The sequence below is a fragment of the Battus philenor genome, unplaced genomic scaffold (genome assembly GCF_028537555.1).
Source record: "Battus philenor isolate CCGP_79_NKW_IND1 unplaced genomic scaffold, ilBatPhil1.0.hap1 SCAF_19, whole genome shotgun sequence".
Taxonomy (NCBI): Eukaryota; Metazoa; Arthropoda; class Insecta; order Lepidoptera; family Papilionidae; genus Battus; species Battus philenor.
In genome coordinates, this window is record NW_027181681.1 from 1,462,931 (window position 1) to 1,605,088 (window position 142,158).

The 142,158-nt window shown below is 35.1% G+C and overlaps 8 protein-coding genes and 4 non-coding genes across 14 annotated transcripts; 8 read left to right on the plus strand and 4 right to left on the minus strand.

Moving 5' to 3' along the window:
- Window positions 1–38,937: 38,937 nt before the first annotated feature.
- On the minus strand, window positions 38,938–44,649 carry LOC137921538 (uncharacterized). The gene is made up of 5 exons (XM_068764331.1): window positions 44,319–44,649; window positions 43,613–43,763; window positions 43,034–43,092; window positions 42,032–42,123; window positions 38,938–40,196 (listed from the first exon to the last, which is right to left on the minus strand). The coding sequence occupies exons 1-5, from the start codon at window positions 44,539–44,541 to the stop codon at window positions 39,336–39,338; spliced, it is 1,386 nt and encodes a 461-aa protein (XP_068620432.1). The 5' UTR covers window positions 44,542–44,649; the 3' UTR covers window positions 38,938–39,335.
- A 3,229-nt stretch (window positions 44,650–47,878) lies between these two features.
- LOC137921449 (hormonally up-regulated neu tumor-associated kinase-like) lies at window positions 47,879–61,417 on the plus strand. The gene is made up of 11 exons (XM_068764215.1): window positions 47,879–48,060; window positions 49,167–49,295; window positions 49,435–49,607; window positions 52,585–52,643; window positions 54,534–54,663; window positions 55,354–55,502; window positions 58,029–58,180; window positions 58,856–59,598; window positions 60,325–60,411; window positions 60,801–60,861; window positions 61,154–61,417. The coding sequence occupies exons 1-11, from the start codon at window positions 47,929–47,931 to the stop codon at window positions 61,235–61,237; spliced, it is 1,899 nt and encodes a 632-aa protein (XP_068620316.1). The 5' UTR covers window positions 47,879–47,928; the 3' UTR covers window positions 61,238–61,417.
- Window positions 56,052–68,664, minus strand: Nup44A (nuclear pore complex protein Nup44A). Its single transcript, XM_068764216.1, has 9 exons — window positions 68,455–68,664; window positions 68,151–68,307; window positions 67,123–67,276; window positions 66,412–66,519; window positions 66,054–66,167; window positions 64,555–64,713; window positions 63,783–63,952; window positions 63,175–63,348; window positions 56,052–56,210 (listed from the first exon to the last, which is right to left on the minus strand). Exons 1-8 carry the CDS (start codon window positions 68,599–68,601, stop codon window positions 63,206–63,208), a joined length of 1,152 nt encoding a protein of 383 aa, XP_068620317.1. The 5' UTR covers window positions 68,602–68,664; the 3' UTR covers window positions 56,052–56,210; window positions 63,175–63,205.
- A 1,293-nt stretch (window positions 68,665–69,957) lies between these two features.
- On the minus strand, window positions 69,958–72,206 carry Grip71. The gene is made up of 2 exons (XM_068764010.1): window positions 71,971–72,206; window positions 69,958–71,768 (listed from the first exon to the last, which is right to left on the minus strand). The coding sequence occupies exons 1-2, from the start codon at window positions 72,103–72,105 to the stop codon at window positions 70,299–70,301; spliced, it is 1,605 nt and encodes a 534-aa protein (XP_068620111.1). The 5' UTR covers window positions 72,106–72,206; the 3' UTR covers window positions 69,958–70,298.
- Window positions 72,207–72,438: 232 nt separating this feature from the next.
- Window positions 72,439–74,687, plus strand: LOC137921692 (dolichyl-diphosphooligosaccharide--protein glycosyltransferase subunit 4). The gene is made up of 3 exons (XM_068764504.1): window positions 72,439–72,525; window positions 72,716–72,841; window positions 74,606–74,687. The coding sequence occupies exon 2, from the start codon at window positions 72,733–72,735 to the stop codon at window positions 72,835–72,837; it is 105 nt and encodes a 34-aa protein (XP_068620605.1). The 5' UTR covers window positions 72,439–72,525; window positions 72,716–72,732; the 3' UTR covers window positions 72,838–72,841; window positions 74,606–74,687.
- Window positions 74,688–76,263: 1,576 nt separating this feature from the next.
- LOC137921547 (lipase 3-like) lies at window positions 76,264–77,775 on the minus strand. The gene has a single exon (XM_068764344.1). It carries the CDS (start codon window positions 77,750–77,752, stop codon window positions 76,346–76,348), a length of 1,407 nt encoding a protein of 468 aa, XP_068620445.1. The 5' UTR covers window positions 77,753–77,775; the 3' UTR covers window positions 76,264–76,345.
- Window positions 77,776–90,411: 12,636 nt separating this feature from the next.
- On the plus strand, window positions 90,412–92,037 carry LOC137921620 (lipase 3-like). The gene has a single exon (XM_068764419.1). The coding sequence runs from the start codon at window positions 90,412–90,414 to the stop codon at window positions 92,035–92,037; it is 1,626 nt and encodes a 541-aa protein (XP_068620520.1).
- Window positions 92,038–92,755: 718 nt separating this feature from the next.
- LOC137921501 (uncharacterized) lies at window positions 92,756–121,647 on the plus strand. 3 transcript variants are annotated; one of them, XM_068764278.1, is made up of 7 exons: window positions 92,756–93,077; window positions 114,643–114,926; window positions 115,272–115,439; window positions 117,439–117,641; window positions 119,659–119,809; window positions 120,486–120,630; window positions 121,365–121,647. In XM_068764278.1, exons 1-6 carry the CDS (start codon window positions 92,933–92,935, stop codon window positions 120,606–120,608), a joined length of 1,074 nt encoding a protein of 357 aa, XP_068620379.1. In that variant the 5' UTR covers window positions 92,756–92,932; the 3' UTR covers window positions 120,609–120,630; window positions 121,365–121,647. The 3 variants fall into 3 exon arrangements, with proteins under 3 accessions (XP_068620379.1, XP_068620380.1, XP_068620381.1); XM_068764279.1 differs by having other exon boundaries at window positions 119,662–119,809; XM_068764280.1 differs by having other exon boundaries at window positions 114,658–114,926.
- A 5,195-nt stretch (window positions 121,648–126,842) lies between these two features.
- On the plus strand, window positions 126,843–127,047 carry LOC137921816 (small nucleolar RNA U3). The gene has a single exon (XR_011107490.1). It is a non-coding gene; the product is annotated as a small nucleolar RNA U3 (small nucleolar RNA).
- Window positions 127,048–129,545: 2,498 nt separating this feature from the next.
- LOC137921819 (small nucleolar RNA U3) lies at window positions 129,546–129,750 on the plus strand. Its single transcript, XR_011107493.1, has one exon. It is a non-coding gene; the product is annotated as a small nucleolar RNA U3 (small nucleolar RNA).
- Window positions 129,751–130,629: 879 nt separating this feature from the next.
- Window positions 130,630–130,834, plus strand: LOC137921817 (small nucleolar RNA U3). Its single transcript, XR_011107491.1, has one exon. It is a non-coding gene; the product is annotated as a small nucleolar RNA U3 (small nucleolar RNA).
- A 4,179-nt stretch (window positions 130,835–135,013) lies between these two features.
- Window positions 135,014–135,218, plus strand: LOC137921820 (small nucleolar RNA U3). The gene has a single exon (XR_011107494.1). It is a non-coding gene; the product is annotated as a small nucleolar RNA U3 (small nucleolar RNA).
- The last annotated feature ends 6,940 nt before the right edge of the window (window positions 135,219–142,158 follow it).

A 142,158-nucleotide genomic window follows, 5' to 3' on the forward strand; every position in this document is an offset into this window, starting at 1 on the left:
TTCAACTTTTTTTTTTAATTTTCTTTATACCTTATAGAAAGATTTTATAGAAAAAAAAAGTTATAAATTTGCGAGAACCTACAGATAATATAATTACTTGTAACGTTCACGCTTCGTCTTGCTGGCCAGTGCAGCCACAATAATCTTATGTTAAATCATTTTAACACATTCGAAATTCGAATACCAATTTGAATTCGGACGCTGTCAATGATATGGTCGCTGCCGTCGTGTAAATGTCGTAAACACAGAGGTCCGATGTGCGATGATTATTGTATCCCTGAGATAAATACAAATCAACATTTGTCCAACTTGCTTATGTTATTGGCAAACGATAGCTCAATTTAAAATACAACAGCGCCATCTAGCGCGTTTTGTGTTGATATTCTAAAAAAATAAATATCTTATTTCTTCATTTATCTGATTTTTAATTTTTAATCTTCGATGAAAGATTTACACCGATACCTCGCTTTACGTCGTTTCGTTTTGCGTTTCTTACGAAGTTGCGTCGCTGCTTAGTTAGTACTGATTTCACTGTGCGTCGTCAGATTTTCGAAATTGCGTTGTTTTGGGTTCGAGTCTTTAATTTTTTTTTTGAATTTTTTTTTCTAAAAGATGGCAGCACTTTTGTTTCTAATTACGACAAGTCATCAAAACTCGGGGATTCCCTTTTTAACTAAAAATCAACGCAATTTTTATACATTTTTATATTAACTTTATTTATTTTTTTGTTACAATTACGTAGTGTGTTGTAGTAAGAGAATAATAAATTTATATAAATTTTTACGTGTTGTTTCTAGTTACAAAAAAGTTAAATATTATTCCTATTTATTTATGGGCAGAGTTATATTATTTTAGTTTTTTAAATGTTCACATTGTTCAATTTTCTTAATAAAAATTAGTATTTACATGACCCTGAAACCTATCTTTGATCTTTACATTGTTTGCTATAGAAAATCTTAACTCACTTTGCGGCGTTTCAATTCGCGTCGTGTTTTTTTGGAAGGAAACCACGACGCAAAGTGAGGTATTGGTGTATACAAGATTATAAATATTCGAATGACGACAATAAACCGGTAGAAGTGGATTTCAGGTCGCAGGAAATCATAGACTAGTATGCACCTTATGATCACCCGTCGTGACATTGCTCAAGTTGACAAATAAATATTACAAAGCAAAATTGTACTAAAGTCGCCCGCTACCGCTTATGCCTTGGGTCGCGGAGATGCGCTGCGAGCGACGGATATGAGAGGAGGCGGAAGTTGGCGCTGCGATATGCCCGCGCTTGACTGTCGCCGCTGAACCCTCCAAACCTCGCATTGTCCATGTGTTTGTTCGGATGCATAGTTTTCGCTTAGAATATTAAAATTTATTTTTAAAACTTGTACTTAACCAAACTTTATATATGCACTGTATATTAGATTCTTTGTTGGTATTTCATTTATTTATTTTTATAGACATATAGTAGTCGTACTTTATGTCTGCAAAAACACGGCTAAAAAAAACAAAATATATCAAGTTAAACTCTTTGCAAAGGTACTACATATTCTTTGTAATAAAAATCATTGTGTAATACTAGTTGGGCTATGAATATGTTAACATTTGAAAAATTCTTATTATAACACCATATATCTCAAAATTTGTTTATTTACAAAATTAGTAATTAAATGAAATTATTTTTTTTTTAAATATTATATTATATTATCAAAAAGACTTACTAAATAAGTAGAACTAGATAGGTCACACGCTCCAAAGTGACCCTGATCACATATCGAGGCAAGCCCTAGAATGGAATCCTCAAGTAAAGCGAGGACGTGGCCGCCCAAAGCAAACCTGGCGGCGGACGATCACTGCAGAAGTGAAGGCAGTTGGAATGACGTGGAGCGAAGTAAAGCGCAAGGCTCAAGACCGGGTGGCGACGTACTGTGGACGCCCTCTGCCCCATCTAGGAGACATAGGAATAAATGATGATTATGATCAAAAAGTCCTGAAATAAGTCATTTATAGTCAAGTCGTAGAAATATCATGAATAAATTGTCATCGTCATTTTAGTCGTGGAACATTTAATGTTTTTAATTGATTCCAGAAGAAACGATTGGTATTACACGTTTGGTACAAGCTTAAAACCTGTTCGCTAGCATGTGAGCTATATATCTATACATCTCCGTTAAAGTTTTTATATCTATACCCAAACATCCTGTATATAGATTAGATACAAACAAAACCATTGCCTGTTTATAGTTGTAGGAAACGCCTTCGTTTACGATCGCCTACTTAAAGAATTCTGTGAGATAGGGAACGGTGTTGCTATCGGCTGATCGGTGGCCAATTGCCGGGATGTCTGGGCCAAACAAATTTTACGACAGCCCTACACTGTTTACGGCCCGCGAACGCTGATCATAAATTATAATCTACAAAAATGGCGCCAAACAAACTGCGTCACTTCCTGCGTCCTCTTAGTGGCAATTTTTTTTTTATTACCATGATAAAACTCAAATTAATATCTAATGTAAATTCATAAATATCTTTCGAATATATTGACATAACTACTAGGGCTTAAAATTCCGGGATTCTGGATCCCGGACGAATTTTGTCCGGTATTTTTGTAAAAAATACCGGTATTTTGGTATAACAATATACATACAAAACGCATGTCATTATTATTATTTCATAAATACTTTTAATTTAATTATATTCTTTGCTTTTTTAATTATATAATACCACACGATTTATTATATGTAAAATGTAACACAGAATTTAATATGTACTTCTTTTACTTGCAAGTGTTTTTGTATCTATCTACTCCTACTCTCTATGTAATAAAATAAATAATATCTACTGCTTTCAGAACAATATTTATAGGATTTTATTTATTATTTGTTAACAAGTTAATATAACAATTGATGTAAGTAAATATATAACTAGAATTTTATTAATAATACCTGTTTTAATACCGATACCCCAATATTTCAAATTTCAAATATCAAATACTATTATTCAGATTATAGTACGGTATTGTAAGCGCTAATAATTACCATCTATTGACTAAAAATAATTATTTTTTTGACATATTGATACTAATACATGTATTATTGTCACAGTTATTCGTAATAAAATCGTGAATAATAAAGGGGGATGGTGAGTTCATTGAATCTTAATACTTAACATATGATAAGTATTTACTTAACAATGTGTTTATAGCATTAAGTATATACTTAACAATGTATTTATATAGCATCAAGTTAGCTTGTTGAAAAGTGTTGGTAACTTAAAACTTAGATTTTTGACTCTACATGATTGATATTATGTGTACATTTAAAGTGAAAAATCGTTAAATTTCATTTATTATAGCAACTGTTGATTTTCAGCATTCCGACCCAGAGGTAGCTTATAATGTTAGAAAAGTCGACAATTCAAAAGCGCATGTAAATCCCAACTTGAATGAAGATATTTTGAATTTAGAATTTAGAATTTTTATAAGCTGTCTAAAAACAATTGTAAAATTTATTTTTTTCTATATTTTTAATACCAATCTTATATAACATCTTTATTTTCTTATGTATATTCATATAATTCAACACATTAACGGTAATGTCCCAAAAACATCGCTTATTATATTAAAGTACATTGAAAATAAATAATAGGTTGTCAAATATCTCCCTTCCGCTTTTTTGCTCTTTATTCAATGCTTTATAAAAAGTGTTACAGTGATCGGATTTAGTTCAAATATGCGCCGTTTTGTTCGATAATCTGTTTCCATCTAGACGGCAACTTCATAATACCTCCCTCGTAGAAGCCCCCCTCCTTATTTGCGAAGAACTCGGACAGCCACTTTTCACAAACCTCTTTTGAGTTCAACTTTACACCACTAAGGGCGTTCGCCATGGACAGGAACAGGTGGTAATCACTTGGCGCTATGTCCGGGCTATATGGTGGATGTGATAAAACCTCCCATCCGAGCTCCCGTAGCTTCTGACGAGTCATCAACGAAGTGTGTGGTCTGGCGTTGTCCTGGTGGAACACTACACCCTTCCTGTTGGCCAATTCTGGACGCTTCTGGTCGATCGCCTGCTTCAAGCGGTCCAGTTGTTCGCAGTAGATGGTAGAATTAAGCGTCTGGCCATATGGGAGCAGCTTATAGTGGATGATTCCCTTCCAATCCCATCAAACACACAGCAAAACCTTCCTGGCCGTCAATCCCGGCTTGGCCACTGTTTGGCACGATTCACCGGCCTTCGACCACGACCGTTTTCGCTTGATATTGTCGTATGTGATCCATTTTTCGTCGCCAGTCACCATCCGCTTCAAGAATGGGTCGAGTTCGTTCCGTTTCAGCAGCATATCGCAGGCGTTGATTCGGTCCAGAAGGTTTTTTTGCGTCAAATCATGCGGCACCCAAACATCAAGCTTTTTTTTGTATCCAGCCTTCTACAGATGGTTTAAAATGGTTTGGTGACTAACTCCCATCTCCTGGGCGATGTCACGAGATGCCACATGCCGGTCTAACTCGATGTTGTCCATGATTTGATCGGTATTTGTCGTCACAGGTCTTCCGCCGGCTGGCTGGCTCGGAATCGTCGAAACCATTCCTCCGCGGTTCGAAATGATAGAGTACCCCAAAACACCATTAATCTCACGGAACGTTTCTCTAGCGGATTTGCCTTTAACGAAGGAAAACTTTAAAATAGCGCGAATTTCGGCGTTAGTGAACTCCATGTTTACACGTCTATAACTGTTGAACGCAATATCCAAACTAATCATGCATAGCGTCGTTTTGTAGGTTATGTCAAGAGAGGACCTTTCAAATTACGTATAGTATTACCAGAGAGAGCTCTGTAGCGCTTTGTACATAGCCGCGAAATTCAAAAGACAAAAAGGCGGAAGAGAGATATTTGACAACCTTTTATATAAAAATAAACATAAATATTAGCCTAAATTTTGTAATGCCTAAAGAAAACTATATCATATAATAAGACTAAACGCAAAGCCTTAAGACTACGGATCTGAGATGTGGTCGCTTACGACAGGCCTTATATGAAGGCTCCAGGTCACCAGGAGAGTAATAGAGAGATCTACGCTTGGAGTTTCGCAGTGAAATCGAATCTAAAACGAGGAATTTCGCAAAGGATCCAAGGTTACCGACGTAGGTCAGAAAATGGCTCGACTGAAATGGCAATCAACATGGCACATGGCACGTGCAGTAAGGCTGGTAGAGCCGAAAGGTTTCTCGAATGGCCACCATGAGCCGGCTGCCGCAGCATGGTTAGACTCCTGGTAAGAGTGTCGCCTTAGTTAAGATCTTCTTTAATTTTAGCACTAACTATCTAATAGAATCAGGCGTTACCTCGAGGAATTCACGTGATCGGTCACGTGAATTTGAGCCGTAGTGGGGTAGAGCGGTGATGGACGGAGCTCACTGACAACCGCTCACCGCACGAAAAAACGCGTGCGATGCTCAAAAATCATCATCACCACACTTCCTACCGTCAGTTACATAAACGGTGTCGGCCTCCCAACGTCGCGAACAGCGTTGGCGATCAGAGGTAGGATCACTATCCTTCCTTAGATTGCCGAGTGGTCCACGCTGCCCTCCACACTTAACTCCTTATTCAGTACACTATCATTAACATTGACTAGACAGACGTACTTGCTAAGACGCGACTGAAGACTGGGTCGCGCTGGGTTTGTGTCCTCGAGGGCTGGCTGGGTGAGCCCCGCTGCTCCTATCTCGCGGACACTAACTGTGTGACTTCCTCGTCCTCACGTCGAGTACTGATGTGGGTTCGGAAACTCGAATCGTGTAATTGTGAACTCGTTTCCGATGAAGCTGTAAAAGCCGCAAGGCTAACAGCACAGACTTCACATGAGACAATAGACAATAGGACGGAGCTCACTCGGTGTTTGGCACTGGTCAGTCTAACATCTCCTGAGGATGCCCCGTGGAGGCGTGAAACACGTGTAGAGTAGATTAAAGGTGGTAGTTGTGCTTCGCATTGTTCACCGCACGCGCATTTATTAGCGGGCTGTGCACTTCATTGCACGACTACTGCTGCATAGCGGAAGTAGCTATATATTAGTCCCTTTCTTAGTTAGTATTCTGAGAATCGACGCAGCTACCTCCGATCGAAACTACCGCAGGACTACCACTTTTCAGATAAATTATAAAATAGGGTTGTTAGTATTGAAGGTACGAAAGGTAGGTAGCCTTTTTTATTTAGCACTAACCATAAATAATAGCGTAGGAAAAGTTATTAATTTAACAATGCCTTGAGAAAGGTTTTACAAATTTATATTTATTTCTAGTACTCTATGTTTCTCATATTTATTTATATTATTACATACATATATAGAAAATGGCTCTAAATTATTATATACCGCATAAAGTGTTTAATGTAAAGCCGTAAATAATATCTTTATTTATAACACTACTTAAAAAATGCACTACTAAAGATAAATTTCAGGCTGTATACCATTAATGTTAAAGGCACACCGAAAATATAAACACAAACAAGGGATATTTAAAATTTTGCAGCGAAGATATAAAATGCCGGTACGTTCTTGCAGAAGAATTGCGGATATCAAAGAGCCAAGGGTTGGTTTAAAAAAGGAAAGGTTTCGACAACCGTCGGTCGCCATGTTTAACCGGTTTTTATTTGGTTGATTTGCGTCGAGCCGCGAGCGACTCGCTAATGAGGGTGGAGCTATAGACGCTCTAAGCAATTACTTTCATTCTGTTGAAAATACATAAAATATATTATATTTCGTTTTTATATACATAACTAAGATATCGACCTACCTTACCACCTGTTAAGTTTCACGTCTGTCTGTATCAATAAAATAAATGTTTATAGTAGTAATAAATAATGCATACAAAACACCAAACACGTGTGCACGCGGCCACGATCGGTGAGCAAATGTCTTTTTATAGAAGAATCGAAATATATTTTATGAGTTATTTGGCCACGTATCCAAAAAAAAGCAGTAACAACTAAAGAAAACGTTATCACCGGGAAGATGGATGATGAACACTCAGCCCCAAGCGCGGACCAGTCATCATCAGGTTCCAACCATATGCGATATATTTGTTGTGAAACTATTAAATGTAACATAATATGTACAATAAAGAATATTAAATTAAATTACCACTGTATACAAAAACGGCGTTAATTGTCACTGATATATATATATATATATACTAGCTGATCCCGCAAACGTTGTTTTGCAAAAAAAATTTAAGTTTTTAATTAACAAATGTAAGATAAGGGTTGATCGTAGAGGAGTGAAAATTTAGGTTTGTATGTATTTTTGTATGCTGTATCATAATAAAAGCTTATAAAAACCAAAAAAATTGTCTAAAAAATTAAAAATAAAATTTAGGGGTGGACCACCCTTATCACTTAGGGGTATGGAAAATAGATAGTAGCCGATTCTCAGACATACTGAATACGCATGTAAAATTTGGTAAAAATCGGTCAAGCCGTTTCGGAGGAGTTCAAGTTCGAACACCGTGACACAAGAATTTTATATATTAGAATATATGTGTGTGTGTGTGTGTGTGTGTGTTTACTATAACGTCAGTACATTTTCTCGATAAAATAGTGCAGCTTAAAAACAGCTGGAAGAATTCCAGCGGACGGGAACACAGCACCGTCTTCGTAGACGTCTTGGAAGGATCGGGATGCTCGCAGACACCGCTCTCCCCGTGGGAAATTAGAAACAACGCCTGAGACGCCTGTATCCTCACTGCACTCGTGAACACTGAAAATATTTTGGACTATCGATTTCACTTAAGTAATAAAAATGTGTCAAGGAAGTGACCAAAAATCTGATTAACTCCTTCTAGTTTACTACCTTACGAGTAGAGAAGGTTTACATATCTTAAATTTCACCAACATAGATGAACACAGTTGTAATCTACAGGTTTTACCGCAATCCTCAAAGACGAAGATTTTTAACCTTTGTCAGTTGTCGGTAAACCAGCAGATCCCAGAGGTCATTGATAACAATGGACCTTATAAGAAGCAAAAATTTTAATATATATATATATATATATATATTCGACATATGTATCGTATATATATTTATTTGTATAGATAATATGCGTTAATAATAGTTAACTTTAACAAAGTACAAAAATAACTATGTTTGCCTATTTCAGGTGTATACAGCCTTGGCGATAAATCATACTAAATTTTATCTAAACTTTAATAACCAATAAACCAAAAAACAGTATTAAAATAAATTTGTTTTACAATAGAAATACATCCAACCTTACGGCTTATGGCTTTGAATAAAATTCTATAAAATTCTCGTGTCACGGTGTTCGAACTTGAACTCCTCCGAAACGGCTTGACCGATTTTTACCAAATTTTACATGCGTATTCAGTATGTCTGAGAATCGGCTACTATCTATTTTCCATACCCCTAAGTGATAAGGGTGGTCCACCCCTAAATTTTATATTTAATTTTTTAGACAATTTTATTGGTTTTTATTTTATTATGATACAGCATATAAAAATACACACAAACCTAAATTTTCACCCCTCTACGATCAACCCTTATCTTACATTTGTTAATTAAAAACTAGTAATTTTTTTTTTGCAAAACAACGTTTGCGGGATCAGCTAGTTTATTTATAATATTTTGTACATTTACATTAATTATAATAAATTTGAAAAAATAGGTAAACTCCACAGTGTGTTTACAAGGCACCGTGAAAAACTACCTGTAGTAAAGTTTCGACTGCAAAAAGTCACTTATTCCTAATTAAAAGAATAAGATTTTTTAATAAAATTTCTCAAAACACTAATAGACTACCATAAACAAAATTAAAAACGCGTATTAATAGTAAATTTATGAAAAAGATTATTATTTCATAAGCGAATATTTAAGTGACAGTAATCCTGTGCAGTGATGTCGCCTGATTATTTTGATTTCATTTAGACTTTGATAAAGTGTATATGTCTAAATCTGTGTTAAACTTTATTAATAGATGTGTTGTTGTAGAGTTTCTCCCTGCTTCTTCTCCACAACCATAACATATTGCAAAGCAAAGTAGAGTAAAAAATAAATAGATAATAAGTTGACGATCAATAAAAGATCTGTCAAAGGTTTTAATGTTGAATAAATGAATTATCTTTATTTTTTTAATGTTTTCATCGCGCGGTGTTCACCGCTGACTCCCTTCATAGATTTCCAATTGAACGGGTTAAAAGTTGTCTACCTCCAATGTCTACCGGCTACCTTGAAAGCCTTTCTCTCCTTCAAGGTTCTTTCGTCCTTGTGGTTGTGAATGGCTGTCCTTCGCCTTGCTTACCGATTCTAACATCCTAGTAACGCTTTTGAATTAATATAAATATATATATATATATATATATATATATATATATATATATATATATATATATATATGTATGTATATATATATGTATATGTATGTATATAGTTAATAAAGATTGGGAATATATTGCCTTAACACAGTGTTACCCAACGCGGTATCGGCATCCCACAATTCGAAAGTGGACGCAACATGAGTTTGATCCTTTCGTTTTAATATAAAAATTATAATTACAAAGGATGCAACAATGGCAGCAAACACAAAAATAGCATTTGTGCTACTTTTTGCTTTGAAAATTATATTTTACCTTCTATATTAAGAGTGTTGGTCAAGTGATACGCGTAATATTATCTGTTATAATAATATTACATTCTATAATTTAATCAAGTAAACATATACGTAAATTTAAAAATAATATTACACGAATAAAGTTCTTAATAAAGACGAATGGATATTTCTGGTCCCCGCGCGAAACCGTGGAGCGTTGTTGGCGGGAAATAAATCGAAAAAAAAATTTAAACTAGACAACGATATTCCATTTTTAAAATTTATTATGTTTTACACAAAATCGATTTGCACGTGGTAAATTGATGGAAATAATTTGAAAATGTTATTTATATTCTAGAATGCAATTCGACGAAAACTAATGTATTAGAAAAAATGCAGTAAAAAGGGATTATATGAACGTAAGTAATGAAAACGTAAATAGACTTCTTCACTCTTCTGTTTGGCCATCTGTTCTACGCGCTATGTGATCTGCCAAATGTTACTTCATCTTACCAATCCTCTGGGCTATGTTGATCACTTACATTCGTCTACTGATCTCCTCGTTTCTCATTAGATCTAGTAGATAAATCACGAGCATAGCCCTTTCCTCAGAAGAGGTAAACAACGTCGAAGGTTAGAAAGAGATGGAAGTGGATCGTGGAGAAGAACAAGAGTCATTGTAGCGCCACAGGAAGAAAAAGTAGAAGCCGTTTCCACAACTCGATGTGGACTGTTAGTTTGCCTACGAGATCCAGAGGTCACGTTTCAATGCAATGTCATAACTGATTACAAATTTTGAACTTCCCGAACACCATCTCGACCTACCGCATGCTTCGCCAGTTAAAGTTCGACACGATTCTGATCCAAATGTTCACGGGACACGGGAGGTTCGCTGAGTACCTGCATAGGTGCAGACTCAAGACGAATCCCTCGTGGTCGACCCTGAGGAGAGTTGCATGACAGTCTAGAGTAGTGCAGAAGGGTCATAGGAGTGAATATTAAAAGGAACAAAGGGCAAATAAAGTGTATAAGACTAGTCAAAATAAATGCTTAAATTTGTAATAAATGTTGTGTGAAAATAGGAAAATGAAAATAAACAAAAAATGAAAATATAGTAAAACATACCTAAATGCAATCCTGTATACTGGTCGAAAGGCAACGAAAGTGAAATGAATGAAAGGATTAGGAAAATGTGTAAGGAATAAAGTAATTTATGAAGAATAAATAAATAATGAATTAATGACTATATATATACATAAATTAATATATCTAATATATAAAATTCTCGTGTCACGGTGTTCGAACTTGAACTCCTCCGAAACGGCTTGACCGATTTTTACCAAATTTTACATGCGTATTCAGTATGTCTGAGAATCGGCTACTGTCTATTTTCCATACCCCTAAGTGACAAGGGTGGTCCACCCCTAAATTTTATTTTTAATTTTTTAGACAATTTTTTTGGTTTTTATTTTATTATGATACAGCATACAAAAATACATACAAACCTAAATTTTCACCCCTCTACGATCAACCCTTATCTTACATTTGTTAATTAAAAACTTTAATTTTTTTTTGCAAAACAACGTTTGCGGGATCAGCTGGTATATATATATAGTCCCTGTGCACCCAAGACAGAAGTACAAAAAAAATAAACATTGTTTGTAGAATTTGTCTTTACTTTCTGAAGGACATTGGAGAAGATAGACGTTTCGTAATTTCTCGAACGATGCCTGAACGTATTGGTTTCGACTTCACTACTTACATCAACTATACTTAAGAATTAATAACTTCAAGTATAAGCAGGTTGCAATTGCCGACATAATCATCGGCGTGGAAATTTTCCACCGAGCTTACGAATCTAATCCACGAGCTAACAAATATTGGATTAAACAAAGCTTTAGCTTGATATACGAGAGCGCCGCGTCCGGCGAAGGCCCGGGAGTCGAATTTATGCAACACTAAATCATTAGCTTGTACCCTGCCGCCGACCCGGGCTCGCGACGCAATTGTGAAATTAAAAAAAATAATTCCATACGTTGCCACAGTTCAGACACAAAAGCCTTACTAACTATACAATGGCAAATTCATTCCTACTTATACCTTAATTGTCATTGTAAATATACATCGAAGATTTATAAAACGACTAGCTGACCCGGCCACGCGTTGCTGTGAAAATTTAAAAAGTGGAAATAATTGAATTATACGGTATTTCGTTCACTACAAAATAAATTTAATTAATTTTATAGCGTCAACAACACATGGTAATTATGCTGTTAAAATGTAGCTTATATGACACGTTCGTAGATTTACCATAGCAGCGCCATCTATTGATTACTTACTCAACCCAGTCGAAAGGTATCGACATCTGTTAGAATCATTTGGAGTTAACAGATAATTGTGACTGTCAAATAATAACAGACAATAATTAGCAATAAATTAAAATTGCGACTATAATTTGAGATTTAAACTATCCTATCTCTCAAGTTAGATCGAACTGCACATGGTGTGCGAATTTTATTATAATCGGTTAAGTGGTTTAGAAGTCCATTGAGTATAAACATTGTGACACGAGATTTATACATATTAAGATATATCAGTAATTTACATGTATATAACATACAATCAGGTACTTATGTAGCAGCACTATATTAACCCTTAAATGCATGACTTTTATTTATATTTACAAATTAAACATATATCTTATCTTAAAATAAAACCAGATATATCTTGCAGATTATCACATATTACACTACAATGCAGGGAAAAATAGAAAAATAATATAATACATTTATTACTTAATTATTAAAAAACTATATGTTGCAGATATACAACACTATTTATTTACTGTACACTATTGTATGCAAAGTGGTATGTTAAAGTTTTTCATCATTATGCATTTAAGGGTTAAACACACAAATACTAAGCGGGCACGGGTACTGCAAACAGTACCTGCACCGTTTTAAAATAATCGATAATGAGACTTGCCCATGTGACGACTCAACAATACAGACTTTTCATCACTTACTCAGACACTGTTCGCGATTCGAATCCAAAATACGTAACCGCATGACCTTATGTGAAAACCTTAATATACCTTCGTTCAACTTACCGGACCTTCTCAAGAAAAATCTACGGCGGAATCTTTTGATGAGTTGGCCCGGCACGTTTTCCTAAACCTGAAGGCATTTAACGGTCTGTAGCAAAAAATTATATTGTAAAGAAAGTACCAAAATAGTAATAATATTAAGAGAATTAATTATTTCGTAAAATACAAAAGGGGTAATAAATAAAATGATGCGACATTGTAATAAATAATAAATAAAATAAAATTGTAAACTAGAATTAGCATGTAGTGGCTGAGGATGGATGTAAGGATAACAGAATGGAAGTGAAAGACTGGGAAAATTGTAGAAAAAATGAAGAAGATAGAGAGGTAATAAGAAATATGAAAGAAGAGAATGAAAATAAATAGAAGTGTTTGAATATATTAATAAAAAATTAAAAGTCCCTGTCCCTCACAAGATAGGGGATCGAGAGGTCCCCAATAACGGGGGCCATAAAAAAAAATGGTCTGTAGCGCTTGGGTAGCGACTTGAAATAAAATAATGTACCAATTAATGTATAATTTAGTAAAACTTCCAAATTGTATTGTATATGTGTACACATTTTAGGTGTATGTATATGTTGAAAAATTGTAAATAATAATAAAACGCTGTCGTGTCTCGCAGCTGAGCGAAGAAAGATAAGCGATAAGCAAATAGCGGCAACCCTCTCCCAACTGTCTGCGTTCAGTATAAGCGAAAAAAATATTATAAAAATGACACTGGCTATACAAATTAGAATTAATTAAAAAAAAAATCGGCGTGCAAATTGAAATTCGAACATGTAAAAATTATTTCACTTTAAAGTATTGTAGTCGTGATGGCCAGTAATACGGGATATGATCGCTATATTTGACATAATTTTTTTTTCTAAATTTGGCTTATGTTTGGTTGTTTAAAAGAAGTCACCGAAGTTACTCATTTGAAGTGGCAGGGGGGGAGCACATTGCTTATGCCACCCACGGATGTTGGACAAAAGGTTTTTGAGTGAAGATCACGAGCAGGTAGACGCGGTGTAGGTAGACCCTCCACAAGGTAGACAGGTGACAGTTAAAGTGGCAACAGCGCGAGACGATCATTGATGAAGATCTCTGTCTTGAATTTCGTCTCCAAAGCGCCAGAAGACCAATTCCCTGTCAACCTGCCTTAGATGCCTCTTGTTATTGGTCGCCATCTTGACGACTTTCAAAAAGTATTGCCATACATATTACCAAAATACCTACAATAGTATTTTAAAGAATTAAAAATCATTTAAAAAATCGTACTAAAAACCTTTCAAAACGTTCAAGATGATATCTGTACAAACAAGATTGCCTTTATAAATAAAATATATGAAACGAATAACTGCTGACGCCATTTCGATCACGCCGAAGATGTATTTAGAATGTTCCAATCGTAAATATAGAAGGCCGATAGTGTTTAGGGTTGTACAACGTTAAATTTTAAATTCTATTTTAATATTGAATTAAAAATTTATATCATGTAATTCAATTGCAATTAATACGCGAGGTAGTACAAAGTTAACATTTTTAAATACAGTTTAAAACTATTGTAACTTTTTTTGACGATATCGTCATAGCTGATAGATGTCCATTGGAAGGCAAAGGTCACACAGAGATCGCCACGCTCTTGTCTTGCCCACATTCTCGCGACCTTGACTATGATTTCATTCCACCTAGTGGGAAGTCGACCCACGTATTATTTAATGGAATCAGGCGTTACTTCGCGGAAGTCCATCCTAAGTAAGAAAAAGACCAATATTTAACCACTTAACATAACTCCTGAAAATGCCCTGTGGAGGGATGAAACACGTGTTGAGTGATTTGGTAATGGCAGTTGTGTGATTCGCATTGTTGCAAATGTAACGTTGGTGAATAATTTTTAATGGCCGCAGCTATTGGGGTCCTTGTGTTCCCCTATCTTATTCATGGTACAGGGACGTTTTTTACTTTTAATGATTCACTTTTTTTTCTTTATTTATTTCTATGCTCTTCTATCATACTTTACATGATCTATCTTTTTTCTACTTACATTCTACAATATCTATTTTTCTTTTCAAATGTTTTATGTTGAATGTATGCTGAATGATAGAATATATGAAGAATGAAATAGAACGTAAAGAGAGAAATCGTAAAGGATGAGAAAGAGAAGGTAAAAGTAGGAGGGCGTATATCCATGTCCTAAAACAAGATGAGGGAACGAGGAGAGAAAAATCTTTTAACTCCTACTGCCGTCGGTTATATAACCTATGTGCCCAATACACTTTAAGCAAACAATCTTCGAACTTCATTATTTGGGAGTTTTGTAAGTCAAATTTTTAATGTAAATAAAAATGTCATCGTCAACCCTATACGAATTGCGATCGTGCGACAAAACTGATTTCCCGACAACACTCCGTGTGGTATTGGTACATTTAAAAAACAGTTTTATAGAATCTGAAACCGCTGTATTTGTAAAATGATTTTTTTTTTATTATCCGATGTTATTTACAAAACAATTATCTAAGTTTCACATCTAATTGTCGCGAGATTTGAAACTTTAATCAACTATTAATTACTCTAGACCCTCTTTTATTCATTTAATCATATTTTTATTCACCATCACCAAAATCATCATCATATCAGCATTGAAAAGTCCACTGCCGGGATCTTCCGTGTAGATTTACAGTAGGACAGGTAAGAAAAATCGTAAATCCAGCCTTTACAAATATATTAATTTTTTTAATTATCAATACAAGCCCTTTACAAATTTGTTCTTGTTCTAAAAACTTTAAAGGGGAACTGTAACACTTATTTACTGTCAATTAATGTATGGTACACCGTAAAAGAAATTTAAAAATAATAAATAACGTTATAATAATATAGTAAGAAAATGCAAAAAAAATAGTAAAAAATATATAGTAAAAAAATAACATGATAAGAATTGCAATATATTACAATAATTGCTATTTACTATATAACCTCGGACTGTATTTGTAAAAGTAATCGGCCGGTCGTATTTCTATGGAGTGAATAGAGAAATAGAAAAGTCTCTAAAGAAGTGATCACTTTATACGGAATGATTGGAAATAGGTGTAAAATCTTTAAAACTGTCAATAAGTTGATATTCACCCCTCTAAAACTTTTACGATTATATATATATATATATATATATATATATATATATATATATATATATATATGTACTAGATTGTTGAATGTACTGTACTAGATTTTTAATAAGAGATAAATTTAACATAAATCCCTTTTATACTTGTACTAGCTGATCCCGCAAACGTTTTGCAAAAAAAATTGATATTTTAATTTACAAATAAAAAATAAGGGTTGATCGTAGAGGGGTGAAAATTTATGGTTGTATGTATTCTTGTATGCTGTATCATAAAATAATAAAAACAAAAAATTTCGTTAAAAAATATTTTTTTTTTTTTAAGTATGAACAACCTTTATCACTTAGGGGTATAGAAAATAGATAGTAGTCGATTCTTAGACCTACTGAATACACATATTAAATTTGCTAAAAATCAGTTAAGCCGTTTCAGAGGAGTTCAAGTTCGAACACCGTGACACGAGAATTTTATATATTAGATTACTACAATGCTTTGTTAAGAATTAGAGACATTACTTACCGAAAGTAAAAACTTACTGTAAGCTCTATGCCGCTTCAAAATAAATTCAAATTAAATATGTTTTACTAGTTCCACTAATTATTACAATGTCTCTATCAAAACAAAATGATTTTAATATTCGTTCATAGATAGATGGTTTGTTATTACCCATAGGAAAGTGTATCCAACAAACCGTTACGTAAATATTGCAAAACAAAAATATCAACTCGGCTGTTACTTACGGGTCACGTGACCCTTATAACTTAATTTTCCACGCGGAGTCTCGCGAGCTCTGCGGATGACAGCCGGGCGCATTTTAACAAAGAGCTTGTTACTTCGTCAGCTGCACAGCCGAGCTATTGCCTATTATTTTAATATAATAAATATATTTCACGATAACGTGCTCTTGGCGCCCAATGTGGGTCCGCGACAAATGAATTTAATATTTTATTACCTCATTCGTCAAAGTAAAAGCAAATCTGGTTTATCAAAGGGTAACAGCCAAGACAGTATCATCTTTGTCGTTTTTTTTTAAATGACTTAACATGACCTAACAAGCTTGAGAAAGGGATTTAATGGAATCAAGCGTTACTTCGCGGAAGTCCATCCTAAGTAAGAAAGGACCAATATTTAGAGAGGGACTCTGTGTTTGGCACTAATCGGTGTAACATAGCTCCTGAAGATGCCCCGTGGAGGGGTGAAACACGTGTTGAGTTATTTGGCGGTGGCGGTTGTGTGATTCGGACTGGCGAGCTGTGCATTTCATTGCACAACTACCACTGCATGTGCGGAAGTGGCTAAATATTGGTCCTTTCTTACTTGAGAAAAGGACTTTTATTTTATTTATTTTTTCACTTAATTTTTTTTTCGTTCTCCTCCTCCATACATCTTAAGATATTTCATTCCTTTCCCTACTTTCAACATTTCATCTTACCCTTCCATTCCATTTTCTCTCTTTTCTGATGCCTTTCCATCACCTAATTCCTCAGGTTTTACAATATTTATCTTCATTATATTTTACAAAATTTAATTTATATACATTTTACTATTATTTACAATTATTTTTATATTGTTTACAGTTTTCTTACATTAGTTTCTCATTTCTATATTTTACTTCTTATTTCTTTCTATTATCTGTGTCGCAATTTTCCTGCATAGCCTAAGGAACTCAGGTCGCGTCTCATCGTTCTCAATTAGCGAGGATATTGAGTCCTCGTTGATCTTAGTGGCCATATTTGTCGTTACCTCTAATATGATTTTGTTGAATATAACATACTTCTAATAGAACAGAGTAGAGTCCATTCTTACACGGAGAGGTAGTAGGCAAAATGAAAGGGCTAGTATAAATTTTCCAAATTCCAATTATTTTATTATTGTTAGTCGAACAATAAGTATTCCATGTGTGTAAGGAAGAAAAGAAGGGAACAAAAGGAAAAGTGATAAATTAAAGAAGATTTAGTAACAGAAATTGTGAAGACAAAAGAAGAGATCGCTAATAAAAAATCATAGAAAAAGATAATTGTAAAATAAAGTCCCTGTACATGATAGAGGGAACGAGAGGTACTAAAACGGGGTCAAAAAATATAACACAGTTTCAAAGAATCTTTTTATATTCGAGAAGCTAGTAAAATTAGAAGTATTTTATAAATTGTCTATTTACTGTCTTTGCGCCCACAGGTATATTGTCGCACTGTTATCGATGGGTCACAATTGATTTGTAACAAGACATAAGAAATCGAGGTTTTGGCGCCCAATGTGGGACCAAAGTAATTTACTACAATAGTAAAACCGGTCCGCGCTCATATATCAATGAAATATAGGCTCACATAACAAACGGAAAAGATTATTAGGAGGTTAGAGAGATTTAGGGAGAGCTCTTTATCCTAAATAAAATAAAACGCTAATGAGTAGTAAACTGAAATTTACCAGGTTCTAAAACGGGCATCAATCCTCACCGGGACCCTTTGCATAAACACGCAAACTCGATGATTTATTATTATTGTAAAAAAAATATTGAGAATTAAATTAAAATTGTGTAAAATTATTGCGTACGAAACCGAAGACTTTTGATCGTATTCGCAATTCAAATATTGCCGTAAATCATTCTCCGACTTTAGATTGTATCAATAAACGGTAAAAATTATATAAATTTGCTATAAAAAGGCAACACCACGATACCTTGTAACGACTGGTATACAATTTAAAAGAGGCTAATTCTTAGACTCGAATTAAATTTGATAGCGTCAAGCGATAGTGTTGCTACGCCCGACTTGCACGGCATGTTAATTGTGATTGCAAGTAGCAAAATAAAAACACAAAGTCCGCGCCGAAACTTGAAAACAAAAAATTGCTAAAGAAACGTAACATTTTATTTGCTTAAATTCGCCAGAAGCAGTCGCGTGTCTGGCGGCGACGAAACAAAAATGTAATGAACGAGTCTGCAGCTTTATTTTAATTAAAAGATAGGGCTGGCCCGCTGAGTAATTATAACAGTCGACGGTTTGCGCGGTGACAGCCCTGCGCCGTTTGCGCGCCAACTCGCAGTGACAAGCATAGACTATATAACAAATTTACTTACCGCATTTACGGAGATCGCTTTAATCTACCGCTAAACATTTAATCTTTTTTAAATACTAGATATACATTTATTCATTTTAATTATCCATTTATGATTTTAATAAATCATAAATAACGTTATAACTTTAAATAGTGATCGCTTATTGACGTCGCAAGAAAAATACCAGATAACTTCAATTTGAAACAAATTTTATTCGGATCGAGCTTCCGAAATAACATCGTTCAATCTACAATGTAAATTTACCTTTAATTAAACATAATTTATATTTGATATGTACGTTTCCATTCTTTTTAACTATTTTAATATTTATTTAATAATAACAACTATAAAATAAATACTTCTGTTGTTATAAATACAAAAAAATATATAGGTATCCTAATTGACAGCTTTTTCAGGTTTCGAATGGCATAACGTTGAAGATGCGTGGTTTACATCACCACTTTTCATCCTTTTTGATGCCAGGCCCTATTTGACCTTTCTACATTTATTACGCCCACCTATTTACACACATAATTTTGATATTAAAGAGAAAGAGTTAAACTCGTGTGGAGCTCACTTTTAATTTGTCCCCCTTAACAATCAAATTGGTGCCTTTAGGGGCGTGGGCCCCACGGTGGGAAACACTTTCTTACATCTTACAATACATAACATCAAGAACATATATGGACTAAATTAAAAAATTGTGAACTAAATTGCAATACTAAAGGAAGGCGGCGAAAGAAAAGAGGCGATTTGTGTAAGTATTGTAAATAAAAGAGAAGAGTAAACAACAGAGTAAAGAATGAAAGAAGATATAATAAAACAACTTGAGAAGAATGACAGAAGAGAGAACTAAAAAAAATAATTAAAAGATATTTAAAACTTTCCTGTCATAGATTCAAGATAGATGAACGAGAGACTTCCAAAAGTGAGGACATGTATAAAAAATATCGAGATCCCCCCACGGAAGCTGTATTATAAGCGTATATATATTATAAACACAATCAGTTTTAACTACACACAAACCTCTTTTTTATCCTTGGAAAGAGAATGCTTAAAAATCGCATATTTCATGAACTAACTGTAATAGATACCTTTCGCAGTATAAATAAAAAGTATTTTTACCTGTGAATCGAGTCGAATAAAAAAATATACACATCTCATGTAGAAAACAAATCAAAACCATACGAAATAATTAATAATTGCTAAAATGTATAACAATTAACATTAATATAAGAATTTTCGAACATTCTTTTTGCAACTAATTCAAAATCGGTGACGTCACGTGAAAATGTTTTTTTTTCAGTTACCATAGATTACTTTTTGATACAACTATATATATGCCACTGTATGTCACTAGACGCTTGCATATATTTCGGCAGCTAGATATATAGGATTTTAGACACTGTTTTATACATAACTTCTATAATTATGTATAAATATAATAGAAATTTTCATGTACGTGAAACATGAAAACAGATTTTAGTGTACATACGAAGCTGTAGGAACACTGCAATATCAAAATCAAAACATTCTTTATTCAAATCGTCAATCAACGTAAAATGTCAGAATTGTTGTCCCTAAAGGAAGCTACCATCAGAAGGCAGTTCTGTTGAGAGCTGGCGAGAAACTCAACAGTTGCTCTTTGCAAATACAGTTTTATAAAGAGTGCGCGACAATAATTAGCTTTCCTGGATGAGCAGTGATATTTAATTCCACGCATCAACATCAATATAGTATTCTTAACTATAATAATTCTTCTTTCAATAATATTCTATTAATATAGGTTTTAAATCTCTCCAGTAACAGATCTGAAATTAACTGTAGAAATGTGAATATGAAATCTAGGAGTATGCAGATCATTCTTCTTAATAATAATTTTGGATATTTTTATGGACAAACAAAATATTTTTATAGATATATTGGAATATTCTACAAAATTCCACGCCGCCAGAACTTTCATATCAAATGCCTGATACTACCATTAAATTATTAAATAATGTTTTAGACACTTGTCAGGGTTTCGAATAAAGAATTATTGTTACCATTTCAGTAGCAGAACGTCCACTGTTGGGCATAGACCTCCCCTATAGATTTCCATTAAGACTGTTTTAAAGTTGCTACCAAACGTGTGGCAGCTCAGCTGTAGAGCAGTAAGACATATGATCACAAGTCTCGGGTTCGATTCCGGGGATACAATTTAATATAATTCACAATTTGTACATTTATTCATAAAGAATTGCCACAGCTCATAGACAGTAAGTACAAGTATCCAGAGGATGGGCAGCAGCGTCGTCTGCGTAACATAATACTACACTGCTATCGCTAATCTTCCTGCCAAGAATGGCGATTATGGTATATCCCCCCATAGATATCTTTGGGGGAGATAAAAGCCTTGCAGTGGGTATCTTTGGGCTGCAATGACAATGTCCAAATCAATGCTGGAGTAGCGTGAGATCAAGACGGAGAAAAGCCGTTAAGACAAAACAAATGAAACCTTTGACAAATTCCATTATTTGAAATAGCCATGGCAGAACACGTCATTCACATTTTTAAATCTAGCATGGAGGTAGTTGGACCAATTTTAGGGATCTTGTTGTAAAAGGTTTATATATAGTCCATAAGATAAAAAAAATTCCTTTATTCAACATTAGAACTTTTAACAGAACTCTTGTGTATTTATTTTGATCGAAAACTGATGATCTTTTTATTTTTTTAATTTCTATTTCATTTTCAACTCTACTCTAATTCGCAAGGTTTTATACTCAGAAGCAGGAAGAAACTCCGCAACAATACATCTTTTAATAAAGCCTAACACAGATTTATACATATACACATAATTTTATATTACATTGAAAAAATTATTTCCGTGAAGTCGAGTTCTAGTTACACAATTATTTTTTATTTATATATAAAACTCTTCAAATATATTTCAATTATATATTATATTATACTTCTAATAGCCACCTTTTTCTTGTTTATTTTAGTGTCCCGTCAGATATAGCGGTGCATTTTGTTGTGAATGTTAAACGATTCTGGTACGAAAACGTACTGCGTACACAAATTAATTTGATGTGAAATGGATCTTAACAACAAAGGCACATGATCTAATTTTTAATAACATCACAATTATGTCTGATATCCATATAACACGATACGTTTAAGAATGAACCATATCATAACTATTGTAGATTCATTTTTGTTTGTTTTTATTATCTAAGACAATAAAGTCCGCTTTTAAAAAGGTACTAATTAGTGTAATTGTATTGTAAAGCTCGCGGCGGCTCGGGGGAAACTTTTAATAAATGTTATTAAGTTTTAATTTTAATTTTTTTTGGGAAACAATCAAAACTTAATATTAGCGAGTAAATACGTCAGATATATAACCTCTATTCATATAAAAACTGCTCCTGCTACAGAGATTTCCTTTAGTTTTCTAACAGTATCGGCGCCCTCTGCAAGGGATAGGTTTCCCCCAAAGATATCTACAGGGGAATATAAGACAATAGCCACACTTGTAAGGAGTGTTGGTGATCACAGTTTTGTATTATGGTACGCAGAAGCTGCTGCCCATCTTCTGGAAACTTGTCTGTGAGCAGTAGTAATCTCATATAATTATTACTAAGCAAAAGTATACTTTGTGTTAAAGTAGGCTGACCATTTGATTTGTGAATTAAGGACTCCTTGTGAACCAGTGGTGTTGCATTTCGAGTCAGAACCCACCGTATGTAACAATATTAAATAATATTTTTTTACTAAAAGGCATTTACATCTACAACAAATCACCCGGTGTAGAGTAGTTAAAACCGTAGTGTTTATAAAAGATACTAGCTGACCCGGCCACGCGTTGCTGTGAAAATTTAAAAAGTGGAAATAATTGAATTATACGGTATTTCGTTCACTACAAAATAAATTTAATTAATTTTATAGCGTCAACAACACGTGGTAATTATGCTGTTAAAATGTAGCTTATATGACACGTTCGTAGATTTACCATAGCAGCGCCATCTATTGATTACTTACTCAACCCAGTCGAAAGGTATCGACATCTGTTAGAATCATTTGGAGTTAACAGATAATTGTGACTGTCAAATAATAACAGACAATAATTAGCAATAAATTAAAATTGCGACTATAATTTGAGATTTAAACTATCCTATCTCTCAAGTTAGATCGAACTGCACATGGTGTGTGAATTTTATTATAATCGGTTAAGTGGTTTAGAAGTCCATTGAGTATAAACATTGTGACACGAGATTTATATATATTAAGATATATTACGTGCCTTATCAAATGCCGAGTACTATGCTAAACCGTATGTCCCGACTAAAATCTGACAACCCTAGTGGAGACGCGATCGTGTAGAGAAAATTGGTTTTCCCCCAAGCATCTCGCGTAGAATTTTCTCGAAGATTTTCAAAATGTATTTTTTTTTTGTGAATGGAAGCCTCATAAATACACCTTTTAAACAGTTTCCCCGACGAGGCGCGTTTCTCCGTTCTATTTTTAGATCACAGGCTGTCGTAATATATCACAGGTAAAGAATTTCGCTTATAAAAACTATATTTCGCGTGAGAAATTGGCTGCGTATGAAATTTTGGCTTCAATTTTATTTTCTAAAGTACACAAATATTTTACTTACATTCATCAACACTTCACTTACACTGAACTCTGCAATCTCTTGTCTTGTTATGTCATCTAGCGACTACAACCTTGGCTATGTCGTTCTTAAACATTTAATGGAATTGCGGTAGTCCATCCTAAGTGAGAAAAGGACCAATATTTAGCCACATGTAGTGGTAGTCGTGCAACAAAGTGCACCGCCCGCCAGTCCACTGATAAATGCGTATGCGGCAAACAATGCGAATTACACAACTACCGCCGTGAAATCACTTAACACGTGTTTCACCTCTCCACGGGGCATCTTCAGGAGTTATGTTACACCGATTAGTGCCAAACACAGAGTCAGAGACTGTCCTTTTCTTACTTATGTCGTCCTACCTAGTGGGAGACGTACCAACACCGCGTCTACCGGCACGTGGTAACTTCTCGAAATACTTCCGGTCTAAACATCCGTCGCCCACTGCCAATTCTTTCTACATCATCGTTTAAGCTTAAAGACGCCCACTACAAGACTTAGGCCTCCGTCAAAGATATCTATGGGTAGGCTTATTATACGTCCCGGTTTGACCGGGACAGTCCCGGTTTGAGATCCCTGTTCCGGCGTCCCGGCCATTCTGTATTAGCGTCCCGGTCAAACTTGAACAGCTCCGACACCCCAACCAATCGTTCCCCCGTGCCACCCGCGCCAAAATTCTAATGAAGCTAATTACTCCGAGAAATGAGTCCAGCTATTCACCCATATTGAGGTGCCAAATTTAAAAAAAATTGTGGAGTTTGCTATGTGTCTACCCGGTACTTCAGCGCCAGTAGAAAGAATTTTTTCACAGATAAAAAATGTGGTCTGACGATCGGGGGAGGATGGAAGAATGCATTGTGGAAGCCTTGCTTACGTGCAAACTCAACTTGAACATGACATGCAGTGAATTTTATGACAAAATTAAGCACGACAAAACGATTCTGAAGAAAGTGCATTCTAGTGAAAAATATAAAGCAAGCGTGGGTGAATAATAAAACCGAGCAAGTTTTTAGTGTTGTTTTTGTTAATTCATAATAATTTTGATTGCATTTCAAATATGAAAAACACAAATTAAGCGAAAAGCAAAATGAAAATGAGCCTCTTTCTCTTCTGCGTCCCGGTTTGGCTCTTCGTAATTATGGTAAGCCTTTCTATGGGGCATATATCGTAATCGCCACGCTTAACAGGCGGGCGATAGATGTGTGGTATTATAGTACGCAGAAGACGCCGCTGCCAATCTTTTGAAAACTTGTATAGAAGTTGTGACAATCCTAAATAATTAATGCATAAAGTTTCAAATATACAGCATTGTATGTGGGACAGCGGATGATCAAGTGCACAGCGGTGTGGTCCACCGCTGGGACGAGCTAATCTAATCTAATATATAAAATTCTCGTGTCACGGTATTCGAACTTGAACTCCTCCGAAACGGCTTGACCGATTTTTACCAAATTTTACATGCGTATTTAGTGTGTTATCTTACATTTGTTAATTAAAAACTTTATTTTTTTTTTTGCAAAACAACGTTTGTAGGATCAGCTAGTATATATATATTTTATATTGACTACACTAACACAATATTTTCTTCAATAAACTTTTGTTTAAATTGACTTATATACCATACACAGTTGCCCATATAAGAGTTACCAATATAATAAAAATATATAAAACCTTCAATTAATGCTTTAGTATATATGTAATGTAGATACAGGCGTCCGTACAAGGAACAAGGAGCCAATTTGTCACGGGCGTGTTAACAAGCGGTCTTATACCTCCACTATACATTTAACTTAACATACACATTGTAAACCCTTGTTTTGTTAAAAATTATAAGCAAAATACGTTCGTTATAAAGAATACGGTTTATTTGTGTTAAAATTACATCATAATAAATTCAAAGTATAAAAGTTTAAACAAATGATTTTATAGGTTATTTGTCAATAAACTATTATATATTTTACATCTATTTCCAATGATCCTGTATAAGGTTTATCAATTTTAAATGCGTTACGTTACATATTTTGTTCTAATGCGACAAACTTAGAACTAAAGTTTTTATAAAACAACTAGCTGATCCCGCAAACGTTGTTTTGCAAAAAAAAACTAAAGTTTTTAATTAACAAATAAAAAATAAGGGTTAATCGTAGAGGGGTGAAAATTTAGGGCTGTATCATAATAAAATAAAAACCAAAAAATTTGTTAAAAAATAAAAAAAAATAGGGGTGGACCACCCTTATCACTTAGGAGTATGGAAAATAGATAGTAGCCGATTCTCATACCTACTGAATACGCATATAAAATTTGGTAAAAATCGGTCGAGCCGTTTCAGAGGAGTTCAAGTTCGAACACCGTGACACGAGAATTTTATATATTAGATGGGTTTGTTGAAAGGGTATGCCATACGGCAGAAGACTGAGCGTGGATCGCGGATTCGATTCCCGGAATACAATCTCATATACTTCTCACTTAGTGGGAAATGATAAAGGATTGCAGCAGCTCAGAAAGAAGTTTTCAGAGGATAGATAGTAGCGCCCTCTACTTACCATGATATCACGGTGCGATCGCTAATCTGATTGCCAAACGTGGCAACTATAGTATATCCCCATAGATATCTTTGGTAATTGCCTACAAGGCTACTAAAAGCTTTGAAGTAAACATATATAGACTAAAATGAAGAAGTCGTTTCTTAATATAAATTCATCCTTTTAAGTCATATACTACCTAATCAACAATGATTAATTCTAATATTTAGTAATTATAATTTTGAAAACGACATTTCTCATAATAAATAATTATTATGTTATTTTTATTACCATATATTAAGTAACAACAAATGTGCTATAAATTTATCTTTTTAAGTCTTTTACATATATGAAAAATCTTTATGTTAGATAAATTTTATGTTTACCCAACTAATAATTTTAAATATTCATATTAACTTACACGTTGAGTTCTCATTTGTAAATGCAATGCTGTAATATTTATTCCCGTCGTGTAGGGAGGTCGGCGGCCATGTTAGCAAGGCCAAGACAAATTGGCGCCATGTCGCACCAACTGTCAATGAACGTTACAGATTATATTCGCCTCATTGGGTTACTGCGTACAGGATTACGTTACGTGCTATAGTTAAGAGCTATTGCAAAACTAACAGGGACTAAAATTAAATAGCTTTATTCTATATATGTAAGTTTCTTAGTGTATTTAATAACAAATGATAGTTAAAATGGTGGTAATATAAATTTTAATAATGTTATGAAAATATTAATGAAGAATCATATTCTCTTCTTTTTCTTTTAAGGTAAGAAGCTTCTCCAAAGAACGCCACCATGACTGGTCCTATGCTGCCGCATCCAGTTACCTCCCGCAAGGTTTTCGGTCTACCTAATAGCTCGCCTATCAGCTCGAGGCCGTCTCTCGAAAACCTTTCGTCTCCAAAGGCCATCAATTGCACTAACTATTGGCCCTACCACTGCAATTTCAAACGAGAATTCAGACAGGTAATTCTTCTAGATATCTTGATTACCTTGATCTTTATGTATATCTCTATCTAAAAATAAATGATATGGGAAATATTTTTAAAATCTAGATTACTATATAATGAAATTAAATTTATTATCTGTCTTGAAAACTTTACGTTGCCAGATATTATTGACCTGTCGATGTCGATTCCGTTAAAAAAATATTATGTAATGTAACATTTTTAAGTTGACAACATAGGACGGTTGGAAATAGGTGTAACAGCTTTATAGCTTTTTGCTAAAAAAAATGAGCTATATATAGCTATAACTATAGATGTAAAAACATCAACAATGTAATGTCAAAGATGAAAATAACTCAATCAATTATTAATGCTATATATTAATATTATGTTTTTTAACGTTATCACCAATATGCTAAATTCTAACAGGTCGGTTAAAACACAATGGTATTTAAAAAAAAACGACTTCTTAAAGATAGACGGCGCATAGTCAAAGGAGCGAGGAACCAATCGCAATTTAGATAGCAACAATACAGCTAACTTGCATCTAGTGTAAATCGTTCTAACGGTACAGTCAGCTGCGTAAAACTGAAACCTTGTTTTATTATTTAGTTTATTTACTCACCAATATTAAGTCGTATACATATTATATATATGTCAAACTAAAAATAAAACATTTATTTTTGTCCTGAATAAATGTTTGATGGTGTTTACAGCTTGATATTTTATTATTGAAAAAAAATCTTTCCATGAATACTATACCAATGTTAATGCGTAAAATTAAATGTTGTTGATCCTCACTCAGGTAATTATTGTCAAGAGCTCTTGATAAAACTATAGCAGGATCTTTTTATAGGGTCAACAATGCTGACCTTTTAGGTTGATTGACAATCGAAAGTGCTTTTTCGAATAAAGAATATTTTGATTTTTTATTTTACAGGATAGAAGGCAAAAGATGTTTCATTCATGATTACACCATATATGATATTATTCATAACCTTTAAAATATGTCATTGCAAAATAATAAAAATATAATCTGTCCATGTAAAAAAAACATATCATCTCTTCCTGAGCAATAATGCTTAAAAGTAATATAAAAAATGCGAATACTGGTAGATCAGAAGTAGAGAACAAGAAAGAAGTTATATTATGGAAGAAGATTTGCAAATGAAAGATAGAACATGTGAAGAACTAAAGGAAGACGTAAAAGATATTGTGAAGGTAGAAATATGTAAATAAAAATTAAATACCTGAAAAATTCTTGGCGAAATGTAACGTCTCAGACCGACACATAGCAGAGGGTACGAAAGGCCCCCAATTATAGGGAACATTATGAAAAAATCTTTGGATTGATTTGAGTAATAATGAAAAATAGAGCAGGCGATTACCCATAGTAATAGTTAATAGATGCATATAAAAATTAGATGGATCGTAACGTTATGTGGTTTCTGTCGACATATTTTACAGAAAAACCGATTGATTTGTTACCACACCGGCATTGAAAATTTGTATACTAGACGGCAAAAGGTTGTTGACAACGAAGGTGTATATATTGTTGATTAGAAATAAAGACTTGTTAAAAATTTAGTCTTGTGAATTTAACTTTATAAAGCGACGTTACTTTCCAGTTCCTCTAAAATAATACTCACAATACAAGGAGATTATAATACACATATCATAAAACAACAAAATATAGTAATTCACAATGACACCGTGACTCGTTACAAAAAAAAAGTCAATGAATTTTACTTTTCGGAATTTAGTTTACTCCAAATTTATTACGGATATATTACAATACTTAATTATTAAGATATTCATTGAAATGTATATTTAGTTGGTTTTAGTACGTAGTCCACCGTTGGACATAACCTCCGTAATATTAATCGCATTCATTATAAGGTTATGATAATATAGTAAACATTTTCTAAATTCAGATTAGTACATATTGAAATTAAATATACACCAATACCTCGCTTCGCGTCGTTTCGTTTTGCGTTTTTTTCGAAGTTGCGTCGCTGCTTAATTAGTACTAATTTTCACTGTGCGTCGTTAGATTTTCGAGGTTGCGTTGTTTTGGGTTCGAGTATTTAATTTTTTTTTAATTCTCTTTTTTTCTAAAAGATGGCAACACTTTTGTTTCTGATTGCGCCATTCCATCAAAACTCTGGGATACCTTTTCTAACTAAAAATCAATGCAATTTGAATACAGTTTTATTTTCACTTGTTTTACTAATTTTAGAGTTCAGTTTCAATTACGTAGTGTGATATAAAGTAGTGTGTTGTATTTTTTTAAGAGAATTATAAATTATAATCAATTTTTACGTGTTGTTCGTGTCTGGTTACAGAAAAGGTAAATATTTTTCCAATTTATTTATATGTAGAGTTGTATTATTTTTGTTTTTTAAATGTTTACTTTGTTCAATTTTCTTTTTTAAAAAGTTGTATTTTCGTGACCCTGGAACTTATCTTCGATCTTTACATGGTTTGCTATAGAAAATCTTAATTCGCTTTGCGGCGTTTCAATGACCTCTCGCAATTCAAAAGAAAATATATATTGATGTTACATATTTGAGAGATTACTTGATACAGAAATGATTGAAAATAGATGTTTTTATACATTTAAAACTTAAAGCTTATTGCTACTATAGAGCTATATTCAGCTATTACGCCTGTAACCAATCACCCTGTATAGACTACACATGATTAACGATACCTTTGTCTATAACGTTCCTTTGACCATTATTCGAGAGTCGCGAATTTATTCAGTCGACTGTACATTCTGCAGTCGGTGCGAGCGTAGCATTCGACGCGAGTTACGACTCAAGTGTGCTTTCCCATTAGCGGGCGGTACAAGCGATAAGCGGAAGCGATTTCAGATATCACCTCTTGTGCTGTAGCAAATATCTGTACAAGAGATTCACATATAGAGAACTTCTTTTGTTTTTGACAGATCTCTCAAAAAATTCCCTATTGCCTCTCTCGTCAGTCTTATCGGAGTAGTCGTGGTAATGTCCTGGTCGGTTCTGGTGCCTCTGCTGCCCTTGTTATGCATCGTCATGTAGCTCGGAGTTTGGCGGAGTGAGAGCATTCATTTATTGAGTTTTTTGTTGCAGTTTTGATGAAGTCTATCCATTATCTTGTTGAACGTCCAGAAAACCGCTTACCCTACTTTGCCTTGCACCACCAAAGTTCTATTTAGTCCTCACTACAGATGACATATCCAAAGAACTTTAGGATTTGTATTTACACAGTCGATGTTAACCTCTCTTTTATGTCTCCAGCTCCACATGTCAAGGGCGTGAATTTTCCGACGATCCAGAATCCTCAGCATCCAGATCTCACACCAGGAAAACACCAGGCTTCTCGTGAGTCGAAACTTTGTTTCCGGTTTTTCTGCGTTCTCTCCAAATCTTAGCAAGTTTTTCACAGACGTGAACAGAGAATCGAAAATATTACACACAAATAATTACAACTTATTTTGAAAAAAAAAAAACATATTTTACTGAATAAAGCAACATGTATTTTAAACCTAAAGAGACACGGTATGTATTACGAAAAAAAATGTTCGTAAATCTATGCAAATAAATAAAATTTGAGTGTCTGTTTGTAATACTAAAATCCCCGCTTTATACTACATGCATATGAATAATACATATACTGTATATTACTAAAATTATTTTTTTTATTTTTAAGTCTTTTTGTTTCAACTAATCTCTGAAATGGCTGGGCTGATTTTGACGATACTTATAATTGTAGTTAACTGATGAAATAGGGAGTAACTTGGGCTAATATTATTTCATAAAATTTTATACACGAATTTTTTTTTTAATTTTACTCGGACGAAGACGCAAGAACAGCTTGTATACTGTAAAATATTAAAGTATAAAATAACTGAAAACAAACGAAAATTACGCAATAAGACTCGACAAACACTACTCTGCATATTTACAACCTGATACTTTGTATAAAGCGATTTTTAAACTTTGATAAAAAAAAATTACTTAAAACATCGCACGCTGGTCAGACTAAGTTTATTTTACTGTTTGAGTATATGTACATCACAAGAAAAATCCCAATTTAGTATAACAAAAACTAGAGTCGAATTTAGTTCACCAATAATCGTATCATTCAAATTAATGTGACAAGTATTTCGAACGCATCCTTACCTAAGATAAGCCGTTAGGTATAGAGAACTTTAGAAATAGAGAGAGAGGTTTTATATTCTAAATGAAATGACTGTTGTATGAAGTAAACCATATGAGTTCCGTACGGAATATATATAGTGCTTATATCTACAAAATTATAAAACTATTTATACAACTCTTGGAATAATATCTCGAAGGTTTCCTACACTCGCGCAGCGCATTATTGGCTTGTTGTGGCGACGTTTGGCAACCCGTATCTTTTTTTTATGGCCCCCGCTATTGAAGGCCTGTCGTACCCCTAATTTGTTGGGATCAGGGTCTTTGTTTACAAATAAGTTTTTCAAATTTTTATCTTTATTCTTCACCCATTTTTATTCTTCTCAATTTCTTTTGTTCTTACCTTTTTTCCTTCACGATATCTTTCATTTTGTTTTTTCATTCCTTCTTGCTTTCATCATCTTATTACTCTTAGGTGGCTAGGTACAATTCTTTTATTCTTTTTTTTATTACTTATCCTTGTTACACCCGTACCTTGTTGCCCGTATCTTGTTGCAATTCTGTCGATACTCGAAGTCAATCGTCTGTTAATAATATGAGTATTTTCTCTTTTTTAACAAAGAAAAGTGTCGATCGGGAGTTGCGGGCTAGCAATTTGAAGATGACGTACGAGTATGTACCTTCTTGAGCAGTGGTAGCCTGTTGGTAAGTCATTGTGACTTGCAACCGTAGGTCGTGGCTTCGATTCAGGAAATGAAATCTTAAATAATTCAATTTTGTGCATTTAACTATCAGGGATTGACATTGCTCACAAATGAATTTCCAGAGGATGGGTAGCAGCGTTCTCTGGGTAACATAATATCAAGTTCTGCGGTATCCAACCCGTCCTCCAAACGTGATGATTATGTTATATCCCCTCATAGATATCTTTGGGGGGGCGTATGCCTTGCAGTGCACGTTTACGGGCTCAAACGACACATGTAACTTCATTTGCATATTTATATGTATATATATGTATATATATATATAAATATATATATATATATAAAATTCTCGTGTCACGGTGTTCGAACTTGAGCTCCTCTGAAACGGCTTGACTGATTTTTACCAAATTTAATATGCGTATTCAGTAGGTCTGAGAATCGGCTACTATCTATTTTCTATACCCCTAAGTGATAAAGGTTGTTCACACTTAAAATTTTTTTTTTATTTTTTAACGAAATTTTTTGTTTTTATTTTTTTATGATAGAGCATACAAGAATACATACACACATAAATTTTCACCCCTCTACGATAAACCCTTATTTTTTATTTGTAAATTAAAATATCAATTTTTTTTTTGCAAAACAACGTTTGCGGGATCAGCTAGTATATATATATATATATATATATATATATATATATATATATTATACTGAAAGGTAAAATATACAATATGCGGTCTTACCAAACAAGGCAATTTCTTTCAGACAACCATAGTATGGAAACAGTAGAGGGATAAATTAAGGGTATTCAACGTGTACTAATAGACTAAACATATATATATATCTAATATATAAAATTCTCGTGTCACGGTGTTCGAACTTGAACTCCTCCTAAACGGCTTGACCGACTTTTACCAAATTTTATATGCGTATTCAGTAGCTCTGAGAACCCCTAAATTATTATTTTTTATTTTTTAGACAATTTTTTTGGTTTTTATTTTATTATGATACAGCATACAAAAATACATACAACCTTAAATTTTCACCCCTCTCCGATCAACCCTTTTTTTTTGGTAAATTAAAACCCTATTTTTTTTGCAATACAACGTTTGCGGGAACAGCTAATATATATCTATATATATATATATACATATAAATATCCAAAATCGCTGTTCGCTTCTGACTCGGGCCAGCGTTTACAACCGTCTACTAACTTGGGAATACATATTAATAGGACAATTGCTACATTTGGAGATTATTGCTTCCGATTATTGCCGCGTACACTGTTCGGGGACTTCTTGTTAATTTATATCCGCGTGTTGACGTCCGCGTACAATCGAAACAAAACTAGACTCCGTGAGGGTATCGTATCCCTCTTAAAATAATATCCTCAGGAAATCAATGAAATAATGTTTGCTTTTTACTGCGTGCCTAAAAATAACTATAAGTCAACATGAAAAATAAACATATCTCTACAAGACAACGTATATTTTGAACCTAAGGAGATAGAAGATGTTTTACGTAAAAAATAGATAGTCGCTTAATCTGTGCAAAGAAATAAAATAGAAATATCTATTTGTAATATTAAAATAAACGCCTTTTACTTCATAACAAAAAATAATTAAAAGTTTATATGGATAAAAACATATCTATACAAGACAGTGTATATCTTAAACCTAAGGAGATAGAAAATGCTTTATGTAAAAGATAGATAGTCGCTTAATCAATGCAAAGAAATAAAATAGAAATATCTATTTGTAATATTAAAATAAACGCCTTTTACTTCATAACAAAAAATAATTAGAAGTTTACATGAATAAAAACATATCTATACAAGACAACGTATATTTTAAACCCAAGGAGATAGAAAATGCTTTACGTAAAAGATAGATAGTCGCTTAATCTGTGCAAAAGAATAAAATTGAAATATCTGTTTGTAATATTAAAATAAACGACTTTTACTTCATTAAAAAAATAATTATAAGTTTACATGAATAAAAACATATCTGTACAAGACAACGTGTATTTTAAACCTAAGGAGATAGATGTTTTACGTAAAAAATAGATAGTCGCTTAATCAATGCAAAGAAATAAAATAGAAATATCTATTTGTGATATTAAAATAAACGCCTTTTACTTCATAACAATAAATAATTATAAGTTTACATGAATAAAAACATATCTATACAAGACAACGTATATTTTAAACCTAAGGAGATAGAAGATGTTTTACGTAAAAAATAGATAGTCGCTTAATCTGTGCAAAGAAATAAAATAGAAATATCTATTTGTAATATTAAAATAAACGCCTTTTACTTCATAAAAAAAAATAATTAAAAGTTTATATGGATAAAAACATATCTATACAAGACAGTGTATATCTTAAACCTAAGGAGATAGAAAATGCTTTATGTAAAAGATAGATAGTCGCTTAATCAATGCAAAGAAATAAAATAGAAATATCTATTTGTAATATTAAAATAAACGCCTTTTACTTCATAACAAAAAATAATTAGAAGTTTACATGAATAAAAACATATCTATACAAGACAACGTATATTTTAAACCCAAGGAGATAGAAAATGCTTTACGTAAAAGATAGATAGTCGCTTAATCTGTGCAAAAGAATAAAATTGAAATATCTGTTTGTAATATTAAAATAAACGACTTTTACTTCATTAAAAAAATAATTATAAGTTTACATGAATAAAAACATATCTGTACAAGACAACGTGTATTTTAAACCTAAGGAGATAGATGTTTTACGTAAAAAATAGATAGTCGCTTAATCAATGCAAAGAAATAAAATAGAAATATCTATTTGTGATATTAAAATAAACGCCTTTTACTTCATAACAATAAATAATTATAAGTTTACATGAATAAAAACATATCTATACAAGACAACGTATATTTTAAACCTAAGGAGATAGAAGATGTTTTACGTAAAAAATAGATACTCGCTTAATCTAAGCAAAGAAATAAAATAGAAATATCTATTTGTAATATTAAAATAAACGCCTTTTACTTCATAACAAAAAATAATTATAAGTTTACATGAATAAAAACATATATATACAAGACAGTGTATATCTTAAACCTAAGGAGATAGAGAATGCTTTACGTAAAAAATAGATAGTCGCTTAATCTATGCAAAGAAATAAAATAGAAATATCTATTTGTAATTTTAAAATAAACGCCTTTTACTTCATAACAAAAAAATAATTACAAGTTTACATGAATAAAAACATATCTGTACAAGACAACGTATATCTTAAACCCAAGGAGATAGAAAATGCTTTACGTAAAAGATAGATAGTCGCTTAATATGTGCAAAAGAATAAAATTAAAATAACTGTTTGTAATATTAAAATAAACGCCTTTTACTTCATAACAAAACATAATTATAAGTTTACATGAATAAAAACATATCTATACACACTTTACGTAAAAAAAAAACATTCGCTTCATCTGTACAAAGAAATAAAATTGAAGTGTCTGTTTCTAATATTAAAACGACTGCTTTTTACTACATATATACGGTAAGTATACCAAAGTTTTTATCTTTCTGTTTGTTCCTGCTAATCTCGGAAAAGTCTGACGGGATTTATACTTGCAGATAGTTGATGTAATGAGGAGTAACTTAAGCGACGTTTATTATTGAAAAATACCTAAACATAACAAAAATAAATAAACTAATTTTTTTGTTAAATTCCAAGCGGAAAAAGTCGCGGGTACCGTTAGTTGTTTCACATAATCATCTTTGTAATAGACGAAATGTATCCTCTAAATCAGAGTTCCCCAAACTTTTTTGTGTCGTAGACCCCTTGCCATGTTTTTCCGTGTTGGGTAGACCCCCTACTTACCTCTTAGTGATTTCCTGTAAATATCTAACCGTATTGAAGTTTAGTGCTAAAAACTTAAAGTAAAAACACATGTTAATTTACACATTTATTAATTGATTTTAAATTAAAACTACTCAAAATAATTTTTTTTATCTGTTATGTAAAATATACGTAACATTAAATAAACACGAGACTGTGACCCTCAGATTTTTACAAGCTCAAAATGTATTGCGACCACATAGCGAATACCAACATCCTGTAACTTACACAATTTTATAAACATATATAATAATTAAGAAAAGGACCAATATTTAGCCACTTCCGCACATGCAGTGGTAGTCATGCAGGAAAGTGCACCGCCTGCCAGCTCGCTGATAAATGCGTATGCGACAAACAATGCGAACTACACAACTGCCACCGTTAAACTACTCAACACGTGTTTCACCCCTCCACGGGGCATCTTCGGGAGTTATGTTACACCGATTGGTGCCAAACACAGAGTCTCTGTGACTTGTTGCACGACTACCACTGCATGTGCGGAAGTGGTTAAATATTGGTCTTTTTCTTACTTAAATATTATCATCACATTATTTAATATTTCTGAAACCATTTATGACAAATGTTCATTTACACTGATTCCGTATATTGAGTAGTTACTTATTTAAATATTATCGGTTCATCTTGAAACACTTCTTTTGTTCTCTTTTTGCTTTTTAATATCAGGTTGTCGCAATCAAAATTTGTTTTGATATAATGGCTTTTCGCCACACGTTTTTTTAATCAAGTTATTAATATTTTAAACGATTTTGATTAAACATTTTTTATTTTATGGCGTCGTTATAACACTTCAGGCTCTGATCGTAAAACACCACAGCCACTCTACAGCGGAAAATCTCGAGTTACGAGGTACAATATATGAAAATTTTATTTAGAAATGTACTTGTTATGATGCTATTAATTCAGAGGTACCTATAAAGACGGGTAGATATTGTATGGGGGCAGTGGAAGACCTGTCATTGTGGCGAGGACCTATACCGTGTATTGGACGTTCATAAAATTCACAATATCTTTAAGATTGAAGATTACTAGATAGTATGCATTTACACGCACTATTGAACACATTATTTTAACATTATACTTAGTACGCAACCACAGGCTCGGAACGTTGATCTGTTGAAAAAAGCCGGCCAAAAACTCAACATGTATATATTACTAGCTGATCCCGCAAACGTTGTTTTGCAAAAAATAATTAAAGATATTAATTAACAAATAAAAAATAAGGGTTAATCGTAGAGGGGTGAAAAATTAGGGGTTGTATGCATTTTTGTATGCTGTATCATAATAAAAGAAAAAAAAAACTAAAAAAAATTGTCTAAAAAATATAAAAAAATTTTGGGGTGGACCACCCTTACCACTTAGGGGTATGGAAAATAGATAGTAGCCGATTCTCAGACTTACTGAATACGCATATAAAATTTGGTAAAAATCGGTGAAGCCGTTTCGGAGGAGTTCAAGTTCGAACACCGTGACACGAGAATTTTATATATTAGATAATACGCCAATACCTTGCTTTGCGTCGTTTCGTTTTGCGTTTTTTTCGATGTTGCGTCGCTGCTTAATTAGTACTAATTTTCACTGTGCGTCGTTAGATTTTCGAGGTTGCGTTGTTTTGGGTTCGAGTATTTAATTTTTTTTAAATTCTCTTTTTTTCTTGTAAAAGATGGCACCACTTTTGTTTCTGATTGCGCCATGCCATCAAAACTCTGGGATTCCCTTTCTAACTAAAAATCAACGCAATTTGAATACAGTTTTATTTTCACTTTGTTTTGCTAATTTTAGAGTTGAGTTTCAATTACGTAGTTCATTGTAATGTAATGTTTTGTGCTTTTTTAAAAAGGGAATAATAAATTTATATAAATTTTTACGTGTTGTTTCTGGTTACAAAGAAGGTAAATATTATTCTTATTTATTTATTGGCGGAGTTATATTATTCTACTTTGTTTAATTTTCTTTTTAAAAAGTAGTATTTTCGTGACCCTGAAACATATCTTCGATCTTTACATTGTTTGCTATAGAAAATCTTAATTCACTTTGCGGCGTTTCAATTTGCGTCGTGTTTTTTTTAGAACGTAATCACGACGCAAAGTGAAATATTGGTGTATCAACAAACCAAGTTTCACACATTGCGAACAAATAAAGACTCTTGAATGCCTTAATAAGATTTAATTTTAGATTTAAAGTTAATAAATGGAAAATCTAAGATATCTCGTAGTACTTTATTATAGATACGTATACCCATAGTCATAAAAATTTGTTAACGTTTTAAACACGAAATTTAAGCGTTATTTTTTTAATTTTATTTCTTGTATTTATGTTGTGTCTCGCACTATGTTTAATTAAAGGTTTTCAATTTGTATAAATTAAAAGGTTAATAATATGTTATTAAATATGTATTAAAAATCAACAGTTAAAATACAAATTTCTTTAAGAACATCTCTCAAGGTATTAAAACCGGCGGGCCTATCCCTCTCATAAAATATACGAATATTTATTAGCTCAGAGGTAAAAATCACAATGCTTTAGCTGCAAAAACATTACACACCTTTCAACAATTAGTTTAATGGTGAAATGAAACAAACACATTTAAAATAGTTATATTTATTTATATAGAATATATATAACATATAACAACGAATATAAAAGTACAAAATATATTTCTTAACAATATATCAATGAAACGTAACGTCTCATTTATTTCTAAAATATACCTGTAAAGTACAGTCATAGAGATAGCAGAAAGTACCAGTCGGAACTTGTCCCAAACATTATTGCAATTAATATAGATTTTGTATACCGCAGTAAAAGGTGTTTTGATCTCAATCTAATTTTTTATAGTAATTCACAGATATTTAGAAACGTTATAAACGTTTCCAAATATCTATGAATAATCATGTAATTTTAAGAAATTACAGAGAAAAAAATGAAAACTTTACTATTATTTGTTCATACACATCATAATGTTAAATTAAAACACCTAACAAACATTTGATGACAATCAAAAAGGTATTCGGGTGTAAGCGAAAATAAAAATTGTAGTGAACACAGAAATAAACACTTTTTTCCTGTGGAGTAATTGAAACACTTATCAAATATTTGATGGCAATCAAAAAACTTATCCGGATATAATCAAATAAAAAATATAAAAAGGGCAGTTATCAAAGTGAAAACAACACTTTTCTTTACCCATGAAGTAATTTAAAACACCTATCAAACATTTGATGACAATCAAAAAACATATTCGGATATAAACAAATAAAAAATATAAAAATGGCAGTAAAGATAAAGAAATCGACACTTTTCTTTACCCAGAGTAATTTTAAATATCTATCAAACATTTGATGACAATCAAAAAACGTATTGAGATATAATCAAACATAAAAAATCGTGCACTTAGCATTTTAATGTTTAATATTGGTGTAATTACCAGTTTAGTTATTTTAAAATAAGTTACATTTATTTTTATTTATATCTTTTATTTTTCATTTACTGTGACTGTAAAATCTCTTTATAATCACTAAATCTGTCTGGGCAGTTAGTTTTGTATTATTTATAACCTAATATAAGAAATCAATGAGATTATCAAAAGGTAAAAAGTAAACCAGATCTAATTTGCATATATGGTACCAAAGTTAGTCCGAATAACTCTCAGTTTGGATGCCGAATACAGTGTGACGACCTCGCAGGCACCGGTATCGGTGAAGGGTTTTAAAGGAATCTCATCTGACTCTATAGCACGATAGAAATCAACTTCCTCGCTTCCTACCAGATAAATAACACCTGTGCCCTTCAAAAGGCTATTGAAAACCTTATTTCTCTCAAAATTTCTATGGTAGAGCACCGGATTTTCTTCTACCTCGATTCCCACGCAAATTTTACCACTATCAACTTCAACAAAGCTATCGTCAACGATATTTATATTAAAGTCAACGTTTTCCACTCTTTTTAAAGCTTTATTCAAAATCTCAAGTCTTCTTTCTACATCTAATTTTGTCCAAGTATCTAGAATAGTCGTGACTTTATTGACATCAGACATAGAGACATATACTCTGGAATAATAATTGTCTATAACAGCATAGTAAGCCTGGGATGACTTGTTTGGCCCGTGGAATGTACCGTATTCGTTTATCCATACAAAGTTAGCATCGATCCCATAAGCTATTTCATTGGACTCCGAGACATCAGAACACCAGAGTGAGACGGAAAACGGTTTATACCTCGCCAATAGAGATAGAAGCTCTTTATTCGTTCTGTACGCTTCTATGATGACAAAATCTTCACGGTATTCTTCGCCGCAATATTCGTAAAGGAACAACTTTCCGTTTACAAAAAAAGCATTGGAACTTTTGGATTTAATTTCTTCTAAATCCATATCTGAGGGCTTCAATTTAGTTTTCCATTCAATGGTATTTATGAAACGATAGACCACACTCTCTTGTACCAGGATTCTGCGAACTTTCCACGGCTCCTGCGAGACATATACATATTTTTTTTAATTTTACTATACATAAAGTATACATACAATGAATAGATAATTGACGAGTACACTGAACGAAATAGACAATGATATTATAAATATGTAATATTCATTCTTTCATTCATTCTTCTTATCCGAAAAGCAGACACTACATGGCATAGATCCATTCTAATGACCGGTCTCGCACTGCGCGCATCCAGCAACTTCTCAGGACTCGACGGCCAACAAGAAATGAGTGATTTATATCTTTTCGATCTTGGGATATATTAGGACCTTGAATAAGTTCTCGCTGTTTTTTGAAAGATGGCGTTGCGGCACTCTGTGCCTGGAATTTCGTACGGTAACAAATCACCAAAGTAGTGCTATATATAACCTCAAATTATAGTAGAAGAGAGTTTACCACAATGTCAACTACATATATATTTGCCTTTTGTGAAAATGTGTACTTTTGTGCCAAATAAAGTGTTTTTGCGGGGAATTTTATTGCACTGCTTTATTCAGAAAAAATCTGCAGCAGAAGCACACAGAATTCTCGTTGAGTTATATGGTGACAATGCTTTGTCGAATACAACGTGCAGAGACTGGTTTAGGCGCTTCAAAAGTAATGATTTTGACCTTGAAGACAAAGAGCGTTCTGGAGCACCGACAAAATTTGAAGACAAAGAATTGGAGGCATTGCTTGAAGAAGATCCATGTCAGACGTTAGTAGAGCTAGGGAAAACGTTATAAGTAGATGCGTCAACAGTTTCAAAACGATTAAAAGCGTTAGGAATGATCCAAAAGCGAGGACATTGGGTGCCGTATGAGTTGAAGCCGAGAGACGTAGAGCGACGTTTTCTCATGTGTGAATTGTTGCTTCGACTTCAGTTGATGCGTTTGAGTCGCGCTCTGAAAGAAAAGCGGCCACTATACGAGCAGAGACACGACAAAGTGATTTTATTACATGATAATGCTCGGCCACATGTGGCAAAACCAGTCAAAACTTACATGGAAACACTTCAATGGGAAGTTCTACCCCACCCGCCGTATTCATCGGACATAGCCTCCTCCGATTACCACTTGTTTCGGTCGATGGCGCACCGTTTAAGCGAGCAGCGCTTCCATTTTTTTGAAGAAGCCGAAAAATGGCTTGATTCATGGATTGCCTCGAAAGATGAGTCATTTTTCCGACGGGTGATTCAATTGCTACCAGAGAGATGGAAGAAAGTGGTCTCTAATGATGGACAATACTTTGAGTAATGTCATTGTAAGCATTGTATTTTAAATAATTTTTTTTTGAAAAAAAAAAACTTATTCAAGGTCCTAATATATCACTTATATCTTTAACTCACTTAGCTCAGTACGGACGGCTCAGAGAGAGAACAAAGCAGCTAAGACTAAAAATATATCCTTTACATCTTCGTTTCTTTTAACTCAGAACTCAGTAAGGCGGAATAGAACATGTGAAATATTCCTATTAAGCATTTTATGTCTTTACTATGATTTAATCAAGGGTGGGTACGAATGTAATTTTCAAAAATACAACATAATAAGCGGAAGCGGGAGCGTGAGCAGAAGCGGGAGCGTGTGCGTGAGCGTGTGCGTGAGCGTGAGCGTGCAAAATGTAAACGCATTTATCATAGACACTTTTTCGTAATATTGACCTTTCTGTTATTGCACTTGTAAACCAACACTGTTGTATACTTGATTATTTTTAACTTGACTCAACAATCGACTCTCGATGTTTTTGGCCCGACCATCTATTTACGAAACTGGCTCGTCATATTCATTTTTGACTCGTTGAGGCACCGCAAGAGGTCAACAATATAAGCCGAATGTACACTCACGTTAGTAGCAGAAGTCAGGAATGCGTCGACAGCGGATTCCACGTCTCCGCGCTCTGCCACCACGCCTACGCAGCTGGACTTGAAGAGTTGTTCTAGATTTAAAAGAAACATACAATCATCGCCAGCCCTTAGAGGTGCAAGGTATAGGCATCCCCCATAGGTACCAGGATGGTCGATCTTGCACTGTCCGCCCAGTGGAAGCCCACGTCGTCACCACCTGCTGTAGTCGCTACATCAGCACTTACCACTAGTACTACTAGACTCGTATCACTAGACACTCGTCTACTGCCACTTTAGGCGAACTTCTACGAGCTAGGTGGATGACCTAGGTTCTACGATATCATTTCTGATCCTCCGAGAATAGTTCTCTCTATTACGCTAATATTACTTATTAGAAATAAATAAAAAATTATTTTAACAGATTTAATTTAATTATGTTCCCTATGCTTCAATTGTTTAGTAGCACATAACTGTGTTGGAGGTTGATATGTTACAATTCCTCCGGGGCACTCTAAACCTTTGACCGATGCTCAATGAAGGCAGCTTCCACCCGGTCCTACTGGAAACCTATGGAGGAGGCCCAGGTCCAGGCCTTTTATGAGCTCCGCTTAGAACGTGTGATACATTTTAAGTTACAAAATGCGATTAAAGCCTAATTTTATATATACTTTGTCATATAAGAACATTTTTTATTGGAAAGATCCACCAACAAGAAGGTTTAATTCTGGCGTGGATGCTGACATAATGATGATGGCATTCTTGTCGAGATATACACAGGTGATCACTATAATTGGTTCATCACCAGGTGGACCGACAATCAAAGTTACCAGAAGCGAGCAACGCAAGATCCATCATCGTGGCGATTTTCGGGAAAGGTTTAATCCTTACAATTGAAGTAGTTGCTGACATAATGATAATGGCATTCTCGTCAAGATATTCACAGGTGATCATTATAAATCGTCCAAAAGAAGAAATAATATGGATAAATAAATACATACATACCGACATCAATTGATTTTGACGGAAGCTCTTCCAGGAAGGCTACTTTTATATTAGGAAGTCTGTAATAAATAATCGCAGAAAATATGAATAATCTGTCATCTTAAAAATTTCAGCCGTGGTACATCGACCTTTTATAGTTCATCGTGGTAAATACTCATATATGTATACCTACATGCAATACATTGCAGGCAACGTGAAGCAATTCCATCACCCTATCACATTTCCAAAAAGTTCCGTCGCATTTTGTATAAAAATACTAGACATTTTTTTGTTTATTTACATTTAACTATAATAAGTGGCAATTTGTTCAATAATTTTTTGCCTGTAAGTAATGACACAAGAGGGGTACTTGGAATTTTTTAATCTATGTCCCACTGATATCAGTGTCTGTACCTTTGTTTTAAAAATAAAAAAAGCTTTTTTTACCTTTTTTTTAGTTTCAGAGTGTTTACTTGTATTAGTGCTAAGCTACCTGAATCCCTTCTAAAACTTTTTTTAAATTAAATTTTTAACTATTTTGAACTAAATTATAACTAAACCTATATCTTTTGTTTTTTTTTAGAGGAATGACATATTTACCCGACATCATGGCAGAGTGTTACAAAGAGGTGACAGGTAACCGCAACCTCTTTGGTACAGGCGATGGTCACACACTGATGGGAGAGTAACATCTGGGCAACGAAACCCAAAACCGACAAAGGAGACTGTCCATGCATCGCCAGAATATTCTCTGTAACAAACATCAGTATTGAAATATTGACTTAAAGCATGCAAGTGCTGAATTTAAAGATATCTAAAAGATATCTAGAAGGTTGAGTAGGCGTTTGTTGAAATGAACAAAGCTAAGACCACTAAATTGGTCCAAAGAGACTACATACCATTAACAAATCAATAATGACATGTGTATAATACCTTGTTTATTTTTAATTATGTATATAGGGATCACCCAATCAACCAATAGTACTTCAAACATTAATCCCTAGTGCTGTCTCATTCGCACAGTACTTACCGCACGCATACCTGTGTGTGTTCACTCACCCACTAATTGTACTATGCAAAATGTATGGATATAGCTGCGAAATAAAGAGGCTGAATGAAGCAAGAAAAGCAAAGAATAAAGAAGCATAGGAATAAGCCAAAAGAGAATTAAGAACCAAATCAACTTGCAATATTGAATAGTGTTTCTTATATATTTAACGAACTTTTACTCAATGACCTATCTCCTATAAGTATCTAAACCAAAAAAGGATACATACACAAATAAAACAAATAATGTAAAACTTACCTTTAAAAAACTTTCTAGAGTGTAAGGAACTGCAATATTTCAAATTTTGTATGATTAGACACAAATCTATATTCAATGTTTCATCCACAGGTGTATTTCTTAACAAAAATTCAATTTGTGCAAACATTAATTTATTTTCATCTAAAACTTTTGCTAGATTTTTTAACTTTTCAGATATAGATTCAATATAAATATCTGTAATATTTGTTTCAGCATATTTCATGCTGTCATAATCATTTGGAATCTTAGTAAGTAAAATGAGATTACTCTGAACATCATACACATATGTTCCACTTGACTCATATCCAATAGGATAATATCTTTTCTTGAATTTCTTCATGTAATTCTGCGAAGATAGGAAATATACATTTAAATAAAAATTCAAAATATCTATATTCAAGTATTAGGGTGACCGGAAAGTAATGTCGCTTTCTTAAGTTAAATTCACTAGACTACATTTTTAACAAGTTTTTATTTCTGATCAATTATATATTCACCTTCGTTACCAACAATTTTATGCCATTTAGTATACAAATTTTCAATGCTGGAGCAGTAATAAACAATTGGTTTTTCTGTAAAATATGTCCACAGAAATGACATTACTTTCCGGTCCTCCTAATAGATACTTATACACACACTTAAAGAACCGCCAAGAAACTCAACAGTTATCTTTTTTAAATTAAATTTAAGTGTTTAGTGTATACATTATAATATTAACTCTACAAATGAGTCAAAAAACCAAGTCTCAGAGTCCATTTCAATCAACTATAAACCTCTGAATGCTACAAGATTTATTTAATATGATACTTTTAGTTTTAAACTTAAAAATGTGTAAAAGAAGTTTGAAGACATATTTGAAACTATTAAAAATGCATATACTCAGACCCATAAAGGATATGTAATTCCAAAATTATTTTAAATAGATTAATTCTCTGGCAACACAAAACTGGTTATTAAAGCAATTTTTTGGGAAGCCAACACCTTGCAGTGCATCTATTGGCTGAAATCATGATGAAAGTAATTTATTTAAGGTAAGGATACACAGGTCTAAACCCAGCACAGAAGACAGGAGATGAATAATTTTTATATGAAACATGTTTATTTAAATCTTATATATCAATAGAAATAAATTTATCAGCCTTAAGATCACATTCCAAGGCTTCAAAAATAACTTATACAACTAAAAGCCCAAATTGCAAATGTTAATTTTAGTTGTACAACAAAGCAAGCAAAGTTGGGCATAATTACAATAGTTTACAGCCAAACAAAAAACAATGTTGCCAACCTAACATTACAAATGCAGTTGTGCCACCTTAGCATAATAAAAGTTCTATTCTCAAATATCAATGAAAATATTACTTACCAAACCTTCTGTAAGGTCAACCATTTTGTCAAATTTTAAATCACCAGACATTATAAATACACCTGAAAGTAAATTATAAATAATAATTTAGAACATTAGCAAACTATTATGTACAATATTTTGTCATGGAAATTAAAATAAATGCAGTTCGCTCCTTGACATTCATAGGTTCAATGAATATGTGGTTAAAGATTGCTGGATATCCATTTTTTTTAATATAAGGCTATAATGTAGGCTTTTTGGACAAGGTTTAAGATTCTATAACAAACTTCCTGAATAAATTTTAAAAACTTCCACAAAAAATTCAAAGCAAGATTAATCTAAACTAATTATTGTATTAAAAATTCTATAGGTGATTAACATGTCTAGGATTAGTATCATCCATTTCATGTCCAAGGGTGCTACCGAACTCATATGTCACTCAGGCAGATGCCCGTTGGAGCAACTACCTTAAAGGGTCCTCAACCTAGGCTGTCACCAAGTGCTGATATATTTTTTCTGCAAATTTGCTTTTTATTTTAGTCTATAGATATTAATTGATTGTACGATATTTTTTATTGATACATGCTTTACACGCCATAGTTCAGAGCCTCATCAAACCTTACCTTAGGATTTCATTCGTTGATAATAACAGTTTAGCATTCCGATTATAGAAAACCTCAAAGGTCGGCTGAACTTTGACTTAGTCGGTTGCTATTACTAGCTTATTTTCCACTTGGGAAGTGCGCTGGGAGAAACACCAGCAACGCTTTTATCTAGAATTTAGCGACCCATGTGAAACACGGGCCGACAATAATTCTGTCGGTCGATTCTTAAACGACTGGGTATAACACTATTGAAATGCAAAGTCGTTAAGTAAGTTTAACAATCATTAATTAATCTATTTTATTAAAATGCAACTACCTGTTGAGAATACAATAAATAATAAAATTAAGAACACTTACGAAATTATAACGTGCGTATTCAGTATGTCAGATCGTCTCTTAAATTACTACTTGTGTGATAAAACGTTAAATAATAGTGATGATAGGCCAATTATCAAAAACTTATCTTGATAATGTTTTAAATACATCAAAATAATCACAAAAAAGTACAATAATAAACTATGCTGCAGTGTAATAAAGTTCGAATTGGTTTAAATTAACCTAACCGACAATCATAGATGTTGTTTCGAAATGTCAATGTCACTGTCATTTTGTGTTTTTTTTTTGCAGTAGAGACAAGCGTAAAAAGCTTTCTGCCTGCTCAAATCATTTTTATCTACAACATTTCGTTTTTCAATTAAATGTCGGCAAAGTATATCAGATTCTTAATAATATGTTAAGAGATTTGAAAACTTAAACTAATTAAAAACAAGTATGCAAGATAGTTTGAATTTTAAAATATTTCAAAAGCACAACAGCACAACAGCACATAATGTTCTTCTAGTAATAAGTGATATCATCTGTTAATAACAGTATTTCTCTACGAAATTATGTAATACACTACTGCGTCTACACAAACATACAAAATGACTGGAGAAGTTATCGATAGTAAAAAATATTACGGCAACCTGAAACCGACATACATTAATGTTCTCAAGCTCCTGGTTTTCATTATGCACATAATTAATTTTATTATGCATTAAATATTGGAAACGCACCTTACAAATTTTATCTTAATATCAATTTTTTATAGCTTATGCGTTATTTAAATAGCGAAACAAATACGATCTAATCGGTTATAGAACCACGATGAAAGTCTTGATTCAAGAAACAAAAATTGACATACATTAAATTGATTATTACCTTTAATAGATTTACAAAGAATAACAGATTACCACTAGTACACTTGAATTTTATGGATACGTTATATGAAATATCTGGCATAAACTTTATAATGTGGAAATTTCTTTTATTTTAATACCTACAAAAATCTAACGGCTTTGAAACAATTTAATAGTTTAGAATCTTAAAATACATTCGAAAAAAATTGGCAATGATTTAAGAACTGTGGTTGTTACATCTGAATCTCTTTACTGGCGATTAGAAGCCGTTAAAAATAGTTTCTCAAAATGTCACAGGCGGCACCTCGCCGTTCCAATTTCAATCAACAAACAAACGATAGTGACATACTGTTATGACTTTTACATCGCGTAACGCATCTATGCATTATTTGTTTATGAAAAGGTAAATTTGATATCCTGGATGCACTTGCGTTTACGTACTAACGAACGCACTGTGCTTCCAAATCACTTGTGAATGAAACATGAAGATGGCAAGCATACCACGAAAGGGTCAAGTTTACAGTGTTGGCAATTATCTTATGACTGGCAAGGTATTGGGAAAAGGTCATTTCGCGAGAGTCGAAGAGGCAACACACAGGATTATAGGGAAAAAGGTGAATCACTTTTAATTACATATTTATTTTAAACGTAATAATTGTCACAGATATATGCAAATTTTTATTTTTTATATATTTATATAACTGGACCTTTAGCACAATGTGGAATAAATTAGAAATAGATCCTTTTAATACTTGTATCACTACGGTACGCTGGAATTAAACACAGTGAAGTTAACTGCATTTCTGTTCCATATGGAATGCTTGTGTTAACAGTCCAGTATCATGGGTGACCCAATGCTATCTAGGATGACAAACTCATCTTTCCTGCGCATGTCGGTAGTGAAGGCCGCCTATAGCCATCGTTAAACAGCGGCAGTAAAATGTCACTGTCAAAATGACACTAATGCAGCTGTAATCAGAATCGTCCTCATATACAAAGGTCTGTGTTTCGCGCAATCTCGTGTCATTTAGACGTCGTTGCTCGTACGGAACAGGTTGCGCAGGGCCATGGCCGTGATGCATACGCGATAAAGACCGATGTCTGGATGTCGAGTTTGAATTTCAACGGGTTAAGTGTATAGTACCGCCACCTACAATACAATAACACCCTGTATGTTCAAGACAGAGCAAAAATGGTGCGCTTAGCTCGAGAGCTTCGGATCGAGCTGGTACATACTACCATATTACTGTTCTATGGAGTGACCTAGTTAAAAATAATCCGAGATTGTCTGTGGCTTCATCTCTGTACCTTGAACGCATCGGTAACTTTTAACAAACAATACAATAATATTTTACTCTCAATATTAACATTTAATTAATTTTTGATAGCGTTGACATTACGTAAAATTCGCTAAAGTTTGCATCGAATTATAAACTATTGTTTTTGAAGTATTAAAACAAGTCGTTTTACATAAGTTATCCTCCGATTATAAAATTTTATCTGCCATCAAAGATGTGAGATTTCTTTATATTTCCTATAATTTTGTTGCCGCTCTGAAAAATAAAAAACGGTTAATGCATGGCGTTTTATTTTTTTAATATTTCGTGGCAATAGTGCCAGTTGTGTGATTATTAAGTTTATTTACCATTATTATTAGCCTAATTACTCTTACACAATGAATTTTTATTTCAAACATTATAATATAAACGTAATTTCTTAGGTGGCTATCAAAATAATAGATCTGACTTGCATAAAAGAAGAATACGCGCGGCGCAATTTGCACAGGGAACCGCGGGTGATGGCGAAACTGCGACATCCCTGCATCGCAGCCTTGTACGAAACGATGATGGTAAACACCCCTATCATATAGCTAACCGGTTTTTTTTTTAAAAAACATGTCACTGCTGGAATACGTACACAAACTTCAGTTATATTTATAATTTTTGCCATAAGTTTGATGTTTTTTGATTTTCTGCACCTTGTGCAAGCACGGACCTCGACTGTACGTGGTGATGGAGGCAGCCGGTGGTGGGGACCTGTGTACACATGTTCTGACGACACGCGGCGTATCTCGCGGCCTTCCAGAAGCCCGGGCCAGGGCTCTGGCCGCCCAGCTGGTGTCCGCTGTGAGGCACATGCATGCTCGTGGTGTCGTGCACCGGTTAGTGCCTTACCGTACCAAAAATTAGTAACATAGCGAAAAACAGATGGCCGCTGGGGCCTGAGGTAGTCCACTAGAAATTGCAGGACGTCTACCCATACGGTAGACCTTTTAAGGTATTCGGAAAACACTGATTGCAGACAGCTTGCAACCAGTCTTTGAATTCTATGGAGGAAGCCTATATCCAATGGTCTACGTAATATTACGAAAATGATGATGATATAATATAAAAACCTATATGTATAAGAATTTTTGTACTACATAGGAGCGCTTTTCATGCAAAAATGTGTGGTCTAATAACTTTAAAAGTTTTGAATGTTAAAAGTAAAATATCTCGTGTTGCTACATATAATACTTTAGGTGACTCTTGGAGTTGAAAGTAAAACTCGTGTGAAATTTTCATATTTATACAAAACCTTAAAACTATGTTAACAAATCCTACAATTAACTTTACACAACCAATCACAATCTCTTCTTTACAACCAATCCCACGCGTCGTCTGTGTGAGGGCGACGGAAGATGTGTGCGATAGAGAAAAGTATGTACAAATATGAACGCTACTAGTTTTGTAGCGCGTTGTAACTAACGAGCTGTTTCGTGTCGCTATCTACTATTACTAGCGAAGGCAGCTTTGTTGTATGAAGTGACTTTAGTTGAAGGCATCTGGGAGAAGACCTTGGTTTAGGCTATCATTGCGACTCGAGGACTCCCGCGAGATTCAAACTTTTATTTGGTCGGTGAAAATTACTAGGGAAGTAGTACAGATAACACGACTCTACAAAAAAATTTTCGTTCTTTGTCCTAAAGTTTATACTATTATTTTCCAGTTAGTTATGCACTAAAACGAAAAGAAAATACCATTTTTCGGTATAAAGTTTGCTTTTGTAATAGTTATAATAATAATACTCATTTTTCAATTTTTTCATAAATTTTAATTGATTTCAATATTTTAAAAAAAACCGCGCGGTGAAAGTGGGGTATTAACGTTTACACTGTGCCGCTAGATGGCACCCGAGTGATAAACAACCATCAGGTGTTATTTACAAGCCCAGAATAACTTAAAATGTCGTCACGAAAGTGCAAATACGATGCTGATGCATTTTGTTTTATATGTGGTCAATTTATTAAAGTTCGAGACGTGAAATATGAACTAAAGACATCTCACGTTCTCTGTGAAGCCTATGAAGCATATTTTGACTGTCCTGTACGGAATCAAGATAAGCCATGGGCTCCACATGTTGCTTGTAGTTATTGTAAAAGGTGTTTGGAAAGTAAGCAATTTTTATTTAATTAAGCGATGAATCCAAAACAACAGACATATTAATTTTAATTTTTATATTTTTATTCTGGTATCGGTCTATGAAATTTGCAATACCAAGGATTTGGCGAGAACCAAAAGACCATATTACTGACTGCTACTTTTGTATGGTGAATCCGAGTAAAAGACGTAGAGGTAAAAATGCAAAACCTATTGAATATCCTGACCTCGAATCTTCTTCTGCTCCAATTGCTCACGACCTGACACGACCAGTACCTGAGCCACCAAAAAAAATATCGCAGAAAAGTAGCTCATCTTTTAGTTCTTATAAAAGTAATTCCGATAAGGAGTTTTTGCCTACACCTGAACAACCAAAACACTATCTCATTACTTCAGAAGATTTTAACGATCTAATTAGAGATTTAAATTTGCCAAAAAATAAAGCAGAGCTTCTAGGCTCTCGGTTAAAACAGTGGAATTTGCTTGATAATGTTAAGATCAAGGCCAATACAATGAAAACATGATGGGCGACTATATTTGGGGTTTATTGAGAGAAAGTAGCTATGAACTTAAAAGAAAAAATAAAAGTGTGCACTTTTAAGTTATTTTCCACTTTTCTGTAAGCTAATTTGATAGTAAAACTTAATAAAAATAATAAACATTTTTATTTCAATAGTTTTATTTTCAATCAAAAATTAAAATCCGAGATTTTTGAAAATTTCGTTCAATCAGCCTTCTAAGCACAAAAGCAAAGTTTTTCATGCCATATATTTTTTTTCCGTCTTATTACGACCTAAACTACCGAAATTTAATGCTTTGCAATCAAAGTCAAATTTCATGTTGACCCGTGTAATTAATTAGTCATTAATAAAAGTATCGTATTTAAACTAAATGGGTATCGAAAGAGCCTAACCGAACTCCGAAATCCACGAAGCTCTGGAGATCAAAACAGTAAAGAAGGAGATCCAGCAGTCATCGACTAATTATAAAAATCGGCTAAACAAACACCCAAATAACTTGGCTTCCGAATTGACTTGCATCCAGTACAGGAAACGTCTTAAACGCCATGACATCCAGAGACTAGACGCTCGATGGTGAACAAGGAGTGTCTCCCGCCGGGGAGACCCCTTTCAAAGCTATAACCACTCAACAAATCCGCTTATAGTCCTGGAACTGATCGCAGATGAAATAAGGAACACAAAAAAAAAAACTAAATGGGTATCGAAAGAGCCTATGGCGAGATCTTTCCTTTGGCCGTTCGTTCACGGCGACTTTTTGTAGCTATACAGTAGTGTCGCGCGTTTGCGTCAATGTAGTCGCGAGTAGGTCGCTATCTGTGTGCCCACGCCCACGATTCAGTCGCAAAGCAAACGTGATCCAGTAACCTACGTTCCTTTTCCCGTCGCTATGCAGAAGTAGCAGTTGCAAATGCGTTAGTGATCGCCTTTGCAAGGTTACTTACGTATGATTACTCTATGCCTACAAATTCGGTACTAAGCAACCAGAGCTAATGCCCCTTAAGGCACCGTTAAGTTTGGCTACCTATGGCGGCAACTTTACCCTGCCCTCACGAACTCGTGGTAACTGCATATGCAATTTTGTCAGAAGTGTTAAACATAAAACAAATGTAAACAACCAGTCGTTTTTACATTACATCGCCGTATTCCCCAAAGCGGTATTATGGTATGTAAGAGATAACTGCTGTATTTTTATTTCCAGAGATCTCAAAATGGAAAACATCATGCTGGACAGCACAAAGCAGTTCATCAAAATTGTCGGTAATTAGATGGTTACCCAAATACACGCACGCAACTTTAATGTAACTACTGTGACTATAAAGTAAGGTGAAATTGTCATTTAACCCTTTCGTTACCTGCGCCGCATTTAGCCGGCATCCATTTGCCGTCATGTTATTGAACGCGCCTTTACACAAAGGCAATTCTTCGAAAGTATAGCATGTATTTGGAAACTAAAACTTAAAATACAAAGTATCACCGCAATAATAATCTGCTAAGGTTTTTTTTTTAAATAGCCCCCGCTATTGGGGGCCTCTCTTACCCCCATCTTTGGTGGGACAGGAACTTTACGGGCAATTTATTTTTTTCTCATAGTTATTTATTATTTCCATTCTCTCCTTTCGTTCTTCACATATTCTTTCAATCTATTCTTTCATGCCACATTTCTGCTATCTTTCCCTTTTACTCTGTGACCTTTCATTCCTCCCTCATTACATGTTACATTTTATCTTTATTTCTTTTCGTTTAAATTTTTAGCACATGATGCACCGCTGACGATTATGTAATGTTGCTGCCATAATGCCGATTTAAATAAAGAATTATGTTTCTGTAGAATTCACCTTTTCGATGCACCGCTGACGATTACGTAATGTAGCTGCCATAATGCCGATTTAAATAAAGAATTATGTTTCTGTAGAATTCACCTTTTCGATGCACCGTTGACGATTACGTAATGTTGCTGCCATAATACCGATTTAAATAAAGAATTATGTTTCTGTAGAATTCACCTTTTCGATGCACCGTTGACGATTACGTAATGTAGCTGCCATAATGCCGATTTAAATAAAGAATTATGTTTCTGTAGAATTCACCTTTTCGATGCACCGTTGACGATTACGTAATGTAGCTGCCATAATGCCGATTTAAATAAAGAATTATGTTTCTGTAGAATTCACCTTTTCGATGCACCGTTGACGATTACGTAATGTAGCTGCCATAATGCCGATTTAAATAAAGAATTATGTTTCTGTAGAATTCACCTTTTCGATGCACCGTTGACGATTACGTAATGTTGCTGCCATAATACCGATTTAAATAAAGAATTATGTTTCTGTAGAATTCACCTTTTCGATGCACCGTTGACGATTACGTAATGTAGCTGCCATAATGCCGATTTAAATAAAGAATTATGTTTCTGTAGAATTCACCTTTTCGATGCACCGTTGACGATTACGTAATGTTGCTGCCATAATACCGATTTAAATAAAGAATTATGTTTCTGTAGAATTCACCTTTTCGATGCACCGTTGACGATTACGTAATGTTGCTGCCATAATGCCGATTTAAATAAAGAATTATGTTTCTGTAGAATTCACCTTTTCGATGCACCGTTGACGATTACGTAATGTAGCTGCCATAATGCCGATTTAAATAAAGAATTATGTTTCTGTAGAATTCACCTTTTCGATGCACCGTTGACGATTACGTAATGTTGCTGCCATAATGCCGATTTAAATAAAGAATTATGTTTCTGTAGAATTCACCTTTTCGATGCACCGTTGACGATTACGTAATGTAGCTGCCATAATGCCGATTTAAATAAAGAATTATGTTTCTGTAGAATTCACCTTTTCGATGCACCGTTGACGATTACGTAATGTTGCTGCCATAATGCCGATTTAAATAAAGAATTATGTTTCTGTAGAATTCACCTTTTCGATGCACCGTTGACGATTACGTAATGTTGCTGCCATAATACCGATTTAAATAAAGAATTATGTTTCAATAGAATTCACCTTTTCGATGCACCGCTGACGATGACGTAATGTTACTCCTACAACGGTATTTGTCCAGCACTGGACAGTGTATAATGAACATTGACAATGACCATTTTGGTGACCACGTTTTTTACGTATGGGCAACGTATTTCAGACTTTGGTCTCTCCAACGTGTGGAACATCACCGGAGCCCTATGCACTCCGTGTGGCTCGCTGGAGTACGCCGCACCGGAGCTCTTCGTAGACGGTCGCCGTTACGGACCCGAAGTTGACCTCTGGAGCATGTTGGTACCCTCTATAATAACGAAACTTTTCCGCACTTTAAATGACTTTAATTAAGATAGCTTACCTTGGCAATGTTCCTCTCTGGGTTACGTCAATGCTTATTATATATGTAATTTCATATTTTTTTAAGAAATATTTGCAATTTCTTTCACCTGATCTTCTCAAGTATTTATAATCAGAATTTAGAGTGAACTCGACTATAAAAGATGTCCATCGTATGTTGAATAAGGAATTTTTGGATTTCCATTTGCTATGGACAAATTGACAACTTGGCTGCTGATCTCGCGCCGGCGCGAGTCGCGGGGTATGTGGTGGGGAGCCGGTCACACGCCTAACGGCCATCTTACCAACGTAACATGCCAACAAGCTGGCAGCAAAGCTAGCTGCAAGCCAATAGTTGATTTAATTGATACATTGTATAATCTAAACTGGTATTATGTCATTTGGTACATTTGGACAGCCTGGGTTGTAGCAGGGAGCGAAGCACATCGCCCGCGCAACGGATGGCTGTTGGAAACGAAAGATTCTCCTGGGCCTCCTCGCCAGGTGGACCGGCGGCGACATAGTTTGGGAAGTCCCTGGATGCGGGTAGAGCAAGACCGGTCATCAAGATGATCTTCTAGGCCTATACCTTACATTGGGTGTCAGATCACATGATGATGTTACATTGTATGACTTCCATTTGACAGCGGTGTGATCGTGTACGGAATGGTCACCGGCAGCTTGCCGTTCACGGACGCGGAGAGCAAGGAGGGACAGTCGCGGCCGCAGCTCCGGGCTGCCATCTCGCGCGGTTTCACGCGCAAACAACGCGCTGCGCTTGCCTGCGCCTCCAGCGGTAAGTGGCGACCACACACGGGGGATCAATCATACTGGCAGTAGGTAACCGATACTTTAACCGATTACTGGCAGAGGATAGACAACACTTACTGGCAGATGATAAATAACACTTACTGGCAGAGGGTAGACAACACTTACTGGCGATGGGTAGAAAACACTTACTGGTGTTGATTAGACAACACTTACTGGCAAAGGTTAGACAACATTTACTGGCAGATGGTAGACAAGACTTACTGGCAGATGTTTAATAACACTTACTGACAGAGTGTTGACAACACTTAGTGGTGGTGGGTAGATAACACTTACTGGCAGATAGTAAGCAACACTTACTGGCAGATGGTAGATAACATTTACTGGCAGAGGTTAGACAACACTTACTGGCAGAGGGTTGACAACACTTGCTGGCGGTAGAGATAGCCAACACTTACTAAACTATGTGCAATTAACAATCGTTGTAAATTTACTACACTAGGTAAACAGGTGCAGTTTATAATAATTAAATTAAAATTAATTAAACCAAACATAATGAAAACATTTAATCGAATTAGGAATAGAGAACAATTTACAAGATTTATTATTAATAGATTAATCTATATTTTAATTATAACACCACTCACATTTCACACGACTGTCACAAAAAAATACATTTGACAGCTGCAATGTTCGGTCGACGCGCCGACCATACGCCCGGATTATTTTGTGTTGACTGCAACAGAAATGTATCTTTTAATGTTATACTGTAATTTATTCTTATACAGGGTGATTGGTTTGAATGTAAAAGCTTTGAAGTGCTAAATGTATAATGTATTGGTTTATACGTTAAAATGTGGAACTATTGTTTAAGAGACAGATGTGGGTGTCGCTGGAGGCGTAGAGCAAAAGGCCATGTACTAGAATGATCTTAATTGAGTCTTATTTGACTTAACACTAGCAACGCCTTAAGTGTTTGTGTCGTTTGTAAATTTAAAGATAAGATTGATTTATTCGACATTGGCAATTTTAACATAACTCTTATTGATTGTCAACTTTTTATTTTTTTAATTTATTTTATTTCGGACTCTACTATGCTTCGCATGGTATTAATGAATTTTGACAATAACGATATATATATATATATATATATATATATATATATATATATATATATGCGGGCAGCGCATATAATCGCGCAGGGTAATCCTGGCGATCGTTGTCGGAATAGGTTCCACTTCTCTGGGCGGGTAGACATATACACTTTATCATACATAGCCTAAATGAAATCAAAATAATCAAGCTACATCATAGTACCATTTTAAAACTATTCACAATATACAAGAAACAGTTTATTTTTGTATTCGTTAAAACTAACCGTGCTTAATACAAAAAAACTTTTACATCTATTTACATCACTCTATATAAAGTGACGTTTCAAATGTGTGTTTATTTTTACTATTTAATGTGACAAGCCAATAGCTTCAAGCGGTATACGTCTACAGAGACATGTAGTGAACAATACTACTACTCCGCTGGCTCAGTGACCCAAAGTGGGTCTTGGCCTCCGAAGCGAGAGACTTCCACTTTCCTCTATCTTGCGCCATCGTCTGCCATTGGCTGACATTCAATTCGCGCAAGTCTGCCTCAACGCGATCGATCCAGCGATTTACCACTACCCACTGGTCTTCGACCCCTCGGTTTTTCCAGGTACGCTACCTTCACGCTCCGATCCGATCCCATTCGCTCCAAGTGACCAAACCAGCGGATTCGTTGAGCTTTATATTCGCCAATGATATTTGGCTGTGCTACTAAAGTCTCAATTTCGGTAGTGAACAATAATTGATTTTAATACGTATTTAACTGAATTTTAATAAAAGGTCCTTTTACGGTATTAACTTATTTTATTTCTGAAGCCATTGAATTTTGGAAAAAGCGTATCATATAAGTGAAACACTACTTTTTACACTTAATAATAAATCATCCTGTATAAAAAATTTTTCATATTGTGAACATTTGCTGAATTAGCTTTTTACATAAATTTATTTTTGCATAAGTTATAATATTTTATGCCATGGAAGGACATCAAAGAACATGAAAGTAGCATACACTAATATTTTAAATTACCTCACTTAGTGTTTTATATATAAAATACTAGCTGTTCCCGCAAACGTTGTTTTGAAAAAAAATAGGGTTTTAATTCACAAGAAAAATAAGGGTTGATCGTAGAGGGGTGAAAATTTAAGATTGTATGTATTTTAGTATGCTGTATCATAATAAAATAAAAACCAAAAAAATTGTCTAAAAAAATAAAAAAAATAATTTAGGGGTGGACCACCCTTATCACTTAGGGGTATGAAAAATAGATAGTAGCCGATTCTCAGATCTACTGAATACGCATATAAAATTTGGTAAAAGTCGGTCAAGCCGTTTAGGAGGAGTTCAAGTTCGAACACCGTGACACGAGAATTTTATATATTAGATATACTTGCCATATGAATAAATTGAAGAAAATTCTAAATTTATTTTTTTACGTGTCATGGAATGTTTTCAGAATGCAAGACGTTCGTACAGCATCTGCTAGAACCTAATGTTGAATTAAGAATGAAAATAGAAGAAGCTGCCAGACATCGCTGGATACGTAAACCTGGAATGCGAATGAAGACCCACCCTCTTGCTGCCCCTGAAGCCAAAATCAATAGAGAAGTAAGTCAAATCAACGGACGAACATGCCAAGGATTTTTCATTAACAAAACATTTAGCAGTCACCTTGAAATCTCACTGTCTAAATAGCGTAATAATTTTATAATACATTATTCTCTAGAATAGAATAATTCTAACTTCGAATGTAGTTTGATTTCCATGTGATTTTGTGGAAACATTGCGAAATGGTGAGAAAATTCTTTCGATAATACTAAAAAAAATTTTACGTGAGCGTGTTTTAAAAAATCGTGTAAACGCATCCTTACACTTTCAATTACGGTCACTACAATCATACTTCCTTTTCACTTGCTTACCAAATATTCATTACCCGGCTTCCTCTGTACAGTACTGGCAATAAATATTGCACATCGACCTTTGGAAAAAGACAATCGGCTAATTTTGGCTACAGCGTTATCTCTGTCGCACGAAATACCACGACTGACAAAACGTCACATAGTGTGAGACAGAGATAGTGCTCTGCGAAGTCGAAATTAGCCGATTGTCTCTTTCCAAAAGTCGATGTGCAATATTTAACGTCGGGTACTATATACATTATTAGCATCTTTGCCACCTTCAACTATTGTGAGTCGTCGAAATTTTTTCCCTTGGATGGGTTCCTAGTTTCGTGATATTTTAGTATTTGTAAGATGATATGTTTTACTTTATGGTTGCTTTTAGATTTTCAACCAAGTGGCGGAGGTCTGCGGGCAGACTAAGTTGGACGTGATCACACAAATAAAAGCGGACCCGTTTGGTCCTGTGGCTGGCATATACAACATCAAGACACACCTGCACCAGATGCACACCGCCGCGGGCGTGGAGATGCTCTGGTCCACCAACACTGTGGAGCCAAGGCCGCTGTCTCCACCAGAGTACAGAATGAGGACCGAGCTGGATGCCTCATCCAGCAACAGAAGGTTTATACCGCTGTCGCCGCCTCGCAGCTCCAAGAGTCCGATCAGAAGAACAGCAACGCTACCTCCAAGACCGCCCGACCCTAAATTGGTAGTCGTACAAAAACCCAACGGCCTCATCGCTAAACCAACCGAAACCATAAAAGAAATACCAAAGCAAAGGACAATCGAAAAGAAGATTGTGGAAAGATCAAAACCGTGTGATCCAAACAAAACCCTCGGAGTCCAATTCCCGGGCCATCTAACGTCCACTCATTGCATCACAAATAAGATAGTTTTATACGATAGCGGCGACTGCACGATAAGTTCCAGGCTGCCTAGTATCGAGGAGCATTCGAACAGTGACCTGTGCGACGCCCGCCGGGACCAGAGGGGCTTCGCCCGGGGCGTCGGTCTCCGTAATATAAACGGTCACGTCGACCGCAACCTGCGACTCGCCGGCTGCCCCAGCGACGCCAAGTACAAGAGATCAGAGATACATAGCAGAGCTGGTGACGGCTTACCCAGGCAAGTTATATTATCATCATCAGAGCCGTAAGACGTTTACTGCTGGGCATACGCCTCCCCCAGAAACTTAAGGACTCATAACATGGTTTTTGTGAATTCGTACATGAATAGTAATCCACAGTATTATCCTGATCAACTTAATCTAAACGTCTTGACTACGCCCAAGGACTTCTCGTAGCTCTGTTTCATCATTTAGACGAACACTCCTCACGAGGATCCTCGTGCTCTCTGAGCGTTCCCATCCTAGGAAACTCGGTCGGAACTCGGCTCGATGGACTATTGTATGGCTGTATCATCAGATTGGCATAGCTGGTGAAGGTTCAGTTCACTCTTCTTCTTTACACGTGGTTTGTCATAAGAGTATGGACATATGAGATGAAGATAGGAGCGGAACATAACCTTATCGGTACACTAAGGGGGGGGGACTGCCCACGCCATGTCTACTGGCTTGTGTTCACCACTGCAAAACTCCAACGACCATAAATTGCTCGAGCGATGCACCCACTGTCATTTGCCACAAGCAAATCTTCGAACTGCGTCGGTAACCTTAGTTCTGCAACACGTGGTCGCCACTCACACACACTCCTCAAGGGCTGTCAGCACAAGCGAGCCTGCGCTGTGAGCTGTGCCAGTGATCTTGTTTCTTCTGCAGTTAAATTTCCGATTCAATCTCGAAGCGAAGCTTCGAGTATAGTCCAGTATAATTTGTAATAACTGTATTCGCAGCTGGAGGGCAAGTTGCACCATACCCACTCCGCCTGCGCGCCTTTTAATACAAAGCACTGCCACGGGAATCAAAAGAGCATCTCTTGGGTAAGTCAATTTCTCTCATTTCAAGGTGGATAATTTTGTTACCCTTGTTTTGTCAGTGAAAACCACTGAATGTTGAATAAAAATAAGAAAAATTATAATCAAAACTAGATGATGCCTTCCTTTCTGGACATGGACTACTTCCACAGATTTGCAGTATATTCAGTTGGTAACTGCCTGAATTGAGCGTCCTTCGAAGATCTTAACCAGGTCTTCAGTCAATCTACCTTGTGGTGAACGTCCTTCGCTAGTCTATCTGGTCTATGATCTCCACCACCACTATCCACTCCAAAATCTTAAGGCCCCAGCAGCTTATCTCCAAGTTCCATAAAGTTTAACTTTTTTGGCGACAACTGTGTACGATTTCATTAAAAAATATTTTTTTATTCTAGCAACATCATAAGCCCACATTCATCGACGAATAGTCATTGCAAAAGTGAAAGAGCAGTGCCGGTAAGTATCATCTTCATTTATACTAGCTTGTTAAGTCGTTGCAAAAGTAAAAGAGCAGGCTGACAAACATTCTTTTACACCCGCCTGTCGTTGAGTCATTGCTAAATTTTGTATTGTTATATACCCGCCAGTAGTTGAGTCATTGCAAAAGTGAAAGAGCAGTGCCGGTAAATATTTTAATTTAATATCAAAAACCTCTTTTAGAGCAGATCTGCAATATTTGCCTTCTTTACGGTTATTTATAAAGCAGTACCAGTAAAATGTCTTTATTCATACTTTCTTTGTTTACTAGGTGAGTTGGTTCCCGAGCAAGTCGCCTGTGAGCAAAGAGACCGCCCATGCACAACGGATCAGAAGGACCGCGCCCATGAAATGACCGCCGCGACACCCGACGCGCTAGTGGATTTTTGAACGGCCATATTTTTTAAGCATTTTTTTTTTGTAAAAAAAATTCCTTTATATAGACCACCTCATGTAATTATAAGCGAATTATTTTTTTTTTAACTTACTGTGCCGGCTAAATACAGGTGGTTGTTGTATACACGCTTTTTCGAATCATTGCCTTATTATTGCTGCAATAAAATGATAGAGTAACTTTGGAAAAGTTGTCGCATCTTTTTTAATGTTTTGTATAGAGATGGACTACTAGCGCGATCTATTACGACGCATCAAATAAAAATATTGATAAATTTTTTAAACGGCACCAGTTTCTCAGTCTGTAGGGACACAAGAATAAAGGTTGGTCAAACCCTTAGACTTCACGTCAGCTTATAGAAGCCCAAGGCAAGCTTTCCCCAAAAATTGTATGGTGACTCTGATCTTGCGATGCCTGCATCTAGCAACTTCTGCGACCTTTCCTATATCGCCTACTGAGGAACCGCCTACCCGGGAACCAGGAACCTATATACGGATGCTCCAAACAAAGTAATTTAAAAAGAAATTTGTTTAATACTTCAAATACAAAAAGGTAAAATCTAAATTATCACAAGCTCTAATCAACTGCTTCCTGCTTATCTTTTCCTACTTGTCACGTTGAACAATGATTTTGAAAAAATAAAGATTTTGGAAGTTTATTTCTATCTGGTGTTGTCTCTTACTAGTTCGACCGATCACATAGTCAAGGTCAAGTCGATGGACATGATTTACAGGATAAGTGTATAGCTTATGATGATGAATCAAGATCACGACAGAGCGATCACGAGCCGGTAGACGCGGCATGCGTAGGCCTTTCACTAGGTAGACCTATCACAATCAAGGTCAAGTCGCTGGATACCAGCAATGGCAAGCCGGTTGTAGCCATTTTTGACGCCTTGAAATGGGCGTTTATTAACTAATACGATGATAATACATAAACAAGTGGATGCTCCTAATTAAACGGAACTCCGAGGTGGCGTCTGATGTGCTGGTTCTACCTAAACTGATCAGATCAGCCGTGGACGTGCAGACGCAGTGTAACTGGTAGTAACCTGAACAAGGTGGTCATGGACGTCTGATGCGGTGTAGCTGGTCGTAAGGAGTACTAGGTGGCCATGGACATACAGAAATAATGGGGATAGTCCTCCCTAAGCTGAATGAGGCTTCCATGGTCTGCAGAGGCATAGCTGTTACTACCTATCTGAACAATATGTCCATATAAATGCAGATTCGGTGTGGATGGTCATATCTAAGCTAAACGAAGTAGTCGTGGTCTTGCAGATGAGGTATGACTGTTCCTACCTTACCTATATGACATGTCCATGGAAGTTCAGATTCTGTGCAGATGGTTCTATATATGACTGATCCTCCTTATAGAAGTAGCCATGGTCTTGCAGACGAGATGTAGCTACTTCTAAGTTAAACGAGGTGACCATAGAGGTGCAGACGTGGTGTGACTGGTGATACATAAGTTAGAAAAGGACCAATATTTAGCCACTTCCGCACATGCAGTGGTAGTCGTGCAATGAAATGCACCGCCCGCCAGCCCGCTGATAAATGCGCATGCGGCAAACAATGCGAATTACACAACCGCCACCACACTACTCTGTGTTTGGCACTAATCTGTGTAACATAGCTCCTGAAGATGCCCCGTGGAGGGGTGAAACACGTGTTATGTGATTTGCATGTGCGGAAGTGGCTAAATATTGGTCCTTTTCTTACTTAGGATGTACTTCCGCGAAGTAACGCCTGATTCCATTAAATACATAAGTTATACAAGATGGTAATAGAAGTCAGACGCTATATAGCTCGTCCTAAGCTGTACGATGACCATGGCTCCATGAGCTTGTAGACGCGGTACACCAGTCGGAAGTTGCACGAGGGTAGATCAGAACTCACAGCGTGCTGCAGCGGCGCGCGGAGTCCCGTGTCAGTGGTAGGGCATGTGCGCTGGATTGGCCATTGCCGCCAGCCGCGTGTATGTTGTATGAGCTCGTGCCAACGGCGGGGAGTCCCCTTGCTGAGGCTCGTTCTTGAACACCGCTACACCCTTCCATTGGTTCAGGTATTGCACTGGAACAGGAAGAAAACTCAAAAGTTACAATATTTTAATTACATTTTACAATTCTTGATGTATACATTATAAAATGAACCATTGTTTCTATACTTAAACAATTGTTTAAAGAACTTTGTAATTATAGCTCGGCAGTTTAGGAACTTGTTTAGTTTTAATTTGGCAGTTGTAATATTCTATTTTGCTTTTTTTATTAGTCCAGTTGCATTTACAAAGGACATTGAGTTGGATAGCTATTGAAATGCTTTTATTATTATATATGTACTTATTAGATGCGCAAACAAAGAAATTTTAGCCGCGTATATAGGTTGCATTTTTATTTATCTGTGAATAGTGAAAACATACATTATTATTAATACATTAATTGAACATGTCTGGACTACATCACCCCGTCAAAGCTTTTCAATCATCCTGTAGAAAGTCAAGGTCTTACTTTTCCACAATCTCACACAACAGTCATCACCGGACGACGCCAACAGAGTGCCGGTGACATTCCACGAGACGCGCCACACGCAGGAGTAGTGATCCTCAAAGGCCGCCATCACTTCAGTCTTGAAACGCACACCACAGCTTCCGTTTGCAGTGGTCGCGCCCGAAGACTCCCTTAAACAGTATTAAATAGAATAAATATCAAATGTAATTTTATTTATTCTTACAAATCAATTCCATCTCCTTCAAAGTAATTCGCGTCCGATATAGCGCACATTTATCAAAGCTTTCTCCAGTCTTCGAAACAATAGGGATATTTAATGGAATCAGGCGTTATTTTACGGAGCTTTTTCGAAACAATAGGAATATTTAATGGGCGTTATTTTGTAGAAGTCCATCCTAAGTAAGAAAAGGACCAATATATAGCTACTTCCGCACATGCAGTCGTAGTTGTGCAATAAATTGCACCGCCCTCCAGCCCGTTGATCGATCATTCATCATCGATCAATCAATCATCATCATCAAGATCATAATAATAATAATAGTAAACAGTAGTTTTTTTCAGTCTTCGAAAAAATTGGATTAGTTATCTTCCATTTGTATTTAAATATACCGCTAATATAATATTACTACCTTTGTGTAATCATATCAGGTCATTGACGCCATGAGGGGGGCAAACCCATGCCACATCTACAAGCTCATGGTTGCCACTGGAACCGTTCAGCTCCAAAAGAAAAGGTTCAAATCAAAGTTATTCCATGTAGATAGATACTAACGGCAGAGGCTCGATTTTAATAATCCTGACGTCCTTCGTAGCAACAGCCAGGAGATGGAAGGAACGGCCAAGGTTAGGTGCGAAAGCCAGGTCGTTGACCGGCTCCATCACCGATGACATGCAGTCAGTTCGCGTCCATCTCCGAGAAGCTTCTGCATACCTGCACACCAAAAGAAATATGTAATTTAGTAAAATATTCTAAACATTCTTTATTTATATGGTATACTTCAATGTTAAAATTTTAACACAAATATTGCACCATTTTGATCATCATTATTTCAGCTGTAGGATGTTCACTACTTTTTTATGCTTTACAAGTGAAGCATTTAGCCTCTGTCTTGCCTGATGTAAAGTGATTGTGAGTTGTCTAAAATGGTACATGCCTGCCTATAAGAAATCTATTTACTCTTGCCTTGAAGACTCCTAAATTATGATTAGCTGGAAACAATGGGACAGATAGGTTGTTCCAATCCTTGGCTGTTGAAACCGTGAGTCTTATTGTTAAAAGAAGAAAGGAGATGGTGGAATTATTTGGTATAATTCTGCTGTATACTCTCCAAAATACATCTCATCAAGAGATTGCAAATAGATACAGTTAAAAGTGTCTGCATCAACCATCTTTCAAAAGCCTTAATAAGGTCCGTCTACCTTGTGGGCATCAGTTCTATCATGCCATTGAACCATATTGACCAAGTGGTCATCTGTTCTTCACACCCATTATCACTTCAACTCGCTAATCTGCTATGTTAAAATATCGATGACAATTTTTTTTTTGACTTAAATACTTTTTAATTTGTGGTCTATTATAACTGTAGAAAATCGAATATGTATTTAGTATATGAGGGTATTTCAAAAAATTCATAAACATGGCAACAACTGAAAATCTATATTTAATGCAATTCTTAGTTTAAATATTAACTACAATGCGAGGCGATAAATATTGCACATCGACCTTTGGAATGAGTTAATCCGCTAATTCCGGCTTCATAGAGCGTTATCTCTGTCGCACGAAATACAAACAGTACAGTATCTATTAGGAGCTGTTAAAACAAGTACAAATATATGTGTAGTGTATATTATAAATAAACACTGTATTCAATATTGCTAGTCGTTTGTTGCTGATCAATTTAATTCTTAATTCTCTTCTGGCTTGTTGCTACGCTTCTTTGTTCTTTGCTTTTTTAGCTGTTTTCGGCTTATTCATTTTGCCGTTATATCTGTACATTTTGCATAGTACAACTAGTGGTTGAGTGAATGCGTACAGGTCTGTGCGTGGTAGGCACTGTGCGAGCAAAACAGCTCTAGGGATTAATGTTTGATGTACTATTAGTTTATTTGGCGATCTCCATATAAGCAACATTCTATGTGTGATGCCACTACAGCTGTTAGAAAAACAATGACTTGACCAGTACTCTGGTTTAAGTGAATGACAGCTCTTGTTGCTATCATTATAAATTTGCTGAAATACTGTCATATTTAAATTACATAAAAATAACTTACTCATAAATAAAAACTTTTCCATTACATCCAGCCTTGTCTGCTTGGTTTGTGTTTGCGTTGGTGACATTAGGCTCATCACTTCCAACTGCCAGCATTGGTGGATTTACTCGATTGCTGTTAACAATAACTATTATTTAAAGAAAATCAATCCTATTGCCACTTATACTGTTTGTAATAACTTTCACGCAAACACATCTCTGAATGTTTTCAGTAAAACTATTTTTAGTCACTTCTTTTAATATTTTGGAATTATTTGATAATTAAAGTAAACTGTATTGTGTATTTAATAAAGTGTATGTATTTTATTAATCAAACCTGATTAGATTCTAATGTGCAACAATATAAACTTTACCCTTACCTTGACAGCGTAGGGTTCCATGATAAACAACTTATTGATACTTTAGTAGGAATCTCATGCTGTAGTGTCCATTGAGCCAAATTCATAACATCAGGAGCCTCATAAATTCTGAAATAAAACTTTTTTATTACTTACATCTTAGATTAATAACTGAACAGACAACTTGCATTGTAAAATGATAATATATGACATAAATTAATTTTTGTTATAGATAAATACTGTGTTTCAACTGTTATCAAGCAAGTAAATTTAGAGCAATCTATATCAATAAAGTTCAAAGATAATCATAGGTAATTTCCAACCATAAATGAACCATATACAAAATCGTCGAAGTTTTTTATTTGGAATTTTCTAATTTTTATGTTTGTCTATAAGAACTCACCATAATGTATTAAAAAAACATGAATGAATTTAGTGGTCGTTCTCAAGTTAAGATGCTATAGTATTATATTTACATGTAACTTTTAAAGATAATTTTTAAAAATAATTTAAACGAAAAAAAAATTTTTTTTTTCATTCTATAGGCATTGAAAATTCTTTATAAAAGATATGTCAATAATTAGAACAAATTATTCAATTAATGCTACGAGAGTCTGTTTCCTATATTAAACAGCTTCAGGTTTATGAAGAAAAAAATTATTCTACAAACTGTAGGATTCTCTATGTAATGGAAGGTAGATTAATAAATTTTCACTAATATGAATATCTCACCGAATAATGCCATCTGCTGAACATGTAACTAGCAACAGTCCCAAATGTTTTGGGCCAAACTTGACATCAGTTACAGAAGTACGAGAGTCCACTAAGTTTGACCGCTTCACCCATGTGCGAAGACCTTTCTCGGAACCTGAAGCAGTTGTGTCACCTGAAATAATTAGAAATTGTTTAACTAAAAATAAAGTAAAACTAAACTGAACTTTATCATTATTATTTATTGTTTTAACCTGCATTTCCAAAGATGGGGCTCACACACCACAGGAGAGCAATTTGAAAAAGTGCACTTGACACAAGTTAAACCTTTCGCTTTAGTATAAAATTAATATATATTTCATAGCGGAGTGTAAGAATTCTAGAAAAGCTAAGGCGGAGCGTGGCATGTAAAAATGGAAAAACGTTAGTTTAAATAAAGAAGTGTCTTGCTATACTGATGGTGCAACTTTTCGGGATACTGCTAACTTACAATACTACCAAGAGTTCCAATATCAAAATTATTTTTAAACTAGCCAGTCCCAAAAACTTACACTGTCATCATTACACTCAAATTGCATTCATTTTTTAAGTTATTTATTATTTTGGTGGTAAATAAATAATAACACAAAAAAACTATTAAAAAAGTTCACAAATGTATTTTCTGTTTAAAATTTTTAAAAAGTTTAGCAAGATTCTAAGTAGTTACCAAGTGTCTTCTCTTGATTTCATTTTAAAAAGCAATCCCTATTTAAATGTAAGATTTTGAGTTATTTACTATGTGAGACTTGTATTGCGAAAATTATTTTTTAAAGTAACTCATGTCATTTTTTTGCATTTTGATTTATGCAGTATATATATATATATACTGCTATAACATTAAAACCAGTTTGAGTTCACAAACCAATTGTCTAGTAATCCATAAAGTAAATAATTTTTCTTAGTTACTTTTTTTTAAATACTAATTTTATTTTCAAATGTCTATTAAGGTAAGGCTGTATTGATCATGATCATTCACTTAAACTCATGTAATAATTAATCATAGTACACACCAACTTCTTCCCAAATGGCAGCAGTCCTGTCAAATGAGCATGTTGCTAGGACTTGCCCAAATTCAGGATGGGCCCAGGTCACCTTCCAAACGGATCCGTGGTGAGCTTTCCAGCTACCTGTAAGCCGCCATCCACCGCTTTCATCAGAGTCCCATACCTGAAAAGTTATACCGCTCGTAAATATGGCTTTAAGTTAACTGTAACCGCACAATACATATCTAATCACGATGTAAATATGATTCTAAATATTCTCTAAAATAATCGATAGGTTCATTCACATCAGTTAAAAAAAACATTAACTTACTTTGACATACTGGTCACTGGAACAAGTAGCCATTCTTTCTCCGTAAAAATCGTAAGCCACATCGTGTATAAGATCCTTGTGGTCGGCCGCAATAGTTTGCGACTCAAATAGGTTTGTCACCGCAAGTTCAGCCATGTTATTATTCATCTAAATTAATAAATTGCAACAAACTGCCCTAACAAGTAACCCTAATTCAAACAGAATCTTGACTTTGACATATTGTCATGTCAAACAATGTTATGGCACTTGAAACGTACAGCATGCCATAATGTATGTATTTACTTTAGGGATAAGCAAACATGTTCTTATTTAATAAACATTTAAATGGTCCTTGAGAAAGAAAAATCTTATTAAGAAAATATTTTTCAGTCATGATTCGTTGGAATAAAATATCGACAAAATAGCGTATATTTCAAAAAACTTCAAAATCATAGTAGAATTTCCATTATATAGGCTAATAATTAAAAATTATACAGCATTGCCCTAACAAAATTAATACCAGAACACTCACATTTTTCCCATTAGTCATAATGAATGACGGATGTGGCCAAATGTGATCTTTTACTCTTAAGTAATTTCTATATACTTACTCTATATTTCGATCTTTTTTATTTGGTTTTGTTTCGATTTGAAACAGACCATTTGGTTCAAGTACGGGTACAATTATAAATGCAAAAAAATAAAAATAACCAACTACGTATTAAGTTTAACATTAAAAATTCGATGTTGTTTAAAATGAAGTCTCTAGTTAAAAATGACGACAATAACATGGTCTCATCTGAATCCATTTAAAATGTATTTACAATTTAAAAAAAAAATTAGTCGTTACAACTATCTTTATTTCTTCTTAATGGATACCGGTTGATTACGGGTATCTGTAGCCGTAATTTAATACTTTGTGTACGAATTAAAAATAAAATAAAATTAAATATTGATTTTATTATATTGATTTTTAAATAAAATTAAAAATTGATTGTTAATAGAAGTATAGGTTTTTAGCGAATGAATGTGTAGAGCATTTGTCAGTAAAAAGCATGAAGCTTTTATATATATTTACAATCACTCTAAAGTAATAACTCTAAAATGTTACATTAATTTATTTATTCATATTTTAACAGCTAGCTGTCTGGCAGTACTGTCTTCAGAGACAGATAGTAAAAATATGAAGTAATTCGAATTTCAAAAACGTTATTCCTTAATTTATTATTTCTTAATACAATTATTGACATCAAATGAGCTGTATATTCATCACTTTAAAACTTTTTCTCCTATAACCAGACAAGTATACATAATAATATCCAAGACTGTCAAGTTTAAATAAGTTTTAGAAGTCACAAAAAGTATTATTTGCAACAGACTATAAATGGTTGCAATTTACATTTGTCAAAAAATGAAACGAAATATTAAACTTTAGTCTGTTGTACATTGAGTTCAGGTGAAAAATGCTGTTTCTAGATACATTAAAATAAAACACCAAATTTAAAAAAGTGACATGTATTTGGCAGGAGAATATGCACAGAAGTTAGTAAACTGTTTCAGAGTTACATACAGTTTGCCTTATATATATCTATTGTTAACATGGCACTAAACCTCTTTCAGAGATTTTTAACAACAAAATTTGACATCTCAACAAGAAACTTCATTACTCAACATAGATTTAAAACTATACAAATGCACAGATTAAACATTACATCATTTAATTACATTAAAACAGATTACTAACAATATTCAGATTGTTTAAAAGCTTATATAATAAATATCACGTTTTTGGGACATAATTTTGCAATATAATTTATTTAATAATGTCATGAGTATGTAAGCGTAAATTTATAATGTATAAGTTGTTAAAATGTATTTTGGCGTGCTTTCAATTGATCTATTTGCAATGCCAGTTTTCTGTTGGTTTCTACTAATGTGTTTTGATTCTGTATCAAATTATTTATCTGCTCGGACATGACCATAAGTTGCTTCTCCAAAAACAATTTCTGTTTAGTCAATGCCATCATTATGTGTAGGAAGTAGTTCCTGTTATCATCCGCCACATCAGCTGAAATTAACTTGATAAAATCTTTTAGTTCCTCAACTGTTTTCATATCTGTAATTCCGCCATTTAGGTTCAAATTTGATTGCATTATTTGTGGTACATTTAGACTCAAGTTTCGATCATTAGTTGTGCCATTCTGTAAGACAATTGGTGATGGAAAAGTGAAGTTATCAACTGTTCGACTGGTTAGAGGGGTTGATATTTTGCTTATATTTTTTTCGGCATCCAGTTGGCGGTACCTTAATTCATGTTTATCACTTTTTTTGTCTGACTCAACAGATTTATTAGCATCATCAAAATCTGTATTTGATTTATCGAGACCCATCATAACAAGAAATGAATCAACTGTGTTATCAGTAACTTGGTTTGATATTTCAACATTAATCTTTGGTGGTGAATCATTATAAAGATATACATCGGATGTCCTTGTTTTCACAGGAGATTGAGTCTTTAAATATGAATTGACCTCCACTTCCTCTTTCAAGCTAATATCGGTGGAGATGGCTTTCTTTCTTATCGGTTGAAAAGCAACCTTGCTAACCTCTTCTTCATGACCTCTTAGAATTTTGAATGGATTTGTCAAATCACGGAAATCATAAATAGCTATATACCCATTTTTAGTACCTAATGCAACTTGATTTTCTAAATTTATTGTTAGAGATGTGAGTGTGTAAGAAGTTCTGACAGTGGATATCACATGTTGCATTCTCATGTCATAAACATGCATGATCTTATCATAACCACATGACACCAGGACATCTTTATTCACAAGCGAGTATGCAATATCACTGACAGGAGAAGCATGAATGTTTTCAAAGTAATTTTTGTCCTTGTTGGTGGTTATATCTCTCAGTACAACATGACCTTCATCTGTGGCAAGACCCAACAGTGACCTTGAATCGTGATGGAACTTCATTGCGGAAATGCTTTTAGAGGAAGCAAGTTTTACAGTCAAAACAGAAATATTTGACACAAGACTATAAATTGCAGTATCTCCGTTCAACATTGATGCTGCCAGACTTGTATTCTTGGAATTGAAACTGATGAAGTTTACACAGGATGCTTGTGATGGAGTCGGGAAAGTTTTAGTAACAGTTTTATTTTTCGTGTCCCAAATCAATACGTTACCATTTTTCGTGCCTATAGCAACATTGCGGTGACCGTCACGGTGGAAACTTGCTGACCAAGTATCTTTTAAAGGCACATGTTGTACGCTGCGAATATCGTGGTCTGCAGGGCTCAGAATATCAACCAGACCTTTAGAGTTAACCTGTAATTTATAATCATATGTTTAATTGCGGCATATCACATTTGAGGGCAATAAATATGTATACACTTCAAAATATTTTTCTAACTGAAATGCTTATGAACTTTTATGAACGAAACTTTAGACACTTTATTGATTGAATACAAAAATAGTAATAACTTTGAATAGATTGTTGATCATTCAGTTAGATTCTTAAACTTCATACCTGTAAAATGTATTTGCTGTCGTCGCTCCAAGATACATCTCGTAAAACACCTTCGTAACAGCCATACGATTTTTTCAAATCCCAACTGTTGGTGTCGTACAGAAGCAATCGGGAGCTTATCGACGACAAATACATTTTATATTTACTCCCCTTTATTGCATTTAAATTGGTTACTTGAGCACTTTTGTGCTTAATTAGCGGAATTTAAATCCGCTAAACTCGATGAGAATACGAAAAAAACATTAATTTTGACAACAGAAAACAATGTATGACAGGGGCTACCAGACGGAAAAAATATTATATCAATTTGGTACCATTTGTTCCTCCATCATCTTTTGACGCTTAAATTTATGATTTAATTAATTCGAGTTCATGTTGTAATAAATCATCGAAATGTTAAAAAAATATTTTAAATAGTACTCCCAATACCATAAAAATCTCTATTGCAAACTGACAACATCGCAATAAATTTTCTGTTTGTTGTCGTTACATGACGTGTATATAATTTTGTCAGATTACAAGCAAATTGTAATTTTATTTACATTAGAATTTAAGGTGAGTTTATTTAGATATACTATAGCGTATATAAATCAATCATAGGGTTTTAATTACATAAATCTCATTAAACTATATGATGAATATTCTAAATATTAAATACAATTTTTGATCTTGATATTCTTAACCTCAACCTCAAGAAGACATGCCTATTTTGTTTATTAATTCTTTAAAAATTGCTATTTTTCAGACATTCGTCACGGCACCATGATCACAGATATTCAGCTGGCTGTGTTTTCCAACATTCTGGGAGTTTCTATTTTCCTCCTAGTTATACTTTACCATTACATTAATGCTAACAGTACGAAATAAATAGGTAAGAAATAGATAATAAATCATTTTATTTTATTTCCTTTATTAATAAACAATTTTCCGTGTGTTCCGTTTACTGCCACCTCAAAGGCCGTTGAAGACGAAAGGTTTCCGATCGGCGACCACAAGCCGGTAAGCGCGGCTTGGGTAGAAGTAGTAGAGGATAGGCCTCCCGCTAGGTGGAAGTAGCTGATGCCAGTCACCACATTGTGATCTCTGTAGGACACCTTTGTCTTGCAGCAGATCTGCTAACACGATGATTCCCTGTATGGCATGTTCATCAATAATATATCAATTAGCACTTCTATTTCTGGCCTTTGCATCCTAGAAATAAACCATTTAGTACAAATTATTGTAATTCAAGATTACTTGGCAATAAACCTTGTTCATAAATAAAAGTCTAACCAAAGTTTATATAAAACTGTGTTCTGTTCTCAAGAAAATACTCAATCAATATAGTATTTAAAAAGAAGACAAAGTATTTAAAACTATAATTCAAAAAAGGAACATGCATAAACCTGACAAACATAAATTGATGTTTTATTTCATTATTTAGAAGATACATGTAAGATAAAAGTTCTTGGCCTTTGGGTATTTAGAATTTTTTAGTAATAAATTTCTTTCTTTTATTGGCAGTAAAAATGGGGATGATAATCATTCCATTACCTTCAAAACATTTCAGTGTGTATTTATTTCATTATAATAATAAAAATTATTTTAATGTTCTAATGTTTTTAATAAAATAAACAGGTTTTTCATTATACCAACCATTAGACATGAGATCTGCTAATATCCTCAGGAAAAGCTCCAGTGTCCATTATAAGGTTGTACTATATTAGGAAACTATGTATTATAAAAAAACCTTTTCTAATATACCTTTATTACATTTTATAATGACCCATATATGATGACTTAAATGCTATATAGATAGAGGAAGTTAAGAGTGGCCCTTTACCATGTCCCCTAATTATTTGGAGAGTGGAGTCTCTGTGTGATTATTGCTGTGTAATTTCGGGGTGAAGTCCCTACCTCCTCATACCTTTCCTAAAGGTCCCAAGTCATGGGTAGGCATTTTAAATCCCTTTTTTCCTGCAGAATTTCTAGGATATGGCAATACATGGGCAGTTTTTTTTTGCAGTAAATGTATGTTATCAATATGTAATATGTGCATAATGTTGTTTCTCATCAAATGCTCAAGGTTTAGTCCTTAATAGTGCATAATATAACAAACTGATGTCAAAATACAGGGTGATAGGTTATTAATTTAAAGGGGTGATGTAGAGTTTATTTGCTGTGAACTAATGAATGGTACATCCTAACCAAAAATCAAGTTTCAGATATAATAATAAATAATACAATAAGAAAGGAGCTTTCTCTTAACAGAGATTACTACAGATTCAAATAAATTATTGTTTATTATCTGTCCATTCAAATTATGAAGTTCTAGATGTTATAGACCTGTCACATTCCTGTATAAAAAAATAAATAACTGTAACATATTTTAGAGTGATCACTTTATATAGGTGATTATATTATATTATTATAGGGTGATTGTAAATAGCTTAAACACCTATTTAACCTTTGAAACTTTTACATCCAAACCCAATCATAGATACCAGAACAAAGCATGTTATTTGTTACTTCAGGATAAGTTTAAGAACATAGCAAACCTACATATATATAAATATATGTAGATTTGCTATGTTCTTTATTTAATGTTTTTTTTTAATACATAAATTATTTTTAAACCACAAACTTTTTGTTGCAGGTGTGATTGATGTTCCATTCAAACAATGTCTACTGATTAACAATTATTTTTAAGATGTTAATAAATTAAGATTATTCATTTACCTGTTTTTATTTTATTTCCAACTTCATTAGCATTAGAATACAAATAAAAATATGAAGATGTATCAAAGTTAAAAATTTTGTTTGTTTCCAGACCAAAGCATCTTTCTATGGAATAAAGTTCTTGGCTTAAAATTCTGCAATTCTGTAAATTACTATATGTTCATTGAGAAATTGGAATAATTATCACTGTTTTACTTATAAAATGTTAGTCTGTATAACATATCTTCAGGCCAAAAAAAGAATCAGATGTTAGTTATTGCACTGATTATTTTCTTTTATTTCCAAAAAGGACTTAAAATTTCAAATCGGTACAGAATTATCCACGGATATAATAAATCCTTTTTTTTTTGTATAAATACGAAAAATGATTTGAGACAGACTTCAATTGTAACATTAAATATATCTGCTTATTATCACGTTTTGGCAAAATGGCGGATCTGTTACGTCAACACGCTGCATTATCTTGCACAAACCTCACAAAATAATAGATGTGATTAGTGGGACCTGTGAAAAGTTCAATTGTATTACACTGCGATCAGGCGTTTGCAAAAAATTCCCTATTGCGATGGCAGTGTGATTATTAAAAAATAAAGAATAATTGATAACTATGAACATCTCTAGAAGTAGCAATTTAAAAAAAAATTAAAACTTGTAAAAAAAAAACTTTATTTATTACATATATTAAAAACATTGCGTTATATTATTTGTCAAATTGGCGACAATTTACATATTATCGATTTAACACGTAAAAATTTTTGTTTATATAATTATCGGTTGTATTGTGGCGACGAAGCTGTTTTCATTTATTCCGAAAAAATTAAAACGTCATGGAATACAGTTACAAGATGGCGAAGTAGCGGCGGCTGCGTTCGTAAAAACCGTGCAAAAGAAGGCCGGCCCATTGGTTCTCACAAATAATATATCAGTGATTATTTTGAAGGTTATAAAATATGTGTACATAGTTTAGCTTCATCTATTAAAATAAATAATATATGTATAAATAGTAATTTTAGTAGGACGTAATTTTAAATAATGAATTGTTTAAAATATTACTTAGTGAATTGGCCTAAGAATTTCTCAAAATTAATATTTTCTTTTATTATATGGCGCAATTCATATTATTTTTGCTGAAACAAACCTAAATGTTTCAACAATGGTATTTTTTATGTTCATTACGTGCAGACATTTTTAGGTACATAATTCCACCTAAGTTTATTAATTTATTCAACAGATGCTAATTAATATTTAAAATCCATTATTAAACCTTTTTCATAATACTTATATTTATTATGATCTTAGTAGTATATAGTATATAAGTTAGAAACACACGTAAACTTTAAAATGAAAAAAACGGATTGCAATTTTTTATTTAACGAAGAATCTAGTGCTCCAATTTATCAGTTTGTTATGTCGCTGTGTTTTTAATTTCTACAAAAAGCCTAACTTAAATAATTTTGATTAATGTCATCACGTGAATGACATTTCATATTTAACTATTAAATCACATTTATTATATTTATGATAATAATTCATTTACAAAATGATTATATTTCTTAATTAGTAAAATTTAAAAAAGTGCGATAAATTCATGTCGACTACACACCCACACCTTCATAATTAAAAAAAAAATTAAACCTTACCGATATATTTAGAGGTTTTAAAAGGACCTTAACAATTTTTTTAATTTTATATAAATTAACGATTTTAAATCTTTGGCTGTTATAAAATCCAGATGCGAGAACTGGTCATTAGGCACTTTATACACATCGGCTACATTACTCAACCGCCGATGCAGGTGATCGACGTCCCTCGGGTCTGCTAACCAGTCAGAATCGGAATAGAATAACGCTACCGGCGCTCTCACGTTCTCTAACGGATAACTCGGCGGAGTCTTGCTCCCGTACGTATCTAAGTTCTCCACCTCACCGTAATCAAACTGTCTGAAATCACCGGAGACAATACCTTGGCCGTAGTGAACGAACTGTTTCCCAGAAGCGCCAGACGGCATATGGCTATACAAGACCGGAAGATTAGTGGCGTTTAGTTGCCCGAAGTCAAAGCCAAAGAAGAGGAATAAGATGTTGCTGCAGAGGATCTCTTCCATCGGTCCCGCGCCACATAGAAATTGACGAAGGAGTTTAGTTGCAGAATTGTGTGGCAGAATCTCGTACACTCCGAGACTTTTCAAAACAGTATGCAGGAGTGGCGTTCCTGGGGACAGTAGCCTGACTATCGGCGCCTTCACGTGTGTCATGTAAACCACAGGAGACAGTGCGACCATTAAGGATACTTTGTCATTGTAATTCGGTTTTTCTGATGCCATTACGAAGAAGCTCGTCGTCCCTTGTGAATGGCCTATGTATTTAAGCGTTTCTGTGTTCGTGGTTTTGAGAACGTAGTCTATCATTACTGGGAGGTCGTAACATCCGATCTCGTGCCAGGAAAAGTCCCAAAAGACAGCTTGGGAGGGGTTAAGGCTGCGGTGACGACGGGAATGCTTGTTGCCGCGGGCGTTGCCCATCCATACGTCAAATCCGTCAGCGGCAAGAAGATAAGCCAGCCCGCTCTCTGGGCCAGACACCACGAAGTCATCTGACGCGCCAAGCAGACCGTGCATCAGGAATACTACGGACCCGTTGTTTGGTATTCTATGCATGGTTAGAACGTATCCGTCATCGGTGACGACCTGGTGGCTTTCAACTGGATATCCATATTTAGATATCAACTGAGTGATGGTCAAGGAGACGTCTTCGTTTTCGAGACCAGAGTTGTATTCAGCTACGACTTTTTCAGTTGCGTCCACTATATTTGTATCGCTTGCTAGAGTCGGTAGCCCGTAGCTGACGCCGAAAGAGCGAGCGATTGCAAGCGGGAACGAGGAAAAAGCGTTCACCGATTCACTGAACAGATCACCCGACGTCTGCGTGACTTGGCGTACGAACGGGAGCTTCGTGATGCTATCCACCAGTTCTCTAGTGGACGCCGCGAAGCCCGGGAACAGGTCGAAGTTCTGTGCAGCACATGATATCACCAGCGCAGCTAACAACGTCGCACGGGGGAACATTTTACACTAGCTGTCTTCACATGATTGTTCGGTGAACTAACCGCTTCTCACGCCAACGACCTTGGTCGGAGCTTGTTTCTTTTTACATATTGAAAACAGTTACGTTCAACGATGCGAAGTCTACTGCACTGCCGAGATATTATTACGTCATGACTCTTATTTTTTTACCACTTTAAATAAATCAACTATTGTCATTGTCTTTTTATATACCATCTAGGAATTTCTTGTATACTCTATAATTATCTTGAAATTACAGAGTACCATTGTGTATTATTAGTTTGTGCGTATTTACGCAAGCCTAATAAAAACTTATATACTTTTTGTCAAGCGAAAAAAAATTGAATTACATTTTAAAATTGCCGCTTTGTATGTTACCTATTATAGAAGTTATCAGTTAAAATCATGTTTAATTTTTTTTTAATCTATTTCATTGATTTAAATTGTTTTTTTTATAACCTCAAACGATTTTACGGAGTGAACTTAACAAGATTATTTTAATTTAATACTATTTAATGTACATACTAGAAAATATAAACATTGTTGCGTAATAGGAAAGGTAAAGTACAATGGGCGGTCTAATCACACGAGGCATATTCTTAGAGACAAGGATATAGTATAAAAACAGTAGCATAAGTAGCCGGTAGGTAACGTGTATGTACATACAGACAAAACATACATACATACATATACATACACATGTACATAATATACATTTTATATATATTATGTACATGTGTATGTATTATACATAATTATATATATTAACGGGACCGGAAAGTAATATGGTTTCTCTTGACATTTTTTTACAGAAAAACCGATTGATTTCTACCGCTCCGGCATTAATAATTTGTATAATATATAGCAAGTCTGTTTATAACGAAGGTGAATATATTGTTGATCAGAAATAAAAACTTGTTAAAAATGTAGTCGTGTGAATTTAACTTAAGAAAGCGACATTACTTTCCGGTCTTCCTAATAAAAATACAAAATAAACACATCGAACTTAGATCGCACTTGCCTCTGAAAGAATAAAGAAACAGAGAGAGAAAAAAAATTAAAGTAAAAATAATCATATATAATAAATAATTGTGTAGTAAATATTTTTTAATCTGCATTTTTATTATTTTTTTTAAATAAGTAGTGACTTAATCACATTATAACTTAAGCATTCCTTGTCATTCATAATCTATAGTATAGTCTTTTAGAGAACGTTACTTTTACGAGATTTGAAATAAATCAATAGAACATGACAGATTAAAAATAAAAACACACAAAATAAAACAAAAGTCAGACATTAGACGCAATTTATTTCATCATTACGGATACGCGCCAACTCAATTTTTTTAAAACCACTGCTACATTAAAAATAACGATAAGTTTCCTGTATTTAGTGATTTAATAAAAAACCCAGCTTTTATAAAGATTAAAAGCCACAGCCATTTTATTTTCATTATGGACTAAGATCTTTTAAAATATTGTCATTGACGACGAAAGGTGCATGAAACACTTGGAGCATAGACCTCGTACGAGAGAAATGCATTTAATGGATAAATAAAAGTTGCTAGGTTGAATCATTCAGTATTGTAAGAATAAACCATATTATTGTTGTAGAGAAAGAAATTATTTACAGTAAACTTTGATTGTATCTGATATAATTGTTTTCATAACATATATAATAGTGATGTAAAAACTATTTTTCTTTAACCTGTACAATAAAGAACCTTGGTTCATCGGTGAGAAAATGTAATGCAATACGCCTTTTTTTAAAATCAGAAGTCCCAACTGATTTTTTGTCACTAATTAAAATGGCGAAAACCGTCGCACAAAATGACATCTATATTCTAAATTCAAATGCAAATAACGTTTAGAAAAAAGAACGCGCGAATTTTTATTTATATTTCGCAGGAACTCCCCCCCCCCCCAACAATTTATTATATACCTTCATAGATACTTAAATAAAATTTATACAATATTATACATTAAAATGATTGCCTATTGTAAGCGCCCACATCTCTGGCCATAAATATGACTCGAACTGTACATTGATGTACTATAAGTAATTAAAAAATATATTAAAACGACAATATTAATTATAAAAACAAGTTATAATCAATCAATAATAAATTACTTGTAAGCAAGATAATAGACATTAGAGCATTATATACATTAGTTATATTATTTGTAAAAAAATATACCGTTTAGATATTCTGTTTTTAAAATATTACTAGAATTGAAATGTCGAATGCCAGTATTTAAGTAATTGAATAAAATATAAATTGAAGTCTGACTGCAAACACAGACAAGATTTTTCCTTGTGAAAATTATTATAGTATTTGTTGTATATTAACCTTTTTTCTGTAAATAATCGTCATTATTTAATATCTATACGCTCGCGGACTGCCCGGCAGTCGTGTCGGCGATGCCGAGCGGGTCATCGGCGTGAAGGGCCGTGGCCTCTTTCTGTGTGACCGTCATGGTCGAAAAGAAGGCGGCCGAACGGGATCGGCAGAGAACAGATCCCGCTCGAAAACGAAGCCGTCAGCGCAGGGACGCGCCTCGCGACGGCCCTCCGGTGAATGGTGCTCCACTACCATAAACGGCGCCTTCGGAGTCGCGGGAGTTTAGGGTGGGGGCTCTAAACTCCTACTTGCTTCGGCGACTCTGAGGACGATGGCTCGACGTGGTCTCGAACCATCGTGATAGCACCACGAGGGTTTCGGGGGTAGCGTATACACGCATACCCCGGGACGGGCTATCGAAAATAACACGGTGCGAGGGAATACCGCGTGGCATTTCCTGACCGGGAGATACCGCGGTCCCCCGTATAGCGCAGAGGGTGATCACCGGAGGGGGGGAGGTTTAGTGGGTAGGAATCCCACATACTCCTGTCCTCCCCCCATCTGGGCTGGGCATCTTGAACGTCCGGAAGTTCCCCCCCCCAAACCAAAAAAAATGGCCATCTCTATCTCGTTAAATACTTAAAACACACATATACAAATTAACACATTTATGTATTCATAAAAAGGAGTTAATTATTTTGTTACTGCAATTTTAAATTTCAGTTTTAATAATCTTAATTTTCTTTTTGTATCCGTATATTAATTATTTCGGCATTGTTTTTAATTTAATTTACTAATAAAGACGCTGACGGTTGTAATAAAGTTTACAATATTTTTTTTTTAATTATATAAAAACTAAAACTATTTTAAGGTTATTTTAAAACATATTAAATAAATATTTATTACATTTACATGTTTTATGCTAGAATACAATAGTAGAAGATACTCTAGTTAGTTTATATTACATTAAAACTGCATAATTATGATACATAAAGAATGTATTAAACGTTTTTTCATTCCATAGACGGTGATGTCATGTTTTTGTTATTTTAAATTTGAGGTATATTTATCAAATAGCTTATTCAAATCAAATAGATGTAATAAGGAAAACACGAAGCGATAATGTTAGTTGTAAAACATAAAAAACATTATTTCGGATTTTTCAATGTCATTAGCGCCATGACAGTTGACAACTGAACATTCGCGCCATCAGTCTGTCCTTTTCATATTTACTGCAGATTCTTTTCAAGGGTTCTTTTGTCTCTTTTTGTTCATTGCATACCAAAATATGTTGTAGTGTTGTGTAATGTAGTGTTTTCTAGAAAAAAGTAATTGTTTTACATTCATCATTGCGATTACTATAATTGTTCATATACAACATGATTCGAAATAGGTTGTCATAATTGTCAAATTTGAATTCGTACGCCCTAGAATGATTTCGTTTAAAAGTATTGTGGTCGTAATGGCCAGCGTTACGGAGAGTAAACGTTACAGCTTTATTACATAACATCATTAAAATCAATAATAGGCGTCAACTTAAAATTAAGTTTAAGTTAGTTCGTAAAACTGAGAAGAACTAATAAGAAACTCTGTGAGGTTCGTAATTTTTCCAAAGATTGTATTAAAAAACCTTTTCTTAAAATTAGAACAATTTAAACTTAAAATGTAAAAAAGTAACATTCTGGAGATGAAGGCGAGGTAAGGATGATGATGTAAGAATGAAACATAAAATATGGAAAAAATAATAGAAAATGTGACGAATAACAGAAAGAGCGGAATAAATAAAAAAGGAAAAAAGATGAACAGGAAAATAAAATAATTAAGTGAAAAAAAACTATTAAGAAAAATATTGGAATTGACTTGGACAACACACGAAAAAAACTTCTGACAATAAAAACTCTATAGGCACAGATAATGAATAAATTATATTAATATATAATTTATTAAATAAAATATAGTAAATGATATTATTATCATTACTTTATTTGATTTAATATTCTTTATTGTACATGCTAAGATACATTTAAATAGTTTCATAAGAATAAAAAAATAGTACAATGAGCGGTCTTATCACACGAGGCAATCTCTTACAGACAACCATAGTATAACATAGTAAGGAAAAAGTATAAATAATGGGTAGTTTATGTGCACAAAATATACTTATATATAAACATAAATACGTAAATTTACATACATATGTATATATAGTATATGAAATAATCATAATTAAGGTATAATACATATTATTGATATGGATGCGAGACGTGGAAGGTCACCAAAGATATCTCGCGTCGGCTCCAAGTCTTCGTTAACTACTGTCTTCGACGAATTCTCGGTATTTACTGGCCTGAGAAAGTCTTCAACGTAAATCTCTGGAAACGCTGCCGTGAGATGCCGATCGACCAGCAGATCAAACGCCGCAAGTGAAACTGGATAGGCCACACGAAGGGACCCTGATCACATACCGAGGCAAGCCCTAGAATGGAATCCTCATGGAAAGCGAAGACGTGGCCGCCCAAAGCAAACTTAGCGCCGGACGATCACTGCAGAAATGAAGGAAGTTGGAATGACGTGGAGCAAAGTAAAGCGCGAGGCTCAAGACCGCTCGGGATGGCAACGTACTGTGGATGCCCTCTGCCCCATTATATCATATTTCTGAAACCGTGTAAACCGTACGTTGATTGACAGTAAATAAACTATAGATTCCATATTTTTTACATTCCTTTAACTAATCGCTTTGTATACGAAATAAAAAAACGAACGTCATAGTTTTCTTTTTACAGTAAATGGTTATTGTTTTTATATGTGCGGCCAAATAGATTTGCTCGTATAGTTTATTAAGAATTTCTGGTCGGAAATTACGTAATTCTTATACAAATGGCCTTCAATTTTTGTGTTTAAAGAAACGAAATAAATAATGTTTACATTATCATTATGATATTATGATTATATCCGACGAATTTGCAGTGTTTTTACGTGTACGTATTTAATATGAATGACATTTGACCAATAGATAATTGGCAAACGAACACAATGTGTGACATTTCGGCGACTTTGACAAGTTTATACCAAAAAAAAAATATAAAAGTTTATGTCGATGTATTATCTCACTGGCAACTACGAAAGCGTCACCATCAGGTTTATATAAGTAATTACCGGGTGTGGTTGCTTAAGAAAAAGTTTTGTTTCATCATCACTATTTCAGCATTTAGACACCCACTGAACATAGGCCTTCACTATAGAACTACTAATAGGACAGCTTGGAAGCGGTCTGTACCGGAAAACGAAGGTTCTGACGACGGATTGACGTCTTAGGCTGCGTTGAAGATCTCGACTCCAGAATCTTAGGGGTTCAAAAGCCATAGGTTTTAAGATAACTTGGGCAACCATTGTGAAGATAAGATGAACCTAAATAGCCGCTCCGAGGCAACCGCTCTAAATAGGTTTCTGCTCTAAATCGTTTTCAGGTTTTAGGGATAACGGGTACGGAACAGAAGAAAGAGATTGTCATTATTATGATGTGTCGCTTTCCTTACCCTCCGCAAACAAACGGGATCGCATCCCAGATGCGACGGCGGCACGGTCGTAGGAATCTTTCCCAGCCAATATTGGCTGTGAAGAGAGAAGGAGAACCATATACATGGTTGTTGAGGATATTTTTCTGGACGTCGAGAAGGCCTACAGTATGCTCCGGAAAAACAAGCTGGACATGGTTCTGATCTAAACGTTCACAGGACACGGGGGACTCGTCGAGTACCTACATAGGTTTAAACTCATGGAGCTCTTGTGAGCCGAGGGTGGACCAGACCATGCTGCACCATGTCACCGGCTGTTCAACATTTGGAAGACAAAAAATGGATTGTAACCTAGAGAAAGGTAAAAATAATAGGTGAAACCATCGCCTCTCTAGTGGACGACAATAAGTGTCGGCCACTATTGCTGAAATATTGCAGAAAAGTTTTGAAGGAGGTTATAAAAAAAAAAATGATTTTAAAGGGTAAGCTAAGACCATAAAACGCCAAATACCAAACCAAAAATCTTGATCCATACAAATAGCAATAAAATAAATAGGTAAATTAAAATAATAAAATAAAGGTAATAAACAGATAAGAAACAGAATACAACACTATGAAACGCTAAACCAAATATAACTAATAACTTGAAAAGGAACAGAGGGAGGAAAGTCGATGAATGAGACAAACAATAAAGATAAACGAACGAAATACTTGATGAAGAATGAACTATAAGAAAAGAACGAATGGTTATATAAAGTATGGAAGTAGACAAATCTGTAAATAAAAAATTTACCTGAAAAATTATTAAACTTGAAATATAATGTCCCTGTCCCCGCTAAGTTAGGGGTGAACAAGATGTCCCCAATAAAGGGTGCCATTAAAAAGTAAATCAAGGAGAGTTCTTCTCGTTCATCTGTAACCCTGCGGTGAACACCGTGTTTAGTTTGCATAATAATTTTTGCCAGTAGTCTCGCTTCAGAGCGCCTTTACAATAGGCAAACATATATAAATAAGTACTTTTATTAAATAAACTCATAGGTCTTGGGTAAAAGCAATTATATAATAATTACAAATTCAGCAGAGGTATCCCAGCGATTTATGACTGACATTTCAGATCGTAGATCAAGGATTCAATTCCCATACTATCTTATATAATTCACACACACTTTGTACATTAATTTTATAGGATCACCACTTCTCAAAAACGATGATAATACCACATCGCCATCGCCAATCCGCGTGCCAGATGTAACTATTATGGTATATCCCCCATAGATATCTTTGGAGGAAGCCTTTGGTGGGCGTGTATGAGCTATGATGATAATAAGAAATAATGGTTATGTTTATTATTATGTGAATATAGTATCATGTAGTCGTGCCTATTTGAAATAAATAAATAAATGATGAAGGAAAACTTTGAGGGTTTAAGTCTGGAAGTCAAACATAAACTGTCTGGCTCTGCAAGAGCGGGTATGACAAGACATTTTCATCTCGTAAAGCAAAAAAAAATGTTTGTTTAACTATAATAGTTAAAGTAGATTTATTCAAATTTTTTATTACTTTGTTTTGACGTGACCTTTGACCACCAGCTCGCTTGATGAAAAGCGACGGTGTGGCCGAAAATGAAACATGCTGAACCAGTCCTAAGAAGAATCCTATGACCTTTGTCCACCAACTTGCCTGATGAAAAGCGACGAGACGAATCACGCAGACTCACTAAGTACCTATTAAGTTAGACTTTGAAGAGGTTCTGAGAGGTTATAATTCTCGGAAAATAATGCAGCCGGCAGAGCGTTCTGTACCACTGCTCACAAAACCAAGTTGATTTGATGTTTTTAACCATTTATCCCGTGTTCATTACAATACGGCCAACGTGTCCCCTTCCTGTCGTAAAAGGGGACTAAAAGGGCGTCGGATTTGCGAGCTTTGAGGGTGGGGGCCTTCATCATCTGCTCAATGCGGACCAGAGAAGAGGAGCAACGCGAAGTTGTTTCAAGTTTGTACAGCGAGGATGCCAGAGGAGACACAGATTTCTCCCGGGACATCCCTTAGTACAGTACTCAGGCGTATCTGCGAGTTTCTTAGAAAATCCCGCAATCCTTCCAAAAGTACCGAAAGCGACCAAGAAAGGAGTTTTAGTGGGTAGGAATCCCATATAACCCTGTTCTTCCTCCGGACGGCAGGGTCTCTTGTGACCATCCTGACGATTTCCCCACAAACACCAAAAAAAAAAATTCTTCCGTACTCTGTGCTGTGCGAATCAGAAATGTTTATCTAAATACTTGATTCGCCTGCAAGGAAACTTCTTAAAATAGTAATAAAAAAATCAAATATCGAAATTCAGCTGATTTAATGTAAGAAACAATAAATAAAATAATTTATTTTGTTAAAATGTATATTTGTTATTTCCTTTGTCCATCATTTGTCTGTCTAAATGTTATCAAAGTACATTAGAAAATGGCTTTTATCACGGCTATTAAACTTTAAGCCGTTGAGCCTCTTGTATTACATATAGGCCTCCAGACACTTCAAAAAGAACCTTTTGGAAGCGGCCTGCATTCGGCTTATCCAACAACCTTAAGAAAGTAGTCTGTCCACTTTATAAGCTCATGTTATAAACTTACTCTCAGCTTATTTATGTTAGTCAAATGACACTACGGTGTACTGTGTGTCGATCAAACGTGCGGTGCAGGTGAGCACCATGTTTTTTCTATATTACGCAAGTCGCTGAAAAAACATAATTACAATTGCTTAATTACAATTACGTATGTAAATACAAAACCTGTTCGCACAGAAAAAAAGAGCTGACAACACTCGCTTTATGCTTCTACAAGTTTCGAGAAGTGTTTATACGATAATTTGATTTTATGGTTCCTCATTGACGTAAACATTTAATATTATATTCTATTAATATTGAACATCATCATGTCAGCCGATTGATGGCCACTGCAACGTATCTCCTTCTCATTGGTAGACTCTGCTTACTAGCAGACTCTTCTTGTTCGTAGACTCTTCTAATTAGCAGACTTTTCTAATTAGTAGACTCTTTTCTTAGTAGAATCTTCTCGTTAGTAGAATCCTCTCGTTAGTAGAATCCTCTCGTAAGTAGAATATTCTCAATAGTAGTATCTTCTCAATAGTAGAATCTTCACATTAGTAGACTCTTATCATTAGTAGACTCTTCTCCTTGTAAACTCTTGTCATTAGTAGACTCTTCTCGTTGCAGACTCTTCTCATTATAGACTCTTCTCGTTGTAGACTCTTTTCATTAGTAGAATCTTCTCAATAGTAGAATTTTCTCAATAGTAGAATCTTCTCATTAGTAGACTCTTATCATTAGTAGACTCTTCTCGTTATAGATTCTTCTCGTTGTAGACTCTTCTCGTTGTAGACTCTTTTCATTAGTAAACTCTTCCCATAGTAGTATCTTCTAAGCAGTAGACACTTCTCATTAGTAGACTCTTCTCATTTCTGTTCGTGGTCATACCCCGGTTCTGTTTCTGCTGCTCTCGCTAAGCGTCACCATATTGCTCGGTGTTTGACGGAATGTGAGCATTCATTTATTAACTCATTAGTGACAGTTATGATAATGCCTGTCTGCAACTCATAAGCCTTCCTCAAATATCACCACGGTGACCTGTCTGGCGTTACCCGCATCTAAAAATTTTTCGCGATATTGACTAATTCGTCATTCGACCATGCAGGCCCTCACCGTTGGTACCGCGTCAACTAGCTCATGCTCATGACTCCAGAACATTATGGATCTTACCATCATCGGTTTTTTATAGCCCCCGTTTATAAGGATCTCCCGTTTACCCCTCCCCCCCCCCATCATTGTTCATGGGAACTTTCACGGCAAAATTAATTTTTTCACATATTTTTATTTTGAGTCTCATCCTTAATCGCATGTATATATATGTTTATATATGTATGTTTTGTCTATATGTACTATCCGTTATCTGTTTCCATATTATGGTCGTCTTGAAGAAAATGCTTGTTGTGATAAGACCGCCCATTGTACTTTTTTCTTTACTACTATGCAACTATGTATATATTTTCTAGCGTGTATATTAAAGTCATCTGCGCATTGCTATTCCCCTGGACTATGTGTGTTTCTGATTCGATCACATAAAAAATAAATAAATCAATTATATAGATCTCACTGTGGATCCTTGAGCTTTGGATCCTGTCATCTTCCCAATGAGCCACAGAGTAAAAACTGATATTAAATAAAGAGTTTAATTGTAAGGAACCCATGTAAAATTATACGTAACAATAGGTTTTAATTATTAACCTATTAGGAGCGCTGATCTAATAGCAAATTTTATATTGTCAACAAGTGAAGTAAAACATGCGTGTCCTAGATTCGAAATATACAACGTAATCGATTCATAGTTCATTCGTGATGAATATTTCGACATTCATTTTATTAATATATTTTTAATTACGTAAATTCGTTATTACGTATACACAGCGCGATATGTTATCTATTTATCTCTATCAAAAAGTTTTAAAGATTTTACACCTATTTTCAACAATCCTGTATAAATTTATCACTCTAAAATACAATAATTTATTATTTTTATTTAATTGCCACAGACTAATTATTTCTGTCAATAAAAATTCTGCAGTAACAGATAATAAATGATAATTAGTTTTAATATGTAGTAATCAAAATTTTTAAAATACTTTTTTACTATAATAACATTGTATTATTTATTATTTATGAAAACCATTGTTAATATTTGTATATATTAATTAATTGACAGCTATACATTCGACTCTTTAAACAATTTACACCTATAACCAATCATTCTGTATAAATTAAAACCATCTAACTTGTTGTTAAGCACAAAACAGAACGGTAGGATCAATTCGACCAATCCTTTAATTTAAATTTTCATAAAATTACGAAAAAAAAGGCGTAAAAAACAATGACTTCCACGATGATTCTTCATTATTGCCGGAAGGTAAGACTTCCGAAAAGCATTCACATATCCGCAGTGATTGCTACCCTCGCAACCCGATCTCGGAGGGGTAAATATGCCCTCCCATACCTACTCTCCAATTCTCCTCTAAAGGTAACATGTGCTGGAACGAATTGCAGATCATTTCGTTTTACGTTCTTTGCTCATCTAATCACACCTGTACATTAACAACATAGAATCATTTAATTTTTAAAGTAGCGGAGCTTTGAGGGGGAGTAGCGAAGCTTGGGGGGAGCCTAGACTCATGCCTACGTACTACTATTTTACCGGACAGGGAGACCCTCGAGCTCTTAGATCGCTTCGATGCTGACTGTCTATTGTTTTAATTAATATAATAACAAATTTAACAAAACTATAATAAAAACCTGGAGGTGAACTCATCATTCCAAAGGTGTGCTATCTTTTATTAAGTCATTTACATTTTAGAACTCAAAAGTTATTTCACCCTTTTTAAATCTAGTAATACATATTATATAATTTGTTCTTACTTCTGCTTCTGATAACAAATAATATTATCCATCCCCTCTTATTTTTAAAAATGCAAAAAATGTTCTTCTTAAGATTTCATTTGAGAAAAACAAACATTGCGTGTTAAATTTAGAAATAATTTTTCTTTTCGATAGAGTTTAGGTACTGATAGTGCAGTAGGCATTTAGAGCTTTATCAAATAGCCCACTAGATGGCGTGTATCGCTAAAACAGTACATAGCAGGTTTCATGTAATATTATTTAATATATAATATAATATTTTAACCCAAAAACCTATATACTGTTTCATTATTTTTCAAGCAATTTTTACACGTATCCACAAAAATATTTATTGTAGAATGACAATAAAAATGTACCATATTTTTTAGTATTTAACGTAAAAATATGCTATATAATACATATAACATTCAGAGCTATTATAGAAATATTTCATTATTTATGCTAACGGATTCAGATAAAAAAACTAAATATGACGCCCTCTTGGTTATTGTAATTAACTTCTGTACAGCATAAGAATTCGTGTGATGTGTAGATAAAAATAATATATGTTACATATATTATTTTTAAAGCAAATCTTATTAGATAACTTAAAATAGAGGTTTATTTTAACATATTTGTACAAGATAAATGTGCAAGTCAAATAAGAGATAAAATATTGTCTGATAGATGGCTTACTTATTAATTCAATCATATCTTTATGAGTTTTACAAGATTTTTTATATATGGCTTAATTTAAGCTATCTTTAAATTGTAAAATATTATAATCATGCTCGTTACAATCAACTTGTTAATCATTACAAAATATATAATATTCGCCATAAAAGATCGATGATACCTCAATTCAAAATGACATATTAGTTTTGTTTTAATATTAAATAGGCTAGTAGATGTTCCAAAATTCAATTAAGAATAATTATATTTCGCGTGTATGTTGTATATAAATAATCATCTAATATATCTAGCAAAATAAATGAAATATAATAAGTTTAATTGACATGATATTAAATTAGTTAATTCTTCATTCACGAAAAAAAAAAAGATTTTTTAATTTACATTGACATCTGGAAATGAAAAAAAAAATAACGTGAAACGTATGCAATATAAAAATATGAATTGCGAATGATTTTGACTAGATATTATTAATTCTTTAAACGTGGTTTGAAAGCGATGCAGGTAAAATGAACGCACTCATCAATTTCGGACAAAATCTGCTGACATAGCTGTTAAATGGCAACGGCCCCAGCGGCCAAAAGTGGCAGAGTTGGCAAAATTTTACTATAAAAACTGATGACGGATAGATGTCCACTACAGTCCGCAATAGCTGCCAACATGAAGGCTTTTGCACTACTGCTCTGCCTAGCTTTAACCCGCGGTATTGCGGGCAGCATCTTCCGGCATGACTACTACCCCGAAATGGACCGCATGAAGGCCCAGCCTCTGGACTTCGATCAGCTTCGAGGGATACACCATAGAAACCATCATAAACATCATCACCATCGCAGCGCCGATAGCTCCGAAAGCCAAGAAAAATACTTAGACGATATGAGCCAAGACCGCGCAACCTTTCAGGAGATGACGAACTGGAATACTCCTTTGTTTGCAGCCACGGTCAACCAGGACGAAAGTAGGCCAACCTATGGAGACATAGTCAGCTGGAAAGGCGTACAATTCGCAGCCGGACCGAATTCGCCTATAAAGGATCAGAGGGAGATCGAGAAAATATTCAACGAAGCCTACAAAACCATGAGGCATTTCACTGAAGAGGAAAAAAAACAATTCCACTCGTCGTATTTGGCAGGTGAAAAAATGGAAAACGAAGACATGCGTCTGAACTCGTCGCAGCTACTCAAAAAGAATAATTACAATGTGGAAGAACACACGGTGAAGACCGACGACGGATATTACCTCACATTGTTCCGCATCGTACCGAAGCAATCCGAGAATGCACGAATGGAACAGAATACCAACGGAAGACAAGTTGTTTTCCTTGCCCACGGTCTGATGGGAAGCTCCGACGACTGGCTCCTGATGGGCCCGCAAAAATCACTCGCTTACATGCTCGCCGACCAGGGTTACGACGTCTGGCTTGGTAATAACCGTGGAAGCAGATACGCAAGGCGCCACGCCAGCAAGCACGAGGCACAACAAGACTTCTGGCAGTACAGCAACGACGAAATCGCCCTCCATGACACACCAGCCATGATAGATTACGCCCTTAATACTTCAGAGCAGAGAAAACTTAACTACGTAGGAGTGTCTCAAGGTACTACCGCTATTTTCGCACTAATGGCCTCAAAACCAGAGTACAATGGCAAAATTGCAAGCGTCCACGCCATCGCGCCTATGGTCTACATGACAAAGGTACGAAGCCCCCTTCTCCGTATGATCGCATCAAACAGTCCTTTCTACGAACGCTTAGTAGAGCAACTGGGCTCAGGTGAATTCAAACCATCCAAGGAACTAATTCACACAGTCGGCGGAGAGATGTGCGAGAATGAGATAGGCTGTAAGGCGATCTGTTCCAACGTTAACTTCGTGATGGCTGGAGTTGGAGACTTGGAGTCCGACATGGCCCCCGTTGTCATGGGCCACCTTCCAGCGGGCGCTTCCACGAGGCAAATACGGCATTACGGACAAGGAGTAGCATCCCACGAGTTCAGGAAGTTCGACCACGGACCTGAAATCAATCAGAAAGTCTACGGTCAAGCTCAACCGCCAAAATACAAAATGTCCAATGTTCAAGCACCAGTTGTCTTGTACTCCACCAAGAATGATTGGATGTCACACCCCGATGACGTGTCTAGGTTACGCAAAGAGCTTCCTAATGTAAGAGGTCACCACTTGGTAACCGAAGAACAGTTCAGTAATACGGATTTCCTGTTCTCCGATAAGGCACCTCAAGCTGTTTACGAACGTCTAATCAAAAATATCAAGCAAAACCAGGAGATGAACTAATATAATCTATTTTTGTTAAAACATAAGCATTTCTTTAAGTTATTGTTCTAATATTGTATTTACAGTTACATTTTTTATGCATACAGAAATAAATCCGTCCGTAACGATGATTAATAATTACTTTGTCTTTATTTCTATCACAGGTTAAAACTCGTCATAACCTAATCTCTATTATTAGCAAAACATCGTATTTACTGCGATAAATTAACTTAATTATCAAAAAAATCTTTATATCAACAAACATAGAAGTTTAATTTATTAATTCTTATTAAATTACACATTGGTATCATATTATTTAATCGAAGTAAATGAACGTTCTGATTAATATTATATTTATGTAACAGCATCGTATTACGTATTAAATCATAAAAGAATATTCAAAAAGATTAAGCGTAAGAACGCGTGTAGTATAGAAATCACGTAGATTCAGTTATAAAGGCGCTTTTGTGCCTGTCATGTGTAGTTTGTCTTGATTTTAATTTTTAGGATATCGAACAAACAAAATTTTGAATATAGATGGCGTGTGAATAGTGTATAAACGGTTACGTTATGACATTTGAATGCATATGCGGTCACAGCCCACGCTTTGTTTTGACATACACTTCCATTCTGTCACTAAAGCGTTCTAGTGCGACCGGAAGAGATATATATGTTTTATAACGGGTTAGAGCGAGACGACTGCGCGGCGGCGCTGTAGCTTCCCGCCGTCCCCCCAAACGTCGCTGTGTAGACATAGTCGCGCTCCAGTTCGGTTTGCAGCGCGTACTACGACCGATTATTTTCATTTCGCTTGTTGTTTATAATAATAACCTCAACCAATTGACATTCAGTGAACTGTTGTTTTGTTTCACCAGTGACAGAGTGAGAAAAGTGCCTTCGAATGGATTAAGTAACGATGTTACCACCTACGGCCGGTATAGCAGAGAATCAACGCGACCGGCCCGACATGGCATACCAGCAAAGACGTGACGTTAGAGAAATAACGAGGGACATCATCAGGGACGCCCGCGTCAGTAACCGACACTCCATGTCGCCTGGAGGTAAGCCGGCCTAACGACGCCACGTTTCCGCCATGCTTGTCATACTGACATACGTCAAGGTGACATTTATACGAAAACAACGCTTTTATAATATGAAAACGTCTTTAAAAACGCGTTATGTGTAGTTAAAAAGCATATAGGTTCACTGCGGAACACATTAAATACCTGTTACGTCACCTAGGAACTCGGTGTTGCAAAAGAAAAATGGCGCCAATGCGCCACATTGTTCTCGTACTTACTATTATCTTGACTGAATATATAGCTAAAAGTAATTTGTAAATCATATTTAGCAATTAATCTATAACGTTTCTCCACTTAAAGCATTGCCGTCTTAATTTATTTAGGACATTAAGAAAACTTGGCACGTGCCATGGTTATTTTTAGCCATGTTACTGCTCGGCATTACCCTAGTCTTCTTAGGTCTACAATTGTAATTTTTGAAAGATTCAACCAATTAAAATAGGAATGTGTATAAAATGTTATGTGATTGTGTTTGTTTATTGTTATTGAAATCTCATTGACTTAAAATGTCGTAATGACAGTAAATTGACAGCGGTCAAGGAGTACAAGATGGCCGCCGCGATTTCTTATTTGGTACAGCGATCACGCGCTTCGCTTGGTGGCGCTGTTATCGTTTTGTTGATATTCAAACAAGATATTTGCATTTTATTGATTTGATATCCTTTATGTAAATACCAGCATTGTTTCATGTTTATAAAATATACTTAATATGTTTCTAACTTGGTACAGTCTGTTTTTGGTCTTTAAACATCTCATCAAATTCCTTATGTATTAAAAACACTTTAAGCAGCTATTCCACAACATAGGAGCTTATTGAAAATACACAGTATATATTACTTTCCCATTCCCTATTTATAATAATATTTGAGGGTAGAATTAAAGTATGAAAAATATCTCTGAATAGTTTTTAAGTTTCCATTTCATACTATATATAGACATTGGAGTCTATTCTTGCTTTGTCACTAGGCTTGCCCTATAGATTTCCGATAGGACTATTTGAATTGGCCTGCATCCTGCATTATTTATTATAAGCAGTTAATATTTTGGAATGAACTACCACCTTGCTGATACTTTTGTATTTGGCTACCTACTGCATGTAGGTAAATATATAACTATGTATTGGACACTAAATTTACATATATAATGATATTTACATATCTATTTTAAGTCATATTGGAATAAATTTCATAGTGTAAAGCTCCCTCATGTTTAAATTGAATAAATTGAACTACACAAGACAATAATGTATAATGTTATATTTGGTTTACATTGTAATGCTGTTTTTGATAAAATACACAAAGTGGACTATGATGTGTGGTAGTTAAAATTAGGGATGATTTGGGGTATGTGGAGTGTATTCACACTGGCAACTGTTTTTTTTTTTATTATTTAAATGGTTCCCGCTGTTGGGGACCTCTCGTTCCCCTATCTCGTGTGGGACAGGGACTTTTTAATTCTATTAAGTTTATTTTATTTTGCAACATACATATTATTCCTTTTATTTTTATATTTTAGTTTTCATTTTATTTTTACTTATTGCATTTATTACCACCTTCCTCCAGTAGCTGAGGAAGTATTCTCTCTCCCCTTCGTCTTGCAGCACTGGCAACTGTTTGCAGTCAGGTCCAGTTCTTGTCTTGTCTCTACAGGTTGGTTTTCGCAACAAAGCAGCACTATGCTCATTTTGCATCCGGGTTAGCCTTATTTTAGTTAACCAAGTCTTTGAATTATCCCAACAGGCCTTTGATATCGCTGGCATATTGGGGAGGAACCTCGCTGATGATTTGCCTTGTAGGGTGCTTCACCTTAGCATTCGGGACACTAAAGTAGACTTAGGCAGCAGTCTCATCCTCTGCCAGGCATGCCCTGAACAGAAAACTGACTGTAACAACTATAATTAACAAATGTTTGTTAAAAACAGCTTGAACAGTTAAGACCCCGGCCAAAAGAAGCAGTCAAAAATGTGACTCTTAAGGGCTGATGACACCACCCTACCATCGGACGGTATTCAAATGGTGTTACCTCTTACCTTCCTAAAAGTTATAGAGGTAACAGCATTTATGATACCTACACATTCAGCTTGGAACACTGTGCTGTAGTTACCTAGTGGTGTAGTTATTATATTTAAGTCTTTTGAAAATATCCCTGATTTGGAGCCATCAGCAGTTATCTATTAGCCTAAATAATAGCATTCCACTATAGTGAAATAAATAGCTTGTTGCATCATATCTTGGTATTTAGTTTTATTTTATCATATTTAATATATTTTACTTTATAGACAATGCAATTGAGTTTTAAATGTACCTAACATAATCAGACTTGTTGTAGTCTTCTGGTTCCAATATTGCTTGTGTCTAAAAGATATTCTTAAATTAACTTATTTAACATAAAGTTCACCAGTGGATTGTAGATCAGCTTGAGTGGGTATTTCAAGATACTGGAACCCCATTACTATTTCAGTAAAAATTTGTACTGTCAATCACTTAAATATATTCAGGGATAAATAAATTTGAAAGCCATGTCAAATTACATTTGTGTAAAGGAATAGGAAGGTTCTTGAGAGGCGACCACAAGTCACTAAACGCGACGCGGATAGGCCCACCGCAAGGTGAACTGATGACATAGCGAAGGTCGCAGGAAGTGCGAGCAGTGCAGGACAGTTCATCAAGACAATCTTTGGGGGAGGCATATGCCTTGCAGTTGGCATCCATTGGCTGAAAAGAAGAAGAAAAAAATATAGTAGGATGAAATTAATGTTGTGTAAATATAGCAAATGCCTTATTAATTGGGTGCTAAACAATGTTAATTTAAATTTAAGGAGACATAAAATGTATAACATTAAAATTGTTAATAAGTACTTTGTCTTTATGTATTAGTAACAATGAGGTATAAATAATCAAAAGTAAGTAATCTTTTGATTATATATGATAGAAAATTTATTAAAAGTATATATCTAAAGTGAAAAACATCACTGGGAATAACTTAAAATAAGAAGTAATGTTTTAAAATAATAAATTAAATTTTATATTGCATTCATGCATGTTATATATCATTGTAATAAATTTGAATTGAATAACTTATTATCTTATCATATGTCAGAGACCTGACCCGGAGATATGAGGTGTTATTTTTGAAACTAGGTCATATCAGAAGAAGTTGGTGTGAATAATCTAAAAACACTGCCATGTGCTGCTTGACAATATCTTTTAGATAAGGTTGAATGTTGACTTCACTCAAGTCACATCAATAATAATATAATATTTACTAGCTGATCCCGCAAACGTTGTTTTGCAAAAAAAAATTGATATTTTAATTTACAAATAAAAAATAAGGATTGTAGAGGGGTGAAAATTTATGGTTGTATGTATTCTTGTATGCTGTATCATAAAAACAAAAAATTACGTTAAAAAAAAAAATTTAAGTGTGAACAACCTTTATCACTTAGGGGTATAGAAAATAGAAAGTAGCCGATACTCAGACCTACTGAAAATGCATATTAAATTTGGTAAAAATCAGTCAAGCCGTTTCAGAGGAGTTCAATTTCGAACACCGTGACACGAGAATTTTAATATTATTAATATCTTCATAGACACTGACACTTCACAAAAATACAAGGTAATGTATCCACCTAGTGGGTATACATCCAACACTACATTTGTTTGTACAAATATGAAATATAAAAATTTCTCATTATTAAGTTGTATTATAAAAAAAATTTGTACTCATTGAAGTCCTAGAAAGTTAACCAAGATACACTAATATTAAAAAAAAAATTAGTTTTGTCATGCACCATATTTCAGCCGATAGATGCAAAGCAAGGCTATAGGTCTCCCCAAAAGACTGCCACAATGATCAGTCTGTCGTTACCTGCATCCAGTGACTTCCTGTGACCTTGACTATGTTGCCAGTCCACCGTGGTAGCCACTCAATCTATGAAGCCTTACTAAGAAAGGGACTAATATATAGCTACTTCCGCTATGCGGCAGTAGTTGTGCAATGAAGTGCACCGTCCACCAGCCTGCTGATAAATGAGCATACAGCAAACAATGTGAAACACAACTACCACCATTAATGGTCTCACGGTGCACAACTACTGCTGTACAGCTTTATATTAGTCCCTTTCTTAGGATGGACTTCCGCGAGGTAACGCCTGAATCTATTAGATACTATGAAGCCTTAACAAATATCGATATATTTTATACAAATCATATATGATATAAGTAAATCTGTTCAGATTTGCTAGAATTCCATACAAGTATGACCATGCAAGTATATGTATAGTACTAACTATTTAAAAATCTATATTTTAGATCATATTTAATTATTTTTCGTACGTAATTCTGAGGCATGAATTTTATCCCATGTATATGACGTCATCATACGTAAGTTTTACACACGGTGCTGTCGGCACGCTGCCGCTGACACGGTTGCGAAAATGGAGCGATCCACTGAATACCGCCGTAATGTCAGCCCCTTGGCCGCCATGTTAATGGGCGGTTTATTTTTAAAACTGAAAAGAAATGTGTTTCAGAACGCTGCCCGCCGGCGACAATGGCGTTTTTTTTGGCAGTCGATTTCCCGCGCTGTCATTTTATTTATTTAGTGCAACAGAAACAAAATATTCGAATGGTTCAATTAAAAGTTTAAGGAATAAAAATGATAATGCACCTGTTTACACAGGGTGTTCATAATATGACCAGTAAGAAAAACAATATAAATAATAAATTTGAGATGGAGACATATTTTCTTCGCCCATGGCGACTTTTCTTTTTTTTTTTTTTGTGAGCCTGACATGAATTTTACAATTTACATAAATTCTTATGTCAACTACAACTTGACATGTCATCACACGTTCACCGTTTTCTTTTTAATTCAAATTAGTAGAAGAGAAGAATTCGGGTTTCGTTCTAAAGTTTAGTTCAATCGAAGAAATAGTCTGTTATGGCCTTATCAGAGATAGAAAAAAAAAACCGCCAGATTGTCCGGAAAGTTTAGGAACGGCGCGATAATTCAAGTAAATATATTTATCTTACGTAACAACCGGTCAATGAACCTAGGCTGATAATGGAATTTGTGGTTTATCAGTTTAAATGTGAACATTTTTTAAATGTAAAACTGCTAGCGACGGGTAGGGCTAGATTGAGATAGCGTTCTCACGGTATATGACAACCGTTAAAGTTTTCGCTGCGGAGGTTCTAAAAATGAATTACTCTCTCAGCAGCTGTATCGTCTGTACGAACGACACGTATTTGGTTATGTGATAAAATATCCGCACAGGAAGCGTGTGCAGCTGTCGCGTTGCTAACAAACAAATTATTGACCATGATCATGCAATTATTGACACGTTAATGAAAGACAAATGAACGCTGTTCGTTGAGAGAAAGCGTCTATAGCGGAGCGCCAAAAGGCGCTGTTCGCTGAGAAAAAGCGTCTATAGCCGAGCGCCAAAAGGCGCTGTTCGCTGAGAAAAGGCGTCTATAGCCGAGCGCCAGAAGGCGCTGTTCGCTGAGAAAAAGCGTCTATAGCCGAGCGCCAAAAGGCGCTGTTCGCTGAGAAAAGGCGTCTATAGCCGAGCGCCAGAAGGCGCTGTTCGCTGAGAAAAAGCGTCTATAGCCGAGCGCCAAAAGGCGCTGTTCGCTGAGAAAAGGCGTCTATAGCCGAGCGCCAGAAGGCGCTGTTCGCTGAGAAAAAGCGTCTATAGCCGAGCGCCAAAAGGCGCTGTTCGCTGAGAAAAAGCGTCTATAGCCGAGCGCCAGAAGGCGCTGTTCGCTGAGAAAAAGCGTCTATAGCCGAGCGCCAAAAGGCGCTGTTCGCTGAGAAAAGGCGTCTATAGCCGAGCGCCAGAAGGCGCTGTTCGCTGAGAAAAAGCGTCTATAGCCGAGCGCCAATAGGCGCTGTTCGCTGAGAAAAGGCGTCTATAGCCGAGCGCCAGAAGGCGCTGTTCGCTGAGAAAAAGCGTCTATAGCCGAGCGCCAAAAGGCGCTGTTCGCTGAGAAAAGGCGTCTATAGCCGAGCGCCAGAAGGCGCTGTTCGCTGAGAAAAAGCGTCTATAGCCGAGCGCCAAAAGGCGCTGTTCGCTGAGAAAAAGCGTCTATAGCCGAGCGGCAGAAGGCGCTGTTCAGTGAGAAAAAGCGTCAATAGCCGAGCGCCAGAAAGAGATGTTCGCTAAGAGATACTCTTTGCGGAGTGATAGTAATATTAGCCAAGTAATAACATCAAATTAAGCCAAGGTTCATCACTCGGGTGCCCTTGAGTCGAAAAGCGGAACCTGTGTTATCGAGGACTGCGAGACCGAGCTAAGTTCCCTTCATAGGAGCCCTTGAATCTAGTCACTATGGAGCGACGACCCAAGCGATTTGAAAGCAAGGCGGATTACCGATCAGGTGAAATGGTAGCAGAGTTGCGCTATCGTATCAAAGATGTTACAGCCAAAGTGCACTCTACGCACTGGCTTCTAGCACCTGCCGAATCGGCAATTTTCACTTAAGCAGCAGTGTAAAAAAAAAGTAATCATTCCAATGAAATTTAAAAACATGCCCTGCAATAAATAGCAATAGTATATAAATATAATATAATCTTCTAATATATAAAATTCTCGTGTCACGGTGTTCGAACTTGAACTCCCCTGAAACGGCTGGACTAAATTTTACCAAATTTAATATGCGTATTCAGTAGGTCTGAGAATCGGCTATTATCTATTTTCTATACCCCTAAGTGATAAAGGTTGTTCACACTTAAAAAAAAAATTATTTTTTTAACGAAATTTTTTGTGTTTTTATTTTATTATGATACAGCATACAAGAATACATACAACCATAAATTTTCACCCCTCTACGATCAACCCTTATTTTTTTTTTTGCAAAACAACGTTTGCGGGATCAGCTAGTAGTATATAAGATGATAATTATAAAGAAAATACGTGTTAAATATTTGAACAATAAATGTAATGTTGCAAAATAAAATAGTAAGGAAACCAAGAATGTAGTGGTTGAGGATGGATGTATGGTTAATGGAATGAAAGAGAAAGACTGGGAAAATTGTAGAATGAAAGAAACAGTACTACAGATAAGATGATACATGAAAGAGAAGAATGATAATAATAAAAAAATATGAATAAATTACTAGAAATAAATAGTCCCTGTCCCACACGAGATAGGGGAACGAAAAAAAAATAGAAATAGTGTTAAGCATATATAATACATTAGTTTCTAAGGACCACAGTATTGGTCGTCCAAATATAACGTGAACTTTATTTGCGAGGTGCATCGCATACCGTAGACTTGGCGTGGAACAATACTCTCCGGTCGGAATTAACATAGCGCTGTTTCGGCTGAACTGTAAGCGAGCGATAGGGACAGATGATTAGAGGTTAACAATTGTCTAGAAATGTAAAGATGTGTTCACATGCGGCTATATTTTAATAATTGTACAAATTCTGCCACTCAACTTTATTTTATTTATACGTTACTACATGCGGATACAAAATAATAAGAAAAACACAGGACTTATCTAATACATAAAATTCTCGTGTCACGGTGTTCGAACTTGAACTCCTCTGAAACGGCTCGACCGATTTTTACCAAATTTTATATGCGTATTCAGTAGGTCTGAGAATCGGCTACTATCTATTTTCCATACCCCTAAGTGATAAAGGTTGTTCACCCTTACATTTTTTTTTAATTTTTTGACGATTTTTTTTTGTTTTTATTTCTTTACGATACAGCAAACAAAAATACATACAACCCTAAATTTTTACCCCTTTATGATAAACCCTTATTTTGTATTTGTTAATTAAATTTATTTTTTGCAAAACAACGTTTGCGGGATCAGCTAGTTCCAATATAAATGATAAGCAATCATGAAACGTCGTAGGTTATAAAAAGATTTTTTTTAAATAAAAATCAGGTTAATAATAAATCTACTTTTTCGTTTCAGTCCATAGATAGATGCAAAGAGTAGACTTCTTTTAAAGATATCTATGGGGGATATACCATTGTCTCTATGAAGGCGATTGTAGTGCAGATTGGCGATTGCAATGTGGTATTATATAACGCAATGGACGCTGCTGTCCATCCTCTGGAAACTTATTTGTGAACAGTGGCAACCTTATATAATTAATGCATTAAATGTAAATTATATTAAATTGTATCTCCGGAATCGAATCCGCGAATTGCAATCGAAGTATCAGTCCTCTACTGCCCGGCTATGTCTATGTAGGTCGCTAAAATCTATATTCTTCTTCTTGAAGTGCCTCTCCAACTAGTGGAGGTTGGCTATCAGCTTCCTGCTCTCTTCCTTATTTTTGGTTCTGCTTAATAGCTCAGCAGCGCTGGCGATTCCGGTCCACTCTCTAATGTTACGAAGCCACGACTTCTTTCTCCTACCAACCTTCCTTTTACCAGCGACCTTTCCCATCATGATAAGTTGAAGGAGATTGTATCGTTGGTGTCGAAGAACGTGTCCCAAGTAAACGATTTTCCTTCGTTTTACTGTGAGCATTAGTGCGCGTATATGGCCGATTCGTTTCAGAACTTCGACGTTGGTCACCTTCTGAGTCCAGCTTATGGACAGCATGCGTCTATATGTCCACATTTCGAAAGTATCTATACGCTTACGAAGGTCTTCCTATATGGTCCTTAAAATCTATATGTAAATCTATAAAATGTAATTCTGTACATCGATACATTTCAATATTGATTGAGTAATAAATTTCAGTTAATTTTAAGGTTTTAACCCTTAGTAGCCTGATTTACTAAAGTGAATTTTCTTTTAATATTACTGTGTTTGCTTGAAGGTCTAGATGAAGGGAAAAATAGTTTTTTTTTAAATTTCGTCGAAAAGAATATTATACAACAGTAAAATACGTACAGCCAACCTATAAAAAAATTAATTGTAATGTGAACATTCGGTTTAAAAGATTGGTATCAAAATTGAAACTAGATTATTAAGGGTTAAGACATTCCATGCCATGTGGGACGTACACGACAACCGCTGCACTTTCCGTTCAGGCCATCTGCAGTTCTCATTGAAAAACAAACTATTCTTAAACAAATGAATTGTAGTGTCTAACATAGATAACTTCATATTAAAATTGCATATTAAAATTATAACCTTTTCTCTAAGTTTTTTTTTAAATGGCCCCCGCTATTGGGGGCCTCTTGTACCCCTATCTTTGGTGGGACAGGGACTTTACGGGCAATTTATTTTTTCACATATTTATTTATTATTTCCATTCTCTCCTTTCGTTCTTCACATATTCTTTCATGCCACATTTCTGCTATCTTTCCCTTTTACTCTGTGACCTTTCATTCCTCCCTCATTACATGTTACATTTTATCTTTATTTCTTTTCGTTTACATTTTTATCACATTTTGAGTTACAAATTTTTTTTTTTTTGTATCACTTTTTTAATTATTTCCTTGCAGTATGAGAGGAATTCTTCCCTAGTATCCTTTCCGCCTATCAGGGAGGCTATTGACTCCTCCCTGATTTTAACGCCAGACCGGCACTCGAATTCGAAATCCTTTTCTCTAATTATAGCTTTGCAGTATTGAACAAGTGTAAAGCATACGTTTTGAACGAACATTTTAATTTTTAAACTGTGGGTCGTACAGGCCCCACGCGGTCTGAATGGAAAGTCTTCAAAAATTGCCGCGATTTTTTTTTTCTATTACAAATATCTTATAGTGTACAAAGTAAATTCTGTCGAGTAGTTCATAAACCATTTTATTTTCTGTCTTTGGTGTCATTTTATTGCGTCGTACTTGTTCTAGAAGCTTTGGTACAGCTGCTAACAATTTATGAAGTTAAAATTAAGAAAGAAGAAGATATAAGATATCTTGTGTAACTTTATACATCATATACATCAGTTACCTGTCAGTAGTCCTGTTCAAATCAGTCTAGACAAAAATTTCAATGAATTTATTTTGATATGTGTACCGTAGAGATATATATATATATATATATATATATATATATATATATATATATATATATGTGTGTGTGTGTGTGTGTGTATATGTGTGTAAAAATGTATACATCCATTTGAAGTAACTTTGAAGATGATATATGAAATTCATTGGAATGACAGTGGCGCCATCTGTAGTAAATTGGTCATACTTACTAAGATGCATGCACAACAACTTTGCATGGTCAAATACACAGTTTATGGTTCTAAAGGACATACGAATAAACGTTCATTTATATCTATATAGTAAATGCACATAGACTAGGTTTTCATACATTAGTAATTATATATATATACATATACAATAATACCCCGCTTTACGCGAGGGATACGTACCAAAAAAAATCGCGTTAACTGAAATTCGCGTATAACGAGGTTTATGATTAAACATAGTTAAAAATTATTACAAAAAAATACAAATCATTTTAATCAATCACTTTAATTCTAGGAACACTTTATGCGATCAATACATACTCTTATTTTTTACTGAAAAATACATCTATTGTCTTTTGGGTAACGTTTTGTTTACGTTCTTGTAAAATACGTTAATAACACCCAACACTGTTTTTAATTGTTTGACATATGGTCAAGACACCATAGAGAAGTTGATGACTACATTATATTTATACGCACTCTTTCGCGTAATTCGAGGCATTTGAGCGCGAAATTTGCAATTCGCGTTATAGTGAAACTTCGTATAACGGGGTCGCGTAAAGCGGGGTATTACTGTATAGTTATTTTAACCCTTTGCACTCCAGCCTAGTAATGCATAGAGGCTACCAGCAACTCCAGCACTATATTAGTTCCAAGTACATACCTATGATGTAGAAGAAAAATAGAGTCGTTTCAATAAAACAAAATTTTTATTTCTTAGCTATTTTATAAACAAAACATATTCTAACTTATATTATAAAAGAAAAACATAAATTTTAGGACTTAAAATTTCTTAAAGTGTGATATCTTTCGAAACAATTGCCCATATGCATTCGCGGTTTACCGGGACAAGTATCACAGTATTCCGAAGTTTCGCGTCTTTGTCCTTTTTCCTGTCTATTAGAACAAACAATACAATCTCTTTTCTTGCCTTTTCGCAATATGTGCAGTTTTTTGTCCAGTCTTGTTTCAGTTGCTGAAGTGGAAGGTCTTGATCGATCTTCGCGGAATTCACCTACAAGTTGATCGACTAATCTCTTGACGAACTTCAAATGGGACAGTGGTTTTTCGTTCTTACTTTTTTTTACACACTTATATAAAATGTCGCAAAGGAATGTCGCTTCCCGTAATATTACTCCATACATCGCCGTCTACAGATGGTGTATCTTCGTCCTCTAAATCTGATTCAATAATTGCAATTCTTCTTTTTTTTCTAACTACTATTACGTCACTATCGTCACTATCTGTCTCTAAATGATCTTCTAATTCTATTTCACTTAAATCGTCGGCAAGCAACGCAAAATCGAGTTCATCTTCCACATCACTTATTTCACAACTATCGTCAAAATTTTCGCCTTCCATCTTCACTAGGGTTATAACGTTATGAGTGTAACGAAATAAACTTAAATAGAGCACTTTTTACTCTTATTATAATGTAAGCATAATAAACGTATCATAAACACTATAAGATAAGCACAGACTATTTTGCTTACCTAACTGTTAAGGGCACCAAGGCAGCAAAACAACCATGTCGCCGCTACGGCGACAGCGGATTTATTGTTAGCTTTTTAATGTCGCAAATACGGCGACAACGGAGTGCAAAGGGTTAATAATACAAACAGACACATCAATTTTATATTGTATATATATTATTTTAAATTGTTATTGATGTTTTAGGGTTAGGTTTACGTGAAGCTGCCGGTTTATTCGAAGGTGCACGTCGATATTTTCAAATAACATTAGCTCATTTGTACTGCTTGAGTTCATAAACAAGAGGGGAGATTTGGGCGGCTGAACCCCAACACCCTCGAGGCGTTCACCCCTATCGATTCACTCCGCCCTCCCGTTCGAAAGCTTTGGGCGCACTTGCAGCGTACGCATGACCTTGCATCTCTGTTGTTTCAGCGCTTACATCAAGCAACACGGACTGGGATACAAATGAAGACAATTCTATAGAGTTCTAATTATTTTTACCAATCATTACTTCATTATTTGTCTTTTAAAAACTTGATCCATGAGATGTTTCAATGCCAACCTATCATCTGATTTCAGAGCAACAGTAAAGCACGATCATTGATTTGTTTTAGCACATTTGTCAAGTTTCTGTCAGCAATACATACAAAAATATAAAAATTGAAGACAAATAGATAACACTAAAACAGTAAGAAAATGACCAATATTTAGCCACTTCCGCACATGTTCCGCACATGACAGTTGTGTAATTCGCATCGTTTGCCGCATACGCATTTATCAGCGGTCTGGCGGGCGGTGCACTTTATTGCACGACTACCACTGCATGTGCGGAAGTGGCTAAATATTGGTCCTTTTCTTACTTAGGATGGACTTCCGCGAGGTAACGCCTGATTCCATTAAATAAAACACTAAAACATAATATGAGAAAGTAAAACAATAATAATTAATTATAATATATCGAGGTATATTTGTAAGTCGCAGTAGTATGAAACAGGTATGGATTTCGTGCAAATCACCAAGTGGCTGAAACAATGATTGTCAATCATGAAACTGAAAAACGTCACTGGCTGGTTAGTGGAAACAGGAAAAAAATAAACTACGAATTAAATATGCAAAAATTTTAAATAATTTTAGAGGACATGGTAATCGCCATCTTTATTAGGATATTAGTAGATATGTATATTCGAACAGACGCCCACTGCAAGACATAAACCTTCTCTAAAGACATATATCGGGAGATATATTATAATCTTTAATGGAATCAGGCGTTACCTTGCGGAAGTCCATCCTAACTAAGAAAGGGACCAATATTTAGCCACACATGCAGTGGTAGTCGTGCAATGAAATGCGCCGCCCGCCAGCCCGATGATAAATGCGTATGCGGCAAACAATGCGAATTACACAACTGTCACCGTTAAACCACTTAACACGTGTTTCACCTCTCCACGGGGCATCCTCAGGAGTAATGTTACACCGATTAGTGCTCGGTGCTTTGACTCGGTGTTTGGCACTAATCGGTGTAACATTACTCCTGAGGATGCCCCCTGGATTTTATTTATATTTTATGGGCAGTTTTCAGGGAGTATAGAAACCTCTTCTCATTGATAATACTACAAAAGACGAAGGTCTTTGAGCAATATGTGTTGACGGTGATGACACTGACGACGAGCCTACTAAGGAAGTTAAAGTTCACCCAGAGAGCAATGGAGAGAGCTATGTATATGAGAGCATCCTCAGGAGTTATGTTACACCGATTAATGCCAAACACAGAGTACCATATACCATAATCGTCACATTTGGCAGGCGGGTTGGCGATCGCAGTGTGGTATGGTGCGCAGAGGATGCTGCTTCTAGAAACTTCTTTAGCAGAAGTGGTAGTCCTATATATTATAATAAATGCATGAATTATATAAAATTGTATCGCAGGAATCGAACCAGCGAACTATGAACGCAAGTCTCAGTCCTGATATAGTTCGAATTTTAAAAATGCTTTTTTTCTTTCTCATTTCAAACAGCATACAGCATCGCAATCGTATAGAGCAGTGATTTTTAACCTTTTTATGCCATGCACCATCTTAGCCTTTCTAAAATTATTACGTCCTATGTAACATATATATGTATGTATCTATATACATTTATTTATATACACTAATATTAAAGTAAATTATAGTACAAAAATACATAAAAACATCAAATTAACAAGGATAAGAAAAAATGATTACATATAAAGTTTAACAAAAACACAGCGTTCTTGCTAAATGAACAAAGTTACATTTACATGTTGATAAGTCGTGTAAAATTTTATTTTTATATTTTTTATATATATAGAAGCTAAAGGGTTGAACTCGTACAGAGTCCACTTTAATATTGACCCCCTAAACACGCTAACTGCGCCATTGTTTGCATGCGAGTTTCAGCTAGTGCGCTGTGAGGTCAAATAGACCCTAAGAGACCTTTTTAACAGACACCGTCGGTTTAAATAAACTGTCAATCATTAAAGCGACAAAATATTGTTTTTAATATATAAACGTAAATAAATCGAATATTCATTTCTTTCTAATTTAAAGTAATCACTCGGATGTTGTTTACGCAGTGAGAGAGAGATAGCTAATATGACCGCGTGCAGTAAACGGGTTAAGATCAAATTGCCTGTGAGGCGTGGGCCCAACGTTGGGGAACACTGGTTTAGACTGTTTGACTGGACGCTTGTATATATCTCAGATATACAAGTTCTTATCAAAAAAAAAATTTTAATAACTTTGTCAATTACGTTCCAACTTGACTGAAATTATTCATAGTATAAATATAAATTTTAATAATACAGTCGGACAAATACAACAATTTATAGTCAAAAACTGTAATTGATGTTAATAAATGCGATATAATTAAAACATAAGTTGACATTGCTTCTATTGTGTCATTGACTGCACTGGATTCAAATTCCAATATGGAGTCTTTATATGTGGAGTAGTGAATAAATAAATGATTTGTTAAGACGTAATACATCGAAAGTTAGGTCTGACAAACTTACCTAAGTGCGAAGATCGATTAGCAAGACGCACATGAGATGTTTAAGAACGGACAGCTTAAATTTTGTTTACCTCCGAAGTCCAGTCGTTCTGTTGGCCAACTCCCGCGCAAACTATTGTTAGTTCTGTTACCCTATGCGTATGACATATGTTAACGGATAGAACTATGATGAAGCTGTAAGAAGAATGAATGATCGAATGGAAATGATAATTTTGTACATATATAGACATGAGTACAGTAAGTAAGAAAAGGACCAATATTTAGCCACTTTCGCACATGCAGTGGTGCCAAATAACGAATCGAGGCACTAATCGGTGTAACATAACTCTTGAAGATGCCCCGTGGTGGGGTGAAACACGTGTTGAGTGATTTAACGGTGGCGGTTGTGTAGTTCGCATTGTTTGCCGCATACGCATTTATGAGCGGGCTGGCGGGCGGTGCACCTTGTTGCACGACTGCTACTGCATGTGCGGAAGTGGCTAAATATTGGTCTTTTTCTTACTTAAGATGGACTTCCGCAAGGTAACGCCTGATTTCATTAAATATGAGTACAGTACCCGGCAATAAATATTGCACATCGACCTTTGGAAAGAGACAGTCGGCTAATTTTGGCTTCGTAGAGCGTTATCTCTGTCGCACGAAATACGACTGACAAAACGTCACATAGGTAGTGTGCGACAGATATAGTGATGTACGAAGCTGAATTAGCAGATTGTCTCTTTCCAAAAGTCGATGTTGCATTATTTATCACCGAATACTGTATATAGTTTACCGCAACATGGCGTCTGTCAGTGACGGGAACGATTTTTTTTTTAAAATAATAAATGGAATATGTTTTATGATCCTGTGGTATGTACATCCAGAGCAAACGAATTTAAACTTTATTTTTAAGGTGATTCGATATAATGTAGCCTATTTTATTTCGGGCAGACCTGACCCGTACGCACGCGGTAGTTGGGAGAGACACGGGCCGTTTATTTTGAAAGAGGCATGTCACTTTTTTTTTTTTTTTAAATCGAGTAAATGGCAACAATAAATACAATTGAACGGTATCTTTTCATTTTAAAAAAGTATCTAGACTTAAAAATAAAGTGACTAATGCTACTGAAAATAAACGGCTCATATGTCAATAGGCAGTGGACAGCTTTAAACCTGTTTTTATTGAATCGACACAACGTTCAATGCGCATATTCTAATCCTCTAAATAGTAAGTTAGTTTTTCTTTACACCCCCCCCCCCCTCTGGGACTTCTCCCCCCCATCTTATTGTTGGGACAGGGAAGTATTTTACAAATCAACGACTAGTGAAGCTCTCTTCACTCATACACTCGTTCTTCACAACATCTTCTTTCATCTTCTACTACTACTACATTTATCTTCTTTGAAATTACAATTTCTATATTTCTCTTTCTCTCATTCAGTCCTTACACACATCGTCTCTCTTTCTTCGCCACATTCTTTGATTTTACAGTTGGTTACAATTTGTTCCTATACTTATTTCTATTCATGTGTATATATATAAGTATATATTAGGGGTACCAGAAAGTAATGTTTATTTCGTCTCTTTGGGCATATAGAAAAACCGATTGTTTTGTCCGGCATTGAAAATTTGTATACTAGACGGCAAAAAATTGTTGATAACGAAGGTATATATTGTTAATAGGCTATATACCAAACTTATTACTAACTTTTATTATTATTAATCTCCTCCTTTTACAATTTTGTAACAATATTTTTAGAAGATATGAGGGCGTTCATCTACCATCAGGAAGGGGACGGTATCACTTTTCACCCTGTCTTCCAGTTTCTTTTCGCACTAAAATCTTTCCCAAGCTAAAAGAAGACAGCTTGTTATTGCATGCACCACGATCCGGTCCACCGCTGGGTCATATATGCACAAGGGAGTCTTCCTGATCTTAAACCTGTATATATACTTAGCGAAACTCCCGTGCCCTGTGTGCATCTGTACCAGAATCGTGTACCAGCTACACTGTACGCAGTTTGAAAACTCCTCAAGATGCTTGTCTTAGTGTACATTCGTTGTCACGGATTTAGTGGTAGCTCTTAGATTGCTAAAGCGAGCGTTTCATAGAGTGACCGAGCGAAAGATCACCAGAAAATAAGTACTGTTATCATGGAGCATTTAGGGGCTCATTTAACAAAAACCTTTCACGTAACTACAGAGTATAGGTTCCACCGACTGTTGGCAATAGTACCAATAAAAAATGTTTTAGTTAAGATTTTATCTATGGTTTGGCGAATCTGTAAAATATGTTTTTATCTGTGCTCTCTTTCTGCTCCCTACCGCCACCGAGCACACGTGTTTTCGCTTCCTTGTAAAATTAATTCTTAATAAATTAATTCATTCTCTGGACCAAGGCCTTTTAATTAAATACAGTCCACTAAAGTCATTCCCAATCTTATACACCGACACAGCCTTGACTCATGCGATGTGCGAAAAACCTTTGCCTATATCTCGCTTTACGTAACTTGAATTTATATTAAATTCAACGGAGGCTTTACATTGAGTCTCTTGCGGTCAGGCTTAGTGATGCAGCTTATGCCATTATGTCCTATGGATTGCTTTCAGAAAAGGTGTGAATATTGAAAAGCTATATATATATAGCTTAGAACCAAGAATCTCCTTAAGACATAGGTTTAAAGAGGTCAAATATTGTTTCACGAACTTGAGTTGGTGATAAGGAAACTCGGACTCAAGAAAAATACAGCCTTTCGATGTTCTAGAGTCCGGGCAACGAAACTGGCAGCGATTCTACCCACAGTAGCATTTACCCTACTGTTCTTACTATTTTTTTTATGACCCCCGCTATTCGGGGCCTCTCGTTCCCCTATTTATGGTGGGACAGGGACTTTATTTGCAATTTAATTTTTCACATGATTTTTTATTTTCTTTCATATTTTACTTTCTCTTTCGGTCTATTATCCATCTTTCATGCTACATTTCCACTTTCTTACCCTTTTGCTCTGTTCATCTATCATTCTTTCCTCTTTTCTTATTACATTTTTTCATTTTACGTTTTTATTTTACATTTTTACTTATTTTAAATAATACATTATATGTCACATTTGAGTTTTATTTTGTCACATTTTATCACATTTCTTATTGTATATTTGGATTTTTATTTTTTTGTATAACGTTTTTTTTCTATTTTCTTGCAATCTATTGCACTATTATCAGTCTACTTGTTCTTTACTTCTCTTCAGGATGTAGACTGACTTAGAATGCCCGCAGTGTCGGCTTTTATAGTCGTCGACGAGCATTCTAGAATGTAATAATTTTCATATTTCGAAGTTTGAAAATGACATTGTCAATTTTCTTGCCAGCCAGCTGCAATACATAAATATAATTTGGGTACTCGCTCTTATGCATTTTAGTCATACCAACTTTTTGAACCTTTCTCTGAACATTTTGTGTGTGACAGCTGTTTTGACGTTTCCTGCGTTCATGACAATTCTTACAATGGATTCGCAATATATTTATGAGATTTTACAAACAAATCTAATTTTCAAAAACAAGGGGTTGTACGTGAGGTTCCTAATAACGTGGGCCGTTATAGAAAAAACTTTATTCATAGGTAACAGGTTCTAGCTGCGTGTGAGTGTATATAAATGTTTAAGGATACTGCCGAATAGGAAAATTTGCTAAAATATATAATTTAAATATAATCATATTTATGTTTAGTACGCGATTGCGCGATTTAGAAATTCTTACGACAGGAATAGCGCCATCTATCGGCCAGTTTGTTACTTGTGAGTTTGTTGCTTTGTGGGTGCTAATTATAAGTTGCAAGAACCTGTCAGTCGCACTTGGAAGGATTTCATACGATGTCTACGAGTTCCAATAAAAAAGATAGATAAGCAGTCACACCTCGACGCCCCGTTTCTTTTGTTCTCAAGATCTATCCAGGGATTTATCATTAACAAAATAATTATTTGAATGATTCTTATATATATATATATATATGCGAACCATTTACTAGACCTATAGTTATCTATCTTTTAATTCTTTTCTTTTTCTTATTTCTTTCTGAGGCAAGTGCGATCGAATCAATACTGATCGAAGTCAGTTAGATGTTTTAATTTATTATTGTATTATACTTATAATATGAATTAAACCTTATTTATTATAAGTATATATGTTATATACGTATGTATGTATGTCTATGTATGTTTATGTTCGTTTGTGTTTTTTGTACACGTAAACTACCCATTATTAGTACTTTTACGTTTTCCATACTATGGTTGTCTGTAAGAGATTGCCTTGTGTGATAAAACCGCCCATTGTATTTTTTTGTATATATTGTAAAACTTATTAAATGTATCTTAACGTGTGCAATAAAGAATATTAAATAAATAAATATATAATTAAGATTAGAAAACCAGTGGTGTCCACTAAGAGACAAGCCTATCCGAGTAATGGACGAACGGACCGGCTATTTATAAATAAAAAAGGGTGCATTGTGGATATATAGGTCATCCGTTGTAAAGGCACTACGCTTTGTATGTGCCATCCAGCTTTTGTAAACACGACTGGATTTTCTCCTGTTTTTTTTTTTTGACGAACCATTTTTGTCAACATAAACATTGTCTATGATTTTGTATTTTTAATAATAACAAGACGAAGGTTAGCCAATGCGTGTTGTAAGGCTCAGAGTCAACTAGAGAGTAAGGGAGAGTCAGATGCTCAGAGCATTGCTTTGTATCAGAAATTATGAGATCCGCAGAAGAACAGATCACAGACTATTTAATGGAATCAGGCGTTACCTTGCGGAAGTCTATCCTAAGTAAGAATAGGGCCAATATTTAGCCACTTCCGCACATGCAGTGGTAGTCGTGCAACAAAATGCACCGCCCGCCAGCCCGCTGATAAATGCGTATGCGGCAAACAATGCGAATTACACAACTGTCTAACTACACAACACGTGTTTCACATCTTCACGGGGCTTCTTCAGGAGTTATGTTACACCGATTAGTGCCAAACACAGAGTGAGTCCTTTTCTTACTTAGGATGGACTTCCGCAAGGTAACGCCTGATCCCATTAAACATTCGATATAGCCAAACTAACTTAAGATTTATTAGCAATGTTGTTTTTTTACGTACCGTTTTTAGGCCTCTTGTTCAAACCACTATCACGAATAGTATTTATTTACATTACAATTTTACACATAATTTTACTTTTATGATTTTTATCTTATGTTTAACAATTTTATTCTTAATTGTTATTTTATTACTATCTGTAGCAGAAGAGGCCAAGTTCTTTGATAATAATAATAAAGCTTTTTAAAGAGACACTGTTTTTTAATTAATTACAATATACATTAAACAGAAGAACAAAAAATAAAACTAAAGGTGGTTTTATTATCCTTTATCACTGTCAGAAATTACTCTCATTCTTTTTTTCGGAATTGAAGGTTCGAATTCACTTTCATCACTCGAAGATATTTGTGCCGATTCGATGTTTGAAGCGAAAATATTTATATTATGAAAAAAGGTAATAAAATCGGTAGTTATAAAAAATATTTAGAAAACCGTGTAAAAGCGAAAACGTGTAAAACGGGGGATAGGTGTATTAAATTTTTAAAGACGAAATTTAACAGTTACAAGAAGTGTGCCAAATAAAAACAAACGTAAACCATCTGAAATTATTTTTGAAGGCAATAAACTATAAAGTATATTTATCTTTATCTCATCGGCTGTTCGCGTGGACGGTTCCTCCGCCCTCCGTGATCGATGGCGCTCCGATTGATGTAAAACGTTAACGAACCCATCGCACGTGATTTACATTCGTAACTTCACTGAAATAAGGTCTATATTAGGATAACATCTACCTTTTTATGCGCAATATTTTTTATAACATATATTCCTCTTTTTAAGACGCCCTTGTACAGGATGATTGGTTGTAGGTGTTAATATAACAAAAACTTGAATTATAAGTTTCGTATCAATTAGCGAAGTAATGTTATTGCAAAGGTATCCGGGTTTTGGATACCAGAAACACCAAAAGAGTAAGAAAAGGACCAATATTTAGCCACTTCCGCACAGGCAGTGGTAGTCGTGCAATAAAGTGCACCGCCCGCCAGCCCGCTGATAAATGCGTATGCGGCAAACAATGCGAATCACACAACCGACAACCGCCACCGATTAGTGCCAAACACAGAGTCTTGTTTGGCACTAAACGGTGTAACATAACTCCCAAAGATGCCCCGTGGAGGGGTGAAACACGTGTTGAGTAATTTGGCGGTGGCGGTTGTGTGATTCGCATTGTTTGCCGCATACGCATTTATCAGCGGGCTGGCGGGCGGTGCATTTCATTGCACGACTACCACTGCATGTGCGGAAGTGGCAAAATATTGGTCCTTTTCTTACTTAGGATGGACTTCCGCGAGGTAATGCCTGATTCCATTAAATACCAAAAGAGTCCTGGACACAAATAGAAAACAGAACAAAACAACAGTATTTAGGTTTTCACGACACAAGAAATTGCCGCTGTGGATTTAGCGTTCTGAAGTCAAAGCTACAGATCGGCAAGCGCGACGTACAAAGTCCGACTCACAAGATGGACGTTGTAAAACGTTTTATGTAGACCGCTTTTTACCGATCTTCCTGGTAATATAAGGAGAAAGAGAACTAGCTAGTTGACGCTGCATGGGTATATTCCTCGCTAGATGGACCGACGACATAATTAAGGGTGAAGTCGCTGGATTCTGGCAGCGCATGATTGATCTTCGTGGCGATTTTTTGAGAGATGCCAATGCCTCGCATTGGACGTCTATTGGCTATGAATATTAACACATTCTCGCAGCGTAGTCAAATCACACGCCGGCGATGACGTCATTGTCTACGTCCAGCTGTGTGATGAGGTTCCTCTCGTTGTAACGCTGGATGTTTTGTAACCGACAGCGGGTGTCGCCGCAGGTCGGTCGCGGTTCCCGTCCACCTCCTCGACGGACGACAACGAGTCCGGCACGGACGGCGAGGCGGAGCGCTCGCGCCGCGCGTTGGCGCATGCGCTGTCGCACGCGCCGCCGCCTGGCATCGTGTCCGTGCGCAAGCGCCGCGGAAACCTGCCCAAGCACTCCGTCAAGATCCTAAAGCGCTGGCTGTACGAGCACCGCTACAACGCCTACCCCAGCGACGCGGAGAAGCTCACGCTCAGCCAGGAGGCCAACCTCACAGTCCTGCAAGTTAGTATACGCAACGCTACAAACGCATACGTATCCGTAAGCAACCATACACACCAATAAGCACCCATGCACACACATTCGCACCCACATACGCGCATAAGCACCCATACACACACATTCGCACCTGTACACATCCATACACACGCATACAGGCTTATGTTAGTAAACGTCATAGCGCAAACTTTTGTTTTCACTTGGTCATATTTCTTTGGCTACTGCGCTTTTTTATAGACCGGATACACTATCAGAACACATTCGTTAGCGTGAGTGTGTATACATAAATTTTGCTTAAGAAGGCATTGTTTGAAGAAACCTTCCACAAATGTAGGGAATATTTTTTCTCAGGTATGCAACTGGTTCATAAACGCGCGCCGGCGCATCTTGCCGGAGATGATCCGGCGCGAGGGCCATGACCCGCTGCACTACACCATCTCACGCCGCGGCCGCAAGCAGTTGGGCGGCTCCAGCTCGCAGCCGGGCGTGCTGGGCGGCTCCTGGGACAACGAGCAGGAGGTAACCACCCACCACCGTGCTAGAAACTACACACAACTCTATTTTACACAGTAGAGATACCTTAATTTTTGAGCACCAACTATATATAGCATTGCTCTCCTAAGTGGTCCAGGTATGCAGGAGACTGCATGGGGTCAGCCGTAACCAATTAATGTTCTTCCGCAACTTCTCTCAGCACTAACGGTTTCCGAAGTAGCAGTAAAGATACTAGCCAGACAATAGTAACCGACCGAGGCGAGGTTTGACTCTCTCAGGCGCCCTTATGTAAAAATGCTAAGCGGGTATTATCGACTAGTCAGATAAACCAAGCCGGGATCCTCTCTTAGGTGACTCCATGGAGGATTCACCAAAGCGACCTAATAGTTTGTTGGCCTCCTAATCTGGTAAAATATTAGAATATACCAGCAGGAGCCAACGAATTTCGCTATTTTAAAAGAGAGTCTTGGCGCACCTTACCATCTCAAACCTGAGGTATCTAAAAAAAGGGAGATGTATGACTGGTAATGGAATGAAAATGGTAAAAAAGTGGAACGAGTTAGAGAAGTTAAAAGGGGCGAAAGAAGAGCGAGGAAATAAAATTAGAAAGGGAATAAATTATTTGAAATATTTTCCCTGCTTACCCAAGTCAGTTTAATATACGAGAGGTCTCCAATAACGGGGGCCTTGTAAAAAAACACTACTCGCGGAATCTGGAAAATTGAAAAATCATTTGGACAGCAGTGACGAACGATGAAATCAAAACTAAATTAAATTAACAAGTAGTCTATGTGAAAGTTTGGGAACCTTTACTATAGCGTATGTATATCGTACATCTACGAAGACGGACTGCATTCGTGAGGTGCTGAAAGTAAAGGCTGGCAAAGATGTAAAGGTGTGATTTAGGAAAATAGTATTGTTGCTTACTCCGGTAAAACGAGACCTATTTTCGATCTACAGAATAATGCGATCACTATAACACAGAACCTAATCGAGGAGATATTTATTCTAAAAATTCGTAAGATCCATCCAGGATTTATAAGCGATTCACTTCAACAGGTCTATGTGAACTAGATTTTCATTTACTGCAAGGCATAGGTATGTTCCAAAAATCACTATGTCGTCGGTCCATCTGGTGAGGGTTTAAATCGCGTTCGCCGACTCATAGTGACCTCTCGAGGATAGATCTATACCAGAGTTCTCCAAACTTTTTTGTGTCGTAGACCCCTTGCCATGTTTTTCCGTGTTGGGTAGACCCCCTACTTACCTGATATTGATTTCCTGTAAATTTCTAACTGTAGTGAAGTTTAGTGTTAAAAACTTTAAGTAAAAACGACATGTTAATTTATACATTTATTAATTGAATTTAAATTAAAACTACTCAAAATAAAATTTTGTATCTGATATGTAAAATATACGTAACATTAAATAAACATATTATAAACTATAAATAAAATAACATAAGAAATAAGTCAATATCTTTAGTAAGAAGGATGAACCTTATGCTTTAATAATAAATTATCAACATTTGGCGTCAATTTTGTAAGGGTTAATCTTAAATTTCCTCGGCTAATGATGTCCAGTCTGTTTCTTTTTTTCGTTAGGAGATTGGTAACAGCGCTGAACCCCCTTTCCACTAGGTATGACGATGGAAAGGAAATTATTTTTTTTTTACTTCATAGGTACTTTTATAAATAATATAAATGTTTTGATATTATAAGATAGTATGATGTAAGTTAATAGGTACTATCAGTGTATGTGTTGAGATCCAATATCGTGGACCCCCATTTTCATTTCATGGATCCCCCAAATTTTTTTTTCGCTGACGTAGACCCCTTGCAGGTTGTCATAGACTCCTAGGGGTCTATATAGACCACTTTGGGAATCACTGATCTATACCATGGCATAAATAATAATAAATAACAGTAATATGTATAGTCAATTTATAACGTTAATCAATTGTACATTGGTCGCAATATCAACAATTGGTCTAATAGTCAGTATTTAATGAAAATGTCCACAGAACGATCCGGAACGTGGTCGCGACCACGACTACGGCGATGGTCTGCTGGTATATCGGAGCGATGGTGACGAGGTGGCGGACGCGGAAGAGGGGTATTCCTCCTCCGCGGTCAGCGAGGAGGAGGTGAAATATGACCCCTCCGTGTGGCAGTCCGTCATACACTACACGCCCGAGGATCGGGAGCTTCACCCCGCCGCTAGAGGGTAAACGAACAATTTCCTATATTCTTATGACAAATACTGATGATATTTCGTTGCCACACCTCATAATCCAATAATCACAAATTAAAAATATTTTGCTTATTATTTTTATATTCCATTACACACCATTCATTTATGTCAAGATATACCCGCGTCTTCGTTGTTGTGGAATTAAATAAAAAAATAGATTTTTCAATTTATTTTCGTGTTAGAACTTTTCTAAAATAAAAGCCGCCTAAGTAACTCATGACATCATCTATTTACCACTTTAAGGCCCGTCAAAATCGGTCCAGCCATTTCAGAGATTAGCCGAAACAAAAACAGATAGACAAAAATTTAATATATATTTATTTATTTGCATGTAGTTTAAAGACGTTATTTTAATATTATAAACAGAAACTTCAATTTTATATACTTGTATAGATTTGTCATTGTTGTGGTTATCTGTACGCTTTTTAGTGCGAAGGAACGCCGTGGCGTTGTTCGCGCTAGTTGTGCAAAACGTCAAAGTAGCGTTAGAGTTTTTTGACAGTTCACTTTTGGCGCGCGCAAGTTTTGTAAAAAAGTAGTTGTAGTATATTGAATATTTTTAGAAATGACTCTCTAATCTCATACATAATTTATTAGCATAATTCCAATAATAAGAAAATGACCAGGCTGGAATTTACTTCCAGTGTTATAAGTGCACTAGAGAAAAACTGGTTAGATGGACAAAAAAAAGCTGAATCACATACTTCGTCGAGCCCTACTTTTGGAAAAATTCGCCAAGACGAAATTTACGACGATGTGTTATTCAGCAGTAAGATCAAAAATGCAGTGCAAAGATTCAATTTTAATTGCACCGTTTGTAAAGACCTGCACGGTGTTTGCGTAGAAAAACAAGTTTGTAAACATATCTTGTCAATTTTTCATATTCTTTCTGTAATTTTCTTGTCACTACACACATAGTATTCAATTTCTACGTCTTTATTATCAAGGTATAAATTTTTCTAAAGATAATGTTGAAAAAATTATGAATATTGGTGTATTGTAATGGATATGATGAATATTTCTCTTGTTTATATAAATTATATGTAAATATGTCTCTTTTTACTGGCATCCTTAGTATATTTTAATCAAATATGTATGATACTAAAAAGGTTAATTATCAATAATACATATTATTGTTTTAAACATACCCGAGATTAGTATTTTTGTTTGTGTGACAAATAGACTTTTAATATGAAGAAGAAATTGTAAAATTATTGTTAAAAAAGTTGAGAGTTTCTTGTTAAAATCAACACATGTAACCAGTTAGTATGTATGTATGTATAAATATATATTTAAATATTTGTTACATTATTGTATATGCTTTGATAAGCTCCTTTAAAACATCAACATATTAATGTAATATCTTAATACATAGCATAATTCCTAGTTGTTTTCTACATACTACTTGCTAGAAACTCAATAGTTACTCTTTTCATAGCCATTTCTAAAAAATTTTGACATCTAGATCCTAAGTGACAAATCTGCAGTTCGCAAAACCACACACTGTAGTACTATATGCAGATATCCTTGAATTTTTCATTTATGTATTTTAAAAAAAATATTGCTCTGGTATTCAACCACCAGTTATTAAACTATCCAGCATCTGATGAGTATTCCCTGAGGAGTGATGTCATCAATTATATACCAAATTTTAAAAAATCATCAATAGAATTAAGATAAATGTGTTTACTTCTATTTTTTATAAAAAAAAAAACTGTATTTTTGATACTTATTTGCACAACTTTAAAATATTTCACAAAAAATTCTAAATATTAAGAATTGCTGAATTTTCCAACCTTTTTTGTAACATACATAATTATTTATCTTATAGCGAAAGGGTTAAACTTGTGTCAAGTCCATTGTTGAATTTTCGCCTGTGAGCTGTGGGTCTCCCGTTGAGAAACACTAATCTAGAAACTTAGCCATGGATTTTATTTTCCTACACTTCTCTGTTGTTTAGAACTAGTGAGTTAATTTATTATTCTGGTAGAAGCGCGGCGGTGGTGACAGTGCGTACTTCCGACGAGGCTGGTGGCGAGGAGGGCGCCACCAGCGCCAGCGGCGAGGGAGACGGCGGCGGCTGGCATCCCCAGCTGGCGCACCTGCCACAACTGCCACACCCGTTGCGACGCACGCTGCAGGTACATACCATGGTGGCACCTCCATCAGGAGTACATAGAAGATAAAGTACTTAAAGTAGGAGTCAGGATATAGAATATTTCTAGGTTGAACTGATGACTTGAACAAAAAACACATTCATAAACCTATACTCATTAAGCCGAGGGTGGTGAATTGCATGTACCCATACATTTATTTGTTTCTCAAAATCTCAATGACAGCAGTCACTTTACTGGCGGTATCAAATCAGTGTTTGAATTCCAATGCGCAGGAATGATTTAAAACAAAACATATCATGTCCGTAATGGCTAGTAATTTTTGTGTTGCCAGTGATGACATATGTATCCTAAACGTAGGCATTTATGTCGCACCTCATAAGAAATCAACAGAAATTATCTGCAGATCACTGACATAGCTTGAAGAATTGCTTGTCTGGAGTGGCAATAGGCGGGGACACATCGCTTGTGCAACCTGTAGTCGTTGTGGCCGAAAGTTTCTTAAGTGGCGGCCATGAGTGGGTAGAAACTGCGAGGGTGGGTAGTCTCAGAGCAGAGCCACTCATGGTGGTGGGTTTCTTTGGGGGAGGTCTATGCCTTGCAGTGGGTGTCCATCGGCTGTAAAGAAGAAAGAATGGCCATCAATATAAAGTATTCTCACATGAATGTTACAAGTACTTTGAAAGTGCATGTTCTATTGCAGGTGGTGCCCAACAGCGCAGCGGCAGAGGGCGAGCGCGACAAGTTCAAGTGCCTGTACCTGCTAGTGGAGACGGCAGTTGCCGTTCGCCAGCGCGAGAAGGAGCAGGAGGAGGTCACCGTCTAGTGCGTGCTGCCACCTGCCCACTGTGCGTTACCACACTTATTTAACTCAAATCTTTTTACATACTCTAAATTTTTTTTTTGTGATAATTTTTGTGGTACTTAGCGAACCACAAACTTTGAAGTAAAAAGTCTCTGACATAAATAAAGTGTATAGATTGGAAAACACTTTAAAGAGATTTAACAATTATGTATAAATGGTGTTTATTTAGATATAGCTTAATTGTTAGCAATAATCATTAAAGATTTTAAATCTATTTCCAATCCCGCTTTATAGAGTGGTCACTCTGAAATATGTTAAGTATTAGCAGGAACGGAAAGTAATTTTACTGTCGACATATTTTATAGAAAAACCTATTGATTTGTTACTGCTCTAGCATTTTCCTTTCCTTTTGTATATTAGATGGCAAAAGGTTGTTGATAACGAAGGTGAATATATTGTTGATTAGAAATAAAAACCTGTTAAAAATGTAGTTGTGTGAATTTAACTTAAGAAAGAGAGATTACTTTCTGGTCCCCTATATATTTTTTTCTTTTCTAATGCGATTGACTAATATCTTCTGATATACAAATTCTGCAAGAACATATATTAAACAATGATTAATTGTAGTTTGTAGTACTCCTAATTATAAATTTATAATTTTATTTATTATTTCTGAAATTATTGATTGTTGAATAGTGTATGATACATTCATACGTCTTTAAATCGATTATATCTATTAACAATCAGCCTGTGTAAAGTTATATTTCTTATTTCCAGGGCGTCGAGTCGCTGGAGTGCATAAAACTATTTGCTTCCACCGAAGACTGGGATACCTACACTCTATATCCTTTAATTACATGATTGATGACATCCATTGCCCAACTATGGGCATGTGTTTCACATTTATCTTTATACATTGTTTCGTACGGTAATAAACAGTAAACTGTAGTGCAATGCAAATAATTGAATTAGATATTAATATCACTCACTAAATTTAAAATTACAAATATCATATCCGTTCCAAGTATGAATAGGTTGATAATTGTCTTATATAATTTGGTAAATACATATTTTTCTATATTTAAACATTTTAAAATCGTTTAAATATAGAATAGATTAATTTTTTACTATGGAATTCTGAAAATAATCATATTCAGGTAAGAAACTAAATGAATAATATAACCTAAGTGTTACAGATTAAATATGGATGCCAAGATGAAAGATTTTCAATTTTTTAATTATTTATGCTTGGTGTGGACATAAAAGAAAACAATGTAACATGATTGTTTATTGTAATTAATCATTCAAAAAATATATAAAATCAAATTCGACAATTCAAATGTAAAGTCACAACTTTGACATGCCTTTATTTTTTTAAATTTTTCTATAATAGTTGCGATAATAGTTGCTTCACTTGTTTGTGAGCGATGTATGTATATGGGAATCTTATGTGTAAAGAAAAAACATAAATTACATACGGGTATTATATTTGCATTGCAGTACATATCAAGATGAAGTAAGTTATATTATAACGAATTCACATATACTGGTTTTTTACTAATGGAATAATCAGGAGTGTCAAATCCAAAGGCTAATTTGGATCGAATAAGCAATACTTAATTTTTGGTGGGCACCACAACAAATATATACAGGTTGGAGTATGAATTAAATAACATTTAATTTTTTTAATTATGTCATCTTTAAGACAATTTGATTTTTAAGTTGTCTAAGCTAGTGGAGGAATTTTCAAATATCTTTGCTGATTTTTTTTTTAACCTCATAAAAAAGAGTATTTCCTCATCTGGAAACACTTCTTTGATCACAGGCAGAGACTCATTGGATATAAAAAAAAGTGGTCGTAGTATAAAACAAGTCTTACTTAAACTGTATTTTACTATTGTCAGCAAATTTCATCACCATCTATGCCAAGAACTCGTTCATTTATTTGGGATGTAATGAAGAAGATTTAGACATTAATCAAATTCTTGGTACACCCTTTATAAATTTAATTAGGTGTGTATGTCCTGATACATGAAATATCTTCTTTGATGTTAACTTTATACGTGAATCTTAAATATTTCGTTTCTAATTCAAAATTCTATATACTAGATCAGAATTGGCCAAGATGCGACTCTTAACCTGTTGAATGCCCATAGACATATCTATCTGAACTCCCCGGGTGCATATGGGTCAGATCTGCCCGGAATAAAGTACGCTACATTATATCGAATCCTCTTTAAAATACAGTTTAAAATCGCTTGCTCTGACCATCTGATCATTTAAAAAAAATCGTTCCCGACACTGACAGGCGTCATGTTGCGGCACGCCAAGGTTTAAAATAATTATTTATGGCTCTCGTTATGTGTCCTTGATTTCGCTTAACAAATAATTATTTAAAAAAATTTAAAGAACTACGCCTCCCCTGTACTAGACTACAGTACCCGGCGATAATTATTGCACGCACGACTGACAAAACGTCACATAGGTAGAGTGCGACAGAGATAATGCTATATGAAGCCGTAATTAGTCGATTGTCTCTTTCCAAAGGTCGATGTGCAATATTTATCGCCAGGTACTATACTATATAGATTGCTCTTCAAAATTGTTAACTCCGGGCCTCGAGTTTGACACACCTGATCTATACGGTTGTTCATTTGTGAACAGATCTAAATTTAACTTTGCTATATAACAAACACCATGTATACATATAAATTAGAAATGTTTTGTGAAATTTTTATTTAAGAATTAATAATACATGTTTTATATTTCGGCCGATTAAAATTTATCTACAATAATGCGTACAGTTTGCAGTGTAATAAAAAGATTTGGGAAAAATAAAAATATGTACAACTCTAGGTTTTCCTATAAATCAACGTCAGTTGGTCAATGATAAAAATAATTGAAACAAATGTATGTCAAGTAATTTAAAGTTTGATTTGTTTTAAGTGGTATTGTCAAAATCAAGCCACTGAATTTTTGTCTGAAGAGAAAGGAAGGTAAAATGGTTTAGGTTTGCAGACATTAGGGGGAACGGAAAGTAATGTCGTTTCTGTCACATGTTTTACAAAAAAACCGATTGATTTTTACCGCTCCGGCATTGATGTGTATGCTAGATGGCAAAAGGTTGTTGATAACGAAGGTAAACATATTGTTGATTAGAAATAAAGACTTGTTGACCATGTAGTGTGAATTTAACTTAAGAAAGCGATATTACTTTCCGGTCCCCCTAATATTTGTTTTTGAACGAAAATTGTATTAAAAATATATGCATACTATGATAATTACTGCATACTGGTACTTAACGTTGATTTATGGGACATCCTGTGTACGTATATATGTCATACTTAACATGTGTAAAGGATATCCAATGTCCTGAAGTTTTGATTTTAAAATTGATACCATGTACCCAAGGTGACAGTCTAAATAAATTTTTCTCCTTCTCGCTCTTAGTGTAGAGAAAGTGAGAAAGAAAAGGAAAGCAGGCTTAAGAGATCCGGAAAAAATTACTACCAGTGATATGTGTTCAGGCAGGCTACTCATATATTTCTCAAATATATTTTTTTCTCTTTCATATTTAGCGTATTAGAACGAGAAAGAGTCGCTCGATTGTTACTAACATACTTAAATAAAATTATGAAAATTATATAAAACAGAGGTGTAGCGAGATCGTCCAACAAGACACCTTTTCTTTTGTTCTTAAGATCTATCCTGGGACCTGTCTTTAGACTTTAACCCGATATAAAAACTAATGTTATTTTCCTCGTAATTAGTTCTGCGAGTTCCAAAAGAACCGCGGGTTTAAATTTGTGAGTTATTTTTTTTGGCGTAAGAATTAATAGCTGTATGTGGTTAATGTCTATGGAGGCTTGTTTCGGCTCCAAATAAAAACACCATTACAAAAAATTATTGATTATTTTTACATGGTATGGTTTTGTCTTTTTAATAAAAAGAATGTAATTATTTTTGTTTTTCGGGTTAATTTATGTTTGCATGTATGTTTTAATTTTCATATATATGTTGATATTGCACGAAATAATTTTTAATATGAGCATATACACGTATAAAGGTCAAAAATATGTAATTTATATCGGTCATAACATATACACATACAACATGTACATATAAAATGGTTATCAGTAGCATGTAGTGGAACATAGTAAATATATTTTGTAAAACCTGCTTTATATATTTGTAATAATTATAGGCGGGAATTTGACATATAGGTGTAGACAGGTTTAGTCTCGTCAATTCCTATGTTTTGTTGTTTAGTAGTTTTTAATACTGGATACATACATGTCCACAGATAACATAATTTCCGTTACGATTGAAAAATTTAAACATTTTAATGTTAAAATCGTCCAGATGCAATTAAACAAACCTGTATGTATTTAACTGTAAACGATTTGTATCTCTGATCTTATATATTATAAAATATAACGGTTCACATATACACATGTAGTGCAATGTGTCATATATATATTGATATCAAAGGTATTCCTAAAATCGTGTACGCATATATATCTTTTGTAACGACGTGTAAAACGACCATAGAGAAGGCTTTAAATTTTAATGTAGACAAGCTTACGCGTTATGATAGTAAAAACATTAAATGCGTTGACAATTCTCGCATATATAATTTTATCCGGAATTTCATTTGTAATAATTTAAGTTTTTATTCGTATAACAATAATTCGATTATCGTTAGTTACGTCACTACAGTCCGCCATTTTGACTGTCAACGGGATGGCGCCATTTTGAATGTGACGTTTGATGGAACTGTTTATTTTTAACGTAAGTGTAAGGTAATTTTAATTTGATTTACGTTTCGTCCGGAAGCGAGGTGTTGTTTTTCGTTTATTTTACCTGAGTACAACAACCGGACGACTGTTCGTGCGTATTTTGTATATATTCGTGTGTAAGGCTCGTAACTATTTAGAGATTAAAATTTGAGTTCAAATAACGCTATTTCATTTATGTATATCCTTTTCTCCCTCTCACATTTACTTTTTGAAGTAAACTAGGTAAATGATGATTAATTATAGCTGTAAAAGCTCTAAATGGTTGAATATGTAATTCTGTTTGTGGAAATTAATGTATGATATATCCTATTAGAAAATCAATGGTTTTAAGAACGAAAAAATAACGTAATAATAATATGGTAAGAAAAGACGTATTTAAAATAAGAATACTACACATTACAATTAATAATTTATCTGTCCCTGCTTGACATACTGCCAAAAGTTATTGGCTTGGGGCATTTCGATGGGCAATTCAATCAATTACAAAAAAAAAATTGTGAAATTTATTAAATGGACTATGGAGAGAGTGGTTATTGGCTTGAGGCATTTCAATGAAAAAAAATAAATTTGTGAAATATATTAAATGGACTATGACTATGGAGAGAGTGGTTATTTTTACCCTTACAATATTTATTCGTCAACCCGTTTAAAATTTTTACACCTGTCCCAATTATTCTGTATACTACCTGGCTCAACAGATGTCAAGAGCGATAAATAATAAATACTTATAAGAAAAGTTATTTCAAAATCATGTGACCATTTTAATGCTTTTTGATAAACTGGTAATTCGCTATTTTTCTATAAGAACTTGTACCAAAATGCAACTAAAAATATAAGCAGTTGTTGTAGTTACATGTAATAAAATCTCTTTCGCTGCTCTTTTAATATCTGGCTGGCTGGTTTTGATATTAAAATGGTTACATTCTAAAAAAGAAACAAGTTAAAAAAATTGTTCTCAGATCTTTTTACTTCTGTCAAAATGAGTGGACTTAAAAAAGAAAATCCATATAATTATTTTTTTTCTTCACAAAAAGGATTTACATAACGCTATGTCGGTAAACGTAGCTCAAAGTTGGTTTGTGTTTTCGGTCTGAAAATTCTGATGAAACTATCGTACAACGCCATCTAGTTAAACAATAACGTGACAATGATCGTATGCGTATGCGCATAATATTTGTCTATATTTATAGACCCAGTTAAACCACAGTAATTGAATAATTGTCATTAATTTCTTCGATTCGATGAAAATAATCTTTAGTAATGATTTTTATTCGCAATGAAAGCATTAAGGGACTTTTAATATGTAGGGATGCGCACGCGCATGTTAGCAGAGATCTGTGTCAAGAGTCTGCGATACAATCACTAGATGGCGCTGTAAGGTTTGGTTATAAATACTGGGTCATGGTGTTGAGATTTTTCGTAGCGCTATGAGGCGGTGCGGCGCGGTAGTTTCGACAAGACCTTACTTCATAGGATCATTTCTATAGTAAGTGCTTCACGAGACCTTCACACTACGTGAGATCTATCCAGCCGCGATGAGGAGACGTGGCGCGGCGCCCTGAGCGTGAGGCGGGCGGCGGTGTTCCACCGTCAGCCCTCGATGATCGTTCGCTCCCTTGCGCAAGCGGGGGAGTGTGGGGCGTTGTCGCTGTCTGAGTGGCTTTTTGAAATCTTTATATTATAAATTGTTACAATAATTGAACTCCCTCCAAATATCAATTAAAATTTTTACCCTTTTTATTATTCATACAGATTATGTTTCCCTGGCATGAAGATAGTATATGGTTCCTTAAGCTGTGTAAAGGCAGGTAACTCTCTATGTGATATAATACATCGATTAATTAATACTTAGCTTGGTTAGGTATCCACGCTCACGAAATTACGGTATTTAAGATTAAATTTCGATTTTGTGTTTGAAAAGGTCTTCATATTAGCCATTATACAGGGTGATAATTTATACGTGCAAAAGCTTTATAGGGATGTTTATTGTACATCTTTCAAAAATATGGTTTCAAATATAAACAATGAAATGATAATATAGTTTAAAAAATCAATTATAAATTACTAAGTATTAAAATTATTTATTATTTAACATAATTCAGAATGATCACTTTATATAGGTTGATTGGAAATGTAAAAGATTTTTGCGCTGACAAATGAGCTGTATACACAATTTTGCTTTCGCACCTATAGTAAAACACCCTGTAAAAATTAATATGCATTGTTGCTTAATGCTGTCTAATTATAACGGATAGTTTGGTTTTTCAATTAATTCTAGAGGCATATCCATGTTATAACATACATTTGTCATAATTAACGGAAACATCTGGTGTTAAATTCAAATACAAATTTCCTTTTAATTATGATATTGTTTTAATTTTCAGACAATTTATAAGATGATAATTGCTTCCACTTAGCTTCACTTGTTTGTGAGTGATGTATGTTTATGGGAATCTTATGTGTAAAGAAAAAACATAAATTACATACGGGCATTATATTTGCATTGCAGTACATATCAAGATGAAGTAAGTTTATATTATAACGAATTCACATATACTGGTTTGTTACTAATGGAATAATCAGGGGAGTCAAACCCAAAGGCTAATTTTGATCGAATAAGCAATACTTCATTTTTGTTGGGCACCACAAACAAATATATACAGGTTGGAGTATGAATTAACATTGAATTTTTTTAATTATGTCATCTTTAAGACAACCATTTTGATTTTTAGTCATCTAAGCTAGTGGAGGAATTTTCAAATCTCTTTGCTGATTTTTATTTCAAACCTCATAAAAAGAAGCCTGACTAGGACTGATCTAGGCCTAGCTGGCCGAAGGTTATTGCCTCGTCTGGAAACACTTCTTTGATCACAGGCAGAGACTAATTGGATATAAAACAAGTGGTTCCATCTTGCTGAAACTGTATGTTATTATTGTCAGCAAATTTCATCACCATCTGTGCCAAGAACTCTATCATTTATTTGGGATGTGATGATGAAGATTTAGATGTTAACCTATTCTTGGTACCCCCTTAATAAATTTAATTTAGTGTTTATGTCCTGATACATGAAATTTCTTGATGTTATCTTTATTAATATATAAATCTTAAATATTTCGCTTCTAATTCACAGTACTATATACTAGACCAGAGTTGGCCAAAAGACGTATTTAAAATAAGAATACGAGTACTACACATTACAATTAATAATTTATCTGTCCCTACTGATCTACTGCCAAAAGTTATTGACTTGGGGTATTTCATTGAAAAAAATAAGTTTGTGAAATATAATCAATGGACTATGGAGAGAGTGGTTATTTTTACCCTTACAATATTTATTCGTCAACCCCTTTAAAGTTTTTACACCCATTTCCAATTACTCATGTATATTAGCTGGCTCAACAGATGTCATGAGCAATGTATAATAAATTCTTATAAGAAAAGTTATTTCAAAATCATGTGATAATTTTAATAATGCTTTTTGATAAACTGGTAATTCGCTATTTTCCTGTAAGAACTTATACAAAATGCAACTTAAAATATGAGCAGTTGTTGTAGTTGCATGTAATAAAATCTCTTTGGCTGTTCTTTTCATATCTGGCTGGTTTTGATATTAAAATGGTTACAATTTAAAATAAGAAACAAGTTAAAAAAATTGTTCCCCGATCTTTTTATTTCTGTCAAAATGAGTGGATTTAAAAAAGAAATCCATATATTTTATTTGTTTCTTCACAAAATAATTTATGAAACGCTATGTCGGTAAACGTATCTCAAAGTTGGTTTGTGTTTTCGGTCTGAAAATTCTGATAAAACTATCGTACAACGCCATCTAGTTAAACAATAACGTGACAATGATCGTATGCGTATGCGCAAAATATTTGTCTATAATTTATAGACCCAGTTAAACCACAGTAATTGAATAATTGTTATTAATTTCTTCGACTCGATAAAAATACTCTTTAGTGATGTTTTTTATTCGCAACGAAAGCTTTAATGGACTTTTAATATGTAGGGATGCGCACGCGCATGTTAGCAGAGATCTGTGTCAAGAGTCTGCGATACAATCACTAGATGGCGCTGAGCGGTTTTGTTGTGAATCGTGGGTCGCGGTGTTGAGATTTTTCGTAGCGCATTGAGGTCGTGCGGCGCGGTAGTTTCGACAAGACCTTACTTCATAGGATCATTTCTATAGTAAGTGCTTCACGAGACCTTCACACTACGTGAGATCTATCCAGCCGCGATGAGGAGACGTGGCGCGGCGCCCTGAGCGTGAGGCGGGCGGCGGTGTTCCACCGTCAGCCCTCGATGATCGTTCGCTCCCTTGCGCAAGCGGAGGAGTGTGGGGCGTTGTCGCTGTCTGAGTGGCTTTTTCTAAACCTATATTTACTTTTACTTCTTATACCCTTTCAGTAATTTTCATCGAATAATTATTAAAACGTTATGTGCGCTTGTCCAATATATTTAGGGTATTTATTTTCATGTCTGAAGGAAATTATTACGTATGTTATTATAAAAGTTTGAAAATCCCTTGAACAATCAGAGATCAGGGGGTAGATACTCTCCTTTAATTAATTTAATAGAAAACTATTGAGTTATTAAACTTAATTAAACATATTAAAAAATAATATTTATTTTAGAATGCACCTTTATATTTCCGAACGTTTGAGTCATTGGTTTTGAATAAAGTTAAATTATTCTTACAGTTAAAGTGTATTTTACTTCTCAGTATTTATCAACGTTTGTAATACATTTTCATAACATTGACATGTCACGACAGATTAAAGTATGCATACTTCAACAAATAGACATTTAAAGTAAAAAAATTAAATATTTACTTTTTTTATATCAGTTCCTGGAAAAAACTATTTCGCAAAGAGTATTTATAAACTTTATCGCGACAGGAGATAACTATGTTACAGTGCCATCTAGTACTTAAATCGTATACTATGATCACAACTTTTTGCAAATTTGATGCGCATGCGCATCCTTATGCATTTAAAGTGTCTTAATACTTTTATTGTGTATAAAACATTTTTAAAAGTCGAAATAATAAAAATATTGTATTTTTGGGAGTTTAATAAATCAACTAACAAGTTTAATAAATAACCACTTTGCGCATACGCATATAATTACTGTAATTATGTTATTTAAATAGATGGCGCTGTGGAATTTAATTGTGAATCGTGGGTCGCGGTGTTGAGATTTTTCGTAGCGCAATGAGGTCGTGCGGCGCGGTAGTTTCGACAAGACCTTACTTCATAGGATCATTTCTATAGTAAGTGCTTCACGAGACCTTCACACTACGTGAGATCTATCCAGCCGCGATGAGGAGACGTGGCGCGGCGCCCTGAGCGTGAGGCGGGCGGCGGTGTTCCACCGTCAGCCCTCGATGATCGTTCGCTCCCTTGCGCAAGCGGGGGAGTGTGGGGCGTTGTCGCTGTCTGAGTGGCTTTTTGAAACCTTTATTAAACTAATTACTAATATAGTTGTAATTCCTCCAAATACTAATTAAAATATAACCCTCGATGTATTTCATACAAATTATATACTTCGGTGGCATGGATTTAGTATGGGGTGCTGTGTAAAGGCAGGTAACTATGTGAATGTCATAGATATGCTGAGCGTGGGGAGGTATCATGCTCTAACTATATTAAATTTAATATATGACCAGAGCTAGAAGCCCGTGGAAGTATAATGGACCCTATACTTCAAAAGTTTAACCGTTTTAGTTCCAGACGGTTTTTAAAAAATACTGTTAAAGAATCCTAAGCAGCGCGACAGCGCTTTTTTATACATGTGTGAAAATACTCCAAGAAGCGCGACAGCGCTGGTATGTGTATCACACTTAATTTGTGCGTGACGTAGAAAAGGAATTCATGCTCTATTTAAATTCTTTGTTATTAAATAGGTATAGTATTATTTTTTTTCGGTAGTACGATTCGATCCATTATATAAATACATTTGAAAAACTTTTAAGTAAAACGGTTTTTTGATACCCATATTGTGGTGGTTGTGGAAAAATATATACCTAGTCCGCCATATTGGAACGGCGTCCATCTTGAATTTTAAATTTTGACACAATCATCGTGTTTTACTAGTGTAGCCCTTTCATTTGATACCCATATTGAAGGGGTTAAGAAAAAATATGTAATCCGCCATTTTGTATCGGCGGTCATCTTAGATTTATAATGTTATTGATTTTATTATATTGTATTGTCATCTAAATTAAATGTCTGTACCAAATTTCAGATCAATCTGACAACGGGATGGTGTTTAAATTTCAATTTCTAATTTTGACCCAAATAAATTCCGTACGGGTCGAACTAAATAAAACCGTTTAAAAATATACTACTTATTCCAAAAGGAGCTGTGTGATATGCTTGCGTAAGTACATCACACAGCTCCTTTCTAGTAATCTGAACAGCGATCGCGCTGCTTGGAACTCAAACTGTTAATAAACAAGATCCAAATGAGGGAGATCCGCAGAAAAACCAAGGTCATCGCATCGACGTAGCTCGTAGTATTTTCCTCTTCTGATCTACCAGTGCAATGGTCAGCTATAAGGGACAAAAGGTTCCTGAGTGATATCACCATGAACAGGTAGACGCGACGTATGTGGGCCCCTCAATCTACCTACTGCACCTTTTTGCTCCAAACCGTTTAAGTACAATGTTAAATTTCGGTGCCAAATTTAGCGATAAAAGCAAATTCTTAAATAATTAATGGGCATAATTTCGTTTGACGAGACCAAAATATCAACATATATTTATTAAGCCGGGCTTCACGGGGAACCCCAGACGTTTCAAAATCTCGCTAGCTAGCTATAATTCAAACAAGTGTCCGTAAAATTGTTGTAAAAGTGCGTTAATTTATTAAACATATTCATTAATTTTTATTTTTAAAACTATATATTTTATATTGCATAAGAATTTTAGAAGGGCTAAGAAAAGAAACACTTGTTCAGAGGTTCCTTCCAAAAGATATAAGGTTTAATAAAACATGTTGACACATAAAAGATTACATTTATTTACACTTACATTGTTAAATAATTGCATACAAATATTTACAAGCAATTGCAGACTTCGTAATAAATGTCTATTAAAGTTTTCCCATAAATCAACGCCAAGCCGATATATATAAATTGACACCACACCCTCAAATTCAAAGGTTCTTTATTCAACTTGGATGAATTACGTATCTAAGGTCACGTTTAATCTACCACGTGGTCGGAACACCTCGGACTTTAAAAGAACAAGCAAAAGATATTCGGCAGGACATTAATATATCCTATAGTCGGACAGATTATTCTCATAGTATGGTAATGTAAGCACGAGTTACAGAACCCTCTAAACCATGGATGCACAGACCGCGGCCCGCCGGTCGAATACTGGTGGCCCGCCGATAGCAAAAATAATAATCTCGTACATTCGAAAAAATCTTGAATTCTATTCCAGAACAATTTTAATAAATTATTATCAATTCTTTATTGTCTTTAATTACCTATACTTCTTGCGGCCGGCCCACCATCAGTTCATGATTTGCCCGAGTGGCCTCTAGTCTTAATAAGTCTGTGCAACCATGCTCTAAACAATTAACACAGGATCAAGTCTTATGTGCGCTCTCGTCTCGTTCAGACGTGCAAGTGTTACTTTTAACCGCCGCACCCATGAAAAAATTCCGAATCTAGAAAAAGTGCTCGTAAATTTGTTCTACATACCAGAAAAAAGCTTTCGTTAGGAACGCATCGAACTAATAAAACCAAAAACCGGATTAAAATTCGATTTTAGGTGAGCAAAATGGTGAAAAGAGTGAAAAACGCTAAATTCAGAAAATTGCGAATGCTGAGAAATTTTCAGCGAACGTTTATGTAACGGCGACTGCAGAGAGGCGGGCCTGGACAACATCCACTAGCTAAGAAAAAGACCAGATATTTAAGGGAAAAAATCAGGAAGCTGCAACAAAAAACAACTAAATCCATTTAGACAATCCATTTGGATTTTTATTGGGAAATACGGTTGATTAATTATACAGTTGAGGAAAAAGTGCTCAAAAAGCTTTTTTAGCTTTTTATACAGAAAAAAGCGCTCTTTCCCCGAACGCACTTAAACCAAAAAAATAAATAAATTTGGACAAAAACTGGATTTATTACAGTGAACTTAGTGAATACAGTGCGTAAACGTTGAAATAAACAAGTAGAAACGCTGCACGATTTTCAGTGGGAAATCGTGCAACGGGCATTGTGGTGGCGTAGGCCTAATCAAGGACTATCTTTTGACATATTGTACACATTTTACGGCCAGGACTGGAAGAGCTGAAGCCGAAAGAAGCAAATTCCAATTGGAAAAAGTTTGTAAATCCAGTTGGAACTTTTCTCATCAAAGTTTGGGAGCACAGGGAGCCCCTTTGGCTCCGAGGTCGACGGAGGCAGCAGCCGGAAGCTGCTTGGGGACCAACGATAAGGTTGCCGCTGAGTATTACTCCCAAAATTAATAATAAACAAATGGTGGGTAGACTGTGAAAGCTGTTACGAACCCTACGCGAATTAACATTTTTATAGGGTCCAGAAAGAAGCAGACAGCTTCAAAACAAGAAAAACTTCACCCACCACAAAGGTCAAACTCGGACCGAAATTACGAAAATAAATTTTTTTTTTTGGCTATTTAAAGTTTCGCAAATACTCAGCGGCTGCCACTGAGATTGCGGTCCTATTGACCCGTCTCATAGTTTGTAGGAATTAGAATAAGTAGGCAAAAATTTAATAATATTGACAGATTTTAAAAAACAGTAAGGAGGGTAGAAGCTATAAATTACATAACTCGAGCCGCTTACGCTCCGCCCGCGGCGCGGCCAAGGCCAGCGAATTCGAGCAAGGCAACTAATAATATAAATAGATATTAAGTTTTTAAACCATCTTGGGCCCGATTTTAAAATATTGTACATAAGTAACATATTGGCCCTATTGCCCTAATATTATTAATTATCCAGCCCTCTTTTTTGTTATTAATTGTTATTTATTGACGAAATAATTTTACATATTATATATTTTACAATTATTAGACAATAAGACAAAGACTTTTAATCCTTAAATGAGTTTCAACTTGACATTCATATTAAGTTTTAAATTAGGAAAATATAGATTATAAAGCTTTAATTATTGTGGCCCTATTGCCCTAGGCTAGTATATCGACTGCCTTATTGCACTAGGATAGGACAGCACAAAAGTAAAAATAATTTAAGTCAATTATACAGTTGTTCGCCCTATTGCATTAGGCTAAGATTATTATTATTTTATTATATATACAATTTTAAATTTGATAGAGATAGTACTTAAATCGTATACTATGATCACAACTTTATGCAAACTTGATGCGCATGCGCATCCTTATACACTTAAAGTGCCTTAATACTTTTATTGGGTATAAGAACATTTTTAAAAGTCGAAATAATAAAAATATTGTGTTTTTGGAGTTCAATTAATCAAGAGATATAACCACGTTGCGCATATGCATATAATTACTGTAATTATGTTATTTAAATAGATGGCGCTGCGCAGTTTAGTTGTGAATCGTGGGTCGCGGTGTTGAGATTTTTCGTAGCGCAATGAGGTCGCGCGGCGCGGTAGTTTCGACAAGACCTTACTTCATAGGATCATTTCTATAGTAAGTGCTTCACGAGACCTTCACACTACGTGAGATCTATCCAGCCGCGATGAGGAGACGTGGCGCGGCGCCCTGAGCGTGAGGCGGGCGGCGGTGTTCCACCGTCAGCCCTCGATGATCGTTCGCTCCCTTGCGCAAGCGGGGGAGTGTGGGGCGTTGTCGCTGTATGAGTGGCTTTTTGAAACCTTTATTTAAACATGCTATAATAATAATGGTACTTCTTCCAAATAACAAAATACCACCCTTTATGTAATTCTTACAAATTATATATATCGGTGGCATGGATTTAAGTATGGGGTTCCTTAAACTTCTGTGTAAAGGCAGGTAACTATGTGAATGTCATAGATATACACTAATGAGCGTGGATAGGTATCATGCTCTAACTATATTTAATGTAATATATTACCAGAGCCAGAAGCCGGTGGAAGTATAATGGACCCTATACTTCAAAAGTTTAACCGTTTTAGTCACAGACGGTTTTTAAAAAATACTGTTGAAGAATCCCAAGCAGCGCGACAGCGCTTTCTTTATATATGTACAAAAATACCTCAAGAAGCGCGACAGCGCTGGTATGTGTATCCCACTTAACCCTTTCCACTCCAATGTCGAGTGTCACTCGACACTGATTTTGTTCCACAAGCTCCACTGTCGAGTGATACTCGACATGGTGTAATACTTCTTTTTGCGGAAAATTTTAAAACAGGAAAGATTTTTGTTACTAAAATGTTTGAATTACGAATGAATGAAACATATTCTAGAATCGCAAGATAATATAATTCAATTAAATTTTATCCATGCTACATAACAGCCTTGGAGTGGAAAGGGTTAACTTGCACGTGGCGTAGAAAAGGAATTCATGCTCTATTTAAATTTTTTGTTAATAAATAGTATAGTATTATTGTATTTCTATAGTACAATTCTACCCATTGTTAAATATACTTTTTAATACAAAAGGAGCTGTGTGATATACTTGCGTAAGTAAATCACAGCTTCTTTCTAGTTATCTGAATCGCGATCGCGCTGCTTGGAACTCAAACTGTTAATAAACAAGATCCAAGAACAAGGTCATCGCATCGACATAGCTCGAAGAATTTTGCTCTTCTGATATACCCAGTGGCGTACCTAGGAGGGGGCGGTGGGTGCGGTCCACACCAGGCGGCACTTACCTTGGGCGGCATTTTTTAAATTTACTTATCGTTGTAAAAAGCAACATATTCATTTCATATTTATTTTCTTTCTTGAATAATAAATTAAAATTCTGTTCCCAACATTGTAATTTTGTTAAGAATTTTTTAACAATTTCAATCAGTGTCGGTAGTTGCGAAAGAAGCTTCTCAAAACTGAAGTTGATAAAAAATGATCTTCGTTCTACAATGAGTCAATTAAGACCAAAAACTCTTGCAATATTGCCAATAGAACAAGAAATTACAAATAATTTTAATTTTGAGAGCATTATACACGATTTTTCTAGTATGAAAGCTAGAAAGAAGAGTAGATATTATATAAATATGTTTACGAGTGCATACACATATGTCAAAAAAAAATTTACTCTGTGTATAATTAATATTGATTTAATAACTTAATAATTTATTTATGTGTATTAATTTATAAAAAACCACTATTTGATTGACTTGTAATAGAAGGGGCGGCAAACTGGAGATCGCCCCGGGCGGCAAAAGTTCTTGGTACACCACTGGATCTACCAGTGCAATGGTCAGCTGCAAGGGAAAAAAGGTTTTCTTTTTTATTTTTTTTATGGCCCCCGCTATTGGGGGCCTCTCGTACCCCCTATCTTTTGTGGGACAGGGACTTTACGGGCAAATTTAATTATTCACATAATTTTTAATTATTTACTTTCTCTTCTTTCATACTTCACATTGTCTTTCGGTCTATTCTTTCATGCCACAATTCTGCTGTCTTTCCCTTTTGCTCTGTATCACCTTTCATTCACTCCTCTTTTCTTTTTACATTTTGATAATTACATTGTTATTTTATATCAATTTTTATTACTTAAATTCTATAATTATTTTATATCACAGTACTGTATATTATTTTGCTCTTATTTTGTCTTCATTATCTATTTATTTGCAATATTTACATTTTATTTCTTTCTATAGCATTTTTTACGATTTTTCTGCGGAGAGTGATGAATGACTGTTTAGTGCCTTTTTCGCTTACCAGGGAGGCTCGGGAAAAAAGGTTCCTGAGTGATATCACCACAACAGGTAGACGCGGCGTATGTAGGCCTCTCAATGTACCTACTGCACCTTTTAGCACCGAACCGTTTAAGTACTATGTTAAATTTCGGTGCCAAATTTAGCGATAAAAGCAAATTCTTAAATAATTAATGGGCACAATTTCGTTTGACGAGACCAAACATATGTTTATTAAGCCAGGTTTCGCGAGGAACCCCAGACGTTTCAAAATCTCGCTAGCTAGCTATAATTCAAACAAGTGTCCGTAAAATTGTTGTAAAAGTGCGTTAATTTAATAAACATATATATTAATTTTTAACTATATATTTTATATTGCATAAGAATTTTAGAAGGGCTAAGAAAAGAAACACTTGTTCAGAGGTTGCTTCCAAAAGATATAAGGTTAAATAAAACATGTTGACACATAAGAGATAACATTTATTTACACTTACAATGTTAAATAATTGCATACAAATATTTACAAGCAATTGCAGACTTCGTTGTGTCTATTAAAGTTTTCCCATAAATCAACGCCAAGCCGATATATATAAATTGACACCACAACCTCAAATTCAAAGGCTCTTTATTCAACTTTGATGGATTACGTATCTTAGGTCAATTTTTTCGTTTAATCTACCACGTGGTCGGAACACCTTAGACTTTAAAAGAACAAGCAAAAGATATTAATATATTGGCATGACATTAATATATCCTATAGGAGGACAGATTATTCTCATAGTATGGTAATGTTACAAAGCACGGGTTACAGAACCCTCTAAAACATGGATGCACAGACCGCGGCCCGCCGGTCGAATACTGGTGGCCCGCCGATAGCAAAATAATACTCTCGTACATTCGAAAAATATTGAATTATATTCCAGAATAATTTTAATAAATTATTATCATTCTTAATTGTCTTTAATTACCTATACTTCTTGCGGCCGGCCCGATATCAGTTCAGGATTTGCCCGAATGGCCCCTAGTCTTAATAAATCTGTGCAACCATGCTCTAAACAATTAACACAGGATCAAGTCTTATGCGCGCTCTCGTGTCGTTCAGACGTGACGCTCCCGTGAAAATATTCGGAGTCTACAAAAAGTGCACGTAAATTTGTTCTACATACCAAAAAAAGCTTTTGTAAGAAACGCATCGAACTAATAAAACCAAAAACCGGATTAAAATTCGATTTTTGGTGAGCAAAATGGTGAAAAGAGTGAAAACCGCTCAATTCAGAAAAGTGCGAACGATGAGAAATTTTAAGCGAATTTTTATGTAACGGCGAATGGCGAGGCGGGCCTCGACAAGATTTACGTGCTGAGAAAAACCCAGATTTTTAAGGGCAATAATCGGGAAGCTGCAACAAAAAACAACTAAATCCAATTAGACAATCCATTTGGATTCTTATTGGGAAATACACAAAAAACTGTAAAAAAAAAAGTGTGTAAGCAGTGTAAAAACGGAAAATCTTCAGTGATCTCAACGTCCGGCTTAAGAAGGTCCATATTCAAGGCCTTGTTTGGTTCCCCACGGCTCACAACCGAGGAGTGGTAGCTAAAAATCTATCACTGACCGAAACACGTGGTCACTGATGATCGAGGTACCTGGAGCCGATCTGGGCCGGCTCTAGGTACGAACAGGAAGCAGCCGGGAGCCGCATCGGAAACAAAAATTATAAACGTAGATGGTTATTTATAAACCCACAAATTTTTAAGTGGCGAGTAACTCTAGAAAAACTTGGAAGACTCTGCTAAAACTTTCAGGGGATGTCCCCCTTTTTAGTGTCCCTCTAAGACCTCAACAAATTAGGTCGCACAAAACTTAAGCCATTACAAAGGTCAAGTTCGAAAAATATTTACGCAAATAAAAATTTTGTCAAAACTTTTGGTTGCTAAACATCTGCCGACGAGGTTGACTGTCTATGACCCAACTCATAGTAAATATATAAGACTAGTTATAGGACTTTTAAGTTCCAACAATATAGGCCCTTCTGCTCTAAAATTAAGCAATTTTGACGCCGATTAAGATAAGACAAGTAAATATACATAAACTAACCTCTTAATAAAATAGTGGAGAGTCCCCGATAGGGGACAAATCTGCTTCCGCGGACCGCGTAAGGAAAGCTCAAACGTGCCGAGCAGGGTAAAGCTACACTTAGGCAACTCGCGCAACCTAAAAACAGACATCAAAGACTATGTATGACTATCCATTACTGAATATGGGAGGTAAGTCGCTTGGCTTGCTGGAGTTCTCGATAGGCTCACGTTCAACAGTCATGTGAAGAACGTCAGCAAGAAGGCTCAGGGCCTCTATCGTCAGCTGTGTAGGGCTGCAAAGGTATCTTGAGTTCTGAACTCGGTGGTGATCAGAACGATGTATCTGGCAGTGCTCGAACCGACGATACTGTATGCAGCGAGTGTATTGGCGCCGGCGGCTAGGAAACTGCTGGTACGGAGGCAGTTGGACGCGGACCAGAGGGGCCTGCCCAGAATATCGCGAGGACCCACAGGACCGCGCCTTTGCAGTCGGCCTTTATCCTTGCCGGGCTGCTTCTTCTGGACCTTCATGTCCATAAAGCAGCCCATTTATTTTAAATAAAACGCAGGTACTCTCGGCAAGTGGTAGGGGACCGGGACCAGGAGTTGCCGGTCAGCTACCTGAGACTTTCACACGCATCTGGTCAGTTTGATATGGAATTCTCCTGCCTGGAGGTAGGTGGGGAGGCTGCTCGACTTGCCTCTGCGGCTGCCGATCTGGTAATTTACACCGACGGCAGCCGCATTGAGGATAAAGTGTGGGTGCGACGTTCTGTGTTATGCGAGATGCCGCAAAGCTACACAGCAAAAAGCTAAGGTTGGGCAACTTCTGCACTGTATACCAGGCAGAGCTGCTAGCGTTAGCGGAAGCCACAGGGTACGCGGCCAGCGGGTCAGCGCAGTCATGGGTCATCAATACTGGGCGACTGACCCACCATCCCGTAGTGGTGAGAGTAAAAGAGAATTGTATGAAAGCGAGAGAGAATAAAAAGAAAGTTAGTTTTTATTGGGTGAAAGTGCACGTGAGGACGGAGAGGAATGAGAGGGCGGACCAACTGGCCAAGGACGCCCCCCTGAAGAGTAAAAGACGAATGGACTACGAGGAATGCCCCATCTCATTCGTCAGCGATAGATTAGGCTGGGAACGCTTGACAGATGGAATAGAAGGTATGTAGAAGGAACGAGAGCATCGACAACGCGGAAGTTCTTCCAGAACGCCGCTGCGGCCTAGCGCGCGCTCCGCATCATGGAGGTGGACACGGTCTTGGTTCAGCTCTTCACGGGGCACGAGGGGTTCTCTGAGTACTTTCATAGGTTTAAGCTAAAGGAGGATCCCTCGTACTTCTGTGAACCAGTCGTGGGCCAGACCGTGATCCACCTGGTAGCAGTATGCCCCGCATTTGAAGGGTTCTGTTTCAAAACCGAATGCCGAGTAGGTACAAGGATCGAGGAGGGCCCAGCTGCCTCTATTTTGAAGGAAAAGAAAAGCAGAGAGTCCTTCCTCAGATTCTGCAGAGTGGTGGCGAATCAGGCAATAAGAAAGAATATAGTGTGAACAAGCAACAAAAATAAATCAATAATATAAAGTAAATTAAAATGAAACGGGACTGAAGCTATACTAGAATAAATAAATGTAACAAAATTAACTGTATATAGGAAAAATTTTAATAAATATCTGTGATAACTTGTAAAAATAACCAGACTGCAGTGATTGAGGATGGATGAACGGAATTGAAAAGAAAAGAACGATAGATGGAAATGTAGAGTGAAAAAACGGAAGGTAGATAATATGACATATGAAAGAAGAGTAATAAAAATGGGATTGTAAGAAAATAATTAAAATGAAAAATAAAAACCCTTGTTCCCACTTAAATAGGGGTGGAAGGAAAAGTCCCCAATAACAGGGGCCAAATAAAAAAATCCTAGGATAAAAATTTCCGTAAACACGCGTGACATTGAAGTTATTTATAGATTTTTGTGTACGATTCTCGGAAATTTTAACCGAGTACTATCTCGAACTTACTAGAAACTTCTCCGTAGTATAAATAAGTGTATTCCCCATGACGGCAGTTCATTGTTTTTCGAGTTATAAGATCTATGATCAGTGATATAAAGTGACTATTTTGCAAGTTATTTGGACAGTGACTTCTTGAGCGATTTAGAAGCGAAGTTTGGACTAAGCGAAAATATACTTTGTGTTAAAGTAGGGTGACCATCTGATTTGTAAATAAAGGACTCATTGTGAACCAGTGGTGTTTCATTTCGAGTCAGAACCCACAGTACATAACAGTATCATATATGACGTCACGTACTGCAGTACTATTTAGCGATATAACTTTTCTGAACATTACCCGAGGTCCTGTTATAAAAATGATATATATTAGTCATAGAGAAATTTCTCAACTACCTTCGTATTGACGTTGATTTATGGGACATCCTGTATATACTGTTAAAACACGAGAGCGCTTAAAAATTACGTATTTCAAAATTATATATCGCATCAAAATATTCCTTTTTGGCACAATAAACTCTATATGCTAAGAATTACAGCACGAGATCGAAAAGACACCTAGACGACCGAAAGAAACCTGTGGTACGAGGAGTGCCCCGTTTCGTTCGTCAAGCTATGGCTGAACGAGCTTGGATAATGGAATAGGAAGTATGTGAAGGCGAGGTGGCTTCGTCAACGAGGAAGTTCTTCCCGGGCGTCGATACGGTCTACCGCGTACCGATATCACTAGAGCTGACCACATATGGCCGAAATGTTCACGGGGGATTCTGAGTACCGCTCACTCACAGCTCCTTATATATACCGGACTGTTTGTATTTCGTGCGACAGAGATAGCGCTATACGAAGCCGAAGATAGCCGATTGTCTCTTTCCAAA

Excerpts from the sequence above, each read along its gene's own strand:
- LOC137921547 (XM_068764344.1), bottom strand. The coding sequence starts at position 77,752 with ATGTTCCCCCGTGCGACGTTGTTAGCTGCGCTGGTGATATCATGTGCT.
- LOC137921449 (XM_068764215.1), top strand. The coding sequence starts at position 47,929 with ATGAAGATGGCAAGCATACCACGAAAGGGTCAAGTTTACAGTGTTGGC. Across the intron at positions 49,296-49,434 it reads CCTTGTACGAAACGATGATG|CACGGACCTCGACTGTACGT; the intron begins GTAAACACCCCT and ends ACCTTGTGCAAG. Across the intron at positions 55,503-58,028 it reads GCTTGCCTGCGCCTCCAGCG|AATGCAAGACGTTCGTACAG; the intron begins GTAAGTGGCGAC and ends GAATGTTTTCAG.
- LOC137921501 (XM_068764278.1), top strand. The coding sequence starts at position 92,933 with ATGTTACCACCTACGGCCGGTATAGCAGAGAATCAACGCGACCGGCCC. Across the intron at positions 115,440-117,438 it reads CCTGGGACAACGAGCAGGAG|AACGATCCGGAACGTGGTCG; the intron begins GTAACCACCCAC and ends AAATGTCCACAG. Across the intron at positions 117,642-119,658 it reads CTTCACCCCGCCGCTAGAGG|AAGCGCGGCGGTGGTGACAG; the intron begins GTAAACGAACAA and ends TTATTCTGGTAG.
- Nup44A (XM_068764216.1), bottom strand. The coding sequence starts at position 68,601 with ATGAATAATAACATGGCTGAACTTGCGGTGACAAACCTATTTGAGTCG. Across the intron at positions 67,277-68,150 it reads TGCCATTTGGGAAGAAGTTG|GTGACACAACTGCTTCAGGT; the intron begins GTGTGTACTATG and ends TAATTATTTCAG. Across the intron at positions 64,714-66,053 it reads GGAAAAGTTTTTATTTATGA|GTATGCAGAAGCTTCTCGGA; the intron begins GTAAGTTATTTT and ends TTTGGTGTGCAG.
- Grip71 (XM_068764010.1), bottom strand. The coding sequence starts at position 72,105 with ATGTATTTGTCGTCGATAAGCTCCCGATTGCTTCTGTACGACACCAAC. Across the intron at positions 71,769-71,970 it reads ACAGCAAATACATTTTACAG|GTTAACTCTAAAGGTCTGGT; the intron begins GTATGAAGTTTA and ends TATAAATTACAG.
- LOC137921538 (XM_068764331.1), bottom strand. The coding sequence starts at position 44,541 with ATGAAATATGCTGAAACAAATATTACAGATATTTATATTGAATCTATA. Across the intron at positions 43,093-43,612 it reads ACACTCTGCCATGATGTCGG|ACTTCCTAATATAAAAGTAG; the intron begins GTAAATATGTCA and ends TATTTATTACAG. Across the intron at positions 40,197-42,031 it reads TCCTGACTTCTGCTACTAAC|GAGCCGTGGAAAGTTCGCAG; the intron begins GTGAGTGTACAT and ends TATGTCTCGCAG.
- LOC137921620 (XM_068764419.1), top strand. The coding sequence starts at position 90,412 with ATGAAGGCTTTTGCACTACTGCTCTGCCTAGCTTTAACCCGCGGTATT.
- LOC137921692 (XM_068764504.1), top strand. The coding sequence starts at position 72,733 with ATGATCACAGATATTCAGCTGGCTGTGTTTTCCAACATTCTGGGAGTT.